The sequence below is a fragment of the Cupressus sempervirens genome, chromosome 9 (genome assembly GCF_028749045.1).
Source record: "Cupressus sempervirens isolate cs-2001-9-10 chromosome 9, ASM2874904v1, whole genome shotgun sequence".
Lineage (NCBI taxonomy): Eukaryota > Viridiplantae > Streptophyta > Pinopsida > Cupressales > Cupressaceae > Cupressus > Cupressus sempervirens.
The window spans coordinates 134,252,458-134,396,636 of record NC_143126.1 but is presented as its reverse complement, the minus strand read 5'-3'; the positions used below and the strand labels follow the sequence as shown (position 1 = coordinate 134,396,636).

Here is a 144,179-nt window from a genome sequence, read left to right as displayed (position 1 = left end):
TTTTCCTACTAAAGGAAATGTAACGTAAAGTAAGAAGAAGCTGGTCACCCAACAAATCAATGAGTTTATCAATCAATTGGGAGATGATTTTGAGACTATAATGGATGGATACTTTTGATGAATTCAAGTAGAAAATGAAAGAAAGGTCTAGGGTCCCTAATTCTTTGGTTGACTAGTACTATGAAAGTGTATATTTTCTAGTAGATACAAATTAGACCTACATACAAGAAGTCATACCTATAATTTCATGGTTGAAGCCACTAGGTTATGAGATCAACATTGATGAGCCAATTGCAGCAATCATAGCATTTATGGATGAACCTATTGATAAGGAAGCCAAACCATTCAGCACATATGAAACTTCCAATATAAATATCATGATAGAAACAAAGTTTCCTAAAATGGAGAGGAAGAGAAAAGGGATGATCAAAAATCTGGAAAGAATTTTGGGTGAAGGTGTTAAGTAGGAGGCACCCCTGCAGATCAATGAAGGTAAAGGAAAAGATATAACTAGTGATGCAGAAGAAGAAAAAGGAGATGAATTATAAATACGTAAAGAATAAGAAGAGGCTAGGGGTAAAGGAAAAGAGATAGTTTTGGTTGAGCCACGACTGAGAAAAGGTAAGAAAAAGGATTATAAGCCTACCCCTGAAATATAGAGAGTGACAAGACAAAGAACTAAGGTAGCTTCTACTACAACTACCAAGCAATAGAGGAAGGGAGTAGTAAAAGTTATAAGACCTACTCAAGGAAGCAGTACAGCAAAGATGAAGGCTAATCTTGAAGGGGTCGAGCCAAGAAAAATATTCAAGAAGAAAAAGAGAAGGCTTGTAGTTGACAACGAAGACGATGTTAAGGATAGAATAGAATCTGAAGGATACAAGCCAATTTAAAGTGGTTTTACACAAGAAGCTCAAAATAATTGATGAGGTATGTGAAAATATCAGAGGAAGTGTAAGATTGTCTGCATTTAACTTTATTAAGTTTGATAAATTGAGCAATGAAGACAAGAACAAAGTGTAACAAGAAATGTTAGACATGATGGCTAACTTTAAGTATACATCATTTGAGTTAGGGAATATGACATCCAATGAGCTCTATAGTAGAGTAGATAGAAAATAGAAATGTACATTGACAATTGAGAGGAAAATCAGAGAGGTACACTTTCCCAAGTCATGCATGACTTGAATAAGAAGCAAATCGACAAATCCATGAAAGAGTTCAATAATAGATTTATACCTAAGAGGAAGCTTTTCCTAATTTTGAAGAATAAAATTGAACCTTTTGTTGAAGAGATAAAGTTAATTTGGAAGAAAGTAAATATGGCTTAATTCTTGACGATGAACAAAAGAATGAGGAAAAAAAAGATTAATTTGAACATGTGGAGTTAGATAACACTAAAGATATTTATGATGACTAATATAATCTTGTTGATACATTTCATAATTTGGTGAAACTAAGTGAGGGGAAGATAGCAATAGTGGTCATTGATGATGAGCCAGAGAAAAGCATTGATAAAAATGTGTTAAGTGAAGTGACAGTCACATCTGATCAGAGCAAGAAAAGTGAAGACCATATACAAACCAAGTCGATAAAGATAGCAACTCATGAAAAGTTGTTGGACCCCAATCCTATGATTGTGAAAGTGAAGGACTATCCAAAAATTGATGCACAAGAGTCCACATAATAGGTAGGAATGTAACACCTATTATCCCTACCATTCTAGTTGTAACAATCATTCAAGAAAAAGGACAAGGAGACATAAGTGTTAGTCATGCTCGACAATAGGTTGTGTCAGTCAATGAAGAGTAAAATTTCCAAATGCAAGAATAGAATAATATTGTCAATGAGGGAAACACAAATGAGAAAACTACAGAGGAAATGTATGAAAAGAGCCAAAATAATCAAGTGGATCTTTCCAATACATGTGAGAGAACAATTTTCTCAAGACCTCAGATTAAGGGAGCAAAGGAGGTTGTGCAACTGAGTTCCACAGGTGAACTTACTTCAAATGTTAAGAAAGAAAAGGATAATGCACCTAAACATCAAGTTGCAATTATTGAGAGTCAAGCAACAATTTTGGAGTAGATACAAACTAAGGAGACACCTAGACCAAGTGTAAGTATACAAATTGAATGTCTACAATTGACCATGTCAAGCTCCAGCATCCTAGACTAAAAGGGGAAGAGGATAATGAAAAATAAAATAAAATCTCTAGTGGGAATTCAAGGTAAGCATGTTACATTAGAGGAAGTGATTTAGATTCCCAATTGGAATACAAATAATATAACTCTTGATCGCTTGAAAATAGTAGTCGAGCTATTTGCAAGGAAAACCAAACAAGAGGAGATGAGGAGAGATTACCATCAAAAGAAGGTATTGCATGAGATCAAGGATATATTTATTGATACTATTGATGTTGAGAACCTATATGAGCAAGTCCTAATCATTGAATAGTTGGTTCAAATTGTGAAGAAATTGAATGACCTTGACAATGATAAAAGAGAAAACCTTATACAAAGGTCAGAGAGAAAGTTTGAGAATAGAGTGATGGAGAAATTGCAAGAGATATTGTAGTGAACAGGTTGAGCTTTCCACCCTTGTAAATGATTTTGATAAAACTATTCAAAATGTAAATACATTATTTATGAAGCTATGTTAAATTCCATCATTTACAAAAAGAAATAAGATATGAGATGGACAAGATTGATATTGATTTGGAGCAAAGTGGAGATACACTAACCTAGGATGAAAGTTCAAGCTCAAATCATTTTTCAAATTTAATATTTTTGGAAGGAAAGGAATATGAGTTGCTACAGGAGGAGAGCAAGATAAGGGTTGAGATCATATCAATTCAAGCTTTGTTGACACCTCATTTGGAGGTCATGCAAAGACATTTGCAGAAGGCCAATGATCTACTTTAGAGTAATCAAAATTTATCCATTGTAGATAATATGGTAGATTTAGAAGCAAGAATGGAAATTGAATTCCATATTCTTGAAACACTAAAGAAGAATGGGGATACCATAATGGATCTCATCTTACAATGGCATAAACCTTTTTTGACTAAGTATGGTTTACATCTCGATTCCCATCTTACTATAAGAAGGAAATTGTGACAAAAAATGGGGAAAATGTACAACTATTAGAAGGGAAAATTTTGCATACCAAGGAACAAAGTCATGTATATAGTTATTGAGCCAAGGTATGGAGTATATCCAAAGGGGGGGTTTCAATTTTGAATTTTTGAAGTTTTTTTATGAGCATTTTTCATAATGATAAGTACTCCTTCTAGTAATGCCAAAGGGGGGGATTGGTGACCCTAAAGGCAATCATAGCATTTTCAATTAGTGAAAAACACTTAGTCATTAACTAGGTAATGTTGGTCAATCATCACTACAACCAAGCCACTATACAGGTCAAGCAATTAAATAGGTTAATGAAGAAGTTCATTTGGTGTCGAGGAATATATAGTTGTCAAGAGCACATAAGCATTGCCAATAATTTTAGTAGCTTTCAAGTGATTCAGGAGGCAACATGCACTAAACAATCCAAAAGGTAAACTCAGTTTTAGCCGAGTGAAATTCATGCTCAAGGACAACATGTTAGAACAAGAAGAGCCAAGTTCCAAAAGCTATATGAACTGTGTAACATAGTTTGATGTATTTAAGTTTGGAATTCCACAAACTCATATGTGAACCATTTTTTCAAGTTGGAAGTGTATTTATATGATCAAGGAGTTAACCATGGAAGTAGTTACACCTATAATTATAGATCACTAATCCCTATGCTGTGTGATTAGCCAATCAAAAAAATGGAAAGTTCAAGTGGAAAAGAAATGAATTGTGATCTTTGATCAAGATCTAGAAGCTTCATCAAGTGGCTATTTAAGGAGGCTTTAAGACCTGATTTTATGTTGTTAAAGTTGTTAGAGAGGATTATGTAGTCGAAGGTAATTTAGAGGTTGAACAATTAAGGCAACCGAGCAATGCAGAGAAGAGATAAAGTATATTTGTCACATTGATTTGATTGAATATTGGAAAGAGAAGATTTGTTATCATCAATCAAAGTGAAAACCAAAGGGTCATGATACTAATTTCATTATAACCAATGGATCAGGTGAATCTCTTAACAGAGTAGTCCTAATAGGCCTATTGTAAATCTCCCAACAAAGTACTCACTTTACTGTGATGCAAAATCCTTTAATCAAGGTAGACTTAACAGTCTTGTAAGATCTTAATAGGGTAGACCCCTCATAGGGTAAATCTTTAGAAGTGGTCAAACTTTTTAGCCCTAATAGTACACTTTATTGTTTCCGTAGTGAAGATTTTGTGGGTGTCATTCCCATCGCATTTTTACCTTCACCTCGGAGGCTTTCTTCATGATCTGATATAACATGTTTATATGTGATGTTGTGTGTTAAGGTTTAATGTTATGGATGAGATGTGTGGTGACTCAAGTATGAATGTGATCCATGTTTGAAGTGGTGAAATTTTTATAGGTTATGATTCACCACACTCCCCCCCTCCTTGCCCCTCTCAACATCTTACTTTCCCTATTAGATTTCCAACACCATTTTCTCATCAAAACATTACATTCAAAAGCTACATGTCCTTCTTCACCATATTTAAAGCAAGTTCCCTTAAACCAAGATCTATCTTCTCTTTCCAATACTATTATTCCTAGAGTAACCAGTATAAGTACCTCTAGTGCAGTTACCTCTTCCTATGATTCTAGTGTCTTCTTTCCATTTTGATTTTGCTTTGTCATTAGATGTGTTTTTAGATCTACAAATTTCTCCATAAGATCTTCCTCTACTATTCTAAAATCTTCCACCTCTTTCCCTCTGTCTACTTTCTTATTTCTTTGCCAAAATTTATTCATCTTTCAAGACATGCAAATATGCTTCTTCAACACTTTCCTTCTCTACAAAGATAGTCTTATCACATATCGAAGTCCTTAAGCCATTCAAGTATCTAGAAACTTTCTCAACTTCATCATCAACATGCTCAAATATAATATCTAAGATGTAGAATTCTTCAGTGTAATCCTTCACAGTCATATCTTTCTATCTCAAGTCCCACATTCTCCTCAACCAACTAACTTCATAATCATAATGAAGGAAAAAAAATTTCAACTTACCAACCATCGTTACCCAAGTCTTGATCTTTTCTTTTCCTCATCTTTGTCTATCAGTTTGTAAGTGTTCCCACCAAAGAGATGCATGTCCCTTCGACTTTGTAGTTGCTATCATCATTTTTCCATCCTCAGGGATATTTTCATAACCAAAATACTTCTCAATCTCAAAGATCTAATCCAACAAAGCATCAGTATCAAGTCTTTTATTATAAGTAAAAAGTTCAAAAATAAGTCTAGCATTCACTCTATTCAAAGCTCTCAAGAGTCTTTCTTCATCTTGTTCAACCTCAAGTTCGGGATTCAGTGTTTTTGTTGCTTCTTCTTCATCGCTAATATCCTTAAGATGCACTCCTCTTCTCTAGTATGTTTCAACAGCTTCAAGTCTAGCTGCAATCTATCTCAACATATCCATGATAGAATATTCTAGATTTCCTCTACCTCAAACAATTTTCACAATAGCTCCTAGAAGAAATCTAACCTCTGCAAGTTATCGGTCAAAATCTAGTTATGCTACCCTATAATCAATCTTTAACCTAGTTCTACAAGTTCCCAAACTTTGTCAAAAAGAAACTTTCTTTGGTATTACTTGATGCAAATCTTGGAAGGATTACTTAGAGATACACATGGAAGCCACCAAATAGAGAAAACACACAATTTATAGAGGAATCAATGCAGCAAGGATTTGAAAATCTTCATTCAACATGTCAAAGATAAGGCCTACTCGATTGCAATCGTATAATTCATAATTGCAACTAGCAAGTTTAAGAGCTCAGGCTTATAGAGCCAAATCTCAGTGTTTTCCTTCTATCTAACTTTGTTCCATATTTCCCTAATCCTAGATCTCTATAGCTAGCAAGACCACAAGTTAGCCTATCAAGATATTTATTACAAATTATAGGTCTTGTCCCAAAGGAGAAATCAAAAACCCGTCAAGAAAGAAGATTAACTCCTATGAGGACAAGGTTAGGTCTACACATGTCTCAGCAAGTGAATCATAAGCACATGGAATTCCAATATGTCATAGGAAACTGCACTGAAGCTAAACCCACACATTACTCGGGCTGCCAGGAAATCAGCATGCCATGAACAAAATAAGGAATAACTTAAGCAAATGATGGATTTATGTTTTGTTCTCTTAGACCAAGGATCCATGATAGTTTCACTTTAAGTAGATGATTACACGAAAGGAGAAACCATGAACAGCAACAAACATTCTCCAAACAACAAATAGGAACAAAACAAATGAAATCCTTTTGGTGATGCAAAATTGTGAAGTACCCAAGATGCTCCTGTATCAATTTGTACAAGTCATATTAACAAAAAATCTTCTTGCCAATGTACTTGAAGCAAGATTTTGTTCATTGGGAAAACTACAACATCAATATTATAGTTTGCATACTGACATCCTCTACTATGGATATTAAAAAAGGGAAACAATTTGAATTGCTTTCTACACAAAAACCTTATGTAATATTACTTCCTAGACTCACAACTATCCCTTTTGTGAAGTACACAAAATAAATCTTAGTGGCATTCTTATTTATTACATGGATTTTTGAGACACATTTAAACTTGTAATGGAAAATTGTATTACAATTCTTGTTAAAGATGTCAACGTATGTGTTTAAAAACATCAATCTTTAGTTTTTCCCACACTTGTTCTAGTATAATATGTTGTGACATTTGCATATCTAATAATAGTTTAAGTGACATAAATCTCCCATCTAATTATCAATCGACCATTTTTAAATAATGCATCGCATACAAATTTATTTTTATTTATTATTTATTGTTCTTATCATAGATTAAAATATCAAAAATGTCTTTGTAATAATTTCACTTATAATGAGAAGAGATGCAACGCAAGAAGTTTTGGAACTTTCTGATAGGAAAATGTCACAAGAAATTTTCAAAATATTGCAAAGAAATTGGCAAAATATTAGCGATAACTTGATGTTTTATTGTGATAAGTTAGAAACTTATCACCCACAAATATATACATGCACTAACAACCCAAAAACATCAAAACATAATTTTTTTACTACATAAACAAGTTTGGAGAGGATAGAAAGGGGAGACCACATATATACATACATGCATACACATATATGTGTGTATATATGTATGCATGTGTATATATGTATGTATATGTATATGTATAGGAGAGTGCATATATCTATATGTATATGTATATGTATACATGTGTGTATGTATATGTATATGTATGTATATGTATATACACATGTACATATATATACATATAAATATATATATATGCATATAAACATGTATATATACATATATATGTATACACATATGCATGTACATATGTGTGTATATATGTATATATACATACATATATATATATATATGTGTGTATATATGTATATATACATACATATATATATATATGTGTGTATATATGTATATATACATATATCTACATGTAGATATATATATATACACATGTAGATATATACATATACACACATGTATTGTTGGCATTATGTTATATTTGTCATTAGTGACAATACTGACTCGATTATGAATGCTTACCAAGCATTCAATGGTTACCTTGTAAGCTTAGCAGTTAAGCACTTTACACCGAGCATTCCTGAAGATGCTGAGTAAATATAGGCAATGTGAAGACCAACAGTGTCTACCGAGTTTCTCAGTTTCTACCATGTTTCACAATGTCTACCGAGCAGTAAGTTTGTGTCATGAAGTTCAGTGTAAACTAAGCGTTGGAAGTAGTGTTTACCGCGTGAAGCAAGCTAAACTCAGTATGTAGTATCTACCAAGTGACACTACATCTACCGAGTCACCAGTGGTTATCGAATTTAGAACTGCATCGAGTGATTAGTATGGACTGAGCCTTCACTTCTACCGAGTGCATGACGATGTCGAGTAATGCAGTGAACATCGTGTATCAGAAGGTCACTAAGTCAGTTCAGTGACCCGAGTTATTTACTATTGGGCCGACTTTGTAATGTATTTTTCCACTTGTATTTTGGCCGACCTTGCAGTTTTGTAAATTTGAAAGGTATATATGTAAGGTGTATTGCAAGATATCGTATGTATGAAGAAATAGCGAAGTAATGAGAAGGATATGCGAAGGATTTTCAGCAGCAGTTCAAGGAATACAGTAAGGTCAATACAGAGGCAAAAAAGTTATATCCATTACATAAGGTGATCAATGCATAAAGGATCTTATCAGCAATCAATTGTAAGTAGATCCACTGCTTCATCTTAACAAGTGAATCAATTTTCTAAATCCTCTAACAAGGTAGACTTAACAGTCTTTGTATAAATCTCCTAACCAAGTGCATACTTCATTGTATGTTTGTAAATCCTTTAACAAGGTGGACCTAGTAGTCCTTTGTGCTCCTAACAAGGAAAGATCACCAAAACTAGTCAATGTAAGCCTTAATAGGCCAACTTTATGCTGCAGTATTGAAGTTTTGTGGATATCATCCCCACCCCAGTTTTACTTTCTATTTGGAAGGTTTCTGGGTCACCAAAATATTGCGTTCTTTTGTGTGATGAATGATTTACCTTTCAATACTAATGTATACAGTAGTATAGATGGATGTGTGGTAAATTTAAAAAGGATGTTTTAAAGTTACTAATTCACCCCTCCCCTCTCAGTAACTTGTCATATCCTAAATATTGCCAACAATTGGTATCAGAGCTTTGTGGTTCTCAAGATAAAAACTTTGCATCTTGAGCAAAGATCTAAGGACAAATGGAGATATTCAGACTTGACAAGGAAATTAAAAATGAAAAGCTAGATCTGAAGATGGCCATAGCTCAACTCAAAGAAGCAAAAGAGCACCTTTCCCAATCCCTGAAAAAAAAAAGGAAGGAACTTGCGAGACAAATGGATGACCATCAATATGTTGAAGAGAAGATTGAAGACTTTTTCCCATCAAGCAGCTCAGATGAAGCTAATGAGGCAATCAAAGAACTCCTAGCAAAGAATGGCTCTTTGCAAGAAGTAAAGAAACTTAAAAGAGAACAAGAAATCCAATCAATCAGGCTATGTGAAATTTTGGAACAAAGGAATAAGGCAAATGAAGACTTGGAGGCAAGAAACAATGTAGAATAGAATCAATCCAATCAGCATGAAGACCTCATTGATCAAATCACTAAAGCAAATGAAGAAATCAAAGTTCTCAAAGCATAGAATTAAAGAATAAGAAGTGATCTAAATTATGAAAGGGAAATCGATGAAAGAACAATGAGAGAATTGAGACATGAAAAACAAATCATTGAAAAATTAAAGGATGACCTAAATTCTGAAAAACAAATCAATGAGAGAATGTTGAAATCACAAGAAGACATGAATCAATTGAATCAGCAAAATGAGCAAATCTTCATAAGCAAAAAGGTAAAGCAGGACTTGGATACAATGAAGAACAAGGTGAATCTTCCAAGAAAGGTGCAAAAAGGAATCTAAAACCCTCATGCAATCATTGTGGGAAAATTGGTCATACATCAAACAAATGTTGGAGTAATGGAAAAGAAAAATTCAATGGAAAGTGTTATAACTCTAATCAACATGGTCACAAAGCCAATGAATGCAAGGAGAAACCAAAATTTGAAGGTAAATGTCACAAATGCAAAAAGCATGGTCACAAGGCATCTCAATGCAGATCTAAATCATTCAATCCAGCTGAACAATTAGTAAAGGCAATATTTGGATGGGACTACAAGACCTGGTGCAAATGTCATTATTGTGAAAAATATGGACACACTGGTATAAATTGTGCAAGGTATCACCTAAGGAAGAAGGAGACTAGTATAAGGTGTTACACATGCACTAAACTCGGTCATATAGCTAAAAACTGCATGAATATAGGCAAAATTGAAGATAAAAAGAAAGCAAGGGTTGACAACATAAGGAAACAAATGAAGCAGCAATGGATTCCTAAATCCACTGAAGATACAAGCATAAATCATGGAAGTGAAGTCACTCAAGAAGTGGGTGACTCCATCCCCTCAAACTAAATTCCTAAGAATGTGTTGGAGTTGTACTCAGCAAGTAAATCATAAGCAATTCCAAGAAATATGAGGAATGCAAATGATCTAATCAGTATTCCAAATACACCACAATCACAGAAAGGTTATCTTTTACCAAGTTGCATCAGACTCCACCGAGGACAGTTGGTTAAAGACCTTACTGAGCGAGGTTGGGAGCAAAAAGAATTTGGTTCGTCTGTCGAGTTGATACTCTTACTGAGTTAGGTTAGTGGATGATAGTCTGTCACGACTACGTCAGTATGGTACCTAGCATTAATGGTGAATGTTCATCAAAAGGGCAGAATTTAGCTTCATTTTTCACCGTCTCTTCAAGAGCAAAGAGATTTCCAGGTACATTCAAGCAATTTCGAACAAATTTACAGTTAGGGAATTTGTTTTCATCAACTACTAAGCAGAAATGGCATCTGGAAGTACCAACAGCAACAAAGTGAAAAGAGGATCAGAGATGTTGGTCAAGGTTGTAGAGTGGAAAGCACCAAATTTCAAGTTAGTTCCAATAGTGGCGAAGACACTCGACCCTAATGGCGCGCAGTCACGAATTCCACCAAAGGTACTTCTAATAAACAATATCCACACTCATTTTAAGTGTTCAATTCAAGAGATAGGAACCCTAGAAATGGATAGTGCTTTAGAAGAAATGCATGTTGATAGCTCATTGAAACCTGAGCACAAGCATTTGAAAACAAATGGGTTGACACACATATCCACACCTGCCAAGAAGCTTTCAGATAAAATGGATTAGGTATATTCTTAGCCATGTTCACAATGGTCAGTTGTGGTTGGAGCAGCTCATATTGATCACCAAAAAGATTATTCACAAGATTATTGGCCTTCCCATTTTGAGCAAAGCTAAATCCACCAAAACCCTAGGTCAGGATGAACTCCAAAAGAAAATCCTAGTCGAGTGGGATGGTAGAGGCTTGAAAATTAGCACCGTTATCAACGTAGAGCTGAGGTTCAAAATTCATGTAAATGCTCACAAGATTTACAATTCCAGTCATTTGAACAGCGTGTGATGTGAGGCATAGACTTAGCATTCAAAGTTGTGAAGAAAAACTTGGAATTTGACCTGTCATAGCTACTACTAAAGCAACTAAAAAAAATATGGATAGCATCAGGTCATCAAAGAACAATCCCTACAAATTTGGTTCTTTATTAACATGTCTCTTCTTTTATGTGCAAAAATTCTTTCCATTCAAAGGTTCTGTTGTATGGAGAAAGGATGTTCCCATTTTGTATTAGATAAATGAGTTTATAATAGAAATGGGTGTAAACTTTGACAGTATAATGGATAATTATTTTTAAGACTTCAAAGAAAGAATGATTAATAGGTTCAGGATTCCTCCTAAACTTGTTGAGGACTATAAAGATGATGTATGTTTCATGGTAGACAACGATAGAGTATACAATCAGGCAATCAGGCCCCGAGTTGCATGGGTGAAACCTCTCCCTTATGAGGTCAATATTGATGAAACTAGGGACATCATTGAAGCACAGGTAAATGAGCTTGTAGATCCCAAGCAACTAGTCTTTGGTACTTATGATGAGGCAAAAACCAAAATTGAATTAGAAATTAAGCTACCTCAAGCAATCAGCAAGGGTAAGAGAAAGATTGCTAAGATGAAAACTGTCACTGGTCCCTTAATGCTTACCGAGGGAAAAGGAGAGGACGAATAAGAGGATCAAGAACGAGAAGATGAAGACCAAGAATTAGAAAAGGAGGTAGAGCCAGCAAAGAAGAAAGGGAGGGTTATCATTACTAAACCTCCTAAGGACTCCACAACTGTTTTCACCAGGAGAGGTAAAGGAAAAGATCAAGGTGAAGTAGTATTTAACAAGCCCCAACTCACCTTCCAAGAAAGGCTGAAATAGATGGAAGAAGGAGTTGGCATCACAAACTTCAAGGCTTTAAAGTTTGAAACCAGAATTGATGCCAAGAAGATCCAAATTGAGGAGCTGGTACTCTCCAAAATGGGAAAGTGGAAGTATTCCCCAGACCAAATTGCTCCTTAGATCTCAAGAGAATTATTAGTAAGACTGCAACCAAGGTGGGAGTCAGCCACACATACAACCAAGGACATCTATGGACAATCCTTGAAGAAACTATTGCCAAATCTCACTGAGGCAGAAATAAAGGCAACAATGAAGAATAATAAAGGCAAAATGATGATCAGATTTCACACATGTTTGATTCTAATTAAGGACATTGAGCATGTTGTAATAGATTTGACAAACATGTGGAAGAATATCTATCATCTGCATAAGCCTAGTGATGATCTAGTTGAGATCAAGGATGATGATGGTGATAGTGATATGAAGATGATGAGAACACTCCATGTACTACTTTTGATGTTGAAGATTATCAGGCACTAAGGGCTAATGATGAAGAGACAAGGGAAGAAGCTAAAGAGGAAGACAAGGAGGAAGTGGATGAAGTTGATCCAATGAAGATTGCAGCAGATGTCATTTCTTCCCTTCCTCACTTTCCACCTAAGATGGCATCATCATCAGGGTTGAAGTCAGCTTTAGCAGGATTGATTGCATCCACATCAGAAATATCATCTGCTCCTACCATCCCACAACTCCAGGTATCTTCTATGGAAGTATCAGTTACTTCATCTACTAGCCACAACCCTCTTCATCAACACTCGAGCAATCCATCATAGCAACATGCACAGTTGTCAATTCCACAACTTCATGTATAGTAAGTCTGCCAACCCATTCTACAAGTTTTCCTACCATAGGTCTGACTACACCAATTTCTATCAATTCATCAATTGTAAATATTCCAACCTGTACATTACCTACTAGTACATCATTTTTGGGAAGCACATCAATTTTGGATACAGTTGGTACTTCTCTCAATTTTCCTCCAATTGGACCAATTCAAGTTTTTTCTGCTAGTCCATCTATATCAACTATTTTTTCTATTTCAAAATCCATGGAAGCAAGCACTGAAGTAAAACCAAAGACTCCTCTAAAACTTCTACTTACTGGTAAGAAAATTGATGAAGATATAGACTTGGATAAAGAAATTATTATTCCCAAGATAGATTTGGACACTGCCTCAGCCAACAAAATGAGAATGGTCAGTCAGCTTTTAGAGAAAAAGGCAAGGCAGAAGCAGCTAAGAGAAGAGAGGGATAGAGAATACACAATAATCGAGAATGCCAAAAATATAATTACTGAAGCTATTGGTTTTGATGTTGATCCATCTCAACACATTTTGTTACAATTAGAAGAGGCTATGAATAAGTTCAATGAGGACACTTATGGGCAAGAGAAGCTCATTGAAAAGGCAGAGAAGAAATTTGACAATAAGGTGCTTGAGCACATTGCAATAAAGCAGGTAGAATTATCCACAATTTTGAGAGAAACCTTGAGCAATCTTTTACAAATGTAACATTACTTTTTGACAAGCTTTGTGATGTTACCGAGTACACCGAGGATGTTAAAGAAAAATTAAATAAAATTGATGTGGATATGAAGGCTAGTGCTCAAAATTTACAGCTTGACCATAGTTCAAGCTCTTCACATCACATGAAGGTGAAATTTTTGTCATAAATGTAGGCCGAGTTACTTAGAGAAGAAGCCAGGATCAGGTCTACATTGATTGACATCCAAAATATGATCCTTCCAGTCATGGACCAAATGCAGAAACATATTGCCTATTCAAAAACATTGATCCAAGACAACAATTTTTCTATAGCAAATCATATGATTGAACTTTCTGCAAAAGTTCAAGTGGCTCTCTCCACCTGCAAAATTTTTCAAGATAATTGGGATAAGACATTGTCTCTTATTCTCAAGGTACACTCCGAATTTCTCTCACATTTTAGTGTCTCTATTTGAATTTATTATATATACTCTTTGGCATTATTGTCAAAAAGGGGGAGTATGAGATGAACAAGAGAAGGGAGCAAGGGGAGTAAAAGAGACTTGTAGAGAAATAAGAAAGAAAATAAATTGACATATGTATAGATAAAAGCTATGTATATGTATTATGCCATATGTATGAGGGAGATATGTAAGATATGTATATACAACAGCTTTACAAAGATCAATTTTGAAAAATCAGAATCAAAATGTCAGTTAACATAAGTTTTGGTTCATAAGTGTTTTTGTCACTAATGCCAAAGGGGGAGATTTTTGGCATTATGTTATATTTTTCATTAGTGACAATACTTACTGGATTTTGAATGCTTATCGAGTATTCAGTGGTTACCTTGTAAGCTTAGCAGTTAAGCACTTTACACCGAGCGTTCCTAAAGCTACCGAGTAAATACAGGCAATGTGAAGACCAGTAGTGTCTACCGAGTTTCTTAGTATCTACCGTGCTTCACAGTGTCTACTGAGTAGTAAGTTTGTGTCATGAAGTTCAGTGTAAACTGAGCGTTGGAAGAAGTAGTGTTTACCGAGTGAAGCAAGGTAAACTCAATATGTAGTATCTACCGAGTGACACTGCATCTACCGAGTCACCAATGCTTACCAAGTTCAGAATTGCATCGAGTGATTAGTATGGACCGAGCCTTCACTTCTACCGAGTGCATGACGATATCAAGTAATGCAATGGACATCGTGTACCAGAAGGTCACCGAGTCAGTTCAGTGAACCCGAGTTATTTACTATTGGGCCGACTTTGTAATGTATTTGTTCACTTGTATTTTGGCCGACCTTGTAGTTTTGTAAATTTTAAAGGTATATATGTAAGGTGTATTGCAAGATATCGTATGTATGAAGAAATAGCGAAGTAATGAGAAGGATATGAGAAGGATTTTTAGTAGCAGTTCAAGGAATACAACAAGGTCAATACAGAGGAAAAAAAGTTATATCCATCACACAAGGTGATCAGTGCATTAAGGATCTTATTAGCAATCAGTTGTAAATAGATCCACTGCTTCATCTTAATAGGTGAATCAGTTTTCTAAATCCTCTAATAAGGTAGACTTAACAGTCTTTGTATAAATCTCCAAGTGCATACTTCATTGTATGTTTCTAAATCCTTTAACAAGGTGGACCTAGCAGTCCTTTGTGCTCCTAACAGGGCAAGATCACTAGAAGTGGTCAATGTAAGCCTTAACAGGCCAACTTTATGCTACAGAATTTGGAAGGTTTTTGGGTCACCAAAATATTGTGTTCTTTTGTGTGATGAATGATTTACCTTTCAATACTAATGCATATAGTAGTATAGATGGATGTGTGGTAAATTTAAAAAGAAAGTTTTAAAGTTACTAATTCACCCCTCCCCTCTCAGTAACTTGTCATATCCTAAATATTTCCAACAATGTGTGTGTGTGTGTGTGTGTGTGTGTGTGTGTGTGTGTGTGTGTGTGTGTGTGTGTGTGTGTGTGTGTGTGTGTGGATATACACATACACACACATATTAGCTTGGTTGGTTTGTTTACTCATTCATTCATTAGATGCATCTCCTTATTGAATTTTGGAAGAAAAAACTATTTCTAATCAAATTTACAACTTTTAAGTTCTTGATAAGTTTTGGAGTTATCTTTGATATTTCCCAATATATTTTTTTGGCCTTAACAATAATTTGTCGATAACAATATTTATAACTATGGTTCTTATAATTGTGTTTTTCAACCAAACAAGATTTCATTCCAAAGATCTAAATCAACAATCATTAAAAAATGAATAATATTTTTTAAATTGTGCAATATTGACAACCTTAATCTTCAACTATCGTTTATAAAAAAGATGTTGGAAAAATAGTTAGCATTCCCCTTGGGATTCATAGCAATGCACTAATAGTCTCCTGTAGATTCTATAAGTGTACTGGTTGTTTTGAGCATTGACAGGTCAATATTTTGATGTAATGACAAAAAAACTTGTAACAAGTGGTGTCAGAGCTTTCTCAGTTTTGAATCCCCTAGACCAATGTTGAGGAGAGATTGTTGGAGAATTTGTTAGCACTCCCCTCAAAATTTTTAAAAGGGGATTAACCACCTCAAGTGGATTCTCTGAGCCTAGTGATTGTATTGAGCATTAGCAACTCAATATTTTGGTGCAATGACAACCACACTTGTAAAAATATATTCACTTGATTTTTTTGTGCAACAATTTTTTTTATGAAAAAAGTTCTAATCAGCAATTGGATGCAAGATTTCCATTGTGTGCTTCCAAATTGAAGCATAATATTTCTCAAAATTGAAATATTTTGTAATAAACGATCAAACATAGTATTAGTTAGTTAGTAGTTTCTATATAAATGGTTTTTTTTAAAGACAATTCGCAAAGTATAGTTTTAAATAACTAGACAAAAAGGAAAAAACTATGTAAAGGACTTCTTACACCAATCTAAGAGAAGATGGCGTAAATTTTAAGTTCTTTAACAATTATAGTGAGAAGATAACATAAAATGCAAAGATATTATACAATAACACCTATGTACATAAGGAAATCATTTTGGGAGAAAAAACTCATACTTTCAAGTACAACCCAATGTAGATTAATCTATTAAAAATTACGGTTGCAATACACTTGTAAGGTACGCTCTTTTGAGAGTTCTACTTAACAAATCTAGAATAATCTCAGTCACATAACTATACCTACCAATCAACTTATCAAGGACAATCTGCAAGCACCTTATAGAGATTATACAGACTTTTAAGTAGCTTCTAGAAGATGGAACAAGGCATGGATGTCATAATGCACATGGTGCACTTTCCCATACATGTTAATGAAAAATGACACTTGTATAATGTCCCCTTCCATGTCTTACACTCATCATAACATTTGAATTTTTACACTCAAGTTTGTACACCTAGAATTGATTAAAAATAGGCTATGATAGATGCCCTCACACATCTTACAGGTGGTATAAAATATTTCATAACTTATAACACTTACAACTACAAGATAATTCATCTTATCTAACCAAAAATAGTTGATTCTCTTAGACGGTCTCATGAATCAACTTGGGCATCTAAAACCCCCACGTAAAGATGTTTTTGACATATAAAATGTGTTATAACATTCTTCCCTATTTTTTTCTTTTATATGTCATAAAATCTAGCATTCAATATAACTTGCCATAACCTATTACACACTACACAAGATTTCCATACATGGCTAGAATAATGTCACCTCAAATGTGATGCCTACTTCCTCATTTGAGGAAGCAAACATTCTTGTTACATTCTAAATATGATGTCAAGTTGTCATGCCAACTCCCACAACATAATGAATTAGTACAAGAATACAAAATAGTAAATTGAAAGATTAAGAGTACACCTTAATTACTAACATGGACCTACTAATCCACATTTTGTATTGAGCACTATAATATTTTTTATTAAGGTAAAAACGTGTTTTGAGGGTTGGTGGGGGGGGGGGGGGGGGGGGGGGGGCGGGAAGAATTCTTTACAAAGAGAAAGAGGATAAGAAAAATCCAAATTGCCTCACAGAAAACCAAATGCTGCCACAATAAGAGCTAACAATGTCTAGAAGCCCAAATCAAACCCATAAAAAGCTAAGAACAACAATTTCCACAAATGGACACTAAAACCAAACTACTCAATATGGTTTTCAAACTAGGATCAGGCAACCTAGAAAACATAGGGAAAAATATAGGATTTCCCTTTGCCTCCTTTTGGGAGCGGATTCATATCAAAAGGAGGACAAAACTTCTTAGAATGTTTCCCTATGACTTGAATCCAACCTTCTTCGGCCAATACAACCTCTTCATTCCAATCCAAAGGATCAAATAGAATTGGACAGGTTAGCACAATGGTGAGAAACATGGACAAAAACAACACAAGAAATAGTAACAACTCCAACAAAAGAAGTTGGGACATCATTAGACTTCTGGACATAAGAAGTTGGGATAGCATCAGACTTGTAGACAAGGCCAATAGATCCTTCCACAATATGAATCATAACCTTTGCACCTAGTTGTCGACATTCAAAACCAGTAGAAAGAGAATGAGGGTTTAAACCAACATCAAGCCATGAAATCTTTTGATTAGTGATCGATCCAACAAGAGGTCATTACCCCTACTAAAACTTCTTGATTTAGGTCTTAAACAAGAACTTATGAATTTGAACAAGAAATCATCTCTAGTTCCCCCACTATTGCTTCATTTGTAGAATTATCATCCTCTAGAATGAAGTTCTTAAATATTGTATATTGTTGCAATGGCACTCCCTTCCACCAAGTAAAAACCTTCGTAGGCTTTACTCTTTCTAGATCACATTTAGTTCTCACATGACCTATTTTAAAATATTTCTTATATCTAAAGGGAAGAGCTTCATAATTTGAAGTCTAAATCCAAGAGCCCTTTGGAGTACAAAGTTTAATCTCCTTAGGGAGTCCCTTAGATGTATCTATGTCAACAAGAATTCAAACACAATTAGAGGGAAGAATATTGGAGGACTTTAAGTCCACCATTAGGAAATCTCCTACCACCTAACCCAAAGCCTCTAGTTGTAGATAAAGTGGAAGATTAGAAAGTCAAACCCATATTGGCATCTTAGAAAAAGATTCAAAAGAGGGATTAAAGTCTTGAAGCCAAGATTTAGCCATCAACGGGAAATGATTTTCCCATGTAAAAAAAATTCACAGATAAAGACCCTCCTATGCTCCATATTGTCAAATCTGGCTATGAAGAAGGCCTTCACTATAGGAAATATCTAAATTGTATCTGAAAATGTAGGTTCCCAATGCTTAAAAATCCAAGTCTGAAACCCCTAAAGAATATGCCAAAAACCCCCAAGATAGAAAATAATAGCATCAACCAAAGGGTCAAAATGCTTTTCAATATCTAATGCAATTTCTTCATCTAACTTCATTGCAATAGAACAACAAACTAGAAAGGGTTTAGTTTCCACCTAATTTGTGGTAGACTTCAAGCCCCCACCAAAAGCTAAACTTTGGGTGTAAGAAAGACCACCCTTAGCCTCCAACTTCTAAGTTCCAACAAACCAAAGAGAAATGCTCAATAAATACAAATCCTTCTTTCTAAGAAACAATGTCTTAGGGGCCAAATCTTAAAAGCTAAATGGCAACACCTTTCTCCACAATCAACCCACGTATAGGAGCCCCCAATATTTCACAAAAAGGATGCCCTCCATCGACTTAGGCATTGCAACAACCTATGAAACAAGCAAAATGGATCCTTAGTCACCACCAGTATCATGATTAAGAGCTATCATTCAAGCAGCACAAACATCCTCATGAAAACCCAAAACTATAGAGTCAACAATATCTCTACTAGTGATAGTTGCTTTGCTAGCAAGAGACTTTTCCTTAAGAACCCTAGATCCTCCATTGCTTCCAGAGAGAGGAGCAAAAAGGCCCATAACTATAGTGAGAATTGTCTCATTTGGAAGTGTAGATCTATGGAACTTAAAGTGTGAGAAGTACAAAAACATCTCATTATCCAAAATATACTACTTTCATTCTTCAACTTGGAAAATACAAATACTCTATACTCATATTTCCTACAATTTACCCATACATCATATCTTGTTTTTTCATCCATTACTTATTCCTTGCCTTGAAGAAAATTGCTTTGTTATATACTAGTCTAAAATATTGTTATATTTTACCACTATCTAGTTTTTTTTAATTGAAGCAAAAAAAAGGTTTTGAGGGAACTCAAAACCTCTAACAAATAGATTTTCAAGGGGATCTAGAGCCCCAAAAAGGAAAAATTATGCCAAAGAAAAACCAATCTAGGAACCTAAAAATCACAAACAATCTGTTGTCTTGGAATAATAAGAATACAAAACTCAACTTCCCTTGAGGATTTTAATAATAGGTTCCCTCAGCCTAGGAAAAAGGATGCATTAAGATTTCCATTTGGTCCCCTTTCTATGGGAATGAAGGGTCATATCAAGGGAAGAGGAAGGCTTCCTTGAGTGCTCACCTTTAATCAAGATCAAGTCTTTCTCCACCTTACCATCCTTATCCTTTCAAGCCATTAAGTAAATTGCAGAGATCTCGGCACTCGTGGAGAAGCCGACACACTATCAATAACCATCAAAACCAGGGTCAAACACTACCCCAAAGCCACATTCATTCATAAGGAAAACACCATCAAATTGACTAGTTGGAACCCATCACACACCAATATAGGTGTAGTAAGAGTTGATCTAGCATCATCATCAAAAAACTTATCAAAAACAACATCTGATTGCTCATAGGAACCATATCAGAAACACCAGCATAACCATCAACAAAAGGGACCTCACCAACTATGACATCCTAAGGAGATGTATCAAAAGCCATCACATGACCATAACCAACATAACTCACATCAGAACCAATGATAGTAAACTCTTGCTCAACACCCTAGGAATAGCTCATATATACCATGTAATGTCGAGAAGATGCACCATTCCACCATGAGGACTTCTTTGAATTTTCTTTCTCAAGGTCACACTTAGCCATCATATGCTTAGTCTTAAAAAACCTTCTACATATGAAGGGAATCCCTTCATAGTCCAAAGGTTGGATATAGTAACCCTTAGGAGTCATAAGTTTAGTTTTTGCATGCAACCCCTTAGAAGCATCTACCAAAATGAGAGCATAGGTAGAATGAATAGCATTTGAAGATTCTATATCACCATAAAAAAATATCCTAACACCTTGTCCACTTCCTCAAGGAGTGAGTCCACGCAAAGATGAAGTGAGAGATAGGGTAGTCTAAACCAAATTTGCATTTTACATAAGGATTAAAATCTTGATGTCAAGGTTTAATCATTAGTGAGAAGAAACCCTCCCAGGTAAAAAAATGCTCGAATGATCTTTTTATCCACTACAATATCAAATTTGGCAATAAAAAATCTCTTGGTCGTAGGGAAGATCTAAAATGAGAACAAAGTAATAGGTTCCCAAATCTTAGAAATCCAAGCATGGAACCCCATGAGACTGGGCCAAAACTCCCTAAACCGGCAGATAATCTTGCTGGAAGAAAGGTCAAAGGTACACTAATCAATCTTGGTAACTATCTAATCCTCATCTAGATTAAGTGTAAAAAATTGACATTCAGGAAACAGCCTAGACTCAACATGTTTTCTCATAGGATCAATGGTGGAACCCTTACCCTTGTCATTAGTCATATGTTCAGCATAAGAACCTCCAAAAACCACATAAGGCATTCTATTCAACATTCACACAAGATCAAGGCCTCCATGAACAGGCTCAACACGCTTTGACTAAACAAGTAAATCATTCAACAGAGAAAGACCCCTAGCCACAAAGCAACAAGCCCTCTCAACAAAAGGAGACTCCACAAAAGGGCTTGTACAAAGGGGTGATGCAACAACTCTAAGGGACAGAGGAAGTTGTTGGGAACTTAACCTAGCTAGCAACTAGCCCACCTGGATGTGAACATCTCAACTGCACAAAACAATCAACATCTCAGGAAATCCTAAAGCTATCAGTAGCCATTCATACCTCCCACTATCTAGGTTTTTATTAATGTCTCTTTGACTATTTTATGCAACTCATTGTGTTAAAAAAATTTTGATTTAATTTCTTACATTATTTTTTAACAATTTGATCCCCTTCTTTTAACCATAGGTTTTCTCCACTTCACTCTCATGCTTAGCTATTGATATATTTGCAATGCTTCTATCACTTTGGCCCATGTTATCATGATTGCTCTCATGATGGTTGGTTTGGTGTGTTGTATTCAAACATGAGCAGCAAAAAAATTACGTACTACACTATCATATTAGTATTTTTTGGTCTAAAGTGTCTCACACAAAACTGAAACACTAGGCTATGCCATCCTCTTTTCTACCAAGAAAATATGGAGGTTTCATGTGTCAAAATGGGTAGTCATTACAACCAAAGGTGATCCTCATCTATTAAAAAGCTCTACAATTTGTTGGACTAACCACCAATGTTCCCCTTTGGGTTTTGTGGCATGGCTTATCCACCTATTGTGTTCTATAAGTCTAGTGGTTATATCAGGCATTAATAGGTCGATCTTTCAGTGTAACAGCAACTCTAGCTTGTAACAAGTGGTATCGAAGCTTCATCACAAGTTTGAATCTTCTTGGATAACGTTGAGAGGGGATTATTAGACTAACCACCAATGTTCCCCTTCAAGATTCATGGCATGGCTTAAGTGCCTCCTATGTTCTATAAGTCTAGTGGGTGTATCGAGCATTGATAGGTTGATATTTTGGTGCAATGGCAACTCTAGCTTGTAACACAATCACCCTCCTCATCTTCTATCTTGTTTTCCAAATATTCTCTATTTCTATATCGTTCACCTCTTTAATCAATATTACTCCATGGTTGCTTGATGAAGTCCATATAATTGAGTATTTTGGGTGCTAGCAAAAAATTATTGCTCATTGAATCATTATAGAAATATGTTGCCTTTTTGTTTGTCTTTCTCTCACTGATGTGACTTTTTCCATAAATTCTACTTTACTAAAATGTTTGAGTAAATTTGGACCCTTCCTCTACTTTTCACAAGCATATTTGTTTGGGTTTCTCCATTGTAAACAAATTTGTTGGTGATTTCCAATGTGGAGTTGGATGAATACTTTGTTTGACCATTGTAGCCATGGAATTCACAACTATTCCTAAAACACTTGCATTCTTGGCGAGATACATAAGCTTTGACAACTAAGAACCTAGCTCAATGCCATAGGCAGATAGATGATACACTCTATTGCATTAATGTAAAGTTTCTACTTGTCCCAAAGATTTTTTATTTGCTTGCTCCTACACATGCCAATCATTATGATTGCCCTATCTTTAGTCAAAAACCCTACTTAGACCATGAGGGCATCTCCACAACTTTAGAAGCAAAGAGAAACTATATAAATAAATAAATAATTGATAAGCTTGCATTCATAAAACACTTGCATTCTTGGCAAGATACATAAGCTTTGACGACTAAGAACCTAGCTCACTGCCAATAGGCAAATAGATGATACACCCTATTGCATTAGTGTAAAGTTTCTACTTGTCCCAAAGATTTTTTATTTGCTTGCTCCTACACATGCCTTGCAATCATTATGATTGCCCTTTCTTTAGTCAAAAACCTACTTAGACCATGAAGGCATCTCCACAACTTTAGAAGCAAAGAGAATATGTAAACAAAAGAAAATTGATAAGCTTTGTTGCAGCATAACATATACATGTATGGGCTCATAGACATAGAAGATTAGACTATATTCCTTGTTTTGTACCTAAAGGGGTGAGAAATTTCACTGAAGATGTTGTAGTGCATGTTAAATCCCTTTTTAGTAGAGATGACCTAGTAAGACTACTTTATTTTGTGTGATGTATTAGATGCTTAAGATTTCTTATAGCCTTCCCATGCTAGGTCATAGAGAGCTTAGGGGATCCATGCTAACATGTCATGCAAGCATGATGGACTAGCATATTCTCTTGGAGCAACCTTGGAGAGTTCTTTGAGAGAAGACAGAGGAGATCTCACTGAAAGCTATTCTTGCTTATGTGAAACCAACTATTTGCTAGTTTTATAAATATCACTATGGTGATAGGTACATCTTGTATTAAGGATTTCAGGTGTCTTTGAATCTCATTGGTTCAAAATAGTAAATTGTCTATATAATGTATATATCTCCAATAATTATATATGTAAAATGAAGTATTACATCAAACACAATTCCTAGTAGAAAGAGAAACAGGGGACTATAATTTCTAACCATGTAGAGGTACTCATGATGGCCAATTGTTCAAAATTCAATATCCTCCATCTAGGCACAGCAAAAAGAGAACTTATACAACCCAAATTTAAAGTTGATTTATACCTACTCTAAACTAAAGTCACCAGACTAACATATTTATTAACTAAGATGAACTATATATTTGCGATTTTGGAGAAACAACCACAATAGAACACATTATCACTCTTATCAAAAACAAGATGTGGCTAGTTTAGATGGGCCTAGTTTTTGCTTTGCAACAAAATTCAGTACCCTCCATCTAGCTAGAACTTATATAACCCAAGTTTTAAAGTTGATTTATACCTACTCTAAACTAAAAGTCACCGGACTAACATATTTATTAACTGAGATAAACTATATATTTGTGATTTTGGAGAAACAACCACAATAGAAAACATTATCACTCTTATCAAAAACAAGATCTGTAACAAAATCATTCCCTCCACTTTGATCCTAAAAATGCTTAGCACAAGGTTCTCCCTACTTCATCAGATCCTGATTTGTGTACATAGTAAAAGTTCACCTGTTTTGTTCAAATTGCGATGTCTTTCAAGAAAAAACAAATTCCCAATGAGCAAGCTAATGTCAAATGCACATTATGTCCTCACAATTTGAGGTTCCATTGCTCCCTAGTCAACAATTTTGTAGTGTCTTCTCTAAAGTGGGTTTTTGTTAAATGGTAGGGGTTATCTAAGTGCCCATTGTTACAACGCAATTCATATTCTTGTTTCAAAAGTACCTAAAAATCCCACTATTGTATTGATTAGTGTAGCATCATTCAATCTGTGATTTGAGGAAAATGTTGTTTCCTGTCATAGGAGTGAAACCAAGGAATCTAAGGAATGGAAGGAATCTAAATGCACACTCTTAAAAGCATTGCATGTATCAGACAATTGCATCATGGAAAAACAACTACTAGTTAACCATAAACTAGTTCCACATCTAGTTTGGCAAATGTAGTGGCTCCATACTCTAGTTTGTCACAATTTACCTTTTCAGAATATCTAGTTTTTTATACATTTAGTTTATGCTTAAAGGGAATTTCATTTGCCATCAATATTTCTCTCTTGTAGATTTCATACTCGTAATCATACAAATTGATTTTCATGTTTAATTTTTATATTAGAACCTTGAAACCAAGGATAACTTCAGTGGCTAATATTCGCCAAATGGCTAATCTCACTCATCGGGAACACTAGATTTGACTTTTTTTTTGCACCTTTTGGGTGTCCATGTTGCCTGCACTTTATCAAAATTAGGCCCATGCTTAGGCTAATCACCAATAATAATAAAGAATTATTTATATTTTAGTGATGACTTCGCCAATGGAATCTAATTTGTCTACGTAGCAGTTTAAATATATTCGCACTTGTCTTAATTGATAGTCATATTCACCAATATTTGGTAAACATTTAAGTTACACTAGAGATTATGTAGATTTGACATGTGTCTCTATTCTGAAGACTTTTCGTGAAACTTTTTATCCTTCCTCACTTTTTCGCAAAATATATTTGATTGGGGACACATGTCTTTACTTTGGGAACTTTCTTTAAAACTTGGTATCTTTTTAAAAGTTGACTTGAAATAGGATTTAGGCCAATGTTCTAAGATCATCCAATGGTTGAAAATAATAGAAGTGCTTCCCCCAAACCACCATTCAATAATTTGGAGGGAAATTGTAATGATAAAAGTGGGCTAAATTTAACATTAAAGTTTGATAATTAAAGGCTCCATATAATAATAATAATAATAAAATCATTGTTTGTGTACTTTTTCCCACAATTTTCATCAATAATGAAAGACTTGCCAAGATTTTATAAAAAAATTATATGCTTGAAAAATAATTGCCAATAAAATTTTAAAAATTCCTACTTAAAAATTAAATTTCGCCAATAGAAATTAATTTTTTCCCCCTTAAGTAATGTTTGATTCGCCAAAATTTCATACTATTTTCTAAAGGGGGTTTCTTAAAGTTATCCCTGCTTGAAACTTACTACCAAATATTATCAATGTTCACTGTTATTGATGTCCATTTTGGAAACTCCAATGTATGCTGTTTGTAGAATCTTTTCAATATTTGTTACAAAGACTTTAAAAGGCCCAAAAAATATCTGTTATACTTTGGAGAGATCAGTTGCTCCTCAAGCTGGCTTGTAGAGTGGTATATGCTAATATTCAAAATCGTTGTCTTGTTTGTAGCAACTTTTTAAAGATTGTAAAATAATACAGGATATACGATCAAATGGTTCCTGCATATGGGTGCTGCATAAAAGTTTATGAGCTGAAAGTGCTGTCTTCAATCTTTGCACTTCTACGTTATCCCAAGTTTCTAGGACTGGGAAAGAGGGAGAAGGGGGTGCCTATTTCAAGATGAAGATGGGTGGGAAGCATTTTTTAGGGATGGCTACTAAAAAATAGAGAGAAAAGTTTAAATGTCAAAAAATTCAAATATTGATTGCATTGATAAGTAAATCGTTCATTAGATAAGAGTTCAACTGAGATTTTTATTTCATAAATAGTGACCAAGAAGTCAAGTTTTAACAAAGTTTAATTGCAATCGTTCACCTAAAGAACCTGATCAGACTATGTTGCCATTAGGTGGACGCTTCTTTATTGTTAGCTGTCCTAGTCTCCATTTTTCTGTTTGGGGCACTCAAGTCCATTGATAGCCAGTCAAGGACTTAATTCTTATACAATTAGGTAGCTTCAATTCTACCCCTTCCATCAATCTAGCTCACAATCTGCCGTAGGCTTTTCTTTGTTTTCTAAATTGACAAGTTATAACCTTGTGTTTAGAGAGCCTTTTTTATGTAGAGCGGGTTAAAAATCGAAGTGTTTTTTTCCCTTAGAAACCTTATGATCTCCCATTTGAAGATTATTAACATTTGATCTAAAGCCTTCGTTAAAGCACAAATCAAATTTGAGAATTAGTACTATGCAGGTAATACTTTCTCATTCTTCTTACTTCTGGGCTTGCTTGAGGATTTTCCGATTCCCTATATTTGATATTTAGTCAGATTAGGTTCTTAATTGGATCAAATTTAAATTGAAAAGAATCCTTATTTTCTGATATTTGATGGGGTTGATTTTAGTTTTCTTATATTATATTGCAACTTTGCCAGAATACCTAAGAGAAAAATATACAGTACACATCTAAATACATAAATCCTGCCTTTTGCAGACTAGCCTTGCAGCACTTTTCGTAAGATGTGATCTCTTTTCTACATACTAAAACTAGCTGATATCTCTTAACCAATTTCGAATTTCTATATGATGCAGACAAAACATAAGAATTTCCAAGTGAAGTTGACAAGAAGCAATCTGACTGTCTTCATACATGTTTAAGTTCTTGAATCAAATAGGATAATTTGATTGAAAAGGTCTTCCACAGGGTTTTCATCTCTTAAAAGAAAAGAATTATACACAATTTTGTAAAAGAAGCCATGCATCTCCTTTTGTGCCTCTTTTCAAATTTGATTAAGGCTATGATAGAAGATTTGTCGAGTAGCATATATTAAAGGTAATTAAAGAAAACATTTATATTCAGTATTAAGCATTTAGAAATGAATTACTCAAGAAGGCGCTTATGCTTGCACCAAGTTATGACTAATACATAGATAAACATTGCAACAGATGCAGAGCCACCAACCACCCACAGAAACTCCGGAAGGCCACCAGTTTTAAAGAGTGAAATGCCTATATTCATACCAAAAATTGCTGTAACAACAACAAAAATGCTCATAACAAGAGTTCCAGTTGTCATCATCACACCCATTTGTAGAAGATGGTTCTGTTTATCATCCAGCATAATGTTGATATAATCCTCGGTATCATCTACGTATTCTCGCAGCTGTAACCCACCACACAGTAGATAAACATTAAATGAAATTTGATGACACAAGATAAATGTACAAAAGATATCAAGTTAGAAAATAAAGATGATCCTAGTTAAAATGCAAGGAATCAATATCAATGAAAGATGAGACAATAAATAGTTTCAAAGGAAAGGTTGAGCGACATAAACCAAGAAAGACAACATCATCAAGCTTAGCAGTGATTTAACCATGGGTGGCAGATAACCGATGATGATCTATTTTACTAATCAATTGAACTTTATCACTGAACTGAAGTTCATTGAGCAACGAACTCTCTAACTTGATATAAGGTAAGTGCCAATTTTATCAATATATATAAAGTTAAAGAGTGAATAGATTTTTACAATCCATGAGACTATTGCTGCTGTTTCTGGATTCAATTGTGTAAGTATTTTTTGCATCAACATTTGGGATCACACTTTATGACCCATCATTGGGATGAATAATAGATATTTTTTGACTCTCTATCGTTCCTTCCCATGACATAGTGTAATCTGAAATGTTGATGCAAATAATGCCTACACAATTGAATCCAGAAACAGCTGCAACAAGATAAAGTTAGTTCACATTGGAAACACTAAAAGTGTAATGTCCTGAAGGTGAGACGTCAATCCGAAACTACCCGTACGAGCTCTTGCTACACACTTGGTCCGTATGGAAGCTCTCTCTTATACCCATAAAGTAGTTAGCAAGCCATACGGTGTGTGAGCCACACCTTTCACCCATACAGTGATTACTGTCTCATGGTGAACGTAATGCACATATGGTGAGGTCATGTCACTAGCACAGCGACACCTACCCATGATGGCCTCCATGTATGGTAAAGACCGTACAATCACATTTCGGTATAGTGCTCAAAAAGCCCAAGTTTGATGTCACCCATACGCCTTCACCTCCGTATGCTCAACTCTACCCTTATGTTTGTATGCTACACTCCTATGGCCAATCTATTCCCACTGCTATTGCGTATCGTTACAAAGAATATTATTATTGATAAATTAATAAATGCAAACAGAGAGACCAATTGAACAAATTGTTCATATTTTCAAATAAATGTCAAATTGCATCAATTTAAGACCAACTAATTCAGACTAGGGTGGGGAGTTACTCCTGCCGAAACTACAAATACAAAATAGGGAGGATCTTGCACCTTCAAAACTGCAAGAAGCTGAACTCTAACTGGAATACGCAAATACAAAGAAAAAACAAATTCACCTTGCCTGCAACTATGCCAAACTCGGCCTTACAAATGGGCTCCACAAAGTTTCGTGAAGGATTACAAATGGGCCGACACCAAATAATTTATAACTTTCTAATTAATAAAAGGGCCCAAAAGATATTATTAATTATGGGGCCATACAAACAATTAATTTTAAAATAACTATATAATTATATCAGGGACAATATAGTCCTCCTGACTCAAGAATTTTACCCTCAATCAATTGCAGACTCAAATGTTCCAAGATCTTTTTGTTTTCCCATGTGGCATCTTCTATTGGCAGCTCCTTCCAATGAACAAGGTACTCCTTGATGGTGCATGATAGCTTTTTCTCTATGGCTGCACGATCTCTGCGAGCTCTTAAATAAATTTTCCTTCTTCCTCAATGGGTGGGAGTTCCACAAAAACCATGACACGCTGACCAACTGCCTTTTCAAAGCATGAAACATGAAAAACATTGTGAATCCGACTTCCCTCAAGAAGTTCCAACCCATTGGCAACTTCACACACCCTCTGAACCACCCTGTAGGGTCTACAAAAGAGTGCCTTTAACTTCTTAGTACCACTTTTCTTCAAGGAAGATTGTTTGTAACCGATGATAAACCAAATCTCCTACTCAAAACTCCTTTCTACCATGTGAGGTTGGCATACATCATCTGTTGATTTTGATCCTTTTGCAAAGTGTCCTCGAGAGACTTCAAGATATCCAAACTTTCTTGCAGCCAGTCTTTGGCCCTTGGTGCAAAACTGTCACCAAATGCTAGATCGACAAGTGATAAAGGCTTGTAACCATAAAGTGCCTTGAAGGGTGACATACCTACTGACATGTGAAAGGTAGTGTTGTAATAATGCTCTCCTATATGTATCCAATAGACCCACACCTTATGTTGTTGTAAAGTTTATTACCAGATTTCATTGATTGCAGAATTTTGTTGCAGGTACAATCAATATCACCAATGTTTTAATTGCTTCTAGAATCTGCAAGTGTTAGTGCACTAATAACAGAAATGAATTATATGAAACTTCAGAATTATCTTCGATTCTTTTGGAGTGCTTGCATTAATAGATTACAATACCAAGATTACATCAGGCAGATTGGATAAATACCCACGGAAGAGGTGTGGGGATGAATGGCCATGTCTCCCATGAGAGACATGGACATTCATTCACACACCCATTCGTGGTTAACTAATCACATAATTATTTATTGTCTCAACACATTGATTTAAATGTATAAACCAATCATTACATTTGCGGCCTAATATAAAGGATAGATCGACAAAGATCTAAACATCAAAGGAACCAAAGATAATCTTGATCATGCCTTAATGATCTTGGAACATATAGGTCTTATCGGTTGCAGACTATGTAAAGTGCAATAGCACATACATATGCATATATGCATAACAGTGTGTGCATCATGTTGTTGTGCATATAAACATAAGTATGTGCTTCACAGTAATGTCAGACCGAAGCTACATGCATTAACACTCCCTCTTAGCTAGGGAAGACAAAGTGCATATATATAAGTTCTTTATATGAAAAGTAGTATCCTCAAGATATATATAACAAAATCAAGTCTCTTGACATTCTTTCGAATTATAGTGTGTATACAGATATCAAGTCACATGATATCCACCATAAAAGATCATGTTATATCCATCGATATTAAGTCACATAATATGTACCATGAATTTGAACATATTGATCTTCAACAAATATCAAGTCACATGATATCCATCAACATGCACTTTTAACTATCATGATTTTTCCTTGAATATCAAGTCACATGATATTCATCATGATAGTAATCTAATAATAATAAAGTCTTCACCTTATCTTATCAGAATCAATATTTCATTATAAAAGATTATCTCCTTAAATAATGAACATAAGGTAGGCCCATGAGTCATAGAGTCACACATATGACAAAAGAGTTTACACATTAAACATTTTTATTTAAATAATAAATATTCACAAAGTTGGGACTCAATCTCATAAACTTACATTTCAATCAAGCCAAGTTTCTTTCTGAAATGATCAACTCTCACTTTAGAGAGAGCCTTGGTGAGAATGTCAGCTATTTGATCACCTGTATTAATATATTCTAATGGAATAGCTCTTCTTTCCACCATGTCTCTTACGTAGTGTTAAGGAATTTCTATATGCTTGGATCTATCATGAAATATCATATTCACAAATAACTTGATACAACTTTGGTTATCACAATCAATAGTGGTAGATTTCATAGGTTCACCAAACAAGTTAGAAAGCAATTTCCAAAGCCACACTACTTCTCCAGCTCCGATAGCTGCTGCAATATACTCTGCCTCAGTTGCACTTTGAGCAACAGAAGCTTGTTTTCTGCAGATCCAAGAAGTCATGGCCGATCCTAAACTGAAATAGTATCCTGATATGCTTTTCTAGTCTTTTACATTTCCAGCCTAATCAAAATCAGTATATCCATATAACTCTAAGCTGGTATTCTCATATTTAAGTTGATACCCAATAGTACCTTGAAGATACCTCAATATATGTTTCAAAGCAACAAGATGAATCTCACGTGGTTCACACATGAACTGGCTTAATGCATTCATTGCATAGCAAATATCAGGTCGAGTATTTACAAGATACATCAAGGACCCAATTGTTTGTCTGTATAAGGTGGGATCAACTACTCTGGATTCAGCACTTGCTTCCTTTAGCTTGTGAAGGTTGGTTTCCATAGGTGTAGACATAAGTCGACAATCCCACATTCCAAATATTTTCAAAATATCAACAGTATACTTCTTTTAATGTAGAAAGATATTACCAGAATTCTGACTTACTTCCAAACCAAGAAAGTAATGAAGAATTCTTAAATCCTTCATTTTGAATTCAGAAGCCAAATCTTTCTTACACTGATTAATGAGATGTTCTTCCTCTGTAATCAGAAGATCATCAACATAAAGAATTAAAATTAACATATCACCTTTGGTTACCTTGAAGTAGAGATTTGGATCAGCCACGTTCTTGCTGAATCCAAGACTTAAAAGGTATTTGTCAATCCTTTCATACCAGGCCCAGGGAGCCTATTTAAGTCCATATAGAGCCTTCTTCAATTTACAAACATAAGAAGCAACATCATGAGTTACAAATCCTTCTGGCTGTTCCAGGTATACTTCTTCCTCTATTTTTTCATAAAGAAAAGCAGTTTTTACATCCATTTGATGGATTTTCCAACCTTTGGCTACTACGATGGCTATTACAGCTCTAACAGAAGTGTACCTAGCAACTGGTGCAAAGGTCTCTTCAAAGGCAATTCCTTCCTTTTGACAAAAACCTCTAGTACAAAACAAACTTGATGTTTTTCAATGCCACCATCTACATCATACTTAGCTTTGAAGATCCATTTTGAAGATGCAATAAATTTTTCCTTAGGTCTCAGAACTATGTACCAAACATCATTTTTTAGTATAGACCGATATTCTTCCACCATGGCATCTTTCCAAGCCTGATGTTTAAGTGCTTGAAAAGTACTAGAACGTTCATGATTCAAGCTCTCACATACAAAAGCATTATATATCAATTTCTAAGTCTCTTGCTTTCTCGAAAGGTTCCTGAAGGGGCTACAAATCCATCTCCTTCCTGTATTATTTTTCTTGCCCAAAGTGGCCTTTTAGACTAATCAAGACTCTCTTCTTGAGTATCTAGAAGGATTTCAGTTTTAGTTGAAGTCTCTTCAGGAAACTCCCTCTAAATCTCAGAAGCAGGAGTCTCTTTTGGAGATACATCAAATGTATCTAGTTCATCGAAAGTTTTGGCTCTTCTAAAAGCAATGTCTTCCTCAAGATGACATCTCTGCTTAGTTATATTTGTTTCTATCCAAGAATATAGACTTTGTATCCTTTTATTGTTCCACTAAAACTGATGAGAATACCCTTTCTTCCAGAAGGTTCTAAATTAGACCTCTTTTCCATAGGTACATGAACATATACAGGACATCCATATATCATTAGGTGACTGATGTCAATTTTCTTTCCAAAAAATGCTTCTTCAAGAGTCTTATTGTCCAAATGTGAGTGAGGACATCTATTCTGAATATAGACTGTTGTGTTGGATGCTTCAACCTTGAAAGACATACTCAAATTTTGATCAAAAATCAAAGCCAGAGCAGTTTCTACAATAGTTTTGTTCTTCCTTTCAGCGACCCCATTTTTTTGAGGATTGTAAGGGACTGTAAACTCCCTCTTAATCCCGGTGAGTTTGCAGAACTCTTTAAATATTTCGGAAGTATACTCCTTCCCATTATTTGTTCTGAAATTTTTAATATTCTTACTGGAGTTCTTAGTGATATTTTTGAATTCTTTAAACTTAGAGAGAATCTCTTCAAATTCTTTCCTTTAAGGAAATATATCCATGTCTTCCTTGAAAAATCATCAACAAATATCAAATAGTGCAACAATCCTCCTATAGAAGGTATAGACATGGGCCCGCATAGATCAAAATGTACTAGTTCCAACACTTCTTTAGTTTTGCTCAAACTATGAGGAAATGGCTTTTTAGTGTTTTTTCCCTAAGGCACAACCTTTACATGATTCATTCTGAATATGTTTTAACTTGGGCATTCCAATTACTACCTTTTCCATTGAAGTTAGGGCACGAAAGTTGATATGATCTAGTCTTTTATGCCATATTTCATTTAAATCATAGGTCTCATGTACAAGTGCAAGGTTTGTCTTAGCACATAGCTCATATTAAAGTCTTTGTCATACTCCTATTGTTAGAGCCTTCTTATGGTTGAATTTTTAGGCCATGCTAGTATTTCCCTTCCACGAATGTAATTTTATAACCATCATCTTCAAGTGCGGATATAGATATTAAATTCCTCTTAATACCTGGTACATAGAGAACTCCAGAAAGTTGAATAAAATTTTCAAAATTCAATTTTATGATCTAGGTCCCAATTCCTTTTACAGAGTGTGCAGAGTCATCACCAATTGTAACTTCTTCATCTGTTTCTATTTGCATGCCTTCTAGGTTATCCTGATATCCAATGATGTGTCTAGAAGACCCGATGTCAACTATCCATGTATTCCTTTTTGTTGATATATGGCTGGATAATGCTGAATAGAAGGCATATTTCTCATATTCATTGCCTTCATTTGACTTCTCAAATTTTGCAAAAGATCCTTGAGGTTTAGATCTATCGAGACAATTTATTGCATAATGTCCATACAAATCACATCTAAAGCATTGGATTTTGGACAAGTCTTTCTTCTGTTTGGATTGTCCTTTTCCATGAAAATTTCTTTTCCTTTTGTTGTTTTTCTTCTTTCCCTTCTTATGAGCATTTGTATTAAGAACTTGAACATCTTCATCTAGGGTTTTGAGTTTTCCCTTAATCATTAATCGTGATTCTTCTTGAAGACAATATGATCTTAAACGATCTAGTTTAGGGACTTTAGACCTAGCACTTATACCTTGTACAAAGGGTTCCCAGGAGTTCTCCTAATGCTATTAAGGATAATTCTTGATTTTCAATCTCAAAACCAAGTGCAGATAATTGATCTCTGAAATCTGTGATTCTCATAAAGAAAACATTTATAGTTTCCCCTTTATTTATGCTTACCCTATTCATCTTCCTTTTAAGAGCAAGTTTTTTGCTTGTATTATTGATTATAAATGCATTCTCAAGAGCTCGAAACATACGATATGTTGTGGTATGTTTTGCCACAATAGGCACTATGTGGTCTCGAACAGCATATACAATTATCTTCATAGCCTTTTGATTTTTCTCGATCCATTATAATTTTTTAGGGTCATCTTTAGGTTCCTCTTTTTCCTCTCTTACAAATGATTCTAATTTGTTTTCTTTTAATATCATCATTACTCGAAGTTTCCAAGATTCGAAGTTATAAGCACCTCCAAGGTGATGTTCAAATCTCATTGTGTTTGTCATCTTTGTAGAGAGAGGGAGGACTATTATTTGAAGTAAAATCTGATTCTAATAAACTTAGTGTGATCTTTCCTTAGCCAAGCTCTAATACCATGTAAAGTTTATTACCAGATTTGACTAATTATAGAATTTTGTTACAGGTACAATCAATATCACCAATGTTTTAATTGCTTCCAAAATCTACAAGTGTCAGTGCAATAATAATAGAAATGAATTATATGAAACTTCAGAATTATCTTTGATCCTTTTGGAGCGCTTGCATTAATGGATTACGATATCAAGATTACATCGGGCAGATTGGATAAATACCCACTAGAGAGGTGTGGGGATAAATGGCCATGTCTCCCATGGGAGACATGGACATTCATTCATACACCTATTCGTGGTTAACTAACCACATAATTAGTTATTGTCTCAACACAGTGATTTAAATGTACAAACCAATCATTACATCTACGGCCTAATATAAAAGATAGATCGACCAAGATCTAAACATCAAAGGAACAAAAGATAATCTTGATCATGCCTTAATGATCTCGAAACATATATATGTCTTATCAGTTGCAGACTATGTAAAGTGCAATAGCACATACGTATGCATATATGCATAACAGCGTGTGCATCATGCCATTATGCGTATATACATAAGTAGTTTACGAGGTCGCTCTCCAACCATTTGATAACAATCTTCATCTAACCATCCATCTGCAAGTGATATCTCATGCTCGGTAACAATTTCATTCATGCCAAGTGAAATAGTACCATCCAAAAATTGCTATGCTCCACGGGGACGCGTCCCCTGCCTCTGTACCCTAGTACCCGTACCGGGTACGAAACGGGGACGCGGGTACGGATTTTGGCCGTACCCTGCGACGTCCCTTTTTTGAAAAATTCAGAAACGTCCCCGAAACGGCCAATTTTTTTGGGCAGGAAACTTGGGGACGGCCAGCAGTATCGGGGACAGTTTTGCCGTCCCCTATCCGTCCCCGAAACTGCTGGCCGTCCCCTTTTTTCCAGTCAATCTGGAAAAGGCAAACCATCCCCAAAAAAACATTTTTTCCTAATTTTTGTTGTTCGTGTGGCCCCTAGTCATCTTAAAGACATAATAACAATATGCAACCTATATTTGGTCCATTAAAACACTAACTCTTCTACTCATTTTTCGATTTAACATACTTGCTAAGAGGAAGGAAAAAAACATAAGAGCAGTAGCAGCAATGAGCAAAGATTGTGTTTAGTGAGGCAAGACTGCTTTCGGTATTTACTATTTACTAACAATTTTAGTTGGACTTCTCTTTATTTCATTCTGATTTCAGCATGATACTTGAAGCCTTTAGGCATTTTAATTTTTGCTATATATGTATGTGATATTGTTATAATGGAAGCACTTAGTATTTGCCATTTGATAATATTCCATGTATTTATCTTCTAAAATGTCTATGGTGAATGGTTTATCAATGTTATGATATACATATTTGAATTTTGTCTCTATATTAAAAAAAATCCCCTATGTTTTTAATCGCCGTCCCCTAATGTCCCGTCCCCTAAATTTTGGCTTCGACCCGTACCCGTACCGGAAACACGTCCCCGTCCCCTAAAACGTTCCCGTCCCGGAAACTCCGTGGAACATAGAAAAATTGTTGAGGAAACGGCTATCCCTGTCACTGACTATGTTCTGCAAAAAGCCATGCAAGTGAAACACCTCTCAGAAAAACAGCTCAACTACCTGAGCTGCCTGAAATCCTATGGGAATAGAAAATAAATGGGCACAATGCTCTCTCATTTCTCATAAGTATTTACAGGGGCTGCAGTGACCTAGTAGACAAGGAATGCTTGGATTTATTTTGTTGGCAAGTGGAGCATTCATGCATGTATTGTAGTGCACCATCCTTGAGGCCCTTCCAAGTGAACCTTTCCCAAGTTTTCCTATATATCATGAGGTATTCAGGGTGTCCTGCAAGAGGCAAGCCATGCACTTCCTTCAAAATCCTCTCCATCTTTAATTCAAGTACCAAATATATAAGGATTTTATAGTAGATGACATCGTTAACCATCTTGTAACTATCATCCTATATTTGGCCATTCACCAATTTGCACAAAAATGAATACTTGGAGTGATCTATGACAATGGACATATGGAAGGTCATCTTGACAAGGCATTGGCCACCACATTATTCTTTCCCTTCTTGTACTCAATGTCTGTAAGCATATTTTTAGCACTCGAGTTTTAAACTTTGAGAATCAACCCTATGGGAAGAATCCCTAAATTGTCTTGGTGTTTTAGTTGGTCAAATGAATACATCTAGGGAAGTATTGGTACAATACCACGTACCACATGTCCATTGGAATGACACCATTCAAAGCTCTGTACGGGTACAAACCCCTCTCCTTCATCAACATAGCTCTGGGTGACAACCACGCACCAAGGGCAAAGGACTAGCTTCAAGAGGGACAAGACATGCTAAGATGCTTGAAGGAAAACCTACAGCAGGCACAAAATCAACAAAAGATGTACGCTGACAAACATAGAATGGAGAGGATTTTCGAAGTAGGGGATTTGGTCTATCTCCGGCTCTAGCCATACCAACAATCTTCATTCAAGGAAAAAGGAAAAGAAAAATTGAAGCCACGATTTTATGGCCCCTATCGTGTAGTTCATCGCGTTGGTCAAGTCGTGTACGAATTGGAACTTCCGAAGGGAAGCCATATTCATAACGTTTTCCATGTTTCATGCCTAAAGAAGGTCGTAGGGCAGAACGTCATGGTAGCCACAGACCTTCCACCACTCAATGAAGAAGGAAAGCTCATATTGGAACTAGCCAAGATCATCGAAGTACGTGAGAAGACTCTACAGAACCGCGCGGTGAAGCAATATCTGGTGAGTTGGAAACACTTGTCATTGGACGATGCGACGTGGGAAGGAGAGCACATTCTCCACCACCCGGCATTACATTTTCTTGAGGACAAGCAAAATTTGGGATGGGAGGACTATGATGTTCCCGTTATAAAATAAATCATTTATCAAACTATTGTAAGGGGCTGACTGATTTTTTGTATCTCGAACCCATTCTTATTTTTCCTCGACGAGTATTTAAGCATGGCTTAGAGGTAGTCTTTAGGTATGCAATTTGGATTATTTCTTGTACTGCGAATTCCTATTGGGACTCTGTTGTTCGCCATTTCGGAAGTGAAAGACCTTCCCTACTTGGCTTTTTCCGATCTCGGTGGGATTCAACCCTCACCCTATTCTGTCGTCTGTAATACTTCGCTCGGATCTGGCAAATCGGAGCCCCATCTTTTTGGCAAATATTATTGAAAGGTTATGTGTTCTAATCTCCATTGTTGATTCTATCTTATGAAATTGGGTCCCTGTGTTATTAATTGTCTGAGCACTTCCTCTCTAGCCGTACACCATCCACTTCTTCCAACACGAAGTTCATCTTCCATGTGACTAGATTGCCCACTGTACGGCCCACGCCCAGCTCCTTCATTTCACCACTGTACAGCCATTTGGCCTTCATCTTCTGCCACCATACAGCCAAGCATAGATCACCATACGGCTACTTGATATCACACCATACGGCCAACTTGTTCATCGTACGGCCAGCTTGTTCACTGTACAGCTAAAGTATTTCACCTCACATCCTGCTCCCACCCTCACTATATGGCAAATCAGTATCCTTACCCTGCCACCATACGGCTGTACGGTGTGGCCTCCAATTCTTCCTGTATCGTGGTCAAATCACCTCACCGTACTATCCTCCAAAACTTTGTATTGGCTCCATCTAACTGACATTGCAAAGGGAGAGGGATTGCTTGAAAAAAGTTGTAGTTTTGAAACATTACAAAATCTAGTTCTTTGAATCCTCTCCAAATCATTTTGAAAGATTCATCACGAATCAAAAGTTATAAGTGTCGGAGTGAAGCATTGTCTAAACAGTCAATGACAGTCATAAGATGACAGCACTTTGTCACCAGCCTTTGCCCCCTGCCCAAGAATACATATGGGCTGCATTTTAATTTGGTAACATATTTGTTATTTTCCATGTGACTTTAAAATGGGTGAAATATGAAAGTCTTAGAAAATGATAAGATGGAAATAATTGACAGAAATAATGAAAAGGATTTCCAAGAAACAGTTACAAGAACCAAAATGTGGCAGCAAAACATTATTTATTGTAAAACTCTCAATGCACTGGGGGTTCTTTTTCTACTTTCTAAGAGCCTATGTGCTGATCGTAGCATAGAGAATGGGGCAATAGTTTCTTTTTCTGCATTTTGATTGTAATAACAAGGATGATTTGATTGCATGGTCATATCATTTTGTATCTGAAACAAAGAGTTAAATCATATTTTGGGTATGTTGGTCCCAATATTGATATCTCTGATTTTGACAAATCACATGGTGATCTTTTTCAGGTTTTGGTTACTAACCTTATTTCTCAATAAATGAATGTTTAAGTATGTAGGTTTACTCATCCTTTATGTTGCAAAAATTGTTTCTTTTCATTTTCTCTATGATGTAAAAGATTCAACATGTGGGCGTGTGGCCGGTTGTTGGTCTTTTCCTTATTTCCATTTATAAACTTGATTATCACATTCATTTCATGTTGATAAATGAATGTTAACCACCTTTGTGTCTTTGGGTTAAAGGCATACCAATTCATATGATTCATTGTATATCTATTTAGAGGAAGTTGTACCTCTTAATTCAGAGGATGATTATCAATACAATGATAATTTGTCCAACTGTTATATTCTTTGTTCTTCATGCTGGGCATCTTGAGTCATTCCTTTTATCTCTCTTTGTAGGACAAATCTATTAACTGACAAATGTCAAAATCATATGCTTCAATTTTCTCACCCACTTTTGTTGTCGCTCAATTCCTATAGTAGGAAATGGCTCAAACTATTGTGGTTTGTCTGCAAAACAAATTTTGCTCCCACAAGGTATTGTCAAAACATGGTCAGCCTGCATGACGGTGAGCATCTCATTGTCATAGATGGAAAATTGTTGTCGATCTCTCGAGAGCTTTCAACTCTAAAATGTGATGGGATGACGATCTTGCATTAGCACCGCTCTAATGCCTTCACCCAACACATCACACTCCAAGACAAAGGGACAAGTGAAGTCAAGTAATGCGAGTACCGGACACATACTCATAACTTCTTTCAACTTGTTGAAGGTGTGTTGCACCTACTCATCCCAATGGATGTAATATCCCCGTCATAAAACAAATGTAATTAATTAAACCTTGTTATTGGGCCGATTGATTTAATACATCTTGGACCCATTTTTAATTGTTTTCGTAGGTGGTTTGGCCATTGGCTATCTTTGTACACCCTCGGAAGGTTTTCCCAATGAGTATTTAAGCACGGCTTGTAGGTAGTCGTAGGGGGCATATTTGAAAAAAAAATTGTATTGCGAATTCCAGTTGGGATTCTCTGTTGTTCGCCATTTCGGAAGTGAAAGATCTTCCCTACTTGGTTATTCTGGTTTCGATGGGATTCGACCCTCGCCCTATTTCGTTGTTGCATGTAATACTTCACTTAAATTTGGCGAATTGGAGCATCATCTCTCAAAAAATAGAAATTGAAGGTTATTTATGTTCAATTCTCCATTCTTGTTTAGAATTTGGAATTAATAGATTAAGTTACAGATATTTGTGTTCTTTTCCTTCCGTACCTCATCCGCTCACGCCATACTACCTACCATATGGCCTTCCTCTCCTTCACTAACTCTACGGCCCACCCCCTTCACTCTCCCTCTATACGGACTTCACATCATCACCCACAGACTTTCCCAACACTATACGACCAGATACAGGCCTCCACTGTACGACATTGTTGTGTACCTCTTTCATCCCCCCATTCGTATGGCCTCCCTATATCATCCGTACGGCATTCCTTGCTAATTGTAAGGCCATTTCTAGACTTTGTACAGCTATTCCTAAGCATTGTACGGCCAACCCATACTTCCGTATGGACATCCGTCCTCTTGCTCCACCGTACTATATATCGTATGGTCACTATTCCATTGGTTTCCATACAGCATTTTCTCTGGTCCATACCACTATCCAGCCCATCTATACAGCCCTTGCAATAACACCATCATGTATTTTTACTGTAACAGACATCAGAAGATCAAATCAAAGTAGTCGTGGGACACGAAACATTACAGTGGTATCAGAGCTTTTGATTCTATCAGCTTGTGGAAGTGAATGCAAGTTTATACTCGAAGGAGAAGGCGAAATAACCCTATTGATAGAATGGCAGATCGTCAGGATCCTACAACAGAACTCATGAATCTTTTAAGAGAGCTCAACAAAAACCAAATATAAATCAACGAAACCCAAAGGTTGATGCAAGAAACACTACAGAAATTATCCAAGGGAAAGACAACAGGAGAACAAAATGGGCATAGCAAGGACTCAGTTTCTAGAAGGGCAAACTTTCAACCCTTTCGCTCTTGACCCTCAATACCCATCTTCCTTCCAACGACGGAAGCACCACACAAAGAAAGAGAACCCACTTTTCAGGAAATGCAAGAAAAACTTCGGAAAGATTGGCAGAACGCAAATATGGAAGGTGATATATCTTTCAGAGACTATGTTGATCTAAGAATGAGATATTCTGGCAGGGGAAATCATGGTTATTTTAATGATGATATCAAGAGAAAGATCGGAAAGGTAAACTTATCGCAATTTCATGGATCTGGAGCCATTACCGCACAATCATGAGTCCTAAAGGAAAATACTTATTTCCAACTCAATCCGATGCCCGAAGAGGAAGCAATCAAGTTCACAGCACTTCATTTGGAAGGAGTGGCGCATGAATGGTGGTATCATGGACTAGTCACTCTCGGACACGACCACGTAACCTCTTATGTCAAGTTCACTAAGAGACTCATTGACCATTTCGATGGGAAGGATCCTAAGCTAAACTTCAAAGATCTAGCTCAGCTAAAGCAAACGGGCACAGTAGACAACTACGTCACTGTGTTCCAAAGGCTGTTAGTATTAGTTACAAACATCTCAGAAAGATGTCAAACTGTGTTATTCATGGATGGGCTGAGAGAACCTTTGAGACGCTAGATCAAAGGGTTAAACCCTTGGACACTCAACGAAGCTATTAAGAAGGTGGGTGAAATGGCCACATCTTCCTCCAAAACTCATGCAGCTACACCAACACCATCCCCACAAGAAGACAAAGACAAGGAGTCAATTCTGCAAAAACCTCAGTTTGATGAAGATTCTCGACAAGAGCTCCAGAGGAAAAAGCTTTCTTTCACATGCAAAGAACCATGGGGTCCTGGTCATCGCTGCCTTGGTAAGGGAAAGATTCATTACATTGAGGTGATGCCTAATGACGACAAAGAACAAATACCTAGAACGACTAACAAAGAAATTATCCAGTAGGAGAGAATAAATGCCCTGATAGAAAAAGGGGGTTCCATTGTTACCCTCACTATAGCAACTGGAAGTGGTATCTTCAAGGTTCGTGGCACACTTCATGGAAAACGAGTCTCAATCATGATTGATAGTGGTGTCACACTGAATTTCATCAATTAATCTTTGGTCACTAGTAAAGGCTTGCACGCAATTGAGCATGGAGGATTTGAGGTTAAGGTTGCAGGAGGAACCTTGTTACCTTGCACTCATGTGATCTCACGGCTACAAATTTCCATGGGAAACTATACCATGACAGATGAATTCTTTGTCATTGATTTGGTTGATACTGACATCATTTTGGGCATCCAGTAGTTGGAAACTCTTGACCAGTACACCCAAAGTTTCAAAAGGATGGACTTTTCATTTGAGACAGATGGCAAAAAGGTGTTGCTAAGAGATATGTCAAATAAAGGATCGAGGGAAGTCACAATCAAGAAGATGGAGGCTAATCATGATTGGACCCCAGACGCTGCAAGCAAAAACACCACACTCAACACCTTACCCCATTCCTTGGATAATTCACGGGCCCATCTATTGGTTGAGTACTCCAAGAACACTTTTGCATGTCAATTGATGGATGGCTATGTACGTGATGAAAGATACAAAATTATTGATGACATCATTTACTTCGGCGGGAAGATCTACTTAGTACCTGACTCAGGGCTGAAGAAGTTGATTACGGAAGGTTTCCTGTTGCCAGATTTACATTTTCTTGAGGACAAGCAAATTCTGGGATGGAAGGACTGTAATATCCCTGTCATAAATAAATGTAATTAATTAAACCTTGCTATTGGGCCGATTGATTTCATATATCTCAAACCCATTTTTAATTGTTTCTGTAGGTAGTTTGGCCATCGGCTATCTTTGTACCTCAGAAGGTTTTCCCAACAAGTATTTAAGCACATCTTTTAGGTAGTCGTAGTGGGCATATTTGGATTATTTCTTTGTACTACGAATACCAATTGGGATTCTTTGTTAGTCATCATTTTGAAAGTGAAAGATCTTCCCTACTTGGCTATTCCGGTTTCGGTGGGATTCGACCCTCACCCTATTCCGTTGTTACATGTAATACTTCGCTCAGATCTGGCAAATTGGAGCATCATCTCTCGGCAAATAGAAATTGAAGGTTATTTATGTTCAATTCTCCATTCTTATTTAGCGTTTGGAATTAATAGACTAAGTTACAAATCTTTGTGTTCTTTTCCTTCCGTACCCCATCCGCTCACGCCATACTACCTACCATACGACCTTGACATTCACACCGTACCTCCACTCCTCTCCTTCACTAACTCTACAACCCACCCCCTTCACTCTCCCTCTATATGAACTTCACATCATCACCCACAGATTTTCCCAACATCCTACGACCAAATACAAGCCTCCACCGTACGACATTGTTGTGTACCTCTTCATCCCCCCATCCATACAACCTCCCTATATCATCCGTACGGCATTCCTTACTAACTATGCAACCATTTCTAGACTCCATACGGTCATTCCTAAGCATTGTATGGCCAACCCATACTTTTGTACGAACATTCGTCCTCTTGCTCCACTGTACTATATACCGTACGATCACTATTCCATTGATTTTTGTATAGCATTTTCTCTGGTCCATACCACTATCCAGCCCATCCATATGGCCCTTGCAATAACACCATCATGTGAGTTTTCCGATAGTAGACATAAGAAGATCAAATCATAGTCGTGGGACACGGGACATTACAATGGAAGGCTCCCTTCTATGTCAAGTTTGCGAGTGGTGCTCCAAATTGTAAAAATCCTTTCACAAATCTTCTATAATAACTGCATAGTCCGAAGAATCCACGCAACTCCAAATGTCTCCTAGGTTGGGGTTAGTCAAGAATTGCCTAAGCCTTTTCCTAATGCACTTGAACCCCTTGGTCACTAATGACGCAACCTAGGTACAAGATCTCAATCATCTCAAAATCATATTTGGATCTCTTTGCAAAAAATGAATGGAACTCCATGATTCCTCATACTTTGTCCAAATGTCTCAGATGTTCCTCCCATGTATTGTTAAAAATGAGCATGATGTCGAAAAACACCACGAAATACTAGTGCAATTGTTTGTTGAAAATGTGATCCATGCAAGACTAAAGGTGGTCAAAAGCAGTGGTCAATGCAAACAGCATGACCAAGAACTCGTAGTAGTAACGGAAAGTTGTCTTCTTAACATCTTTCTACCTCAAGCAGATCTAGTTGTAGCCAAAGAAAAGATCAATTTTGAGTAGACTACTCCATGTAGTTTGTCCAAAACTGACCGATCCCAGGAATGGGGTATTTCATGGTAACCTTCATGTTCAATGCATAGCAGTCAACACACATCCTGAGGGACCCATCCTTTACCAACACTATTGAGGATGCAAAGGAATTAGAGTTGGGCTTAATCCATCCTTTGTCAAGGAGTTCCTAGATCATCTTCTCTATCTCTTCTTTGTACTTCTTAGGATAGCAATAAGGCCTGGTGATAATAGGCTTGGCTCCTTCCTCCAACCCGATGGTGTGCTCAAAGCTTTGTTATGGTCTAATACCACTTTGGAGCTCCTCATCTTGGTAGTAAGCTTGCTGCCCACTCAAAGGTTTCATCAAACCAAGCAGCATGCTGCGAAAACTACATCATCAAAGTTTGAAAATTGCTTCCATCTATTTGATTGAAAACTCCCTCAGGTCACCATTTGACATTCCTCCCAATACCACATTCTTGTTATCCACCTCAAATGAGAAATCCATCGTCTTGAAACTTTGTGTGTACTAGTCGAGGACTCCATCCAATGAATGCCCAATATACATCTGTATCATCCAGATCTACCACAACAAAATCATTTGTCATTGTGTGATTTCCCATTGTGATGCTCAATAGCAAAACTAGATCAGTATACGAAAAGAGATTTCCTCTCACCGCCTTGACATCAAACCCTTCATGTTCCTATGTACGCAAACCACTAGGGATGATAAGGGATGAGTTGATGAAGTTGAGTGTGGTCCCACTGTCGAGCATGCCTATAACTCATTACCCCAAAGTGTACCACGTACTGAAACACACTGCACCTTAGAATGCCCACCAATGCTACAATGGTGTCTCCCCTCCGTACGAGTGTGACAATTTTCTTCGCATGATTTATTTCTTCTATAGACTCCGCTTTTTGTCACTCAAAATCATCATTCTCCTCCTCACATTAGACACTGCCTCAAAGTAGTGCTTCTTTTCCTTTCCTGGGCATCAATGCCCTAGTTCCTATAGCTCCTTACATGTGTAGTAGAGTTTTCTCCTCCTAAGCTCCCACCCTATGGCCTCATCGAACAATGGCTTCTTTGGATTGAACTTATTGTCTTTCTCCTTCGAAGTGGGGTGGTTTCATAGGCGGCTAATTTTTAGAAATTGTGGCCATGTCAGACACCTTAATCACTTTGGTGAGCATGTTAAGGTTGAGCCTTTTCACCCAACCCTTTAGGGGTTCCATCAACCCATCCATGAACAACAAAACTAGTCTCCTCTCCAAGATGTCCATTAAGAATATGGCCAGTCTCTGGATTTATGTAATGTAACTCTCCATTAGTCCTAATTGCTTCAGTTGAACTTTGGATCCTTTTTGTCAAAGCGATCTATAAGTGTCTCTGTAAATTCAGCATATGAAGTTATTTGATCGTGGCCAAGGGTGACCATCCCATAATGCCACCATTCATGAGTGATTTCATCCAAGTGAAGCACACTGCAAAATTGATTTCCTTATCTTCATGTGTTGAGTTAAGTTGGAAGTAGGTATCTACTTTCATGCTCGTGGTGATATTATTTCAATCCCATCAAAGGATGATAAGTTTATCTTGCTTAACTTTTGTTTGATGTCATCGTTGTAGTAGCCACGACTCCAATCGTCTAAGTGTTTCATTTGAAATTCTACATAATTCTTCAAGGATATATCTCCCTCAAGATATGCCTCCCTCTAGTCTTTTCTCTGCTACAATTGCACTTCCTAGAAAGTGGGCTCTCTCTCTCTGCAAGGTGCTTCTATTCTCTACGGAAATGTGGGCATCAAGGGTCAAGAATGTAAGTGTTGAGTGTTTGATCTTCCTGTGATAGAATTATCGCCATGCCCATTGTGTTCTCCATTTTCTCTACCATCTGGTGATTTCTACAAGGTCTCCTCTAGGAATTGTTTTAATTGTTCCCCTTTGACCATGGCTACATTGAGTTGAACTTGGCTTCTAGTTATTCCCATTTAAAAGTGTCATGATTTCAACAACAAGATCCTACGGTTCCCCATCCGCAGAAGGGTACTCCTAATGTATACCTACATCCACTACCTGATAGGCTGGCAGAATCACTAGCTCTAATATCATTGTAATGTTCCAAAGGTGAGACTTTCATCCAAAACTACTCGTAGGACCTCCTACTACACATTCGGTCTATTTGGTAGCACTCTATTACACTCATTCAATATTGTGCAAGTTATGTAATAACCCCAACAAGTTATAACTCCTTCAAACACCAAAAATCTTTATAATTCAGTTGTTTGACATTTCATCAAACACTTTGCAAGCAAGCTCTAATACCACTGTAATGACCCTGCTCAATTCCAACCTTAAAATGCTGATTGAAGGCTCGAAGAATTTTGTCAAACACTTTGCATACAAGGGGTCATATGACTGATATAACTTTTCAGATTACTGCAATGACTCTTGTTTCGATTTGCATCAAAGAGAATGCTTACAAAAAGACTCCAGATTGTCTAAACAATGACCTAACATGAATGTGCAACTAATTTTGACAATATTCAATACAAATATGTGACTTAACTACTTGCAATATGCAGTTACAGCAACTAGTAATTATGACAAATACTTTAGATGCAACCTAAGATGGCATTAATGCACTTACAACCAAGTGTCATTAATATAAACACTTAGTATGCAAAATTATAACATTATTTATGCGAAAAAGAGAACTTACAGCCAATTGACATTTTGTCAAACAATTGGCATGCAAACTAATAAGCTGATCATCAAACTCTAGGTTTGCAATATAGATAGTCTAAAAATTACAACGCTTTCAATTGCAAAATCCTAGCCTTCCTTTGATACCAATAATGCCAAATGGCAAACAAAGACAAGTACAATGTGAAATAGTGAAGTGCTGAAGCTATATTTTGTACTCAGCTGAAAACCTACATTTCTCAGAAAATATGCCAAATGAGAAGTGAAGAACCTGATTGTATATGGCTGTAATAATTTTCTACAATGCTGCCCCTTCTGCTTTGTTTTTTTCCGATCTTTTTCCACTTGCTTTTTCCGGATTTGCTTTTTTCATTTTTGCTTTTTCGAACTGCTTTTTCGGATTGCTTTTTTCGGAGTTGTTTTTCCGGACTGCTTTTTCCGCATACTTTTTTTTTCGGGTATGCTTTTTCGGCCTGCTTTTTTCGGACTACTAAAAATGCCTCCTGAAATGCTGAAATGCTGAAAAATGACCTTAGGCCCAATGATGCCCTAGCTGAAGTGACTGAAGTATCACCTCCAAATGTGCAACCCTTCAGAAGATATTTCACTTCCTCAATTATGCAAATCCAAGGGAGTTTTCGTTCCCAAAGATCAACTGACTATCTGAAACCACTTGGCTCCACAATAGACTATGTGACTGAATAACAATTTAATGTCAAGAGAGAAATAAACAACTGGATGATTAGAATGAAGCCCGGGGTGCCTATTTATTCTTTTTCTCCACTTTCTCCAAAAACTTTTAGAACATTATTTTATTTTATCTATTAGGTGACTTTATAAAAAAAATTATAATTCAAGTCACTTTATTAAATTAAATAAATATAAAGTTACCTGTTAATATTTATTTATTTGATAACTTTATAAATAATTAACTTAATACCACTTATTTATTTAATTAAAATAATTAATTAGTCATCCTCATAAAATATTCATTATTTTGGACAACCTAATTAATTAAATTAATTAAATCAAATTGCCTCCAAAATGGGGACATGACAATGGTATTTAAAAGGTAACTTTATATTTAATTAACTTAATACCACTTATTTATTTAATTAAAATAATTAATTAGTCATCCTCATAAAATATTCATTATTTTGGACAACCTAATTAATTAAATTAATTAAATCAAATTGCCTCCAAAATGGGGACATGACAAGTTGTATAAGGTATGAACCACACCTTTCACACATATGGTGATTACTATACCGCACAGTGAAGATAATGCCCATATGGTGATGTTATGTCACCAATACAGAAACACCTACCTTTAATGGCCTCTAGGTACAGTAATATGACTGTACGATCACACTTTCATATGGTGCCCACATAGCCCAAGTTTGATATCGTTACAAATAGGTCGACGCCAAATAATTAATAACTAGTTAATAGAAAGGGCCTAAAAGATATTATTAATTTCAGGGTCATACAACCAATTAGTTTTAATTAAACTATTTCCTTACATCGGTCACATTACAAAAAGTATGACCAAGAGTTACTTCAAACTATTATACAGCTGAAGTTTGTCATGCTGATACTGATATTTGATAAGATTTACAGTAAAAACCATATTTAAACTTGGTGTAGGAATGTATGATGATTTTGTCTTTCATAATTCTACTGCAAATACATCAGTCACAAGACAACTAGCATTTACAAATGGAAATAATGGAGGGAGATAGAAGGATAAGATAAATCTTGTTAGTCTAAGGGTAAGGACACTTGTTAGCAATATTTTTATCTAACTATATCTGTAGTTTTAATTACTTGCTTTAGCCTTACAAAAAAAAAAAAAAAAATTTAAATCCAAAAAATCAATATTCACTAGATTACCTGACAAATCCATATCAATGGAGTCAAAGAAAGCCCCATAAATAGATAGGGTTTTCTTCCCACCTAATGGCTAAATTTGTGTGCTCGTTATGAGACAAAAATCACAAGTTGTGTAATGAGCTCTGTGGAAAACAGTAAACCATTGCTCTTGTCTTGAGGAAGCTAGTAAATTTAAAATATTGGTACATTTGCTAGTCCATTGCTTGAAAGACTTAAGGAGAGATAAAATCAAAGCATAAAGTTTCCTAAATAATTGGATGCTAAGCAAGAAATGCTGATCACTTTATCAATAGAATGCGAAGAGCTCTAAAGGGTGAATGTTCAATGAAAGATGCTGAAATAAAAATTAGATGAAATAATGTTAAAACCCCATTTCTCTTGTGAATCTAACTCATCCATCAAAATTTAGTGATTCAATCAACAAACAAAAGTAATTATTTTCAATCTGTTGACAAAAATGGGACTGATAAATGGTATCGGAAAAGATAGTCAAAGAGTCGGAAAACCTCATGAAGCAAAGGTAAGGCCTAAGAATTAATTAATTTGCTTTATGAGTGAAATATTACTTCTTCAATTTCACCACTTTATTAAAAAAGTAATTGGAAAATATTTGTGTGTTATTAATACTGATCAAGAGATCAATTTATACAAGAAACTGAACAATGTTTCCTTAAGAAACAATCATAACAGAAAAACTAAATATTAGAAACATTCTAATATTTGTGATATTACTATCAGGATTTAACTGTGTAGATTTTGAGTCAAAGTCATCGACCCATGATTCATGATTAGTGATTCAACACGAATCTGTCTCTCATGAGAATAAATGGAACACTTAGCACTCATTGGATCGGCAATGCTCACAGAGGTGAAGCACCGGGACTTTCCAGGAGGTCACCCATCCCAATACTACTCCAGCTTGAGAACTTTGGATGGGTGACCTCTTGGAAAGTCCCGGTGCTTCACCTCTGTGAGCATCGCCGATCCAATGAGTGCTAAGTGTTCCATTTATTCTCATGAGAGACAGATTCGTGTTGAATCACTAATCATGAATCATGGGTCAATGACTTTGACTCAAAAACTGGGTCAATGAGTTTGATTCAAAAACTACACAATTAAATCTTGATACTTCTCCTACTTATCAATTCTAATATTTACTAAAAAATTACAATAGATAACCATTAGATACTAAACAGAGATAATAGACACTATTTATTATCGTAATACCCTGGTTAATCTATCTAGAGCACGAAGCTGTCAAAAAACGTAAAAGGAAGATTTTGTCTACTCAAGGCACTTCGCATTGTTCGTTGTGAACTGCAAACCAGATTTCTTAGATAAGGCAGCTAAACGCTTCCGACATTCAACCTTCATGTGACCAAACTTGTGGCAATAGTTGCATTGAATGTTCTTTTGAATCTAGAGCAGAGGATGTCTATTGAGAAGACTGTTGATGGTACTTTGGATAACGCTCCAAAACTTTTTGTAGATGAGCATAATGCTCCAAAAGAAATCGCAAAAAGCCACAATTTTTAGGAGAAATTTTAAAAAACCAAACACGATTTTTGAGGTGAAAAATCAATCAAAACCCAACATATTTTTGAGGTGAAAAAACAATCAAAACCTGACAATACAAAGCTTCAATTTTTTTAGGAAACACGGTAAAACCTAATGGATAATTTTTGAGAAAAAAATTACAAACCCAACAGAGGAATCCCACACAACTTTGCGAATTACAGAATCAAAAATTTTTAAAGGAAAATTATAGAAACTCATACAAAAATAAAAACCCATCAAGAATTTTTTTTGAGAAAACAAGATTATGAAAACCCACGAGAATTATTTAGGGAGGCAAAACACTAGACATTGCATGGCAAAGCAACACATGCAAACAACATGCAAGTACATGCAACTCTAAAAAAGTAGAGACCCAGAAAATTTGAAGGGTGACCCGAAAGAGAGCTCGAAAAATTCAGAAAGAAAATATTGTCGGTTTTTGGATCGGCTAGCTCAAAAATTGAGGCACAAAAATCAAGGCACCCAGAGAAACAGACGACAACCCAGTTGAGATCTCAAAAAATCCACCAAGAATTTCTATAAAAAAATTGATCCAATACAAAAAATTAAGGTTTTGAACAAAAATGGCCTTGCTGCAAAAAAAAAACCACAAAAAATGGTGAAAATGTGCAAAAAAATAGACGGATTTGGACAACAATAGTTTGTAGAACCGAACCAAAAGTTGGCGGATTCCTATCACTCAGAACAGAAACACCAATCGGATTATAAAGAGAGTTGGAAGCAAATATGCATGTAAATAATTTCAAAAATATAAGGCAGATAATTTCAACCAAGAAATTATAATTATTTTCGAAAAAATTTAGAGTATTGGCTTTAATATCATACTACAAAGTAATTGAAAAATATTTTCTTGTTATTAATAGTGATCAATAGATCAATTTATACAAAAGAGTGAACGATGTTTCCTTAAGAAACAATAGTAAAGAATAGAAACATTCTATTCTAGAAACAGAAAACTAAATATTAAAAACATTCTAATATTTTCAAAATATTACAATAGATAACCATTAGATACTAAACAGAGATAATAGAAACTATCTATTATCGTAATACGCTTCTGGCTATTTATGTTTTGCAAGTGATCTTGGAGGAGAGTTTACAACTTCACAATCAACTCCTACAATAACTTATAACATTACATAAAAATATTAAGAATATAATATTTTAATAAATATAAGTATTATATTTTTAAATATAACAGTATCATCATCAATTTATTTTGAAGTCAAAATAGGCAGCATTGATTCAACCTTGCTATACTATGCCTATGGTTGAGTGAGCCTAGATGATAGCTTCATCCCTTTCAATAATTGAGCATTCAAATAGTTAATTTAGGGAGGAGGCAATGGAGAGTTTCAAGCAGAGGGGTTCCGAAACCTATAAATGCGAAAAACCTCACAGACCTCAACTGCCACAGACCTGGTCCTGGTCCCTTAAACTAGAAAGCAATCTCACCCCTCAATGCATTTGACAAAAATGTTCACTTATTTTCTTATCCTTTTCCATTGATGTAATGTGAATATGTAGTTTATTATATTGAATCTAGGGGTAGTCTTCTGTTAATAGCTTCTGTCATTTGCATTTTATTCCATGGACTCTTTGTTTTGTGCACTTAGTGAATTTTATTAGTTCATTCCTACTGTACTTTTCAGTCTCACTAACCTGCTGATATAATTTCATCCATTCATTCTTTCCCTTGCTGAAATACAGTGAATGAGAAAATTGGAATGTAAAAACCTACACCACTTAAGTGAAAGGTATTCTTTCTAAAATGTACTTTCGAGTCTAATGCCTCTTTAACAACCACCATTCTATAATGTTATTCAGTAACCATGGGCACCTCCTTAAGAATCCACTGAAATTAATTTCTACTCATGTTGTCTGCCTTCCCAAATTCCTAAATATAATAAACACTCTGACAAATATTGAACTTTGCAAGACATAGCATGCAATGTTTTGACTTTCTATTATTCCACCAAATTAGTCAAGTAACATATAGTGTTGAAAATACAGACATTTTATTTTAAGAGTTCCATGACTAATAAATGCATGTACTTGCATTAGATACTAAGCATCGGCAGATTGTTCCAATTAAAAATTTAAATATGACCCTGATTTTCATTCAGTTCCTTTACTGTCAAAGGTTGAGTAACAATATTAATATTTAAAAACTGTTTTTTAATAATTACGAAAAATTAGTTTGAAAGAACAATTGAATAGGAGAACATGTGGAAGTCCCCATAGCCCTTGATTATTGAATATTCATAGCAAACTATACCAATAAGAACTAAAATTGGATGGAGTTTTATAAACAGTTTGATTTGGAGCCTAGTCAACCATTAGATATTGAATGTGTGCTAAGTAGTTATTTAGAGAAGAACAGAGACAACAAGGGTTTAGTGCAGATTTGATACTATAAACAATCAAAATTGAGCATAAGAATAGAAAAATATGTCAATACAGCAATGCAATTAATATGTTCTCCACAGAGCCTCTAACTTCAATCAGATCATCCGTGAGGAATTTGGAGTATCCAAGCTCTATATGAATTAATGGAGATGAATTATAAATGTCAGTAAACTGAAAAAACCAATCGTCAAAAAATACCATCAATTTCTACAACCTTGTCAGACCCAAGATGGCAACACTCTTTGTAGAGGAGGATAAATAAGGGTATACACGTGAGTTAATATCTAATTGGCCAAAATACCTGCATCTAGGAAAGATCTTTCTTAAAATGGACCTAAAGACATTCTCGATAAGAATAGGTTGGGAAGTAAAGTTGGCTAGGAGAATGCACTGAGGCATCTGTTCAAAGTAATATGCTGAAGCATGATAATTTACACCCTACCAATATACACCTAGTCAAGAAGCCCTAACTAGTGCCATAATCTTCTAAACAATAAATAAGGATGAAGGATCAGTTAAATGACTGTTGAAGAGATGCATTTTTTGAGGGATATCCTAGAAATGTATTTTGAAGCACTTAACACTTGAAATGAATGGTAGGCTTTATCACTTGGAAATTCCTGATAGAGAAGGCGGCTCCAGATTGAGATACGTATGGATTGAACTCCCTAGTAGGAAATTGGCTGTCACATTTTAAATTTACACATGATCTTCTTTGTAGAAAACCTAGAACCTAGAAAGAGCATCTCTAGGTTATCGAATATTATGGTTTTGTTTAATAAAGGTTCATAAGTAACTAATAAACTTCACAGATGAGAACAAAACAATAGCATCTAACTGTCTCTGTAAGGTATTAGGGAAATGAGAGAGGAAAATATAGTTAGAATGAGTTTGTTTTTAGTTCTACATAATTCCAATTGAGAAGCGAATATAATCACAGAACAAGTGGAAAACCTTGTCATTGTTGGTCTATACTTACTGCTGAAAGCTTGTTGAGTATACCATCAGTTTGAACAAAATATGCCTCCAAAAGCATTTCAAGCTCTTCAACATCCTGTTGTCTACCATTACTACTGGTTGTGGTAGCACTGCTACACCGAGAAACCTTCCTATCCAAATTGGAAATGCTGACATTACTTTCTTGGGAATTTGGACAAATACTGCAAGAATTTTCCAGAAAATAATTAAACCAAAAGATGAATAAATTAAATCTGATACAATATAGGGACATGGAACATAACAAAAATCAATTCACCTTCCTCCTTCACTATCTGAATTGACCTTTTCAAAACTGACAAAATTTGCTTCATGCACGCCATTTGAACAAGCCGGAGAATCAAGCCCTTCAAGCTGCTTCCTTGTTAATTTGTCAGATAGATACATCTCATTCATATCCCCATCGTCGTCAAGCAATTGTTCTAACTCATCTCTCACCTATAATTATAATACATGAAATAAGCAAAGAGTTCTCATAATTATTAACGGCTAAGCACAGAACAAAACACACTGTCACAAAACAAAGAAGTAAAATATAATACCAGTTTTTTTTGTGATAAAATATCCCTAAATTTTAGAGTGATATGATTCATTGATTATGTTAGCACATGATGACAGATACGGCAAGTATCAACTCAATACTTGTTAATAAAGAAGCTATAATCGTGTAATGGTACATTGAAGGAAAAATCACACAATCTTTCTTCAATACGACCAAGATATTCAATTTCATCCTAAAATTGTGACAGCAATCAATTATTTGATCATCATCATAACATTACAAATCCCCACCAATATGCACACATGGAAAGCAATGATTAATTTTTTAAGCTATATCAATTAAATAGATTCATTGTTTGGAGTTTTAACATATAATTTTAGAATCATCTCTATCCTACAAGGTATTTGTTTCTCTTTTCAAGAATATGTTTGTTGTTTTTTTATGATTGTTAACTTTTACTTATAACTGCTTGTTCAGCTTGTTCAACTACGAGAATTTCATATATATCTTGATGATCCAAATATAAAATTAAATAGGAAATATTTTGAATCAACTTCTCCCAACTATTATAAACTTCTAAAGTTCTATGTAATAACCCCTATCGGTTATGGCTCAAAAAATCATCAATTTCCACACCAATCAGTGGTTTGACATTTCGTCAAACATTTGGCAAACAATTCAGCTATCACTATGCATATGATTTTTAACTTTCTAGTACAATACTAGGATATGTAATGAGCTACTCATAATGGCTAGATAAATCAAACATTGAAGGCTCTTTTATAAATGAATACCAAACAACTGATTTGCAACTTCTTCCTTATTTGTTTGCATACATAATTCTAAAAGTATTCTATGACCACTAATATTGAATGGAGAATTCAATAACTAGAACAAAGAGACCAAATAATAATCATATCATTATTAAGTTCTATTGCATTGAGAAAAAGCACAATAACTTTTGGAACCTGTATGCAAGAGCAGATTTATTAACCCCAATGGCCAAATCGCTGCCAAAGTGTGAACAGCTATCCTCAAAACACCAGATTGCAACCTATAGGATGATATGTATTTGCAAACGTGTAAAAGACAGCCTCTTGGAGAAATCATAGGTGAGAGAAAAAGGCAGAATTGCTTCAGATTTCCCACGTGGTGCCTGGAAATGAAATCTGCACTTCCCCAAAATACTAAACGCTCCCCAAAATACCAAACACTACAAATACTAGTAACCGCTGCCTCTGAATAACTCGTGTGGTCCTCAAATGTAAACCATTGCTATTAAAGAATCCTCCAATTACTTCACAAATTCATTCAAAAGTAATTTCTTCCTAGCCATAGTAAAGAACAGTAGGAGAAGAGAGCAATTGTATACCTCAGCACAATTGCAAATACAATCCTCAAAAATAAATCTCAAAATTTTGAAACCCCAGAAATGTAATTTCCTCCACAATAATAATCCTCCCAGCCACAGACAATAATAGTAACGGTGATTAAATGGAATCACTTTACCTCAGCAATGATTCGAAAATACTTCCCAGCTTCCCTTATACCTTAGCAAGGGCAACAAAATTTAGAATCTTAGAAAAAGCCACAAAGGCAACAAAAGAAAATAGATTATTCAAGCATGCTTTTCTCAACAAATGGACTTGTATTTATAACCTCCAAATTCCCAATTGTTGCCAAAATGTAACTTCACTCAAGAAGCTTCACCACACAATATTAATAAGAAGCTTCTTCTAGATTCTCTCACTTGACAAATTAGATGACATATTCTAAATTAGATGACATATTTAAATAGTTATGACAAATTCATTCAAAAGTAATTTCTCCCTAGCCACAGTAAAGAACAGTACGAGAAGAGTGCAATTATATACCTCAGCACAATTGCAAGTGCAATCCTCAGAAATAAATCTAAAAATTTTGAAACCCCAGAAATGTAATTTCCTCCACAATAATAATCCTCCCAGCCACAGACAATAACAATAGGAGAGATTAAATGGAATCACTTTACCTCAGCAATGATCCGAAAATACTTCTTAGCTTCCCTTATATCTCAGCAAGGGCAACAAAATTCAAAACCTCGGAAAAAGTCACAAAAGCAACAAAAGAAAATAGATTATTCAAGCATGCTTTTCTCAACAAATGGACTTATATTTATAACCTCCAAACTCCCTTTTATTCCCAAAATGTAATTTCACTCAAGAAGCTCCACCACACAACATTAATAAGAAACTTCCTCTAGATTCTCTCACTTGACTTGGCTTAACTAATTAATAAATGGCACTTTCCAATGATAACGCAACTCTCAACTTAAGCGAAATTACAAAGTTAAATTATAACTTTATAATAAGCCATTTAATAATTATTAATAATTTGGCCACTAAAAATATAATAACTCCCAAAATACTCATCATTTAAATATGTCATCTAAAATAGGAGTCATAACTATTATTTCTCCATGTGACCAAATGCACTTTTCAAAAATAGAAAGGGTCCATCTCGATCAACACCAACTTACCACAATTAGTAAGTACACAAAACTAAGCCCAAATGAAGTCCGACCTGAGCCAAACCAAGACCAGCATGTAGCTTACTTAGATGTGGAGAAGATAAGACCTTCCCTAGCCAAGCCACTGCCACAGAAGACCCTCTATTCACAATAATTAGCCTACGAGGATCACAATAATAGGCTAATCCCTGAAACTCTGATGCTGACAAAATTGGGAATATTACATTCTATGCAATAGAATAGACAGGCATATTCTTTGTAATGTCCCTATTTTTAGCAGGGTCCTACAACTGGCTTGCTTAGTTCATCATCGCAACCCTTGTGAGCTGGCAGTAGGATTTGAGGGTCTCAGTTATGGACTTGCTATTTTTAGTAAGTCTATTTTCTGCAGTTGCCATATTTGGTAATGCAATTGGTGGCTTTGGCAGTTGGTCATCACCTGCATTGGATGGAGCTATTTTTTGTGGGGTTCATATTTATTAATTAATTATTGAAGCTCCATTTTTATTAAGGCACTTTAAGTTATTTAATGTTATAAAACAGAATTGTGAAGATGAAGCTTCTTAAGTGAAAAGTGTGAATAAGCTAAGTGCCAAAGCGTATTATAAATATGAGCCTGCATGGAGAGAAAAGCATCCAATTGTCTATTTGATTTTATTTGTCCTTGTGGGGATTTTTTGAGTTTGATGTTTTCAATTCCCTTGCTAAGGTATAAGAGTTTGAATTTGATATGTGCATTTTAATCCACCACTGAGGTATTGTGGGTTAAGTTCGAAGAATTGTTCAAGTTGGATTATAGAGTTTCCCTACTGTTTTCCACTGTATCTGGGAAACATATTGTGGCTGGAGAGTTTGTGATTGTATGGCTGTTTGGATGCCATTAATGTCTACTGTTTTGGGCGTGGGTCTGATTCTACAACTTGGGGCCATTTACCTCGAAGCAATGGTGATTGAAATTTCTGTTTGCAATTCCCATTGAGACCTGCACTAGGGCATTAGTTTTCCATGCATCCGAGTCGAGAAATTACTGTTTGGAGGTCAGCATAAATGGCTCTAAATCGAGCATCTGGACGTGGTGCTTAATTTCTGCTTATGGGCGATTTCTACTGCTGCATTTGGGACACCTAATCTCTGTCCTGTGGGCATTTATTAGTTAATAATTTTTCCAACACCAATCTCTTTTGTGGCATCATTATTATGCTATCAGGCGCCTGCATTATAACTGGTAACTGGGTGCTGCAAATTATTGTTGTAGGCGCCTAAGTATCTCAGTATTGGGTGTATGATTATTCTGCTCCACAGAGCCAGCACTGAGTTGATTCAATTTGCTGCTATTTATATTTCTTTGCCTGCAATCTGATTCAGAGAGAAACTACTGCTGTGAACCATCATTTTTCAGGTTCATGTTTTCATTCATAATTGCCTACACAGGTTGTAGAATATATCTGAACAGTCAACACCATGTGATTAGTTTTCAATATTTCACTAATTTGGAGTGAATTATAAATTTAGTATTCATGTTGAGTGGTAAATTCACTGTGCAGAATAAAGATTTGCTCTGCAAAATCCAATCGTTGTGACTCTTGGTACTGATGTATTTGGAATTAAGTATCTTCATATTTTCCATATATTTGCATTCGTACTTCCAAGACCAAGGAGTCCCATATTATAGGTTACCAGGAAAACATGCCATATTACATTGTTGTTGCATGAATCAGTTGAGTTTCTTACAGTGATATTAGAGCTCACTTGGAAAGTGTTTGATGAAATGTAAAACATCTGAATTGTGACAAAGATTGGTGTTGGTCAAGGATATAACCGGTTGGGGTTTTTACTGTGGTATATAAGCAGTTTCTTGCTATTCTATGGAGTAGGAAATTATTTATTATTTCAGATCTGTTGTTGTATTGGGAGTGACCAGCACTCTCGCATTTTCTAGCTAGGGACAGACACGGGAAGACTAGCAGGTCTAGGAGCCAGCGGAGCAATGTCGAAAGTAGTGAGAAAATAAATACCTTGAAATAGAGTATGGAAAGACTTGAGATGCATCAAAAAAGGGTGGAGGCCAGATTGTCAGATCCAGTGACAATGGATAGGGCAGCTCAATACATGATTTCTGTTTTTAGTAGACCAGCACCGAGGATGCAGGATTGAAGGTTTGAGTTTTCCCTAGCGAGCATTCAGGATGCAAATGAACTTGTAGTCAATATGGCAACCACTAGTCTTGTCCATAGTGGTGATGATAATCTAACAGCCCAGTGACATGTGGACATGCCAATGTCATCAATGGACAAAAGCACTAAGCTTTAGTAGCTTGAGGCTTCTACAGTTGATGTTGTGGATAGTACAGAGACAAATAATACAATTATTACCACTGAGCATTTAGACTCTCTTGAGGAGGCAGTTGTTATTGGAGACTATGCCAAGAGTGTGAGGGTTGATGAATATGACAGTTGTCATAGTGATGACTTAGTGTAGGAAGCAATGGCTTCCTCGAGTAGGACTGATGCATGTATGGAGAAACCAATTGTGATGTTAGTAATCTAGGTGTTCCAAAGGAGCCAGCTAGGTTCGTTACAAATAAGGCATTATTGATTCATAGCATGAAGTTCAATCATGTATGTAGGGTCAGGCGACAGCAATGGATGTTCAATTAGGAGTTGTGGATACATATAGTATGAATCCTCTTGATGATTCATTTGAGGATGCTATGAGCTATTTGTAATGTCCCTTTTTCTCTGGGGCATTATAATTCTATGTTGCCGGCTCACTTCGCCTAGGTTTCGGGGGTGAAAAAGTTCTTTACAGGGTTTAGTTCGAGATTTGACCTAGACATTTCTAGTTTCAGACCCAGCAGAGCAATTTTGGCAAGTAGTCTGGATGCGTACTATTTTTAAGAAGTAAATTGAGCTCAAAATTCTTGGTATCTCAGTGTTGGTTTGGAAGCGTCTTGCCGAGAGCTTTCCAACAAGCTATTGCACGTGCTTATCCAAGTTCATTTGGTCAGTTAATTTGATGCATGATGATTATATGGCATACTAACTAAGTGACTTTAAAAGTTCATTTAACTTGTCACTTTATTTTAAAAAGGTATTATGTTCACTTAAGTGACTAAAGGACAAAAAAAGGTGTTTTATCCCACATTGCCTAAAAGGGCATGTATCACATTGGGAAAAGTGATAAAGGTACAACAGGCTCCGCATGGGATTTATGAAGAGGAAAATATTTATGAACAAATATTAATCTAGGAGCTAGATATAATGACTGGTTATCTCTTCAAGAACACAAACCCTTGAAGAAGCTTTTGGAAGTGGGACGCAAACCTAGCCTTCTTACAGGTTTAATCTGCATTTGCCAATTTAACTGTTATTTCTGTTTATAAGATTGGATTATTTGGATTGTTGCATGTTATTGTATTGTTGTTATATAATACAGTAACATATTTGGCGGTTATTTGTGTTAACTCCGAGTTTATATATGTACTTCTGAATATTGGAGGAATAAAACAAACTTTTTTGAATTTTCTTATATGCAAATCTGCAAACTTTTTTGAATTTTCTTGTATGCAAATCTGCTAGTTACAAATCGATTAAAATTCTGGAATTTATATCAAATATTGGCTTTATGTTCAGTTTTAAATCTGCATGTTTATATAAAAGGTTTTTACTAAAAATATCCGGACAGGGATATTACAGTAGTATCAAAGCTAGTCTTCTTGCCAGCCTGTGAAGTTTTATCCAGACACAGACACAATTTTTGCAGGAGTTAGGGTATTAAGAGTTGTGCCAATACGAGAAGACCACTTCCTACGGTCGTGACCAGACAACAAGGCTGTGTGGTGATTGATATTGCAGAGTACATGGGAAATTAAAAAATAAGAGGAGTCTAGACGCCAACCTAGCCTCTTCCTAATTGTTCTTCAAAAATTGCAATTTCCAAAACTAGTCCATTATAGTGGTATCGTTTGCAATGGTTCTCCAAGGCAATACATACTGGTCAGTTAAAGCTTGACTTTGGGGATGATAAGTAAGCAGTTTATAAGTCAGCAAGAGCAGGTTGTAAGTTGGTCATTCTAAGTTCCTCTATTCTTCCAAATGTGTCTTCATTATAGTCGGGTTGAGTTGGACATTACCGCAGACCTTTGGCAAACTAAACGAGATGCAACATATACTATAGCGGTTGCAACTCATTTCCGTAAAGGCCCAAATCTGTACACGTGAACTCTGGATGTCAATGGAAGGACGGTGAAGAAGAACATCTGTCGTGGGTGAACAGTCAAGTCCGCTAACTTGCACCTAGTTTAGTAAGGGACGTGAGAGTGGATTACGAGCTCGGCCATGCTAAAGGAACATTAACCACATACCTGTACTGCGGAATGATGGAGACATAGAAGGTTAATATGGCTACCGGCACTTGAAGTCTAGATTTGCAAAGGGGGAAGATAATCCCAGGCCAACCCACGCAAGGTATAACAACTAGACAACTGCGGTTTCACAGTACTACAAGAGCTAAGTTTGAGTCGAAGTTTAATATGGTACTGTTGAAACTTTTACCTTGCTCTGTTGAAGAACGAGAACTTCACTTCAAAAGCTGAATAACAGTTCTTGTTAAGAGGGAGTGGGAAATTTTTAAGGTGAAACTTCAAGGCTGAGACTGACAGAGGATTACGGGTTTGGAATGTTGTTGAGTAACAACTTCATAGTTGGACTGAATAACGCAAATTGTGACTGGAGTTGCATGTGGAAGATGATGCACAAGTTCCTCACAACATATGCGGATTGGTTTCGTATTGATATTCTCCTCCTCCACGGGTTAGCCGACTCCCTCCCTCAGTCAAGGCGGTAGTCATGAGTAGAGAAGATTGTAACCAGAGGAGTTCCTGGCTGTTTACCGTACAGGTAAAGAAATCAAAATAATATTCGCAATAGTAGATGATTGATGATTTACAATGATCCCAGACGGGATATAAATACTAACGCCGAACCTTCCCAAAGGGTTCCGTCGGCCACAACATTACATCCGCTACAAACTATTTACCCGTCGGCTACAAAATACAAACACTGCCGACAGTCAATCCTTCGGCTACAGAAACACCGCCGGAACCATCCAGTCCACTGACACCAATCACTATAATAAACTCCACAAACTTTGACCAAAGATTTACAATCTAGGCTTAAGGTATTTCGTCAAACATTTACCATGAAATCTGAGTCCCTTCAATAGGTACGCAAACCGTGATGTTGTGGGTAAGCTAGGGTGAGTTTTACCATTGATAAAACCTTCAACCCATCATTAGACTTTGACCACCTACTGCCTTGCTACATCCTATTGTTATTCTGGCCGAATGAGGAAGCCTTCTCAACCTGTGAAGTGAAATAAGATCATTGCCCTGTTTACTGTGTATGCAGTGGAGACCATGAACCTTCCTTTGCAAGTGATACAGTGAGAGAGAAATGAAGATTCATTGTTTGTTGCAGACTAAAAGCCGTCTACTCACGTGACCAAGGTTTCTGTATGTAACCACTGAAATATTCTCTACTTGAAATGATTAGAAAATATGTGTATTGACAGGTAGGAATTTCGACAAACAGTTGCCAAATGATCTCTATTTCTCAGAAGATACATGTTTTGAACACTTATACCACTGTTTATTGATTCATATACTAGGAGTTGATGAGATTAGCCAACAATATTTCAAAAAAATACATTAAGAAGGACCAATCTGAACTTAGTATTCAATATTCATAACAAACTTGATAACAGTAAATCAATAGACTTCCAACTCTATTCTGAACATAATAACAATGTTTAACCCTGGCAGTTTTAACAATGCACAGGAAGACAAGGAAAATAACAGAGCCGTAATATTGGTGTGTCGATTTGGGGAGACGTTTGACTACATTATTGTACTGATTATCACCAATGCCAGTGTCACCCGACTGGATGGTTCCAGCGGTGTTTCTGTAGCCGACAAATTGATTGTCGGCAATGTTTGTATTTTGTAGCCGACGGGTAAATAGTTTGTAGCGAATGTAATGTTGTGGCCGACGGAACCCTTCGCGAAGGTTCGGCGGTAGTATTTATATCCCGTCTGGGATCATTGTAAATCATCAATCATCTACTATTGCGAATATTATTCTGCTATTCTATTCCATTGTTTGTATGCGTTGATTTCTTTACCTGTACGGTAAACAATTGGCATTGATTGAGAATCAGATTCAAGAAGTTGAACGATGTCATCTATATTTCACAAGGTCATAACTCAGTGCAAGTTATCCATGGGTGACAGTCTAGTAGCTATTTCATACAAGCAGCAGTACAAAGCAAATCTTGATTAGTCTTTCAATACAAGTATAGAAAGACAGGAAGTAGTTGAAGACACAAAACATGGCTACAACAGACTTTCAAAAAAATAAAAATTCAAGGTACTCTCATGATGGGCAAGTCAAAGATCCTTATGAATGTAAAACTGAAGTAAGGAGACTGTACGATGATTATAACAAATTTCTGTCAAAGATTCAAAAAGAATTTCCTTTCATTGATTATATGGACTTTCAGCTAGAGCTACAAAACAAGATGGATATGATAAGAAACAAATGCTATGATTGGGCTCAAGATCTCCTTGTGAAGGACTGTTATAAAAATTTGCATAAGAAAGACATTAATCAACTTGATAGTAGTACTAAAAAGGAAGAGCAACCTTCGCATGATAATATGCAAAATACTAATAATGACACAAGTACACTAATAGGTAATTGGGAGACAGAAGTAACTTATGGAGCTGCTTACACTAGTCCTTCTAATGAGCATATTGATGGCCCGGGTAGAAGAGTTGACCAAACTGCCAATGTTGGCAACTCCCCATCTTATTTAGACATGGAAAACACTAGCATCTTATTTGGTGACATGGAAATTAACTTGGATGAATTTTATGGTGATACTAGGCTGAAAATTATGTCACATATTGAGGAGCAAATGGACCGCAATGTTGGTAGGATAGATGATGTAGCACACATTGAGTTAGAGGACATATCTGAAAATGTTGTCTCCCTAGGTGATGAAAGATCAGAAAATTCTATGGAGAACAGCCCACTTGTGCTCGAAGGAGATGGTCAAAAACCATTATCACTCCTTGACTTATTGGATATGCTTTTGGTCAAAGAGGACAAGCTTGTCCAAGTGTTGACGAGGATGAATGATTCTTCCAAGTTGATTGAGGATCTCATGCAAAAGATTGTGATAGAAGAGAAACATAGGAAGGTATCTGGTGTAACAAGTCCTCTTTACATACTATTTTCGAAACTTTGAAAATGATAAAATATAATTACTTGCAACTATTAATGGATAGAGAGCTAGCAATAAAATTTGGAAAGGACAAGGAGAGTGAGGTAGATGAGTTATGCCTTCAGTTGAGCTTAACACATTACTCCATCCACAAAGCTGAAAATCAAACGAGTGGGGCAGCCACGCATGAAGAAGATAATCGTGGTCCAAGGGCACAAGAAATCACGCAAATCATTGAAGGAATTCATAAAGTGGGTAGATGTGAAGGCAAACAATGTAATCCAATCACATGTTCCCCATCTGAGACCTTCTATAATGAGAAAAATTCTATAGATCAGCAAGTTAATAAGTCTAGATATTCAGATTTTTATGACAGCAGCTGTACATTTTCACATGAGTACATGGTTAGTGATACAACAAATGAGGATAATTCAAAGATTTAAATTAATGGTGAACCTTCCTTTTATGAAGACTTTGACATAAGTGAGGGTACTTATAGTGGAGTAGGAAGTTCAGACTTATCCTTAGCATGCTCTGAGGGATTTTTCAGCTTACCCAGAGATTTATCACCCAGCTCTTATGAGATGGCCACGGCCTACTTGTTGATTTGTGATTTTTCTTGTTGGTATATTCCAACCATCAGTGATTTGCCTGTGTATGTTAGTAGTATATTCGTTGATTCTATTTGGCCTTTAGGGGTCAATGAGTTATTTGCTGATGAGTGAGGAGAACATACATTACCCTACATTCCATACGAGATATCTACATTTTTTATTCAGCAATATATTGAAGACAGTGTTAGCATTCATGATGTTGGTGATTCACCAACCACTCTTTCCTTTACCTAGGATCATGTTGATTGGGTGATCGGGGATCTAGGTGTTAATAGTATCTTATAGCTAGTGGATCATGCTCTGTTGTTACACAATCACAGGATTATGATCTGCATGTTTCAGTTTCCTGACACATCAGAGTTACAAAGATTAGGATTACTCCATTTCCATCAGGGTGATATGGTGGTGGAGTCAGATTGGCCCCGGACCTGTCATTGTCATCGGTACAGATATTACAGGAGTTGGTCTCAGATAGTGCACGAGTTCTCACTTGGGATCCAGGTGGAGCATCCCTATGTATTGCCTTTTATCGGAGAGCTAGGTGGAGAGTTTGGTTTCTATCATCTTGGGGTGGATATTGGTATATTGATGAGTTCCCATCTTCACTTGACAGTAGAGATTCACAGGGTCACTCATGGAGTGATGCATTCATTCTGGCTGAGGGTATTGGCACACAAGGCAGCAACACATGGCAATTGGTGTCCCTTTATGGTGAGACTTGGGATTCTGGCATTCAATTATTTGGCACATTGATTCCTATTGTACTGTTTCACCATTCCGAGTTTGGGATGATACATGCCGGGGTACATTGGTTGAGAAGTAGAACCTCATTCTCGAAGCGAGTATGGCATTTGGTTTCTGCAAGTATGAGTGGATTGCTTGAGGGCAAGCAATCTTTGAGAAGGGAGGCCTTGTAATGTCCCTTTTTTCTGGGACATTATAATTCTGTGTTGTCGGCTCACTTCGCCTAGGTTTCAGGGGCGAAAAGGTTCTTTATGGGGTTCAATTCAAGATTTGGCCTAGACATTTCTAGTTTCAGACCTAACAGAGCAGTTTTGGCAGGTTGTCTAGATGCTTACTATTTTTAGTAAACTAAGCTCAGAATTCTTGGTATCTCAGTGTTGATTTGCAAGCGTCTCGCCGAAAGCTTTCCAACGAGCTATTGCACGTCCTTATCCAAGTTCATTTGGTCAGTTATTTTGATGCCTGATGATTATATGGCTTACTAACTTAGTGATTTTAAAAGTTCATTTCACTTGTCACTTTATTTTAAAAAGGTATTATGTTCACTTAAGTGACTAAAGGACAAAAAAGGTGTTTTATCACATATTGCCTAAAAGGGCATGCATCACATTGGGAAAAGTGATAAAGGTACAACAAGCTCCGCATGGGATTTATGAAAAGGATAATATTTATCAACGAATATAAATCTAGGAGCTGAAAACAATGACTGGTTATCTCTTCGAGGACGCAAACCCTTGAAGAAGCTTTTGGAGATTGGACGCAAACCTAGCCTTCTTACAGGTTTAATCTGCATTTACCAATCTGACTATTATTTATGTTTATAAGATTGGATTATTTGGATTGTTGCATGTTATTGTATTGCTATTATATAATACAGTAACGTATTTGGCAGTTATTTGTGTTAACTCCTGGTTTATATAGGTACTTTTGAATATTGGAGCAATAAAACAAATTTTCCTGAATTTTCTTGTATGCAAATCTGCTAGTTACAAATCGATTAAAGTTCTAGAATTTATATCAAATATTGGCTTTCTGTTCGGTTTTAAATCTACACGTTTATATCAAGGGTTTTTAGTAAAAATATCCAGATAGGGATATTATGCTATTGTGGGTCTAATAAATCTTTGCGAGATGCTAGGCAATGGCTCCAAGGAGTTTTTGGACGGGTTCCAGAATCAATGTCTTCAAGGACATACTATTGAGGGGGGAGGTTGAGACATGCGAGGAGTCTGCTACTGTGAGGGCTTCCACTTCTTTGGATGAGGAGTTGTAGAGGTGCTGAGTAGTTGTACCCCGGTTATTGATGCATACGAGGACAAGAACACATATGATGTTAGCGATCATGGGCTGAGCAATTTAGATTCAATCTCCTATCACAGTGCAATTAGTGAGGCAAAGAGCTTGCATAGGAGTCAAGGGTTATAAAGGCATCATGTGACTAGTCACCTGAAGGTGAGTGATAGTGATCTCTTCATCTCTTGAGCATTATGATGTTATTCGTCAAATGCTAAGCCGCATCTAGTTGGGGTGCTCCTATGTCACATGAGCACAGTTGTAGTAGTCTTTCTCTAGAAGAGGTTCATGCACTCTAAGAGGATGTCATAATCTTGAAGCATAATTATTCATAGTTAGTTGCTGACAAGGATTACCTTCGTGGGGTAGCACCTGTTATGAGACACTGATAGGGAAAGGGGAGGAGGTGATTAAGCTCATCCATGAGCTTGAGGTGACTGTGGACTCTATTCAGTATACTAGCTTGGCTCTCCAAGAGTCACAGTCACAATTAGATGAGGTTTCCATGGAGTTGGAGCACATTCGGTCCACATCAGCCATACATCCAATTCAACTTTAGATAGTGGTGGTTGGTGATGAGTTTACTTCTATGGTTAGCAAGGATGGATGTCATGATGAGGTAGTTACATCCGTCTGGCATATGAGTGCAGTAGTTACAAAGGAGATGAGTCCATCAATGGAGGATTGTGAACTAATTCCTATTGTGCTAGGTTCTCCAGTAGTTAGCATGGCAGTAGTGGATTCTCCAGAGGATTGTGTGGCAGTTCCTGACACTACTCTGTCTTCCTCATAGGACTTGGGCAGGATATCACTTGATGTGGGGATGTTCTCTTATGGAGATTTGTTTCCTTCTATCGAGAGCAAATCTATTGTTTCATCTCATACAACTAATAACATCGAACACTTGGCAATGCTACGATACCAGAGGGATCTACTGTGGATTGTGAGGGAGCAATTTGAGCTTCCACATATAATTTCTACTGCGCAGAGTCTTTCATGGAATGTCTATTAGAGAGTATCGATTTGTGAGAGGGACCATACAGGGTGTCTGGGGGTACTCTCATCTAGGGCTCTCACAGTATATCGACATTGGTGAGAAAGATTGTAAAGACCTTGGCTACAATGCTTCCCCACAAGGATTTCGCAGTTGGGTTTGCTGAGAGGGTTGCTCAAGACCTTGCCGACCAATAGTTCAGAGTCAAAGATTGGAGTCGTCTTCTAATTCCTAGTCTGATGTTGATGAGTCATTGATAGAGATTGTGACTTTTTCCAGCATTACTCAATGAGGAGTGCTCATGATTTTTCTTTTGACCCACAAGCAAAGGATTTGGTTTCACTTTGGTGTGGGTTGGCTCCAGTTTTATACCATCCATTATGGGATGGGTTAGCACCATCTTTTGCAAATGAGATTAGTAGTTGCAAGTTAGATCACTTGCAGTATCAACACACCTAGGACAACTTAACAGAGGGTCGAGTTGGTGGTAGTGTTTCAACCTTCAAGTACCTATGGTTGTTACCATCTCCACGGTGCAGTTGGCTATGAGAGTCAATTAGATGTGGACTTGGGTGTTGACAGAGTTGTTGTTTCAATTGGATTGAGTTCCGATGGGTTGTCTTCTCCATTAGTCCCCACAGTTAGTTTTCAAATGATTATGTCACTGATATCAGTTATTTGGGTGTTGGTGTTATAGGAGTCGGTTATTCATGACAGAGACACTACATAGCTTTACCCTTGGGATCCAAGTGGACTATGGTGTTCATTTTGCTCCCGGATTGCTTGGGGACAAGCAATCTTAGGGCAGGTTCTGCAGCTAGCTTGGTTAGTTGATCATCGCGACACTCATTAGCTGACAGTAGGATTTGAGGGTCTCAATTGTGGACTTACTATTTTTAGTAAGCCTATTTTGGGTAATTGTCATATTTGGCAGTACAGCTGGTGGTACTGGCAATTGGTCATCACCTACATTGGATGGAGTTATTTATTGTTGGGTTCAGATTCATTAATTAATTATTGAAGCTTCATTATTATTATTAAGGCACTTTAAGTTATTTAATGTTATAAAACGGAATTGTGAAGATGAAGCTTCTTAAGTGGAAAGTGTGAAGAAGAAGCTAAGTGCCAAAGTGTATTATAAATATGAGCCCATTCAGAGAGAAAAGCATCCAATTGTCTGTTTGTCCTTGTGAGGGTTTTTTGAGTTTGGTGTTTTCAATTCCATTGCTGAGGTATAAGGGTTTGAAGCTGAAAAGTGCATTTTAATCCTCAACTGAGGTATTGTGGGTTAAGTTTCGAGAATTTTTAAAGCTGGATTATAGAGTTTCCCTACTGTTTTCCACTGTATCTGGGAAACATATTGTGGCTGGAGAATTTGTGATTGCATGGCTGTTTGGACGCCATTATTGTCTACTGTTTTGGGTGTGGGTTTGATTCTGCAACTTGGCACCATTTACATGGAAACAAAGGTGATTGAAATTTCTGTGTCCAATTCCCATTGATACCTGCACTGGGGCATTAATTTTCCATGCATCCAAGAGCCAAGGAATTACTGTTTGGATGTCAGCATAACTGGCTGCAAATTGAGCATCTGGAAGTGGCACTTAATCTCTGCTCCTGGGAAATTTCTACTGCTGCATTTAGGACGCCTATTCTCTGTCCCATGGGGGTTTATTAGTTAGTGATATTTCCAACACCAATCTCTGATGTGGCGTCATTGTTATACTATCAGGTGCCTAAATTATAAGTGGTCATTGGGTGCTCCAAATTCTTGTCTTTGGGTGCCTAAGTATCTCAGTATGGGGCATATGATTATTCTGCTTCACAGAGCCAAAATTGAGTCAATTTCAACTTGCTGCTATTTCAATTTCTTGGGCTGCAATCTGATTCAGAAGGAAACTGCTACTGTGCAACGTCATTTTCAGGTTCAGGTTTTCATTCATAATTGTCTACACTGATTGTAATAAATCTGAACAGTCAACACTATGTAATTACTTATCAATATTTAGCTAATTTGGAGTGAAGTATAAATTTAGTATTCATGTTCAGTGGCAAATTCACTGTGCAAAATAACGATTTGCTTTGCAAAATCCAATTGTTGTGACTGTTGGTATTGATGAATTTGGAATTGTCTTAGTATTTTCCATATTTGCATTCGTACTTTGGAGACCAAGGAATTGCATATTATAAGATACCTGGAAAACATGCCATATAACATTATAGTTGCATGAGTCAGTTGGGATTCTTACATTGATATTAGAGATCGCTTGCCCCATGTTTGACGAAATGTTAAACATCTTAATTGTGAAGCAAATTGGTGTTGGTCAAGGATATAACCAGTTGGGGTTTTTACACTTTTCTTACACTAAATAACAGGTACAAATAGGCATTCAATGCATTGAAGCAGCTGAACCATTCTGACAGAGTGCAAGAACTTTAGTTGTGAGAAACCAAGAACTCAACAATTAGAAAGCTCATTTATTTAATTATGTTAGTGTCCTAGAAGGCTTATTTTACACAGAGAACCATCCCATGGCCCATACCCCCATATCAAACACAACTTGTTACAAGTGTGGTTGTCATTGCACCAAAAGATTGACCTTTCAATGCCTGGTAGAAATGCTAGACTTATAGAATCCACAAGAGGCGATTAGTCCCTTGCCACGAATTCCGAGGGGAGGGCTGACCATTTTGCCAACAATCTCCCCTCAGCATTACCCGAGGGGATTAGAATTTGTGACCAAGCTCTACTACCACTTGTTACAAGTGTAAATACCATAGCACCAAAAGATTGTTCTAACTCATCTCACACATATAATTATAATACATGAAACAGCAAAGGGTTCTCATTATTATTATCGGTTAAGCACAGAACAAAACATAATGCCACAAAACAAAGAATTAGAATATAATAACTGGTTTTTTCCTGATAAAATATCCCTATATTTTAGTGGAGTGATATGATTTATTGATTATGTTAGCATATGACAAAAGATACAGCAAATATACTTGTTAGTAAAGAAGCTTTGATCATGTAATGATACACTGAAGGAAAAATCACACAATCTTTCTTCAATACAACCAAGATATTCAATTTCATCCTAAAATTGTGACAGCAATCAATTATTTGATCATCATCATAACATTACAAATCCCTAACAATATGCACACATAGAAAGCAAGGATAAAAATTGGAAGCTATATCAATTAAATAGATTCATTGTTTGGAGTTTTAAAGTATAATTTTTAATCATCTCTAGCCTATAACGTATTTGTTCCTCTTTTCAAAAATATGTTTTTCAATTTTTATGATTGTTAACTTTTACTTATGACTACTTGTTCAGTTTGTTCAACTACAAGAATTTCATATACATCTTGATGATCTGAATATAAAATGAAATATGAAATATTCTGAATCGACATCTTCTAACTGTTATAAACTTCTATGCAATAGAATAGACGAGCATACTTTTCTTAGACTAGACAACAGGTACAGATAGGCATGCAATGCCTTTAAGCAGCTGAACCATTGTGAAAAAGAGTGCAAGAACTTTAGTTATGAGAAAGCAATAACTCAACAATTAGAAAGCTATTTTATTTAATTATTTTAATGTTCTGTCAGGATTATTTTACTCGTAGAACCATCCCATGGCCCATAACCCCATGTCCCACACAACTTGTAAGAAGTGTAGTTGTCGTTGCACCAAAAGATTGACCTTTCAATGCCCAATACAAACACTAAACTTTATAGAATCCACAGGAAGCACTCACAAATCCCAAGGGAAGCACTAACCATTTTGCCAACAATCTCCCCCTCAACATTACAAGGGGGGATTAGAAACTATCAGCAAGCTCCAATACCACTTGTTACAAGTGTGTTTGCCATTGCACCAAAAGGTTGACCTTTCAATGCCTGATACAGCCACCAGACTTATAGAATCCACAAGAGGTAATTAGGTAATTAGTCCCTTGTCACAAATACCAAGGGGAGCGCTAACCATTTTGCCAACACAGCTCTTGGTATCCAATTCCTATTACACATGTAGCCAACATGCTTTACATAACTGAAAGGCTGTTGAAATCTATTTCTTAAGATGAGTAATGTTTAATTAAAATAATAATGATGGAACTATCTGTTGATGTGTATTTTGTTCCACTACAACATGCAAAATCAAATACTTAATGTTTCGAGGAGAAACACCAAACGCTCAGTCCTTTCTTATATAAGAACGCCATCTCTCATGCTAAACTTGCAAAGTAAGATCAAATGACTCCAAGGTTCCTTCTTAATCATGAACTTCACTCAGTTTTACAATGTGATGTGTTGGTTATCACAAAGGGACTTATGCTATTCACTCAATGGATATCAACTCTTTCTCTTATAAGAAAACATGAAGGAAAATTTGAGGATTTCCATGAATTTACATTGCATTAACATCAAATAAGGAGGCAGACTGGATTTTCTCATGTTTAGATCTTTCTCTTTGCAAAATTAGATATTTAAATCTGGGGAAAAAAATGAATTCAACAATATTATATACCCAGACTTGGTTCTCCCATCCTTCTTATCTCTGATTGAAATAATGGCAAAATCTGGAAAATAAATTGGGTTTTTCATCCTTAACATGCCTCGGAACTATTGCCCTTCAAGAAGTTTTATTTTCCTTATATTGATCGGTTGTTGCTATGGAGAAAATCGCCTCTAATCCAAGGAGAACTCACTACCAAAATGGAGAAGTTCACTGCTTCTAATGCAGAGCTATGATTGCTTTGGAGGGATGCTGAAATGATTTGCAAACACCCCCATTATATAGGTAGCCAAGGGGCCGAAGGGGGCGACCTAGGATAATAATTTTTTAATTTCCAATCTTTGGATTGTGAAAATGACCAATGTCTTGGGTACTTCTAGAGGCTTGGAAGAAAAAGTTCTTGGGTGGAAATTCCAAGGCGGGAAGATTTCTACAATGGAAATCTTGTGTAGAGAGGATTTCCATGGTAGGTATTCTCTAGGAGAGAGGATTTCCACCAAATATGAAAAAGAAATCATCCAAATTCAATCACTTTAAGTTAAAATTTCTTTCTCTCACAACTCTCCAATCTACCCATTTGTTCGTCTTTCATGTTGCATCAGGAAAATAAGGCTAAGGGGAAAGGGGGAAATTCCAAGTTGGAAGGATTATTCTAGTAGGGATACTTTGGAAAGAAGATTTTCACCAAACATGATTTATTATTTTCATTCAATTATTTCAACCCTTTCTTTTGTTATCATTAAATCTATTCTCAAGTGGCACCCTTCATCTCTAACTCTTGTTTAGAATTTTGTTTAAAATGGAGGGTGTGGAACTCTTGAGATGGGAGGACTCTATAGGTGGAAATCATAAGCTCGAAGGATTTCCATCAAGTAAAATAAGCACTTTGTTGCCTTACATCATTCCAAAACTTCATCATTGTCAATCAATTTCACGTCAACTCCACATCCCTCACCTCTAACACTTGCTTCAAATTATTTTGGTGGAAAGTAAAAAGGGGGAAATTTGGGTTTGAGAGGATTAATGTAGTGGGAATCCTAAGGAGAGTGGATTTCCATGGTGAGAATCCTTTGGTCAGAGGATTTCAACCAAAGATGATTTTGCCACTTAGACTCCCCAAACTTGCCATCTCAAAGCCCTCATGCTATTCATTTTCAAGTTCTCATGCCTTAGCATGATTCAAATCAAATTTGAGTCATTGAGAAGGGTGAAAATCCTAAGGAGAGAGAATTCCCACATCAAATTCATAATTGCAACAATTATCCTTGAGAAAATTACCGTTCTTCCTTCTCTTCATCATTTTAACATTGCACCAGTCGATATGCTACCTTAGTAAGGATCCCTCATAATGAAGTTTGCACATCTCTTTGTTCTAAGGCGAAAACTTGAGATTATGGGGAGAAATGATAGCTGGTGGAAATCATGGAGTTCGAGTATTTCCGCTACTTTCCATGTTTGCTCTCAATCCTTCTCTCATCTCCCAAGTATGTAAACCTTTCTCACTTAAACTAGAACTCTACCCCTCCACCAAGACTTAGGCTATGAAAATCAAAGTAACGAGACTTGGACCCAGCCCGGACTCGGCAAGGGTAACTCAACTCGCGACTTGGCTCGGACTCGCTTGTGACTTGGCAAAGTGATAAAACCCTTGAAATTCAGAGAATTTTTAGGATTTAAATCAATTCCATGCACCCATTATCAAATAAGCTTAAAGAGACAATAACATCATGAAATAGAAGGTAATTTGATCACATACATAACACACATCAATTACATAACTACAAAGGTAATTTTTAGATATATATTAAGAAAATTTTGAAAACCAAAATTAAATATCAAATGAGTCAGCCAAGTCAGTTAGCCGAGTCAGCGGAGTCGAGCGAGTCAACCCCGTTGACTTGCCGAGTCAAGGTCACAGGTCATTTTGACCCGGCTAAGGTAACTCGACTCACCCAACTTGCGATGAGTCTCATTACTCTGATTTGAAAATACATCATAAGGACATCAAGATCCTTGCACAAACCCTAGACAAATATTACTTCCTAGTGGACCAAAATTGCACAAACTCGACCTCGGAAATGGAGACTTGAAAATGTTGCCAACTAAAACCACCTAAGACAATGAATCCCACTTGTTAAAGAAAAAGGAGGTGGACCCCATTTGTAATGGGGAAATGGTGTGAAAACCCCACAACACTATCCTTTTGCATTGACACTCCATAAATCCCCATATGTTTTCAATGAAACACTTTCTAGAAGATTCTAATTAGATTTTGAATATGAATTGACTGTAATAAATACCATTAAATCACTGAGTTATTCAAATCATTGCACTCAGTTTCTAGAAATTTTGTTAAATATTCTTTTTCTTATCCTTTTTACATTTTGAAAAGTTAAATAAAAACTTATACACATCTAATTAACATTACTTCTACAGCCACATTCTAGGAAGCTACTCAAATGATGTTTGTGCAATATATGAAGAAATCCCAGAGCATCAAAATCCCGTGTTACCAAGTTCTTCCACCTAACCCCCAAGTCCCGATTAGGTTCAAATGGGGTCCACATTCAAAGTTGGTATGCTTTGGGTTTGATCAACTTAGTCAAATAGTTCTTCATACATATAGTTTCTTGTGCACTAGCCATAGTACTTGTTTTTTATATTCTTGCCTATGCCACCACTACCATGTTCTTCAGGTCTACTACATTCAATTTGGTCAAACCTCAGGGAAATGGGGATAGAAAAAGGTGGTTATAGTTCATTGACAGAGTAAAAATTAACCATTATTTTTGCACTTGATGAACATGCCCTGTGTCACACAATGTTACATCCCAAATTTTTGCCTAATTTTAAAATGTTCATATAGCTGTTGAGTTTTCATGTGAAATCAATTGACAGGTAAAATTAATTATGATCATGTGAAATGATAAGATGGTTAATTGTTATAATTTCATGTGAAGATGACATGTTAGTTAATCATTATGATATTATTATATTGTTATCTTGAAATCTTCGAAAGTTGGTTGTTCATTATAAATTCATGGGAAGTGAAATGGTGGTTAGGCGTTATGATGTTTTATGAACAATTTTTTTTTTTATTAATGTAAAAATAGGTTTTAAGGGGACCCAAAACCCCATACAGCAATTAACCAAGATAAAGCATTAAGTTCAAAGTATCAGCAAAATAAACAAGTTTTACGAGGACCTAAAACCTTAGATATAAAGCATTACAGTACAAAACAAAATCCCCAAAGGGTTCCCAAAGGGGAACAATTTACTACTATAAAAGAGACAAAGATTAGTAATACCGATCAGACACTACGACCAAAACCAAAAACCAATACCAGAGAACAAACCAAAAAGAACCACAGAACCAAAAGGAAACCAGAACCCCCTCAGATGAGCTCCTTCACTACTTTAGCCAAGTTCTTACCAATGTTAGCCACTTCCTAAATAGATTCTTTAGCAGTCGAACCCAGACCAGCTTCAATAGCATTATTAGTGCACCCCCCCTAAGAGAAACAACCACTAAAGAAACAATCTCTTCCACATTTCTCCTTCCCAAGCTAGTAGGGGCTGCACATAAGCTAGATGTAAATGTTTTATGAACAATAACTTGTTATAGTAATTGTGATTATTTTGAGGAATATGATATTATTGTGGAGAATATTTTTTCTTATAGGAGCACGTCAAGGGGGGGGAAGCATTGCCAGAGAGGAATTGGGCAAGGGGCACCACTTCACCTATGAGTTGACAAGTATGAATTCTAACCACCAAGGCTAAGGTGTAAACGGTTAGGCAAGCAAGAGTATACTAAGAACTACCTTATGAATTGGATGATATCAAAGCTTCATGTGATTTTTTCATGCCTTAACACAATAATACCATGGTATTTGCATGTGTGTGTGCGTGAATTATAATAAGACGTATGTATATGCCCACTTGATATAAGACGTATACACTAGATACGTTGTTATAATATTATGCATATATGTGTGTGTGTGTGTGTACATACATACACAAGTATAGGTAGGTATGATATCATACTATTATATTAAGATATTGGCATGAGTTAATTTTATTCTTTGGCAATAGTTTTATTATTCAACTTGAGTGGCCATATTTCTATACTTCATTTCATCAAACCTTATAATATTTCGGTGGTCACTTTAATATTATTGACACATTGAGTCGATGGTCTTTTATCTTGTAACTCCTTACCACCTTCACAATCTTACTCGTAACTGAGCATGCAGCCGAGAAGGCAAAAATTTATGGAATGATAGCTCATTTAGAATACAACATTCTTACCTTCAGTGGAGTAAAATACCACCACCTACGATCAAAATTTCTTTGCATTCTTCTCTACCAGTTCCATGCATTTGTCCAGCAAACATATACCATCACCAATCTCCATTCTACATTTTCAATAGTGCTTCCACCATATTCAAGTGTTGCTTTGATCATATTCAGTTATTCGATGCCAAGCTTCGTGCACCAGAATGACAGTAGCCAATTGATACCACTCTTGCTTTTCATAGTAGCCAGTGATTGTGAATTCTAGCATTGCTCAAGAACCATTCAAGCCTTTGCAAAGGACAAGCTCCAGTCAGGTCATGAAATCACCACTGCTAAACTTTATGGTTTTTTATAAAATGATATAATGAGGTGTAGTTCAAGCATGTCCTAGAAGTTATAATAATGTTGTTAGAATTGGTCAAGACATGATCCAATGTCTTCTTTCTTTTATGTATAATATTGTAAGAATGCTCCAAAACTATGGCATTTCCCATATAAGAAATTGTCTTTTCAAAATCATGAGTAATTGGAGTTAGAGCTTATACAAGGATATCTGAAACATATTTCCTAAGATAAGGGACTGCACCATTGTGAATCAAGAATAGATTTTCCAAAATTAATTATCATTTATAATGCCAAGGCCCAAGTCAAGCAGATGCATTGGTTGTGATTATAAATGCTTGTACATCCAAATTATCTTTTATAGTGCTAAGGCCCAAGTCTAGCAAATGCATTGGCTATAATTATAAATGCTCATACATTCAAAATTATGTTTTATAATGCCAAGGCCCAAGTCGAGCAGATGCATTGGCTATGATTACAAATGCTTATACATCCACCTAGTGATTCATCCAGGAAGACTAGCATGGTCAAGGTGTGAAATGGCAATCATTAAACTATGGTTTATTCTTACATGATAAAAGAAAAAAACAATCAGTAACTTAAGCAAGTAATAAGAGATGTTTAAAGTCTGAGTCAGCTCATGAAAGTCCGTGGTATAGTCTTGTTGTCAAGTTGAGTGATGGATAGGTTAGTGGCATGCTTGTTGTTGTGATCACTAGTGGTTAGGGTTGCTAACAGTTAGTAGATAGGAGTATGGAAGGTATCCTAAACCCAGCTGGTTTGTTTAGCTAACACTCTAACACCAAGATGCTCAGTGGCTGAACAGTGGTGCCCAAGCCCAATCCCAGGGTAGGAAGGGCCTTTCTCAGTAGAAATTGTGTGGGGATACTTAAGGGTTCGTGGTTGGGAGGTTATGCCCTTGACAATGCTTCTCCTCTCCTCCGGTAGCCAAGGCTTGCACAACTCAAGGTTAAAGTCTATATGCAAGAAATCTGAAATTCGAGTACTTTATTTATATTTGCATTCAGCACTTTCAGTTGGATAATATGGTTTAAATTAGTTTCTCTTTTATTGGATTAACAAGCAGTTAAATCAGTTATTCCCTTACTTGAATACGTATAAATTGAAATAAAACGATAATCATGCATAGATGATACTAAGGTCATTATAACTGTCTTTCATGTTACCTTGAAAAGAAATGTTATTTTGGTCATTTTCAATTCATTAAATTAGTTTGAAATTTAGCATGTTACACACAAAAGCCTAGATACCTAGGCACAAATGTTCCAATTTTTCATTCGCAATGGTTGTAACAATACTATTTTTCCAATATTGTCATTCTATAACATTCGTTCAATTTGTTTGACTCAGATAGTTAAAGAATTAGGAAGTGGACAAATAAGCTAACTTTTAACTTGGAAAATGCAGCGGGTGTCTCTTGTTATTTCATCATTTATAACATTTAAATAATGTTTATCTTGCAAGATCGGGCACCTAAGTTGGACAGAAAGTATTAGAGCCAAAGTTCATGTCCTTTTGATTTCCATGGTGATGATCCAAGGGGTTGTGATCATTTGGAATGAAGAGCTTTCTTTGGACAACTTATTGGTGTTTTGGAAGCTTGCCATTTTCTATATTCAGCTCTTTGGATGTATAACAAATTGAAGAACAATTGAACGTAGAATTAATTTGTAAAGACGAGGGAAGCATACAGAGGTTGTTCACATAGGTGTTGCTATGTTGAAGTCAAAGAGAATAAAAACGACTGTATTGTAATCACATTTATTGTTGATGATACATAGTTGACCTCTCTTCTTGATGGAATTTTTTTCCTCACAAGGGTTTCTCCACGTAAATCATGAACTATATGTTGTTCTTACATTCCTGATTTGTGTCTCATTGCTGCTATCTTATGGCGATGTTATTCTGATTCCTTTTATAAGTTCACATAAAGATAAGGTCACAAAGAATGATAGGTAGACTGATTTTTGGCATCATTAAGAGGGATCAAAGCATGGTTTTCCACATTAACACAACATAGTTTTCAGACTGCAAACAAGTTTCAGATTTCCATGTTATTGTTTTCCAAGTCTTGTATCTCATCCTTCAATTGGTTCATTGGATAGAGATTGATCTTCAAATCTTTGGTGTTGAGCCTACATATTTACCAACAAATCTCATCTCTGTATTAATTCCTTTGAAGCTCCAACTTGGCACACCCAAGGATCAGAACACAGTCTATCCATGTACTCAAATAAACCATCCATGATCTCTGCATCAGAATCTTGGTAAGCTCCAAAAAAGCAAGGATCATATCTTTTCTTAAGAGTTGGTTCATCTCCACCAAATGATTCTTTGATGACCCCCTTTATTGTGTACATTGCATCCATAATCTATTCTGTACAAGAACCTTCGCCATCAACCACAAGAAGCACTTTCCCAAAATGATCGAATAATTAGTTGGAAAAAAAAAAAAAATTTCTAAAATTAATACCCTTGTATAACAAATGCAATGACACTTCATTTTTGGATATATAAAAAATTACAACTTTCCCAATATCAACTAACTAGACTTCTTACTGTCTCCTCAACTTTCACCTAAGTTGCTGATTCGGGTTCGGGGACAGGTTCGGGTTCGGGGTTCGATTCGTGGATTCTAGCAATTTTTTATTTCCCCATTTGTGTTCGTGGGTGGGTTCGTGAGTATGTGTATATATATATATATATATATATATATATATATATATATATATATATATATATATATATATATATATATATATATATATATATATATATATAAACACACACACACAAGAGAAACATGCATAGTTGCAAAACAAAGTCATTTCACAATATGAACAATTGTTGCTTGATCATTGATCAATGCCAAATGCCAAAGGGTTTCGGGTCCCTTCAAAACCTGTTTTTACCTGAATCTAAAAGCATTAAATACTCGCTCATTAATCTATCTTCATGATTGTAAAGAAAATTATACATTGAATTACTAAATTGCAAAACATACATTAGTTCATCAAATAATACATTGAATTACTAAATTGCAAAAGAAAGACTAGTTCATCAAGTAATAAAGATTGAAACATGATGATAGATGACAAGTTTTTAGTAGTTTATCAATAATCATAGTATCAAATGCCCTTCAAGGGTCAAATGGATCATCACAAAATGAGGGATCAATGGCTTCATCCCCAACTGCAACTATATCTAGATCTTCATCATTGGAACCCAAACTGGTTCCACTAGTCCCATATGCTGCTATATCATCGTCCTCCTCCTTGACATAAGGGATTAGATGAGTGAAATGTTTTTTATTAAGTTCCTTTGAGAGTTGCATAAGAAAACAATTAAAAAAACACACTCTTTAATGTTGTTTTAGCATTGGGTTCGTTGTGGGTTCATCTGGGTTCACTTTAGCAAGGACCCGGACGAATCCACAGTCAAAACTAAGGACCCTGCCCGGACCCGAACCGAACCTAGGGACGAATCTGGACCCGTACGGACCCGAACCCGAATCCGGGCAGCAGGGGACGAATCCGGCAACTAAGACTCACTCTAAGAAGTGAGAAATCAAACTGAGAACCATGTTACCTATGGCATGGATAAATTTATCTTACACAATAGTTTCCAAAGTGTAAATAAACGCTTTGAGATAAACATGACAAGCAATTAACTTTTTACAGTACAATATTAACATAAGGCAGCTTCATAGAGTCCAAATTTCAGTTAAAATTTTCCATGCTCTAACATACCCTTAGCATTGTTCGTTAAAATAGTTTCTACTCCAACATGTAGATAGCTTCTTCAAGATTGTTGTAGATATATTACTAGGTTTTGGTTTCATTTCAATCATCAACAACCTTTACAAACACAACTAAACAAGGACAAGAATCAAGAGTTTTATTTATCAAGGTAATAAGGAAGACCGCTAATAAGGGCAACAAGCAAAAGACTTAAGTTACTGGTTTGTTAGAAAACCTAAAGCCCACACTTGATTTGGAACAATTCCCCGACCAGGCCATTGAGGGATGTTTTACAATCTTAGATTTGGCCAAAGCAAACCCAAGAAAATCCGAACAAAACCTGAATGAACCCATAATGCAAAAAAATATTTTTAAACACTGAATTCTAAAACTGCAGGGCACCATTGTGTGATGAACCCTGCTGGCCCAACCTCTATCCAACTGGCAACTGGCTGATTTGACATTTGAAGAAATTTTTCTTTCTGGGTTTTGAAATTTTATACCTTTTTTGTGTTTTTGATAATAAGAACCGTGCATAAAATTAAATCTGACTCTTGCAAAAACACTGGCAGAGATTCGCTTATTTTGTTATTATTTGATAACAATGCATACAAGGCAATTATTGCTATAAGAAATGAAATTGCAGCTAATAATTAAACCTGGAACATGGACACAGCCTTTATGGAATTGCCAGAATGACTTCAAAACACCATACAACTCTGGTGATTCTTCTAGAAACCTAATACAGAGGTGATTGGAAACCCAAATTGCTATGCGATCAGTCCTGGAGAGTAGATGCCATGTCTATAAGGCCCATGTGGCTATGAACACGAATCAGCTGCCTTGAAGATGAAGTCCGACCTTGCTCCATTCTTATTCTATTGACTGCCTTCCACAATCTCTGCAATCAATACCTCTAAAACTAATTCAAACTCCTATCAAAACTATGAATTTAAGCATGCTTATGAATGCAGGATGAAGCCATCATTGTCTGCAATATTTTAAAGGATATTTCACCATCTCAAATTGCTGAAAACCAAGACGAATTTCATTCTCCCAGCCAATTTGTCAAAACCCTTGCACTATCCAAATACTTCTCATTTCAAAGGTGAAATTCATCAATGCATTATAGGTTTATTTCTCTCTTTGGCCTTTCATTATTTCTTCCAAACAAATCAACCATGGAGCTTCACTTGCAAGTTTGATTAATGATTTAAAGACATTTTATTTTATTTCATAGTTGACTCATAATATTAATTTATATCATCCTTGACCTTGGGCACCAACTTCCAAAATATATTTAGTACTCGTTAATCATGAAATGGCCCCATTACTTATTAACTTTATAATAAGCCTTCATAATATATTATTAATGAAGTATAAATTTATTAATAGTAAAATAATCAAGAACACAAGCTATAAAGATCTCCAATGAATCAACCATAAATCTAGATATATACTGTGAATGTCAAACATCCAAGTTACCTACCAAAGGTACTACTAACTAGGCAAAACTAACGTACTTAAAAAAGTAAGTCCCTCAAAATAAGCCAACCAATAAATGCAAAGAGACCATACCCCAATTAGGCACTGAAGAGAAGTAATGTCCCCACTGCTCAGGTAACAGTTATCAAAGGACTCTCAACCCAAGAACATTAGCCCACAAAGGTCAAAATGATGGGCTAACCCCTTAACCGTAAGTATTGGCTAGAAAGAGATCATTACGATCCACCCTCTCTAAGATTGCTTGTCCTCGAGAAATTGCAAAGATGGATGTAGTATAATATCCTCTAACTCCCAAGTAGATCCTCCATTGGCAAGTCCCACAATTTCACAAGATATTCTTTGATGACACGTCTCTGAAGATGTCTCTCTCTAGTATTAAGAATGGCCTCAGGTACTAACTCCAACCTCCCCTCATCTAGGGGTGGTAAAGAAGAAGAGGAAACAAAATGTCATCCTAACCCCTTCTTGAGGCGTGAAAATGAAAGACGTTGTGCACTCTACTCTCTGTCAGTAGGTCAAGCTCATAAGCCACCTCACCGACTCATCTGACAATACCAAATGGTCCATAATAGAGTGGCTTAAGCTTCTATACACCAATCTTTTGAAGAGTAGACTTCCTATGGGGTTACAGCATGACATAAACCATATCCCCGGACCCCTATCTCATATGATCACCCAACCCTCCTTTGATCAGTGTACTACTTCTGCTGATTTTGTGCCCTTTGTATATTATCTCATAAAGCCCTCATGATATCTGATTTTCCCCAAAAGATTATTAGCACTGGGCACCTTTCTATCACTAACCAAGAAATCAAGGAAGCTAGGCACATCATAACCATATAATGCTATGAATGGTATTATTTGAATGGCCATATGGTAAGTGGAAATATAACAGCACTTATATAAATGAACCCACTTCACCCAAGTTCAATGTTGCCCTGTGACATAATTTCGTAAGAAACCTTTCACCCATTTATCAACTATATCCATTTATCTATTTGTTTAAGAGTGATAGCTCATACTTGTCGTCAACTCGGTCCCACACAATATGAAGATCTCTTGTCAAAAATGGCTCATGAGCTAGTTGCATTTGTCAATAACAATGCTCTAAGAAAACCCATATAACCTTAATACCTCACAGAATAACAAATCTGCCATCTATGTAGTTGAGCATGTCATTGTAATCAGGAAGAAGTGTGCATATTTCCTCAACTGGTCAACCACTACATGTATACAATCCCTGCTTTGGATTCTTGGCAAGCCCACAATAAAGTCCATACATAAACACTCTCACTTCCTCTAAGGAATAGGAAGCCCCTGAAGCAATCCAACAAGATATGTATGCGCTTGTTTGTTCTATTTGATAAATAAAGCACTCTTTAACATGTTGAAGAACATCTGTCTTATGACCCTTCCATGTAAATCTCTCCCAAACCTGCCCATAAGTCTTAATGTATCTGGATGACCAGCCAAAGATGAATCATGAAAGGTACTCAATACCATGTTCTTCACATCCAATCTTGAGACCAAAAATATCCTCCCTTTGTAAATGATGAGCTCGTTCACAAGAGAGTATCTTTTGTCATGAATAGTCCCATCAATAATGCCAAAATCCCACTAGTTTTTGGCATACTCAACAATAATCAAACATCAAATTTGTGGCATTCTTCCAAGTTAAAAATCGCTACCAAATTCATGTTGGCCATTAACTTTGAGGGTGATCATTGTCATTTAGAAGAAATTTGCCGGCTATATGTGCAGAGAGGAAATGTTTCAATTTGGAGTTTAAATCAATTGACCCGCTCTTATTATAAAGCTGAGGCCTCAAGATGAAGGGGCATGACTTTGTATAGGCCGATTTGGCCTTTTAACAACCAATGAAATTTCCACAAAGCTAAACATTTTAAATAGAAAATTGTAGCCATGCAGGCCAACATTGCCAACGGGAATAAATTGCATTAAATACTATGATTATTTCATGCCAAAACTGTTGGCTTGAAAAGAGTCTGGCCAACCTTGAGAGAAAGCGCCTAAATTTCAAATTGGAGTCACCCCTATATGGGAGAATCATGGACAGAAATTCCTCAATTAGAGGAGTTTCCGTGAGGACTTAATTATGCTCTTTTGGTTGAACCTATCCCAAAATCAAGACATCCTTTCCTTATCACACTAAACCCTCTCAAGACCAACTCAATTTGGCTAAATATTGCAATAGTCGGAAATCACATTCTCAGAGGAATTTTAAGGGCAGATTGGCTCTCTCCTTTGACACTTACAATGCAAAAAAATACTCACCCTGTATCGATTGTTATTTTCTTCCAATTTGTCTTGCAACCCTTCAATCATTGATTTCAATCTAGATCTAACCATCACACTAAGGACAGAAATTGTAGTTCCTGAAATCTCAAGAATTCTGCCACCTCTTAATTGCTTATCCTCAGAGAATTGTTTCCCAAAAACTCTACCACTTAGAACATCATGCAATTGAGTTTGGATTGCAATTATCCTCTTGTAGAAGCAGGATTTCTATGTTTTTAAGGATAGTAATGATTGGTGCAAATCCTATGGTTAGAAATTTCTGCCCAGAACTCATGCACATGGGTAGATCACAAAGTTGTTCCCAACTCTTCCAATAAATTGTCTAGATTCCAAATTTCACCTCTTTTACACTCGTGTTCTAACTTTCACCCAATTCTAGTGTTTTGTAGTGACGGGATTTTCAAAATTAGAGGATTTTTGGGGCAAAAATCCTCTAATCAGAGGATTTCCGCCACACTTTGGCATGCCTGCTCTTTGTTGAAAATTCCCCACATTTCATCAACCTTTTCAACATTATTCTCCACCCACTTTTCCTCTTGAAAACCATGGGATCAAGTTGCATCAAGATCTCTTCTCTTGATGACAAAATTTAAGAGTTTGAGGAATCACTAAGGATGTTGGAATTCCTCTAATCAGAGGATTTCCACCACCTAATTTGAAATGCATAAAACCTTCAAGCCCCCTAACCTAAACTTTGGCTTCGAATTCTACTTCATTGACTCTATCTCACCACCTGCTAAGGCCTTGAGACTTGAAAAGGGTTGCTATCTAAGACCCTAAAGCCCAACTAAGACCTACAGCTAAAGTGAAAGAGAGGTCCCCATTAGTAATGGGTTGATGGTGTAAAAACTGCACAACAGGTTTCAACGTAAAATATTGTGTTCTCATTTGCATGATTATTAAATATAGTGATTGATGGCTGTTAATGTGATGGATAAATTTTAAATTGATAAATGTAGTTGTTATACTAATTCACCACCTACCCCCTTCTCAATATAATCATGTGCTCTACACAAGGACGTGAAGATTTAGAAGTTCATAATCAATAGAGGGAAACCCATCAACTCAAGAAAATCAAGATATCAAGAACAAGTTCAATGAGATAATTTCCTAAAGGAAGAGGATGAAGAAAAAGGAATTGAAACAAGGATCAAAGATGAGCAAGTTGAGGTGGCATCCAATCATCATTCAACCAATCAGCAAGCTCCAAGTTGACATTTACAAGATCATCCAATCAGAATCATTCACAAATGGACATGTGGAACATATTATTTTCGCATTGGTTGATCCTAAAGGGGATATGAAATGTAAATTTTTCATTGGCCCATAGGGTGGTGACTCATTTTCATTGGATTTGTATTTAACGATTGTAGCAACCCCAGTTAGGGTTTTCTATTAGCTAATTTCGAGCCACTAAATTCAAATCAATCATGGTCATTCATTGTAACTAGGGCTCCTATATGAACCCCGCTCTATCATTCATAAGGGGAGATTTTTGGAGACTTGTTGAAAATATACTATCAAATTAGTTCTATAATCATTGTTGTGTTTTGTATGGTAAATAACTGTGATATTTTTGGAGTATTGCATGACGATTTACATTCCTCACTTGAATAGATTTAATTTCAAGCATCTAGTTAGAATATGCTATGAGTGATTTAGTGGGATTAGAGTAACTGTGAATGCACCCTTTCTTGACTTGGTCTTACACCAAACCACTAGCTGCTTACTGATTTGAAGTCTTGACTTGTGTGGCCATATGGCATTATTATGAATGTAACTTCAATTGCTAATTGCTCATTGATTTAAATCCACAAATGGATTAGTGAAATAGAAGTAATTTAAGCATCTTTCGAACACACCTCAGAAGATTGCACTAGGTGAACAGAATTGATGACAAGATTGCATCTAGTAGAGCCCAAGGATATTTACTCTTCCTTGCATCCTTAACTAGAAGTAGCTTAGATTCATAAGTTTATGTTTATTGCAATTGGTAAGATGAATATTGGAATATGTCTTCATTGCACCTTGAGACGCCATATCATTCAAAGTCCGATTGGCATAGTCCTAATAAACTAGTTCAAGTCCCCTCATGGTACCAGCATATCATATTATTACTACTAAATATCCACCACTAAGAAGGAATCTTGGGTTGTCTCATTTGATAACACAATGCATGTAAATTGTTTAGCATATAAGCATCCTTATTCAAGAGAGAGTTGGAGATTTGATGTTTCATTTGGAATGCTAAGTATTTGATTTTGTATGTTGTAGAGGCATAATACTCACATCGACAAGGGTTTAAATCCTCAATAATATGAACTTGTGTTCTTGCTCAAAGTAAATGAAATTGAAAAATAACTATGTAGCTTTGCATTTTAAACCCAACCAGGGATAACTTTAGTCGTGAATATTTGCCAAATGGCAAATTTCACTCATTGGGGACCCTGAATTTGGCGAAAATATTTGCACTTCCGAGGTGTCCATGTTGCCTGCACTTTATGAAAATTGGGTCCCATGCTCAAATCAATTGCCGATAATGATACATAATTACTTTTATTTTGTTGATGACTTTGTCAATGCAATCTAATCTTTCCACATGGTAAATTAAATATTTTTACCCACAATTTCTGAGGTTTGTCTTATTTGATGGTCACATTTGCCAATATGTGGTAAAACTTTAAGTTGGGTTATATGTTAAGTACATATACTTGACACATGTCTCTATTCTAGAGACTTTCCAAGTAAATTTTTATCATTTTAATCTTTGGCCCAAAATAGATTTGAGTGTGGATAAATGTCATTATTCCGAAGACTTTCTCTAAAACTTGTTGTCCTTTTAACATTTTGGCCTAAAATAGGAATTATACTGTTGATTTACGGTCATCTAATGGTTATTAAAATGGGTTACTGTGTTGTAGATGATATAAAAATATGGTTTCTAGGTATTTGTAGTTTTGGTCTCGAGTTCCTTCAATAATTGAAGATTCGCCAGGGTTTTACAAAATTTTCATATGACGGAAAAAAATCGTCAATGAAATTAATTTTTTTCCTAGTTTGAAAAAAAAATCGCCAATAGATATTAACATTTTCCCCTAAAATAATGTTGGATTCGCCAAGATTTTATATTTTTTTCCAAAGGGGGGTTTCTTAAAGTTATCCCTAAACCCAACCTCCATTTATAACAATATAGAATTATTTTAGGAAAAAAATTTAAAAAATTTCCCTTTTTTAAAAAAGTATTTTTCTCTTTTTCATTGCTTTCTAAAGAAAAAATAACGTTATACATATTCTTTTTTTAAATTTCCTTTTTATTTTTCTTTTTTCCAAAAAAATAAATACTTCTTTTGCTTTTTTTTTTTCTTTTTTGGACAACTATATTTTTTTTCTTTTTTGAAAATGCATTCTCTTAACAAAGTAATATGAAGTGTCCTTGTGACCACTTTTCATCGCTTCATCTGCACACTTAATGTGATGTCTCCTTTCTAGTAGGCTTTGAGAGCTTGGTCATGTTAGCTCATCATTGCGACCCTCGTGAGCTAACAACTGGCTTTGAGGGTCTTCGGGGATTGACCTACTATTTATAGTAAGTCAAAAGAATTGGTTTCTGTTTTTTGCAGTGCACTGTTTCTGTTTTGAAATTGTTGTTTTGTGCATTTCTGTTTTTAAGTGGGTAGATGCCTTAATGGTGTATTGTTTGGAAGTTTTTTTACAAATCTGGTGTATGGTGTATGGGCCCTTACTTGAGGCTATGAACCTCTTGTATTTTTCCTTTTATTTAACAAAACATATCTATTACCGATCAAAAAAAAAAGACTACAGTGCAATTTAATTAATTTAATTAAATAACTTAATGGGTTATATGTTTTTAATGAAAAGTGCGAACATGAAGCTTCTTTAATGAAAAGTGTGAACAAGAAGCCTCTAGCTGTCAGGCGTAAAGGACAAGCTATTTTGAATTGAAACGTTATAAAAGCTCATTCCTAGAGATGGATCGATCATTCTTGAGCATTTTAATTATTTGGTATTGAGTAGTGAGGGTTTGTGCTGGAGAATTGTGAATCTCGTCAGACTTGCCTTGCACTTTGAATTGGTTCCCGATTGCCAATGAATTGTGTTATTTTCTGCTGCTGTTTGGGATCGAATTTCTGAATCAATCCATGTCTGCAAGGTGATGAGACTGCTGTGCAATGGACGGCCGTGAGTTTGGGGAATTACAGAGTCATCAGCGTGGAGTCTAGCATCAATACTATGCATAGGCATCAAGGAAAAGAGGTTGTGTTTATAATTAGAGAAGCAGCAACCAAGTTTCTAAGGCTGCAACCACATTTATAGAGGCATTGTGGGTGCAAGGAAGTCCAGCAATCTCTACTGCATGACCTGCATTTCATCTGCTGAGGGGATTCTATCATTTCTGGGCAGATTTATGATCAATATTCTTCAACATTGGAACCCAGCATTGCGTACCAGCATTACCAGGTTCTTGCAATTTGAAAATTCAGTGTGTGCATTGTATATAGTTGTCACTTAATTTGCATAACAAAAGATAGAAGGAAGGTTTTGCACTTTCAATTCCCATGCATTGTTGTATATTTCATTTCTGAAAAAGCAAAAAAAATCATATATTTAATAAACACAAAAAAAAACATAAAACTTTCAAAACACCAAAAAACAGTCATTCTTCAGCGTAGTTGAGTGTGAGCCAGCAGGGCTCATTACACTTAAAAACCTTTTTATATTATTTATATGAAAGTTGTCAAATAAAGTATTGAAAAGTAACTTTTTGACAACTCAATTATTCAAGTTCTTTTCCCTTTTCATATGTCAATAAATTTATTGGAAACCCTAAGAAAATATACTAATGGCTAGCCACTAAACGATTGGTTGTGTATGAGAAAGAAACATTACAATCAAGCAGCAATAAATGAGGCATGTGAGATAGTTTAAGTCCAAGGGAAGTTTGTTGACACTACAATGCCACAAAGGACACCTACAACCCTATGCTCAGTCAAGAGTGCTCAAAATACCCAAAACTATAGTATGCCATGAACATACCAAACATACAGTCGCTTCATTAGACAACTTGAGGAAGATGGAACTATTCTGCTGCAATACCATCTAACAAAGGAGCAAATCACAAAAAAAATTACCAAGGCTTTGGGTCTTGACAAATTTTTAAATTTTCAAGATAAGCTTGTTATAGTTAGTAGATTGATAATTAAGAGAGTGTGTTGAAGCAATTTATATATACTAATGGTCAATTAGCTTTTATAAGTAGACTTTAACAAATTCATTCTGAATTTAAAATATACTTTTAACTTTTCCACTTCAGTATTTTCTATCTATTTACTCAACATTCATAGATTGTCAACTGTACTTGTAGTCCTATATAAGAAAACTTTGCTTCCTATTTTATTAATCAATATCTTGGTAATCTTTATGTGTATGCTTTCTTCACTGAAGGCAATTAACTTTTCCACTTCAATATTTTCTATCTATTTACTCAACATTCATAGATTTTCTATTGTACTTGTAATCCTATATAAGAAAACCTCGCTTCGTATTTTATTAATCAATATCTTGAAAATCTTTACATACTTGATTTCCATTATAATAAACAAGTATGCTTTCTTCACTGAAGGCAATCATGTGCTACACCACCTCTAGTTTTCAAGTTAGCACTTATATTCACTAAAGTAAAAAGCCACCTCTTTACCAGCTGCTTAACAAAATGCATCGGGGATGAGGCCCTCCTGACTCCAGTTTTCTGGTTACAAAGCCTATATTTCCCTGATTCATATTGTTTAACAGTTAATCTGATAACATTTAGATTGCAAATATGTATATATTTATGATTTTGATTTTTATATTGCTTTAATGTGCATGCCTAGAACGTACCTAACCCTCAAAAAATTGTCATGCCAGTGGACTATACCCAGATACTTGGACACATACCTGATTCTGCAACTTACGATTAATTTGATTGTCAAGCACCTGGATAAAAGTTCTAGGCTTTTCATAAGAAAAATCTTAAGTCACTTTATATTATCCATCAGCCACTTTTACCAATCCCTGTTCATTTATATATTCTCAGAAGAAATTTTCTTATTATTTTTTAATGTTTTCATTTTGAAATGCCATATCAAAAGTAAGCATAATTTTTATTGAGAAAGACTGTTTACCGCCTGCACTCGGGCAGAAATTGCAACCAGACGACTTTTTAGCTGCCGCACTCTTTCAAGATTGAGAGTACTGATCTTGACTGTCAATTCATCCAATGCTGGATATGCCTCACACTCCAATGCTTCAGTCTACATCATGTTTCACAGAATTAACATCCCATAGAAGGCTCTATCCTCAATTAAGGAACGAAAGACAGGAGAAAACAAAACAAAAGGAAAGTTATTTGGTGCAGCAAAATGTATCTCATATCCTATTCAAACGCACTGGAATAAAAGTCAAATCCACAAATTTTAGAGACATTGAATAATGATAAACAAAATGCATCCTTTAATCTGGTTTTAATTTTTATGATGAAGAGTCAACGCGAGAAGGAAGACATCACATAACAGAGCGATATTGTAAAAGAAATCAGGCATAAAATACAAAAGCATCAGTTATGATTATGTCCACCTTAGCCTCGAGGCTGCTACAGGCTGCTTCAAGACATGCTTCGAGTGCAAGAAATTCAAATGGTAAAGCACTTGGACCAAGCTTATTTGATAAATTTAAGCTTTTTTGAGGCCTTGAACCAATTGCTCGAGAGGACAGATCCAAAGATGCCTCCATAAAGGAAGGTCCATGCAGAGTGTTTTTTATATAGTGATCTTTCTCTTCCTTATTTTCTCTCAATTTTACTGCTTCATCAGAAAATACTTCCTTACTAGCACACTCCATATCAGAGTCGCTATGCGCACCTTCACCACTTCCTTCTACCTACATAAAACCACATAAAACAATTTATCTGCAAATGTACACCAACATCGTTTACAGTGTTCTTCAATCTCTGAAGAATATAAACCAAGCTTTCTTTCAATACAAACAATATCATTGTCTTAAAGTTTTAAGCAAAAGTCATCATATTCTAATTTCTGTTGATAGCAGAGATTTAATGTTAATTGTGTTGTTCTTGTTTATATTATATTAATTCTAGTAACATCCTTGTATTTAATATGCCTTCAATTGCTCAGATAGATTGTATTTTTTCCACTGCTACAAACTCAATATATTGCAAAATCACAGTTTGGAAATTTCAGTATTATATGACTGCTTGATTGATGAGTGTATTGCTTGCACTAGCACTATGAGCCATTTATATGAGGGAACGAACCTTACTCACTGCCACTATGAGAGTCCATCAATCCACACTTTAGCCATTTATATTGAGATGATCTCAATCCCTACATTGGCACTTGGCCATTTATATAGAGTTGAGTATAATCCCTTCACTGGCACTATGGGAGTTTAATTATTATTTCTTATATTTAGTTAATAAAAAAGATATAAAAATTGCCATGATATTTGTACATATTTATATAACCATTGTGTAGTTAATGACTCAATATATTATTATATAAAGAAAGCTTAAAACATATATAATATTGAATACGTGAAAGAAGTCTTGTTATACATCAATTAATCCTTTACATTTAATATTGTCACAATATCAAATATCATTATTGAACTAAATATCATTTCCATTGCAATTATACATATACAAATACAAACATACATACATACATACGAACATATATCACATTCTTATTGTCATATAATAATGAGAAAGAACCTTGGCAGGTCTCTGACATTTCTATATCAAACTAGGTGCTCAACTACATGGTCGTGATCCATTTCGGAGTACCCCATGTTTAAGCTTCAAGAATCCCTCCACCCATTCAAAATCCCAAAGAGTCTTATTAGAATCCCAAAAAAATTAGAAATCAAAATCAGATCCAAAATTAGTCCTAAATCTGACATCCTAAGCAATCTGAAAATCAAAAAAAAATATCCCCCAAAATCCAAAAATTAGAAGGGTTTAATTTGAAAAGAAAATCCCCCCATTATCCCCCAAAATCCCGATTCCTTAATCCTCATAGATAAGGTACAAATAATTCTCCCCCTTCCTAGTCAATTTCATATTGTGAGAGTGCATATGTTCAGTGTATATTGCATTCTGCATAGTTCATCCTAATTCCATCAGATTGCATTAATTTTAAAATTGCACTAGATTTGCATATCCATTTTAATTTGCATTCCATTGTATTCATGACTAATAGCATTTGGTTTGCATTCATTTCCCTTATTATAATATACCTCATTCACTTACCATTAATGGGGTTGGTGGGATCAGTGTATTTACCACCACACTTGCCTTGGGTTTTACACCTACCAAGTGTAGGTTTGTAACTTGTTTGAATACGCGCTTGATTCTTCCTTTGTCCTACTATATGATAATCTCACATTATCTATTGTCTTGTCATTGGGTGGTGATGTGTACTATATATAGTCTTGTGTAATATAACCTATGTTCCTCGGGGACGCGTACCCGGCCTAAAACCCCCCGTTTCGGGGACGGGGACGGGGACGGGGGGACGGGTATGGGACGTCCCCCAGCCGTCCCCAAATTCTCTTTTTTTGCAAGGGACGTCCCCAAAACTTGGGGACGTGGGGGGGATGGTACGGAAAGGGGAAGTCTAGCCGTCCCCCGACCGTACCGGGTACGGCCAGCCGTCCCCCTTTTTTGCAAGCTCAAAACATTAAAAAAAAAAACATTTGTTGTGTTTTTGTTTGGTCGGCTAGTGGGCCCCACTCCTCCAAAAACCCTAAAATGTATATAACTCAACACATTTAAATTGTTTTAACCATTCTTTGGTTTTCATTTTATGTTGCAGCCGGCTGAAGTTTTCATTTTGCAAGTAGAGGAGGTAATAGTTTTGCTTCCAAGAGCTTGACCAAGGGTTTGATCTTCTATTTTGTCCACCAAGTAAGTATAAAACTCTTTGTGCTTTCATCTATCATTTTTTAAATAAATTTGTAGCTTGCAAAGTCTGATTTTATTTTATTTTTTCATTGTTTCAGCTCATATATCTATTCAATTGCATATTTAAACACAATGAGCAGCAGTGGGAGTACAAGTAGTAGTAGTGAAGAAAAAAATGTAGAGGTTGATGTTGTTAGTAGTGACACTAGACAAAAAACCCAATCCTAAAGCTAATTTGTTTAAATGCCCTTCCGACATTATGAAGAATTTTGCAAAAGGTCCTTTCAATAGGAAAAAACCTCTTCTCCAATATGTCACACCTAGGCCAAAAGATAAAAAGAATTCGGGAGGGAGGGTGTGGGATTGTCATGTTTGTCTTGATGATTTTAGGGGCAACTATACAAGAGTGAAGTCACATTTTTTAGGTGTTACATGCCAAGGAGTCAAAGCTTGTCCTAACCTAACCGATGAACAAAAATTAGAATGTCAAAGATTGCACTTAGAGGCTGAAATGGAGGGGCAAAATTTGACAGTGACATCACCATCCATTCCCTCACAATCATCTAGGCATATTTCATCCGCCATTGGTACTAGTGGCAGCCCTAGTGGGTCTAGAGGGAAGAGAAAGATAAGTAGTAGTGAGAAGGGCTCGGTGGAAAGTATGTTTAATGCACAGGCAAAGGAGAAGTGTGAGGCATCCATTGGTAGATTCTTTGTTGCTAATGGTATCCCATATAATGCAACCCGTTCCACTTATTATAAACAAATGGTGAAAGATATTATGAGCATGAATTCCTCATTTGTGCCCCCCGGTGAGCATAAGCTACGAACCACTATCCTAGATGAAGAGTACTCAAAGGTTGCTTTATTATTTGAGGATATGAGACACACTTGGGTTAGGACAGGCTGCTCTATTGTGATGGATGGGTGGACCGATGTTAGACATCGGCCACTCATCAATATCATTGTCACATCCCCTGCTGGCTCTTATTTTTTGAGAGCCATAGATTGCTCAGGAAAGAAGGATGCAGATTTTCAATTCACCATTTTGCGAGATGCCATAGAGGAGATTGGGCGCTCTAATGTTGTATAGGTTATCACAGATTCTGCACCTGTGTGCAAATCAGCAGGTTTGATGATAAAGGGTGCTTATAGGCACATATTTTGGACCCCTTGTTGTGTTCATTCCTTGAACAATGCATTGAAGGACATAGGGAAGATTGAATGGGTGAAGCAAGCCATGCTAGAAGCTAGAGAAGTGCAAATGTTTATTTGCAACCACCACACTTCACTTGCTCTATTCAGGTACTTCTCTAAGAAGGAGTTCCTCAAACCAGCCGAGACAAGGTATGTCAATTATAATTATAGTTTACTTTTAGTTTGTTTTAACTTTAAGTTATTTAAAAAAATTATTTATAAGTTTACTTACATGTGATGCTTTTTGTTTTAAATTTTAATCAGTAATGTTTAAGTTTAAATTTTTAATTTTTAATTGTTGCTATAGGTATTGCACATATTTCATCTTGATGGAGAGGATGATTGAGGTGTATGAGGCCCTTCAATTGATGGTGGTGAATCCAGAGTGGGGACGATGGTCTCATTCTAAGTCCACTGAAGGAAAAGCGGTGAGGCAAAGGATACTTGATGAGAGTTGGTGGTCCACAATGAAGTAAGTTGTTGGTTTTTAAATTTACTATAAGTCTTTTGCTTGCTGATTTTCCTACTAATAATCTTAAAATTCTTAAAATTCTAATTCTGATTTTTTTTTTTTGTTGGCATTTTGATCTTGCAAATACATTTGCTCTATCATAGCACCCATTGTTGATGTCATTAGATATGTTGATACTGATGCTCCTAGTTTAGGAGAGATCTATGAGACTATTGACAGCATGTTGGGTAAGATGAAGAGAATTGTTGCGGCAAAGGATCCTACATTGGGCTTTTATGAGGAGCATATTAGGCCTATTGTGACGCGGAGGTGGAACATAATGAATACCCCGCTTCATATGGCAACATTTGCTCTAAATCCCAAATGGTATGCACAGTTGGGTGGAAGGGGCCTCCCATGTGATGATCCTGAGGTTTTGGATGGCTTCACAAAAGCAATTGATAAGATGTATTCAGCTCAAGATGCCTCTACTCTTTGTGCACAGTTCCTTGAGTTCACCAACCTTCGTGGCCCAAACTTGAGTAAGCCACAAGCAAAGTTGGATAGAGTTGTTTTGGCACAGAGGGATCCTATTGGATGGTGGACTGGGCATGGGAGAGATACACCTGAGTTAAAGATACTTGCCGGTCGCCTCCTTTCACAGGTTGCTAGTTCTTCAGTTGCAGAGAGGAACTGGTCCACATATTCATATATCCACTCTATCAAGAGGAATAGACTTACCTCTAAAAGAGCGGAGAAGCTAGTGACAGTGCATCATGCTCTTCGACTTGCCGATCGCCAGACTCCAGAGTATAGGCAAACACCAGCTTTGTGATGGGGTGTTGAGCCTGAGGATGTGGCCCAGATAGATGAGGATGACATAGCACCAAGACTAGTTGGGGTTCCATTCTATGAGACTACGCTTCCTGTGGAGGATGAAAGTGAGGAGGATTCTGATTTTGATGCCATGGATTAGTAGAGGCAGAATAGGAGCAGCAGTCTGCTTCATTTTCTATGTTTTGCTTTTTATGTTGAACATGAATATGATTATGATACATTGATTATATGATACTTATTACTTTATGGCAGCCTATAGCTTTGGGCATATTTTGATTTTGATTTTCAAATTTATGATTTATCATGCTTATCATTATGAGTCTTATGATATTGACAATGGTTAATAACTTAATGTTCATTGTTCAGTGTTCTCTGATATTGTATTGATATGCATTTTGAGAATTGGATACTAAAATACTAAATAGTAAAATACTAAAATCGGATATTATTTCATAGATGGCATTCAAATGTTGTATGTTATGGTTCTATAATGTTTAAATGACATGCTTTTTGCTTAATTTCATATGAATGACATGTATATTTACAAATTTCAATGTATATACTATATTTTAAAATTTTACTATATATATAGCCGTCCCTGTCCCCCACCGTCCCCAAAATCGCCAAAAAAATTTGCCGTCCCGAAAACCCGTCCCGCCGTCCCCCGCCGTCCCCGTACCGGAAACTTGGGGGAACATATAATATAACCTTTGTTTGGGAATGAATGACTCCACCTCTTAGTGAGCTGACATACCATCCACGTGGTTGTGCCTGAGATCTTTACCCTCTCCGTGTCCAATCTAGGAATTTGTTATGTATTAATTAGTATTTTGAGTGTCTTTTTTGCATCTCCCCCATAAACTTGTTCAATGCCTCATTTTATATATGGTTTGTGGCCCATTAATAAGGAGTGCAACCTTTCTATTGACTGAACCCTTAATACTAAGTTAGGTAAAGTGATTGAATTTTTAATTAATTTTATTTAATATGTAAATATTATTGATATTTAAATTTGTTTACATTTATATTGATTTATTAATTAAAGATATTATTGTTTGGAAAATATAATCAATATTAATATTCGTCAGTATTATTTATTTGAAATATTGGCAAATGAATTAAATAGATATTTATATTTAGAATAATATAGATATTTTGAAGATTTAAGTCATATGTCAATATGGGGTTATGGCAGGCTGTCCCTCTCAAATTTGCTTGTCCTTGAGCAATATTGATTCTTCTAATGTCAAATCAAATGACTCTTTTGCCTTAAAGTGTTCTCTTGATTCGAAAGGGATTATCCCCATTCTCTTGAGTAATGACCACTAACATCACATGTTCTTGTTCATTGAATCTTGCCTTTTTGTTGGGGTTTTCTCCGTCATATGTTATCTTATTCATTTGTCCTCTTTTACATCGATGACCATGCTTCCAAGATTCCTTACATCTAAAACATAAGCTTTTTGAACCAACTCCTCCATTTTTTGACATCTATGATCTGTGTCCCATGGTTCCTTGCACTAGTAGCACAACTTATCTTGATGATTCTTTTTCATCCCTTTATTTTGATATGATGTTATGGGTGTGGAGTTCTTTGGCCTCTCCTTGTGTGTATTAGACTCAACTTTCTTTGCCTTCCTTATTGCTTCCTCCAAGTTTTGGGTTCAAGGGGTTTTACTAGGGCTTTAATGTAATCTTTAAGTCCTATGAACATATAGGTGAGTTTCCGTTAGGATAGATTTGGGACCATTACCGGTAGGTCTTAAAATTGATTGGCAAATTCCTCTATTGTTCTTGTTTCTTTAAGGTGAGTTAGCTCATGGAAGTACCACTCAGGATCTTTTAGGTCAGACCTACTCATTAGTCTTTGAGTGAACTCATTATAAGTGGTGATTTTTTTGTGGCCTACGGAAGTGAGACCATGGTGCCACCATTTGTGGGCTGACCCTCTTAAGTGAAGTAAGGCATACTTAATGGTACCTTCTTTGGTCATTGGGCTAAGGGATATATATGTATCTAATTTTTGGACCCATGATTGAGCAGTTTTCTCCCCTGACCCATCAAAACATGGAAGTGATATTTTTAATTTTATTTACGTTCTTGTTAAGATCTCTGTCAACATGAATTTTCTTTCTGTTTTCCATGGTTTTGGTTTCATAATAATCTTTGAAGGAAATAAGTTGTCAAATGTTTGGACCCAAATTTTTAATTTGCATACATTGTGCAATTTCTTTCACACTATTTGTGGTCGTTTCTTCTTCTATAACAGGTTCCTCACTTGGAATGAACGAAGGAAAGGTACCTCTGAGCACTGAACATTGTGATAGGGCTCATTTTCCTCATAATTACAATGCAAATCCCTCTGCAGATTTGGGTTGGCTCTTTCATTATGATTGTTGTTGCTTAAATTTTGTATAGCTTCGAGGAATATTTTGTTGGAGCTGTCAATTCTTGTGTTGGTTCTTTCAAACCTCTCATTAGTTTGTCCTATGAAGCTTATCAACTCTTGGGCTAGTTGCTTTGCCATAGTTCTCTGGACGTGTTGACGTGTGGACTAATAAAATTCCACAGGATGGCAGGATCATGCTTTGATACCACTGTAATGTGCCCACTATTAGGTTAGCTTGGGACAAGCAATACCTGCAAAATAAATGTTAGAATTAAACAATAAAAGGTCTAACTATACTATTCTACACTCTATCCTACCCCAACCTTAAAGACATATCCAAATTGGGACTCCCAACCATTAGTTACTCCACCATCTTCTCTAAAGTGCACCCCATGAAGTTTTTTTGGATATGACATCCTCTATCCAAGGCCATTCACATATGCATTTGTTAACTCATCAGAATATTCTGGCTATTATGTTATTCTCATCTGACCATTTATAAAAGGGTTGTATTGACCTCTCACACTAGTACTATAAGTTATTTATACAAGGGTTGTACCAACCTCTTGCACTTGCACTATGAGTTATTGCTCTCATCTAGCCATTTATACAGGGATTGTATTCACCTCTTGCACTAGCATTATAAGTCATTTATATGAGGGAACAAACCTCACTCACTGGCACTATGAGAGTCCATCAATCTACACTTTAGCCATTATCTCAATCCCTACATTAGCACTTAGCCATTTATATAGAATTGAATATAATCCCTACACTAGCAAAATGGGAGTTTAATTTATTATTTCTTATATTTAACTAATAAAAAAGATATAAAAACTAAATAATCATTAACATCAACTTCCATGATATTTGTATATATTTATATAACCACTGTGTAGTTAGTGACTATTTATATTGTTATATAAAGAAATATTAAAACATATATAATATTGATAATGTGAAAGAAATCTGGTTACAAATCAGTTAATCCTTTACATTTAATGCTGTCAAATTATCAAATATCATTATTGAATTCCATATGATTTCCATTCCAGTTATACATATACGAGTGCATATATATATATATATATATATTCTTATTGTCAGATAATAATGTGAAAGAAAAGAGGACATATATAATATACCTCATTCGCTTACCTTTGATGGGGTTGGTGGGATCAGTGTATTTACCACCTTAGGCCTGCCTTGGGTCTCACACCCGCCAAGTGTAGGTTTGTAACTTGTGTGCATGATTCTTCCTAGTACTGCCTACATGATAATCTCACCCTGTTTGTTGTCTTGTCATCAAATGGTGATGTCTAAAATAGTCTAAGTTCCCTCATGTCAATGATGGCATTAAGTTTTGTTGATAGTTATAACCTTTGTTTTGGGAATGAAATGCTCTGCCTCTTAGTGGGCTAACATACCATCCATGTGGTGGTGCCCGAGATCTTTACGCTCTTTGTGTCTGCTTTAGAAATCTGTAATGCATTAATTGATATTTTGAGTGTCCTTTTCCCTCTCCCCCATAAACTTGTTCGATGCCTCTTTTTATATATGCTTTGTGGCCCACTAATAAGAAGTGTGACCTTTCTATTTACCAACCCCTTAATACTAAGTTAGGTACTGTTGAGTGATTGAGTTTTTAACTAATGTTATTTAATTTGTAAATATTATTGATATTTTAATTTGTTTACATTGATATTTATTTATTAATTAAAGATCTTATTATTTGAATAATATTTTCAATAGAATTATTGGTTAATATCATTTATTTGAGATATTGATAAATGAATTGAATACATATGTTTATATTTAGAATAATATATATATTTGAAGATATTAGTCATATGTCAATATGGGGTCATGACAAAAAAAACCTTCGAGGTTAGAAGGATGGATGCAAACCCAGTACTTCTGAGGTCAATCTATTCAAGGTTCATCATTGGACAGAATGGTATAAGTTTTTGCATGTTTGAAAATTTCCAGCTAGGGTTTGAAGTCATTTTCTGAGAACATTTTCAGGCTGCATGCTCTAGCAATTTTGGATAACTTTACTGCTACGGTGACAGGTTTCTAGGGCCATTGTAGAGCCCTTTTGAGGCAATTTCAGAATTTCTGAGAGGACTTTGATTTTATATGAATTTTCCAAGCTTGGGAAAGGTAGAGTTTGGGCGCATTTCCAGGTTGTGTTGTTCAGACCTCAAGAATTGCATATCACATTTCATATTCAGGTTTTTAGCATGAGTTGACATCCACTTTTTACTACATTTCAGCATTGAAGCTTCATATCCAACCTTCTGACCTAGACGGATACATTGTGGAATGCATTTTGGGTGTTATTAAGCATGACCAGGCAGGCACCTTTCTCATCAGTTGATGTCAGACTTCATAAGGATCTAGGAACTGGCTCTACCAGCTTTCATTGTCACCTATCAGTTTGCAATAACATGTGTATGGTGAAGATATTGTTTATACGATATAATGCCCTTGCCATTAATTTGTATGAGTCTGATTTATAACTGTTATCAGGACTGTAATAAATTGTTTCAGACCTAAATACCTGCAATACAATGGTCTTTTCTTAAGTTAGTTGGCTATTCATATTTATGCTGCATTGTACTTCCAGTTTTTTTGAGTTATATTGGCATTTGTTCTTCAAAACAAGCATCCAAAACATCAAACAAAACTCTGAAGCAAAAATCAGACCTTGCACACCAAATGCTTATCAAAATTTCCTTGCGACCAAACTGACAAATTCAGGGCAGATCCGGAAGGGGGCATTTGTTCTTTAAAACAAGCATCCAAAACATCAAACAAAACTCTGAAGCAAAAATCAGACCTTTCACAGCATGTGTTTATCAAAATTCCTTGAGACCAAACTGAAAAGTTCAGGGAAGATTTGGAAGGGTTTCTTATACAAATGAATTGACAAAACTTAATATTATTCTGCTAAAATGAGCTAAAGAAGTCCTTTTGCTGGTTGAAGACAAAACCCTCATCTAGTTAGTTTCAGTGGTGAGAGACCCACCCAAACTCATTGGTGGTCATGATTGTAGATTTACTATAATTTTGGCTTTATGGGTGATTATGGAATTGAGGAAGATGAATATTACACAATTTTCTGATATGAGCTTCATATTTTAAGGTGACTTGGTGAATTTTCTATGTGCTGGTGTGCTCTCAGAGATATTGAAATTCACTTTTTGTCACATGTCTCAATGGGAGTTTGTGAAATTTTTGTAAGCATTGTTTCCTTGCAATCGTCACAGCTGGGCATTATTTTTTGAGTGCTTATTTGCATTTTTCAGGGAAGCATTCGATTTGCAAGACAATTCATCCTACCTAAGGAGGCCAAACCTCTTCTGTTGCCATATGGTTTTCATAGGATTTGAGATCTGCAGTTTATGAAGGTCTGAATTCTTTCATTGGAGGTGCCATCGGTTGCCAATTGACTTTCCAAGGAGCTGGGGCAATTTTCGGGACTGTTGGAGGCTTTGTGAAAACTCCACAAGCTCTCCTTCTCTTTTGGATGCCTAGTTGGTCTTGTTCTGTGTTATGTTAACCTTTATGTTTGGAAGAAATTTGCAGGTCTGATATTTTATAATAAAAATCTGATTTCAGTTTGTTAATCAATCCCTTGATATTGTAATTGAGTTATCATATGCTTTGATGTGATGAAAAGTTATTTACTTGCAATGCTATGATAAATTCCATGCTATTGTATTGTTGAGTGGTGAAGATTTCAAGCCCCCTTCTGCATCTAGTTTAGTTGCAATTTACTTTCGCTATTTTGTGTCATTGTATTGTTGCCCCCAAACCCCCGCTACAAACAATGTTATGAAGTGTATCATGCAGATGTTAAATTATTAGCATGAATGCAATCTAAAGTAAAAGGAACAGAAAATTACTTCATTGGGAAACAAACTTGCAACAAACACTTACAAAACAATCATGTGGTGGTTATTACAAAACATTAAAATTGTTAATTATCATAAATATATGCATTTGTTTTACCATATGTACATTTGAGTTACAAGGATAAAAAGGTTTAAATATTTTAAATTGTCCAAATTTAAAAATCAATAATGTATTAATAATAGATTTTTTTATGCAATTGGTTAAGAAGGGAAAAAAATATTCAATTTATTTTATATTATTTTGAGTTGTATGACCTTGTTGTGACCTTTTCACACATCACGACCCCATTGCAAATGGGGACCCCCTACATTTTTGCCCCCTTGGTTGTTTGCTTTAGTGTTCCTAGTGTTTTAAATTGAGCATTGATGATTTACGCTAAGTCTGGAATGAAATGTCATCTGCCTTTGCCTCCCAAAAGAAAAGGAAATTGATCTTTCAAAGAGTGCCAATAAAATTTTGAGTGTTTTGATGAACTCGCCATTTTTGGAAATTTATATTTTCAGTGAGTCTATTTTAACAAGTTTCACCATGTCCACAATTCGCCAAATTTTGTATTTGGGAGAACTTACTAATTTTAGCACTGTCTATTTTTAGCAAGTCTGTTTTTGGCAGATCTATTTTTGATAACTGACAAGCACCGAAAGAGGAATAAGCAGAGGGTATCCAATTCTGAATCCAGAAGTATAAACAATTAAGGCAAGGACATAGAAATCATCAGCTTAGCTTCAAACCCTAATAAGCTGACTCAGCATAGACAATTAAGTGCTTATTCAATATGCTTCTCAGCTTCAAACCCATATACTTCAGCAAGGGCATAGAAATCATCAAACCCATAAAACTCTTCACAAGCAACCAAGAGAAATAGACAATCAAATGTTTTTTCCTTCATAATGAGCTCATATTTATAATCCCCCAAAGGCATTTGTTTCCCAAATGAAACTCCACTTAAGAAGCTTCACCAACACAACATCACTTTATAACATATTATAATAATAAAGCACCATTATAATATTATAAACTTTAATAATTAATTAATACGTATGAGCTCGTGCAATAAATAGCCTCATCCTTCTCCAAGAGTTTGTTATATGGTAATTTTATTTGTTTTCACTTGTTTTGGAGAGCTTTCTCTTGGATCACCTTCTAGGATGAAAACCCTTTGAGATATTGCATGACTTGGACAAAAAACCAAGATCACTTAGGTAGGGATTCATCACGGAATTCCAGTCGAGCTACATTGCATTTCAGGACAGGTTTGGTGCTACGTTGCACTGCAGTTTTCCAGATCAGTTTGGGGGCATTCATTGATAGCATTATGATTTGAAGACTTAAAGTTTCAAACCCTAACCTTGGCATTATTCATAGAGGAAGGGAGCAACTTGATCAAAGGAAGGTTTTATGCAAATGCAAACTGCTAGTGCTTGGTTAGCATTCTGGCTTTTAGAGCAGACCTTTGGAACAGTTCCATATTTGGATCAGCATTTTCATCCCTTTTGGGACAGCCTTGAATATCTCACTTCAGCAAATCCTAGCACTACCATTAGGAGGTATTTATGGAGCTGATTTATATGTCATTTGATTCTAATATGTCTTTCTTGTTTGGAGGGATGGGTTCGCCCAGAGCTATTCTGAGTTTGATGCAGCAAATAAGTTCAAATGCTCTAATTATTGATTTGTAATATGCACATATTATATCTGCAATCGCTGTTATTTCATTATGTTTATGTTCTCTCTTCAAATATTGTTAGGTCATTATGTTTATGTTCTCTATTAAAATATTATGAGGACAACAATGTTTCCATGGAATATGAAGGTTGTTGAGTGGACAGCATAATATTTATTTCCTATGCATTTCTAACTGAATTGGCTATAGTCATAAACCCAAAAAACATAAACTATAATCAGATATCAGATAACAGCTGGTTGTGTGCCTAGTGTTTGACAAAATGTCAAACATCAAATCCTGAGGAAAACATATCAGAATTAGCAGGGATTTTTACAATTGAATAAAATGATGATTTGGCTAAGTGTTAGGAAAAAAATCCACCCTCATATCAAATTTGCGCCCAATATTGAATGGCAAGGAAATAAATTTAAAACACGCAAACTGGTAACAATGGAGGAGTGACACATGCCATTCAACAAATGGGTGATTTTTAGCAACAAGTAAGATTCTCCCCTTAGAATAGAAACTGAAAATATATTTTGGAAAAGGAAAACATTAATGAAGTTGCCAAAATCAGCCCAGTGCCAACTTAGCAGCTAGTGGGCAAATTCCCAATATAATGGAGGGTTTGAAGAATTTAAGGAAAAAGCATGAGTTTTGAAGAAAAGAAACAATTTGTAGCGAATTTTAGAAATTCAAAAGGTTTTCTTATTCGAGGTTCACAATCATTTTCAGTCTGGAATGAGAAACATTTAAGTGTTTTATGATTAATTTTAAATTCTAGATGTCATTCTTATGTTAATTAATTTTGTATTGCAACAGTAGATGATGAAATCCATCAGGCTTGTCCAGGTAGACCCTCATCAATAATGAACTCAAAGGATTTCTTCCAGAATCAAGGATTGTATCAAAGTGGAAGGAAATTGGCATCACCAACTTGGGAGGTCTCAACTTGGATAAATTCCACTAAAGGATGTAGGTCCATGTAGGGCATTGTCCATCATAATTAGCCAAGAAGGTGACCAAAAGTGGAGTTGTAGCAATAGTTGGCTTCTTTCCTGCCATCCAGTACCCAGAATTGATTGTGGTATATGTGAATTTTTATAATATAGAGCAGAGGATAATTTTGACTCCAGATGGCAAGTTGTTGGCAAATTTTACTACAAAAGCAGTTGTTGAGGCTTTTAAAATTCCAACTTATTTTTCCATGGTGTACAAAACAAGGATAGGTTGTTCAGGTTTAATCATTTTAAAGATGATAGTGGTGCAAAAATCATTAACCCCAAGTGGTTGCAGAAGTCCAAGCCCCATCATTGAAAAATGAGCAAGTAGCATTTGTTGGAATAGACTTCAAACAGGACAATAGCAACTGTGTAATGTCACTAAGAAGAATCATGGGATGTCCTCAATCATGCCTCTTTCAGCCATGGTTGTTCTATTTCATTGAAGAGGTGAAAGATGGAGAAAAATTGTGGACTAGTTCAGACTGATCAGTTAAACCTAGATGAGCAGTTGAGGAATTTGGAGCAAACTAGGTCTTTCTATATGAGTTTCTATATTGTATACATGTTAGCACAGATAACCAAATATGAAGGCCAGAGATACAAGGAACTCGTAGGGTGTGGTTCAAACTAGTTACAATTATGCATGAATGTTATCCTCAGTTGCACCTGTATAATAAGGCTAATCACCTGAGAGTCAATGACTCCTTTATTATGCATATTATTAGATCTCTTTAGGGAAGCCCTCACATGAGGTTGTCCCGAGAAGCAATGAAGTTGGTGGAAAAATACAGTTTGTACTTCATCCATTTCCTAACATTCTCTTATATTTGACTTCAAGGTTTCTCTTCTCATCCTTACAAGCTTCCAAATATCCAACTGACAAGATGGTGTTGCTGGAGGTGACAAGGCAATTGACAGCATATGATAAAATCTAAGAGAAGAGGACACGTGGAATTAAATTTCCAATCATAATGGGAACCTTTGATAAACTGTGCCCATCACATTTAGCAGCAGAAAAGTCAGTGGAGGAATTTTAATCCTACCTATTAGCAATATCAATCCACACAACACAATGGAGAGGAGGGGGTGAATCAGTTGTGAGCTATATTTATAAACTTTATACTTTTTGACCAAATCACCGATAAAAGATATAGCAATGCAAAACAAGATATAAACCAACAGCATAAGACACAAGATTTTTGTTCTCAAGGAAAAACCTATTAAGGGAAAAACCTCAGTGGGGATGATATGCACAAGTCCATGCACTAGTATAGTGTTATTGTTGTGGAGCCTGATTAGTCTCCAAGTGGGAGATTGTTGTGATGTGGAGCCTAATTAGACTCAGAGGCTTATTTGGCGCGGTTTCCCTCTAGATTATTCCTATGGGGGTCAAGATGGGGTCAAGGGGCAACACCCCAAGTGTGCTCCCTATCACAGTACAAGGTTGGGTCAAGAGGCAACGCCCCCGTGAGGGTTTTTGGGAGCAGCGCTATAATAACCCCAATTGGTTGTAACTTCTTCAAACACCAAAAATCTTTATACCTCAATTGTTTGACATTTCGTCAAACACTTTGCAAGCAAGCTCTAATACCACTATAATGGTCCTGCTCAAATCTTACCTTAAAATGCTGATTGAAGGCTCAAAGAATTTTGTCAAACACTTTGCATACAAGGGGTCATATGACTGATATAACTTTTCAGATTGCTGCAATGACTCTTGTTTCGATTTGCATCAAAGAGAATGCTTACAAAAAGACTCCAGATTGTCTAAACAATGACCTAATATGAATGTGCAACTAATTTTGGCAATATTCAATACATATATGTGACTTAAACTACTTGCAAAATGCAGCTACAACAACTAGTAATTATGACAAATACTTTGGATGAAACCTAGGATGGCATTAATGCACTTACAACCAAGTGTCATTAATATAAACACTTAGTATGCAAAATTATAACATTATTTATGCCAAAAAGAGAACTTACAGCCAATTGATAATTTGTCAAACAATTGGAATGCAAACTAATAAGCTGATCATCAACTCTAGGGTTGCAATATAGATAGTCTAAAAATTACAACGCTCTTTCAATTGCAAAATCCTAGCCTTCCTTTGATACCAATAATGCCAAATGGCAAACAAAGACAATTACAATGTGAAATAATGAAGTGCTGAAGCTATATTTTGTACTCAGCTGAAAACCTACATTTCTCAGAAAATATGCCAAATGAGAAGTGAACAACCTGATTGTGGATGGCTGTAATAATTTTCTTCAATGCTGCCCCTTCTGCTTTGCTTTTTTCCGATCTGCTTTTTCCACTTGCTTTTTCCGGATTTGCTTTTTTCGTTTTGTTATTTCGAACTGCTTTTTTTAGATCTGCCTTTTTTTCGAACTGCTTTTTCGGATCCGCTTTTTCGAACTACTTTTTCGGATTGCTTTTTTTCGGAGCTGCTTTTTCGCCCTGCTTTTTTTCGGTTCTGCTTTTTCGGCCTGCTTTTTTCGGACTGCTTTAAAATGGCTTCCTATAATTTCGGCCCTACTAAAAATGCCTCCTAAAATGCTGAAATGCTGAAAATGGCCTTAGGCCCAATGATGCCCTAGCTGAAGTAACTGAATTATCACCTCCAAATGTGCAACCCTTCAGAAGATATTTCACTTCCTCAGTTATGCAAATCCAAGGGAGTTTTCGTTCCCAAAAGTCAACTGACTATCTGAAACCACTTGGCTCCACAATAGACTATGTGATTGAATCACAATTTGATGTCAAGAGAGAAATAAACAACTGGATGATCAGAATGAAGCCCAAGGTGCCTATTTATTCTTTTTTCTCCACTTTCTCCAGAAACTTCTAGAACATTATTCTATTACGTGACTTTATAAAATATTTTATAATTCAAGTCACTTTATTAAATTAATTAAATATAAAGTTACCTTTTAATATTTTTTTATTTGATAACTTTATAAATAATTAACTTAATACCACTTATTTATTTAATTAAAATAATTAATTAGTCATCCCCATAAAATATTCATTACTTTGGACAACCTAATTAATTAAATTAATTAAATCAAATTGCCTCCAAAATGGGGACATGACAAGCGCCCCTGAAGCCGAAAATGCCCTTATACTGTAAAAAGTGTCGGCTGCTATTTTTCCTATTGGACGGCTAATTCTACCCCCAATTTTGTAAGCGGAAAAAGCTTGTATCAAAAGGGGTTTAGGGTTGGGGATTTTTTATATAAGGTGTGATGCGAAATTGGTTCTTGTGGCAATATTGAGCTGTAAGGGATTACGAATTGTAATCAAGTTGTAATCACTAGATTATAATAATATTGGACTTGTTTTGTGGACGTAGCCCAGGGATTGGGTGAACCACGTTAAATCTTGGTGTCTTGTGATCTTTTCTGTGTGATCTATTATTTTCTGATATTGGTTATATTTGCATGTAACTGTTATTTCTGTCAGAGGTTAATCCTAACATATAGTAATGTCCTTGTTAAGAGACGTGACCCTGTTAGGAGTCGATATAATACATCTAGTACATCGATCCCTATTGAAGGACCAATCTATGTTAGAGGACATAGCCCATGTTAAAAGGTCCTTCAGCCCTGTTAGGAGTTGATGAGAACAAAAGGCTCACTGCCTGAGCACATTGCTTGAAGGGTGAAGGTTAAAGCCACCTTCAATGACTCATTGTTTGAAAGGAGAAGATTAAATCCACCTTACATGAACATACTGATCATAACTCAATTACCTTTACAATTCCATTGAAGCGCATAAGGAATAATCATAGATTCCACTCATACCTCTATCAAAGCATCTGACCAATCCTTCAGCACTTCTCTAATATCCAGCATCAAGGCTCGCATCTATATTATCCACATAGAAAACATTACGACAAAGAAATTACTTTCCTTTTTACAAGCTACAACAAGCAATTAGGCCAGCCTGTTAGGACTTCCCCAATGCACACAAATACATCACCAATGCTAAGGTACACATGGCACCTAATTCAAGTGTATAATAATTACAATCATTAAAACACATGCTATGATCCTTAATCAACACTGACCAATCCATATCACATGCTACACCACCTAGTTGGTTCTCATAAAGCAATTATGCAATTGTCACACACTAGCATTAGCCAAGATATGACCCAATCAAGTCGTAAATCCCATAGTATACTCTAATCCAAATTTTCGACCATGTATGATACTTGCATACCAAAACTCCATCTCGCAGCCACCTTACACTGAAAACACAGTAACCATCTCTGCATAATTGTCTATTACTGGCCTACAACCAGGCGTCACCAAAACAATTGTAACTCTCACAAATCAACACATTAGACAATGCTACCTTAGACATAAGGTCTACACTCCCTCACCATAAACTAACCAAGCTTGCATACCTAGGAGCATTGTAGGTTGATCGTACAACTCTGTCCAACTACCTGCAACATCCAGAACCATAGTCTGTCTGAAGCAAACAACACAAAACTAAAACACATGTTGACATCAATGAAAAAATTTGAATGTCAACATCCCAAATAGCAAGAAATCCAACTAATATCCAACAATCTTCCTCTTTGGCACTGACAACAACATATGTATGAAAAAACGTCAATCCAAAAGTAGCATCTGAATACAACTTTATGATATCCTCAACAATGCTCCCCCTTAGACATAGCTCTCCCCCATGAGAAATATCTCCTTCAGATGGAGGTTTTTCACATAATATGGAGGTTTTTCAAACTCTAAAAACAATTATATTCCTCTAATCCAAGAAGCATACCTACTATTAGGTGCTTCCACTGACCTTACCATAAGCAAATCAAGTGTCTCAATATTGTCTTCAACATACCAAGTGCTCTGCTCACCACATCTTCGATGAAACTAACCCGTGGAGCTCTTCAACTTAGCTCTGGTCGCTACAACTACTCCCCCTGAGGAGTAGCACCCAAGCATCACATCCAAATGTATGATAATGCTTTGATAACTACTAGACCGATGTATTCTTGCATCATTTAGTTATCGCAAGGTGGGGTCATCATCACCCCAAGCATACCTCCAAGATACTCAAAGGTTTCTTTAGGCAAAGGCTTTGTGAAAATAACTGCCATCTACTCTTTTGTACTTAGCATATTATAAGTTTACTTCCTTTTCAGTAACTTTCTCTTTCAAAAAATGATACTTAAATGATTGACGCTTTGTCTTTGACAACAAAACTAGATTCTTTGACATGTTTATTACTCATGTGTTATCACAGTGAAAAACAATAGGATCTTCATTAATATTGCAAATATCTTCAACATTTGTCTCATCCAAACAATCTGAGTACAAATAATTGCAGCAGCAACATATTCTGATTCAGCAATAGAGCAAGATATGCAATCTTGTTTCTTACTTAACCAAAAACCAAGTCTTCTTCCAAAAAATAAGTCCTCTACTTCTACATTTTTTTGTCATCCACACTACCTGCCCAATCAGCATCAGTAAAAGCATGCAAAGTAAAATCATCAAACCTATTGTACCATAAACCATAATCTAATGTTCCCCTCAAATTCTCTTCACAATTGTCAAATGAGTCTCTTTAGGTTCCGCTTGAAATCTTTGCAACAACTCCAATTGTGTTAGATATATCTAGTCTTGGATGAGTTAGATATTGCAATCCACCAATCATTGACCAATACCTTGTTTAAAAAGTATCTGATGAATCATTAGTAGAAGATAGCTTACAACCTATATAACCATAAGTGTTCCTACTAGCTTATGATTCTCCATTCCAAACTTATTCAAAAAACAATTAAGATACTTAGTCTAAGATATAAAAAATCCAACCTAACTCTAGGTGATTTGCAAACCTAGGAAAAAATTCATTTCCCCTATCATTGACATCTCAAATTCATCCTCCATCTCATAAGCAAACGTGTTACTCATTGCATCATTTTCACCAAATATAATATCATTAACAAATACTTCAATGATTAAGATGCAATCTAAATTAGTCCTTAGAGATAATGTCTACACCTTCTTTCTTGAAACCAAGATATAACACATACCTATCCAACCTAGCATACCATGCCCTCGGTGGGTTTTTTATTCCATATAATGTTTTGCATATCATATCTGCCTGATTAATAAATGAAAATCCATCAGTTACTCCTCTTACATTTCTACAAAATACTTGTTAAGGTACACAAATTTATCCTTATCACCTTGTAATGTCCCCATCCTTTTAGCCTCTTAATGGAGTTCTTAGCCTTTACATTCTCCGAAAGCTAAGTGAAGGAATAAGGAGAAATTGATTATATTAATTTCATATAAAGTCATTAAATAAATTAAAATTAAAAGGTGACTTTATATTTAATTAATTTAATTAAAAGTGACTAAAGTTAATTAAATAAATTAAAAGAATCTTCTAGAATGAGGAATTAAATATTATTTTATTTCTTCTAGAAGGAGGTTCATCTATTGGAGGAAAAGAATAAATAGGGAGGGCAGCCTCATTGTTGATCATCGAATGTGTTGCCATCTACTCTTTCGGATAGTTTGCGAAGCCAAGGGTTTATGCAGTTGCTACATTGATTGTTGGGAACGAACACTACCACTTATTTCTATAACTGAGGTGGTGAAATATCTTCCGAAGGGTTGTGGCTGTTGGAGAAGACAAATCAGTCTTTTCATTGTGTTAAATTTGTGGCCTAGGGCCAGATTGTGGAGTAAAGAATAAGTTGGATATTGCTACAGTGACTTGCTATAGTAAAATTCAAATTTTTTTAGCAATTTCAGTTTTTATCTACTACATTTTGCATTGTTTGAACGTGGTTATTTAGGGCATTAGTAGGGCTTTTTAAATTTGTTGTAATCTGATTTATATCAGAATTTGTTGCCCTAATGTCTTATTGATGTAGATGCATATTTTCCTATTTGTAATCAGTGTTATACAAAAACATTTGTATCTTCATTGTTAGATGTTTTGGAGTTCTTTGCAAGCATATTTATTAAAGTTTGGCATTTAGAAAACAATCAAAATTTAGATATTCCATATATCTCTTGCTTGCAAAGTGTTTGACGAAATGTCAAACAAATGAATTAGAGAAGAATTTGTGTTTGATGAAGTTATAACCGGTTGGGGTTATTACATTAGTATCAGAGCTAAATCCTTCCATTCTGAGGGTTTAGCAATCACATGCAACTACCTGAAGTTGGCTCTCACAGATTTTACACTCGCAGACAAGCTTTGTTTAACAGGGAACAAGAATTTGATAGGCAATCAGACACCATGGGTGACAGGCAAGAGGGTAGCCCACCAAGAGACAATAGGAATGAGGATCAAGAAACAAAGGAATTTTTCAAAGTAATGGTTACAGGACAAGAGAGGATGGCTCAAGCTTTACAGGCACTCACCACCATGGTTGAGCGCATGAACCCATAGGACAGATGGAATCAAAAACAAGGGGATAACAAGAGTGCAGTGGGATCACCTAGAGCTCATCGAACTCTTTCCAGAACAGCAAAGAGGCCCACGCGTTCTACCTTTCTTAGAAAGGAACCAGTACAAGAGCCAACAAAGGAAGCTAAGGATGCGACATTTGCAGATATCCTTATGGCTGCTAATGATGAATGGGAATTATTGGCACCGCAGGTACGGGAGAGAATGAATTTTGAAAGGTTTGTGAACCAAACAAAAGAACACTACTATGCAGTCAGACAGAACAGGAGACCTTGTAGCGAGGATAATGAATTAAAGCATGCTATAGGGAAGCTTTCCTTGACTACATTTGATGGGAGTAGTAGAATGACAGTGCAAGCATGGATTCACAAGCTTGATACCTTCTTAGCACTAAGACCTATGACAGAAGTGGAGGCAATAAAATATGCCATGATACATTTAGAGGGAGCTATACATGATTGGTGGTACCATGGATTGGTTACCCTTCAGCATAACCAAGTGACTTCATATTAGGACTTCATGGACAAGTTGCTACAGAGGTTTGATGAGAAGGATCCAGAAGTCTACTCCAAGGAGTTCGTACAGTTGAGACAGACAGGCGGATTGGAGTATTTCATTAGTGACTTTCAGAGGCTATTGGTTATGGTGCCAAATTTATCAGATAGGAGATTGGTTGTTTGTTCATTGAGGGATTTTCCGAACCACTAAAGGGTTGGGTAAAAGCCTTTGATCTATTCAATTTGCAAGTAGTGATTAAGAAGGCTAGAAGTATAGAACAAGCAACCCTAGTAAATAAATTTCAGTCAAAGGATGCATCATCTAGCAAAGACAAACCATTCTTCAAGAAACCTGAGAGGAATGAAACAAAAGCTAAAAATAAAGATAAATCATTTGCTCCTTGGATAGAGAGGCATTGAATGATTTAAGGAAGAAAAAACTCTGATTTTATTGCAAAGGACCGTATGACATGAACCATGACTACCCTTTGAGGCCAAAAGGGAAAGCAAACATGGTTATGTGGGCTTATTATGAGGATTTTGATTCTGAAAATTCAGACCAACAATCCAAAAATGAGGAATCAATTGAAGAAAAGAAAAGCACAGATGATATAGGTGATGACAAGACTGAGAGTAGACTTAAGGAGGCATGTCTCACTAGTGTACAACAAGAGGGATCATTCAGGATGAGAGGGGTATTGGCTGGTCAGCGAGTTATTACTTTGCTTGATAGAGGTGCTACTCACAATTTTATTGATTCCAAATTGATTGAGAGGCATGGGATACAAATAGAGCAGTTTGAGGGTATGAGAGTGAGGGTAGCTGATGACTACATCCTCAAATGTGACAGGAAGATTACAAGTCTGCCCCTAAAGATCAACAACTTTGATTTCAAAGGAGATTTTTATGTTGTTAACATGGGTGATACAGATTTAATTCTTGGCATGACTTGGTTACATGATATAGGGGAGTTCAATCTCAATTTCAGAGATATGGAAATGAAGTTTCAGTCAGAAGGGAAGACCCATATACTTAAAGTCATTCGTGACAGTGGGTTTAGGATGATATCTTACAGACACATGGAGAGTTTGTTGAGACATGACCAGGTTGAGTGGGCAGCACATTGCACTTTAATGCCATCACAGAGGCAGCAAAAATCAGAATATCACCCACAAGTACAGGAATTGACAATCAGGCACTACAAGGTTTTCAGTGAAATACCACCAAGTAGACCTCCAAATAGAGGTATTGAGCATATTATTGAGTTAGAGGAGGGTCTTAAAACTTAAACCCATCATGATCACACCCTACAAGCATCCAAAGAGATTAAGGACGAGATTGAGAAAACCATCAAGGAACTACTTTCTATGGGGCACATTAGACCAAGTAAGTCTCTTTTCGCTTCTTCTGTGGTTTTGGTGAAGAAGGAGGATGGTACTCTTAGGATGTGCATAGATTATAGGGTCCTGAACAAGAAGACTATCAAAACAAGTATCCTATCCCATGGATTGATGAGTTATTAGATGAGCTACATGGAGCATGTTTCTTCTCCAAAATTGATTTGAGATCAGGCTATCATCAGATCCGAGTCTGAGAGCAGGATATAGAGAAGACAGCATTCAGGTGTCATTGTGGCCATTTTGAGTTTGTAGTTATGCCATTTGGGCTAACTAATGCTCCAGCTACTTTTCAGTTCACAATGAATAGGGTCTTTTAATATTAGTTGAGGTAATTTGTATTAGTCTTCTTTGATGACATCCTAAGGTATAGTAGGACATGGGATGAGCATGTGCGACACTTGGACACTGTGTTGAGCATTCTGAGCAGGGAGTCCTTGTATGTAAAAGAATCAAAGTATGATTTGGGATTATCAAAGTTATCGTAATGTCTCCGTCTGGAGGCTTTAAAAATAAAGAAAATAACTTTGACATCTCTTATACACTTTGTAACATTATATATGCATTGAAACATAGAGATTTGCCCATGTCTTTACTAAGTTTTCACTTAGTTTAAGGTTGCCCTTAAAGCAATATATTTTCCATGAGTATGTGTACGCATCCTATACCATATTCATGCATATGATTTAGTGCTATTATATCTCAAAATCCTTAACACAATGTAGATGCTTTCCTTCACCTACTTCATTCTTACTTCATTCATTACTTCTCTATTCGTAAAATCATCTTATATTACAATATTTTTCCCTATCTTGCTCTTTAGATTGAATGGGCATAGCTCTAAATAGGAATGATTTCATCATATATTTTGTCTCTATTATCGTTCACTGTGCCTAGACTGCACAAACTACTATTTATTTGCAGATTGTTTCCCTCTTTCTGATTCGGTATCTGTTATAGGATGTGAACTTTTCCTTAATGCTACAACCTATTTCACCTTTGTTTCTATTCCTTCCGGTGTAGGATTGAGATTATCCTGTTCACTGACTATCAATATTCCTTCCTGAATTGCAATTAGCTTTGTTCTTAAAAGGTCTTTAGAAAGATCAAAATTATATCCCCTGCAATATCTTCTTTGTCTAGTACTTTTGTCCTTTTCCTTAAATGTCTAATGCCTATCCACCTGTTCACGTTCTGATCATTAACCTCTTTCCACTAATTGACTCTGATTGTTGATGTTGCCTTATGAATTCTTAACAACGTTCTCTTCTTCTTCATGTGTTAGTAATATCTCTTGTGCGATGACTAGTACTCTTCCTACACAAATTGTAAGTGCTACATTGGCAGACTGGTTACAATGAGTTTATACTTCTATCTCTTCATGCATTATATGTGGCTTTGGGGCCTCGTTTCTTCTTCCTATTCCGTTTGAGACTTCTTTCCTCTATGACTTTAGCAACTATGTTTTTGGTCTGCTAAAGTTTTACTTTTGTCTGCCTTCTCTTATACTTGTTCATCTACCTTCTATTACTTGTCCACATTGGCAAACAAGTGATTTTGTCTTCTTTTGTTTTCCTCCTTTGAATATAATCACCACCGGTTATCATTGGATTCATGTTCCACAACATAGATAACGTTGATTTGCCATACCCATCTAATCCCATTCATTGTTCCTCAGATTCCAATAGTCCTCTCGTGTCCTCCTCCCCCCTACTTTGTTTGGCTATCTATCCTATATATACTTCTATGATAGAATGGACGTGACCTTTTAGACATATGATTGTATTTTGATATTTGAATATAATTACGTTTAGTATATATTTTAATCCCTTATATACAACATATTCTTATAATTAATATTTTGTATTAAATGTTCATATTTAATATTTGTTGTACATTGGAAGATACACTTTTGATGGTATATATTATAATATATATCATAATTATATTATCATTATCCTTAATTAAAATATAATTCAGGTTATAATAAATAAATGGTAATATTGGTTTAACTTATTAAAATTTATATCTTTCATTATAAATAATTTTAATTTGGTTAATAATACTCTATAAGGTATTATTATTATTTCTTTAACTTCATCAATATAATTATTATAATTATAATTATTATTTATTTATTTAATTTTATATTGACTCTATAAAAATCAATCTCAGAAATGGGGACATTACAGTTATCATATCTGGGTCACATTATCAATGCTCAGGGAGTACACATAGATCCTAAAAAGATTTGTGCTATTATTGAGTGGCCTACTCCAATGAACCTGACACAGTTGAGAGAATTTTTAGGGTTGTGTTGGTTCTACAAGAGGTTTATTAGTGGATATTCTAGGCATGCAGCACCCTTGACAGATTTGATGAGAAAGGGGGTTTTCTTATGGACTCTTGCGGCACAGAAGTGTTTTGATAAATTCAAGGAGTTGATGACTTGTTGTCCAATGCTAGCATTACCAAATTTTAGCAAACCTTTTGAGTTGCATTGTGATACATCAGGCGAAGGTGTTCGAGTGGTGCTTATGCGAGACAAGCACCCGATTGCTTATGAGAGTAGGAAGCTCAGGGGGGCCAAGAGGAGATTCAGCATTTATAATAAGGAAATGTTGGCCATAAAGCATGCTTTGGCCAAATTTAGGCAGTATTTAGTAGGTAGCAAATTTAGCATAAAAACTGACCACAATAGCCTGAAACATTTCTTGAGGCAGCGAGATCTTTATGACAGGCAACAAAAATGGGTAAGTAAATTATAGGCATATGACTTTGATATTACCTATTTCAAGGGGGCACAAAATGTAGTAGCAAATGCCTTGTCAGAAAGACCCCACTTGAGCTTGATGACAGATATATCAAAGAATTGGAGACATTTGACCCTTGTAGAGTATGCAAAGAATACATGGGCATCGAGATTCATAGATGGATCGATCCAGAATAGTGATTTCACCCTTGTGAATGAACTCATCATTTACAAAGTGCGCATTTATTTGGTGCCAAGGTTAGAGGTGAGGAGGATGGTGTTGAGAGTTTATCATGACTCACCTATAGCAAGACATCTAGGTTTTTACAAAACCTATCGATAGATTTGTGAATGTTTTTCTTGGAAAGGGCTTGAAGCTGAGGTGTTGCAATATGTTAGAGAGTGTCCTAATTGCGAGTAGAATAAACAAGAGCACTCTTACCCAACCTGTAACATACAGAATTCTCAGGTCATAACTAACAACTTGTGATTTCTTGGCTCCTGCCCGATTAAAGAACTATTGTCGAGACTAATAAGAGGAAGTCAAGTTCTTTAAAAAAAAATGAATACTCTCAACTCCCATCCTCGATTCCTTATAATATAATAAGGTGGCAAGGATAGTAAGAATCATGGCCGAGTGTCGAATGAATGAATCCGACTCCTTTTTCGGTTCACATAGAAGGAACGAGCCGTGACTTCTTGGCTCCCATCGGTTAAAAGAAAGATTACATGCCATTTGAATTTCCAAGTAATAAATCGATTTATCATGCCAAGTGTTAATCAGTTAAAAGCAAAGAATATTAAAATGGAAAAATAAAGTTGGAAGATTATAGTTCGAATATTATTATAATTCAAATGTCATTATATCTTGAATATTATTATTATAATATATACTTGCATATGTTCATGTAAATATATCAATGGGGTGACATCATTATATTAAGCTATTATAATATAATGGTGTCATTTCATTTTTATATTTATATGCACATATATAAATATTTATTATAATAATATGATGAAAGATCAATTAAAATCCTTTGAGGTACGTTTTATATTTTAACTCAATTATTTATGTTTCTCAAATTTATTTATTTAAATAGCTCATGTCCCACAAATGTATCTTGTTACAACTCACTAGGTTCTCAACCCATCTACCCAGTGATGGTGATGCTGTTGTGCCTAATTCTTTTCTAACAATGCTTCCACCCCTTCAACGTGTTTCTTGCAAGGAAATTCTCCACAATTAAATCATATTATCATAACAAGATATAAATAATCATAACAGCTAGCTACCTTTTCAATTCCATGAATTCATGATAAATAATCAACTAGCATGTTATCTTCACTTGAAATTATAATGATTAACCATCTTATCATTTCACAAGATTATAACCAATTTAACTGTCAACTAACTTCATGTGAACCTCAACGGCTATATTTTAAACTAGGTCAAAAATTGGGATGTCACATACCATTCCCCTTGTGTTTCATCGTCCTTGATGAAATTGAAATTGTAACGAACATTATAAAGGAGTATTTAAAATTGGAATGTAACACAACCAACTTACTTCAGCCACTTCCAATTCCTAGGAGGAAGTGGGAGTGTTTATCCATGAAGTTCATCACAAGACTGTCGAGAGCCCAGGGTAGAGACTGTATATATGTTGTTGTTGATCAGCTTAAAAAGTTTGCCCACTTCCTCCCGATCAACACTACATACATTGCTACACAGGTGGTAGATTTATTCTTCAGAGAGGTATTTAGGTTGCATGGTTTACCTCGAAGCATCATCAGCGACAAGGATAGCAGGTTTAGAGTCACTTGGAAAGAGTTGTTCAAATTGTGCGAAACGGAGCTCACTCCAAGTACTAGCTAACACCCCCAAACAGATGGTCAGACAAAAAGAGTGAGCAAATGGGTGGAGATATACCTCAAAAATTACATAATAGGGCAGCAAAAGGCTTGGGTTAAGTAGATATATCTATGTGAGTATTGTTACAATTCCACTTATCACATGTCTATCCAGATGTCACCATTCATGGCATTATATGGATATGAGGCCACCCAGTTTCATGGATTTTTTGCTATCAAATAGTAGAGTGCCCAGTGCTGGAGACTTGTTACAGGAGAGCCAAGACATTGTAAAGGCTCTTGAGGATAATATCACTAAGGCACATAATCAACAGAAGCAATATGCTAATTAGAAGAATACTGAGCGGACTTTTGAGGTAGGAGATATGGTATATTTGATCCTACAGCCTTACTGCCAATCCACTCTCAAAAAGAGTGGTGCCGAAAAACTTAAGCCACATATTATGGGCCTTTTAAGGTGATTAGGAGAGTTGGAGATGTGGCTTACGAGTTTGATTTGCCGGCAAAGAGAAAAGTCCATAATGTTTTTCATGTGTCACATCTCAAAAAGGCATTAGGACACCAGATTGTTCCTTCTACAGTGTTTCCAACCTTGGAGGATGAGGGGAAATTGATTTTGGTACCAGAGGCTATCATTGAGTTCAGGGAGAGGAATTTGAGGAGACGCACTATTAGGGAGTACTTGGTGAAGTGGAAGGACCTACTTGTAGAGGATGCCACTTGGGAGAGTGAAGAAATTTTGCAACATCCAGAGTTGAAATTGCTTGGGGACAAGCAACTTCCAAAGGGGCGGACTGTAATGTCCCCATATTTTTAGCCTCTTAATGGAGTTCTTAGCCTTTACATTCTCTGAAGACTAAGTGAAGGAATAAGGAGAAATTGATTAAATTAATTTCATATAAAGTCATTAAATAAATTAAAATTAAAAGGTGACTTTATATTTAATCAATTCAATTAAAAGTGACTAAAGTTAATTAAATAAATTAAAAGAATCTTCTAGAAGGATGAATTAAATATTATTTTATTTCTTCTAGAAGGAGGTCAATCTATTGGAGGAAAAGAATAAGTAGGGAGGGCAGCCTCATTGTTGATCATCGAATGTGTTGCCATCTACTATTTCGGATAGCTTGTGGAGCCAAGGATTTCTGCAGTTGCTACATTGATCGTTGGGAACAAACACTCTCATTGATTTCCATAACTGAGGTGGTGAAATATCTTTCGAAGGGTTGCGCTTGTTGGAGAAGACAAATCAGCCTTTTAATTGTGCCAAATTTGTGGCCTAGGACCAGATTTGTGGAGTAAAGAATAAGTTGGATATTGCCATAGTGATTTGCTACAGTAAAATTCAGATTTTTGGAGCAATTCCAGGTTTTTATCTACTACATTTTGCATTGTTTGAGAGTAGATATTTAGGGCATTGGTGGGATTTTTTTAATCTGCTGTAATCTGATTTATATCAGAAATTTTATATCAGAATTTGTTGCCCTAATGTCTTATTGATGTAGATGCATATTTTCCTTTTTGTAATTAGTGTTATACAAAAACATTTGCATCTTCATTGTTAGAATGTTTTGGAGTTCTTTGTAAGCATATTTATTAAAGTTTGGCATTTAGAAAGCAATCAGAATTTAGATATGCAATATATCTCTTGCTTGCAAAGTGTTTGACAAAATGTCAAACAAGTGAATTAGAGAAGAATTTGTGTTTGACAAAGTTATAACCGGTTGTGGTTATTACACACCTATCATATGATGTGAACATCCACTGTCTATAATTCACTCTGATTTCTTTTCCGAATGTAATACCAAAGCTCTTTCTTTATTAATAGAATTCTCATCTTTGATAGAAACCAAACTAGTCTCATCCTCACTCTTCTCAAACTCATTATCAAAACCATCATCACTAACATAAAAACATTCTTTAGAATACTTGGACTTATATGGCTTAGACTTATACTTTGGAAATCTGGTAGGACATCTAAAAGCAAAATGACCTATCTTATTGCATGAAAAAATATCAAAGTTAAACAAACCTTCATATTTTCTTTTACCTCTAGATTCTCTTTTGCAACCAGTGCTTCAAGTTCCTCCAATTTCCTTTCTTCTTCCTCTATATCTGCCTATTCTTTAGTATATTCTCCTAGATGTCTATGTTTACTACTTCTACTAGTAGTTGCATTATTCATTAGCATCTTCTTAGCCTTAAATGCAAATTCAACTTTAGGTAAAGCATCTTGTATTCAAAAGTTTCAAATGAGTATAACTTACCAATCAAAGTCTCCCTTATGAATCCCTTTGTAAGCGGTAGAATCTCCTCTATTGCCAACACATTGTTATCATATGTTGGTGTCAAGGCTCTCAAGATCTTTGCAGGGATTTCATCTTCTGTGATAACTCCTAAATTCTTGATGCCAGTAACAACCTTTATTATTCTACGAACATATGGTCTAATAGTTTCATCTTCTTGCATCTTCATGCTTTCCAACTTTGCTTTCAGACTTTGTAACTTGGCTTGCTTGGTATATTTGTCTCCATATAGTGCTTCCAACTTTTCCCAGGTCTCATATGCAAAATCAAGCTCCTTAACCTTTGTAAACTTTGCCTCTAAAAGTGCACTAATTGAAGCTTCTCTAGCAATGATATTGCAAGAAAATTTCTTTTTTTCAACTCCTCACTGGATTCCAATTCATCTCATGTCTTGATATCCTTTGTATTTCTTGTGATCAACCAGTATCCAATCCCTAAGCAGATCAAATGATTTCTCATCTTGTTCTTCCAATCATCATAGTTCACACTATCAAACTTAAGATTGTCTTTCCTGTAACTTCTCATTCTAGATCTCCTCAGACAGTTAAACTATCTTCTCCAAGAGGACCACAAGCTCCAATACCAATTGTTAGGAATAACAATACACAACACAACTAAGAGGGAGGTGAATCAGTTTTGAGTTATATTTATAAACTTTATACTTTCAACCAAATCGACAATAAAAGATATTGCAGTGAAAAACAAGATGAACAAGATATAAACCAACACCATAAGACACGATTTTTGTTTTTGAGGAAAACCTTGCTAAGGGAAAAACCCCGATGGGTATGATACCCACAAGACCATGCACTAGTATAATAATGCCCTTGTTAGAAGACTTGACCCTATTAGAAGTCAATACAATACATCCAGTACATCAGTCCATGTTAAAGGACAAGTCCCTATTAAAGGATAGGACCCTTGTTAAAAGGTCCTTCAACCCTATTAGGAGTTGATGAGAACAAAAAACTCACTGCCTAAGCACACTACTCAAAGGGCGAAGGTTAAAGTCACCTTCCAGGACTCAATATCTGAAAGGAGAAGGTTAAATCCACCTTACATGAACTAGTTAATGAGGAAATAAGAAATCCCCTCAAAATGCAGGTTACCCATACATTTCCTGGCAGAGCACAATTGCTCTCTAGAAAATGTATGGGCAAATATTTTGTCTTCAAAAAGTGTAACCACAGAATACTCCCTAAGATATTCCCTCCTAACAAAATATAATATATTAGAAAAGTGAATAAAATAAACTTGGGTTAACAAAAGTTATTAGGCACTCATTGACTGGCATACCTTTATATTGTTTAAAAAGATGAGTTGGCAAGGAAGTACAGATGGGACAGCATGTGGTCCCCTCTCCCCTCCACACTCCAAGCACATCTCCAAAAGTTGGCGCAGGTCTGCTCATAAAGCAAGTCAACATAAAAATAAATTAAAAAAATTAAATGGCAATGCATACCTTCCAAATATCACCCATCTCCTTTGCCATTAATACTTGACATCAAACAGCCCTCCCTTGTCTTGTGCACTCCCTCCCAAGCATACCAACCAAGCAAGGACATGGACAGTCCCCTTGAGCAATGCCCACATTTGGTAAAGCGCGCCAAGAGTATGGGGAAGTGGGAAAGGGGGGTAGGTAGGATAGAAAGGTGTGGAAGGGGTTAGAAAGAGTGTTAGACTTTAGTGGTAATTGCTTAGGGTTAGGATAGGATTAGGACATGTTTGTTAGTTTTAGATTTAATTTTTTATTATTATTCTAGTTTATTTTTAAAATTGTCAATAGGTATTTATGTCATGTTTTATTTAAAGGATATTTATTAGGTGTGCTTTCATAAAGGAGAAGGGATAGATTATATGGGAATGGATTAGAAGTTAAATGTTTAAAGTTAGTTTTATTTTATTTTTTGATTAAATATTTTTAATATTTTCGAAATTGAATTTTCATTCTTAATTATAATAGATTTAATTAGATTGATTAAGGGATTACGAACATAAGTCCTTAGGGTTAATGTTAGAACTAAATCGAGATAGTGCTATAATTCGAAAGAAATGCTAGGTGTTTAGGTTTAAAGTTTGATTTGATATTAAATGTAGTATTAACATATGAAATGATATTATATTATTTGAAAACTAATTAAATATTTTATTTTAATGTTTTTATACTTTTAATCAAAAGTTCATTCAAATCAAATTGCTAGGGCTACTGTAAGAATCATAGGATGATTTCCTGACAAAGATGAGGAACATGATTTAGAGGTGAAATGAACATTGTGAATAATTCAATAATAAATATTTAATGATTTCAATAAGTATAATAGTTCATTTTAATAATGGGAGTTAAAGTGTTAAGGTAATTGATGAACTTATTGAAGATCTGAAAACCAATTCACCAAGTAGATTGAACCGACAAACCAAATGAATATGAAATAACTTGATAACCTAATAGAGCTTATAAAACTTTATGAATTGAATAATGTGCCTTACAAAATAGTCAAAGTAAGATTGACTTAGTCAATAATTAGGGTTTGAACCCGAATGTACCCTGTAAGGGTAAACTTTCAAGATGTCAGAACATGAATTACACAGACTTAACCTAACCAAATTTACTCCAAATTCAACGGAAAAACTAAGGAAATTTAAACACCCTCAAAAACATGATGTCAACACTCAATTTGGTTTAGTCAACCCACCTGGTTGACCCGAACAAGATGTTCCCATAGAATCTTAAGTGTTTCGAACCCGTGCAGTATGGTTGAAATGACAACTCTACATCTCAATGAAATGTAACCAAAACCCACTTTTAATCCTTTGTCAACTTTCCATAACCTATTAAATGTAGGATGTATTAACATAGTGAATTATTTAACTTTAAAAAAATTGTTGTTGTTTTTTTGCCCTAATATTTTGGGCATGACAATGACAACTCAATTGTCTTAACAATTCAATTGAAGTGCATAAGGAATAATCATAGATTCTAAAAATTGTTGTTGTGTTTTTACCCTAATATTTTGGGCATGACAATGACAACTCAATTGTCTTAACAGTTCAATTGAAGTGCATAAGGAATAATCATATATTCTACTCATACCTCTATCAAAGCATCTAATCAACCCTTCGTCTTTGCTCTAATATCAAGCATCAAGGCTCGTATCTATATTATCCATATATTGTACATTACAACAAAGGAGTTGCTTTCTATTATACAAGCTACAACAAGCAATTAGGTTGACTTATTAGGACTTCCCCAATGCACAAATATTTACATCAACCAATGCAAAGGTACACGCGGTACCTAATACAAATGTATAACAGTTACAATCATTAAAACACACACCATGATCCTTAATCAATGCTCACTAAATCATATCACGTGCTACACCACCTAGTCGACTCCCAAAAAGCAATTATGCAATTGTAATAGGCTAGCATTAGCCATTGTAGGACCCAATCAAGTCATAGATCCCATAGTATAGTCTAAGCCAAGTCTTCTACCATGCATAATGCTTGCATACCAAGAGTCCAGCTCATAACCAACTTATATTGAAAACACAGTAACCACCACTAGCATACTTCCATGTCACTAGCCTACAAGCAAATGTCACCAAAACCATTGTAACTCTCACAAATCAACACATTGGATGGTGAGACCTTAGACATAAGGTCTACACTCCCTCAACATGATTTAACCTAGCTCGCATACTTAGCTATGTCCTATGTTGACTGTACAACTCTGCCCAACTACCTGTAACATCCTAAATCATAGTTTTTCTGAAGCAACCAATACATAATTGAAACATATGTTGACGTCAACGAAAAATCTTGAATGTCAACATCCCAAACAACAACAATTTCAACACTACCATCTATCATTTCATATAGCTAAGTCAGGCTTTGATCCCTATTATAAAATAAGAAAGGCAACTAGCAGAATGCACAACCATAAGATGAAGCTTAAAGATTGTTAGGCCAGTGCCAAAGAGGATCACAAAGTCAAGATGATTATGTATTCTAGGTTACCACTCAAAATGATCAAATCTTGCAAGGTCAACCAATACTAGATCAAGTAGAAGAAGATTTGAATGTGATCTAACCTACGTTTGAGAAAGAAAAAATAAGTCCATCCAACCACCCAATTAGACAATCCCAGAAGAAATAGGCCTTTAATATGTTATCCAAGCCAATCACAAAATTCAAAAGGTGGTGGATCGATTGCCAAGTTAGCAGATTATAAAGAAAGAATGTCCTCCTGACTTATGAACTAATGGGAGATCAAGAGCTGCATGATGTCTAAGTTGGAAAATGATCAAAAGTTTGACTCGGAGAAGAAGAAAATCCACCAAAAAAGGACGAACCTAGAAAAGGGAATAATGTTCAGGATGTGCAACCAAGGAAAAGGCCACATGCCCCAAGCAAGAAGCCTCCATGGTGATACAGGAGCATCCAGCAGTGTAACGGCAAACCTGTATCACCCAAAAATATGTAAAGTAATAGTTTTTGATTTATGTGTTTGCACTTTTTAGATTCCCAATTGGGCAAATTAAAGATTCCAACTCCCATATTTTCATTACTTTTTTTGTAGGCAAAAGTGGTATATATAATGAAAATGGGGCGTTGCGAGAATCCATATTTTCATTGTTACTTTTTTGGGTCAGCAATTCGGCACATGTGAAGATTTTCCAGCAAACATGAAATGCAAGAAAATGAGCTATTTTGTTATAGGGTCATAATTATAAAGAATTAGAGGGTGAGTCCAAGGGAAGGTTGTAATTAAAATTTTAAGCATTTTGGAAAAAGAATCAAGTCAAAATGTTTCACTGTTTGAAAGTTGTTGCAGTTTTAATTTGCCCAAAGACCTCCTAGAAACCCTTCAAAGTCAAAGTTGAGGTACTAAACAGCCTCAAAAACTAGGGGACGGTCATAGGTCATCCATAGGGCTATAAAGCATTCAAAGTACTTTTCGACAATGTAAACAATTCATCACTCAGAGTCTCAGATCAAAAGCTTGATTTGTTTAAGAAGATGCATGGGTTAAAGCAAGCAGGAAAATCAGTCCAGGAATATACGGAGGAGTTTTACCGACTTTTGATTAGAGCAGGGCATGCAGAAGCAAATAAGGAGAAGGTTGCTCGTTATATCAATGGATTACGACCTAGCATCCAGAGGTATAAGGGCAATCCTGTGTCACCCAAAAAAATGTACCTAGACATAGTTTCTGTTTCATGTGTTTTCATTTCTGGATACCCATTTGGGCCAAATAAAGGTTCCAACTCTCACAGTTCCACTATTAGTGTTCTGGGTTAGAGTATTTAAGCACCTTGTGATACGTGTAAATGTCGAAAAAATAGGACTATGTAATTGAGCCATAATTATGGTGAATCAAAAGGTGTTATTCTTCCCAAAAGTTGGACCACTTTTTCAGAACCTTCTATTTTCTCACCTACTTCTAATTTGAATTCTAGATCTTACATTTTGTTGCCCAAGTGCCAAATGTCATAATGTAAATTTCTCTCGAACCTTCTATTTTGTAACTACTTCTAATTTGAACTCTAGATCTTATATTTTGGTGCCTGGCCGACAAATGTCATAATGTAAATTTCATTCTTGCCCCTAACCCGAAAATAGCTATTTAAAACCCATCCTTGTAATGAAAAGGGACATTTTGAGGGAGTTTGGGAGAAGGTACTGTGAGAAGAGTTTTTTTCTCCAAGATCTAATATATTGTAGTCCACAAGGCATGTAGTTGTCTGTAATGCATGTAATAACTTCTTAGTTTAGATAATAGCAATTTCCTTTTCTGTTGTGTTCATTTTTGTCTTGAGTTGTGCCTTGGTCACGTAGAAAAAACCGAGACTAGAGGTAACTCAATCATCTCATATTAGTTCCTCAAGCATGCATGATGTTGACCTCTTCACAAATGAAAGGATTGAATCCAACTCAAGAAGAAGGTCAAGCAGATGATCAAATAACTCTAAGAGTATAAACTATCAATGCCTCTAAGAATTTGTCCAATAGAGGAATGAAGAGAGAGAGCCTTCTTAAAAAATGAAACTTTGAATCCAAGAGTGCCTCAATATAATGTTAGGTGAAGATTTATTAAATCTTGAAATTCTCATTCCAAGTTAAGAAGTCCACAAGACATAATGCAGAAACAAGAACGATTACAAGTTTATGAGCAATAATCAACCACTCCAAAATAGTTGAAGGAAAGAATGCACAAGGATCCGGTGAAAGATATTGACTCTGCATTGGAGTTACAAGAATTATTAAACCAAATAAACATGTAAACAGAGAATGCTAAGGCAAAGAAATTCTCCAAAATCACAAGGGAGGAATTAGGTTCCGAAGTGTGTTGCATGTAGTAGTGCCTAGGACAAACAAGCCTAAATTATAAATTACTCTAAAGAAATATAATGTGACAACAGTTGATCTAGGAAAAGCAACCAAGGCACATGTGATAAAAGAAAACAATGATTCTGTAAGAATTTGCCTTAGGGTAAATTGATACCTAGATCAAGAAGCTCAAGCACTAGCACAAGAGAGACTAATGATGATCAAATGAGAATCTCAATAATGATCAAGATGTTAATGGATATACGATGAATATACACTAGAAGTGTCTATATATAAAGGCAACTAGAATGACTAGGAGTCAACAAAGAGATAAGGATTACAACTCAACACATGTCCACCAAAGTTGGATTATCCTCCATTGAGCACAGAGTTTGTGCGATTATGAGAAGATAAGTTTACATAGGTGTATCTCATAAAGAGATGTTGTAGACACCATGTGCTCTAATAAGTTGCTAACTCTAGTGTTGTCAACAAGACAACTCATATGATTATGCATATTCCTAAGTGTCTACATGACAACTAATATAAAAATGCATCATCCTAAGTAAACTTAAGTAAAGTGTAATGATATTTAATTATTTACACTAACACTCCCCCTTAAGTGCAACTTAGGGAATACACTTAAGCTCACAAAGATAAATGCAAGATGCAATGTGGGTCCCCACTACTAGGCCATGTTAGGTACCCATGTACAAATGCAATGCTCTACATACAATGCGATGCAATGCAATCTCTCTGAAAACGGATAAAGAGGGAAAACCTCATGGGAAAAACCTCCTCCAAAAAGAGAGATAAGTACAATAAAGAAGAGAAGAGTCAGGTGACCCCCCTTGGTGAAAAATCCCACACCCCCAAGAGATCTCGCAAAAGCACTTCAAGATACATGTTTTATCTTGGTTTCGGCCCCATTTGTTGGCAAAGTAAAAAGCAAAACACTATTGCTCTTTCGTCTACTAAGGCTGAGTATCGAGGAGCTGTCATTGCAGCTACAAAAGCTATTTGGTCATAGCATATTCTGAAGGAGTTTGGTTTTGACATACCTAGACCCACACTCATACATTGTGATAATCAGAGTGCCATTGAAGTCTTAAAACATCCAGTGCAACATCGACGCACAAAACACATTAAGGTTCATATGCACTACATCAGAGAGCTAATTCATGAGCAGGTCATTGCATTGCAGTATTGTCCTACAAAACAGCAGATTGCAGATATCTTCACCAAGCCCTTCACTGAGGTCAAGTATATCCATTTGCGAGATCTCTTGGGGGTGCTCTAATACCATGTCAGAATTTGCCTTAGGGCAAAATGACACCAAGATCAAGAAACTCGGGCAATAGCACAAGAGAGACAAATGATGATCAAATGAGAATCTCAATAATGATCAAGATGATAATGGATATACGATGAATAGACACTAGAAGTGCCTGTATATAAAGGCAACTAGAATGACTAGGAGTCAGCAAAGAGATAAGGATTACAACTCAACATATGTCTACCAAAGGTGGATTATCCTCCATTGAGCACAGGAGTTTGTGCAATGATGAGAGGACAAGTTTACATAGGTGTATCTCATAAAGAGATGTTGTAGACACCATGTGCTCTAATAAGTTGCTAACTCCTGTGTTGTCAACAAGATAACTCATATGACTATGCATATTCCTAAGTGTCTACATGACAACTAATATAAAAATGCATTATCCTAAGTAAACTTAAGTAAAGTGTAATAATAATTAATTATTTACACTAACAAATTCTGCCTAGACACTAAAAAAAGATGATGGAAGAGAAATATCAAAAGTTGAAAAGTGAGAACAAGGCTTTGTGTGAATACCTATAGGACCTAACCAATCTAGTTAGGCAAGAAGATCAGTTGTTCGTTTCCCCTACTACTCTTTCAAAAGAATTAATAAATGGCACTCAAAGAATGAGGAAAGACACCCAAGATACTAAAAAGTGAGTGGAGAATGTTCACAATGTTGCATGTAAGTTTGTTGAAGATTTCGCTCAAATTTATAAAACTTTAACTATCCTTTTCCAAACTATAGTGCATAGATCAAGCGTGTGAGGGCACATGTATCAACCAGAACAAGATTGTTCCACACTTGAAGACATTGATAGAGATACTTAGGCAAGCATTGATGGATGATGGAGTGATAAGAGTAAATGAGGCATATGATTTTTCGCAACAGTAGAGTGCAGTAGTCGTAAGGAAAGAATTGTTAAATCAAGAGTTAGCTAAACCGAGGAAGATGATTAGAACATCTAGGAAGGAATTCTTAACACGGTTGAGCCAATGTTTGCAAAGAGGTTAACTAATGATGAAATGACAGTATTAGAGAAGAAATTGGAAGAATTCTTTTGCATGAACTCTTTCACAAGAGAGGACTTGGAGAATATTTCCATATTCTCAAACATAATGCACAAGATTCAAGAATCAGTGCCAAAATGAGAGAACTTCAGCATATGTGAAAAAGACATAGCCATTATGGATTCAAATACAAGATTGTGCCAACTGTCATTGTGAACAAGCTAGAAATAGTAATGTCCAAATTCTCAACATTTAAAGAAAGGAATCAAGAATAGACTATTCTGGATGATGGGCCATTAAGGGCCCGTTTGGCTACAAGAATTGCCGAATGCGGCATTCATCTATGCTGGAATAAGCTCTCTTCTGATATTCATGCATTCTTAAAATAAGTTCTGAAATATCATTTGGACCTATTTGGTTGACCTAGAAGAGGAGTCGAAAGATGCATATTCTATGTTTGGTTGCAACAATTGAAATAGGAATTGGAATAAGTTTTGTTTTAAATTTTAATAACTAAACACCGATCAAAAAAAAATTTAATAATTAAATTAGTATTTTTAGTCTGCTAATATTTTAAATAAACAAGATTTTTTATTTATGAAAACTAACTTTTTTATTAAACTTTTAAAAGCCAAATTATTTTAATTAGCCTTTATTTTAATTTTTAAATTGACTTTATAAGTGAAATATATACAACAACATTTGAAATTCATTGAAATTCAAAGGACATATTCTCTTGTATATTATAAATTTAATTCTAAATTAAATCAAATTATGTTAACGAGTATAAGATCAAAAATAAAACCATTTTATATTTTAAATATATTAAAGAAAATAAAAAATACAAATAAGTCGAGATCATTAATATGATATTTACATGATCTTTCAACATAGTTTTAATTATAAGACATAAGATTTATTTGTAAAGATAATTTTATGAAAGTTTCAAAAAGATATCAAATTTGATATTAGTCTTTTTTGTCATTTAAAAAAAACACATATTAAATGTTAAATAATGTTGACCTAGTTTATATCTAATGATGAACGAAGAAAATAATCCAAAAATGTATTTAAGTGGCAAAATACAATCAAACGGCAAAGTCATGGACCCAACAACCCATCAAATTGGGTTTATTAAAAATTGGAATAAGAATAAGCTATTCTTATTCCACCTTTTTAAAGGAATTCTACTATGCTCATTTTGGGGTCAAATTAGGATAGGCGAATTCTAATTCCAATTTTTTATTTTGCAAACAAACGTCAAATTGGCGAATGTGGGTATTTAGATTTTCCTATTCCGGCCCAATTCCTGCAACCAAACGGAGCCTAAATGCTTAGTGGGAGTCTTGTCTAATTAGTGGTCAGCATGACCGGCTAGTGGAAGACCCATATTCTGATGACATGGAATATCTCAATGGTCGATAACCAGTTAGGGCTGATGCGGCGAAATCTTGGCCATTGGTTTTGTTTTTCTTATGGCTGCCTATAGTAATTTGAAGGCCATAAAAACAGATCGTCACTCTGCATTTGTAACAAGAGTGAACTTTGGCAAATTGTTGCTATAAACCACAAGAATGAAAGAGTGACTCATTGATGTTTCGTAATTATTTGCATTGTTTTGGGAGTTGCATGGCTTCTTATTCCTCAATAGATTAGAATTGCTTTCAGGTTGTTAGATGAACAAGATTGATAATATTGTTATGGTGAAATTGTTTGCTCGTATCTTTTGCATTTTGATAATTTATGTGTTAAGTGTAAGGTTGGTTTGAGCCTTCTATGTGGGTGCTTAACTTCGATCATTGAATGTGCATTGTTCTTTTGATGGCGTTCATTGATGGAATAAAAATTATTAGCACAAACTTCAAAGAGTGGACCTCCTTTGTGTAGTAGATTTGGCAAAGCAAAGTGTGGTAGATTTCACCTAAGCAACTGTTGTCTTTCAAGTTCTTAAGATTAGAATAGAATCTCTCAACCCTCATCCATTTCACTTTCAGCATTTTTCATTGGAAATTTTTTTAATACTTTCATTGCCAAATCTTTTGAATGATTTTTTAAGTTAAAATTGTCTAAGTATTCTTAGAAAATCACAAAAGTACCCCTTGGTTTACCAACATACATCAAGCGAAACGAACTGATATCCATCATAAAGTCACATGTCCACGGTAGGAACCTGGGAGTCACTTCTATGAACTTCAAAATCTTACCTTACAAGGGGTCTTTGTTCAAGAGAGGATAGAGGGTCCATTGACACTTTATTCTGTCTTGGTGTGGTCATAAAACACCCATCAACAAACCTTGACCTCCCACAATTCAAGATATGCTCAGTCCTATTTATTTTACACTGAAAATATTTTTTTTTAAATAAATCTAATAATTCCACTCTGAGACTGAATCTAAGCCATTTTTTTAATAGTTGTATTACCACTAAACACGTCATCTGCTATGGAATCAGTACTATCGGAAATATGAAAGGTGTTGAAGAACTGTATCCCATAGTTCCAATCTATAATTCAATATCAGCCAATGATTCATTATATTTTCTAACATTTTTGTTTGTTAATTCTGGAGCCAGCTAATATTAGGAACAGAGTCATAACTCCTGACGGTCCTTTTCATTTGTTTGTCAAGATTCACCGAAACATTCTTTTATTGGATTTTATATTTGTATAATACCAAACCATTATCTATGTAACATCCAAAGGGTTCTTATTTTAAATGACATTTTGAAGTGAAGGTTAATTGCGCCACAAAGTCCCAGGTTCGACCTCCGCAATTTAAAAATTTAAAATGAAATCATTTATTTTCGTCCGTTCTGCCTTAAAATTAAATAGCAAGAGACAATTTACGAAATGAAATGTAAATTAAAATTGTTTTTATGCAATCCAATTGTTTCTATTTAAAGAATATTTTGAAACAAGGTGATTGTGCCACAAGGTCTCAGGTTCGACCCCCAGAATTAAACTAAAAACGAAAAACAGAGATACTTCCACTCGATCTTTCTATAGAAGACAATTTATCAAACGAACTGAAAATTACAATTCTCAGAACACAAAAACAAGAAAAAACGAAAAAAAGGAAAAGACCTGGGGATGGAAGGGGCTGCAAGCGTTAAGAAGGCGCCTCTGAAGATTGGTAACAAACGGAGCAACGGCAGGATCTGTCGAATTTAAGAGCAGAACTTCTTGCGCAGTAATAATGGCCTTTATGTGCTCTAAATTGATGACAATAGCACTCTCTCGGCCAAGAATGGTGGAGGGGTAAGAAAGCAGAGGGTCCAGAATGCGGAGGTCCCGTGCAGGCAGGGCAGTTCGTTTCATGATGGCGTGTTTCCCTGCTTCCACCACCTGTGTTCCGCCATGCCCATCCACAAGCAGCCATGCTCGCACGCCAAATCCCTGCTTTCTCGCCACTCCGCCGCCTCTCTCACTTACCAGCGGTGCCCCTGTCGATGGCGAGAATGATGATGAATCTGCGCTGCGCATTTTTCCCCCTCTCCCTCACTAAAACAAATTGCGCTTCGCACTGATGATTTTATCAATAACTTACCGTTCCGCCATCATCATCATTTGGCCGGGGGGCTCCACCTACGCACGTACTGTTCTGGATTATCTTGTGTCTCTGCCATTTCACATCACTTCATCCACAGGATCCGCAAGAAGCCCGCCATTTCCAAATTCTTCAAACAAAATTAAAAGCTTTTTTTGATCGTAACATTGCTTAGTGTGGGTGTTAGGTTTATTTGATGCGTGTCAGTCAGAATTTGGTGGAAAGTTACGACATAACGTTATGGAAAAAAATTATAAAATATAAGTTATTATATTTGCCCGCTGTTCTTAAGTAGTGATTAATATTTTATATTTCAACCAATTAATTTATCATTTTTTTTATTGCTTCATATATAAATAATATTAATCATATTTGATAGTTTTCAATTTGCCCGCTGTTCTTAAATAGTGATTAGTATTTTATATTTCAACCAATTAATTTATCATTTTTTTTATTGCTTCATATATAAATAATATTAATCATATTTGATAGTTTTCAATTCAAACAAAAGTTTAATATAGAAATTATGTTGAATTATAAATATTTTTTAAATTAAATTTAAAAATATTAATCTTCAAATATATATATATATATATATATATATATATATATATATATATATATTTTCAAATATTAATAATTTTTTAATTTTTTTTAAATGTGAAGTCTCCATCTTAAAATATTAATATTAGAATATCAATGAAATATTAATTAAATGATGTTAAATATATTTATTATAATTGTATGTTCAGTATTCTAATATTTTACTGCATTTGATTTCTAATTACATTTATCAATCATATCCAAGTTTTAAAACAAGTGCCACGTAGTGGCATGTACTTGCTATTAGAATTATTGTAATAGAAACAATATTCGATATTATAATAATGAATATGTATAGGAAATTGAAGTTTAAAAAGATAGATATATAATACAATTATTAATTTTTAATTATGTACTATATAATATTTTAGTATTGTAATATGTATTATAAAATAATATAATAGAAATTAACTTTGTATGTTGAACATTATTTTTACCATGCATTATGTATAGTAAAATATTAAAGAAAATGTAATATATAACTTGCTAATTATTATTTTTCATCAACAATTAATTTTTTTTAAAAATTAATGGTAATATTTTAAATTTTAAATAGTAATTTAAATTTTAAATTAGGGGTGCTTGTATTTCAATTTTACTATTATATTTTTTAAATATGAATACAAAATTAAAAATTAAAAAAAACTATGAAATAAACATTAAAAAAATTTACATTGTGTTTTAAAGAAAATTTATATACATTAGAACAATAACTTACTTCACGATCTTGATGTTTATAGGGGAATAATAGAAGATATATTTTCATCTATTAGTTTCTTAATAATAGTTTGTGACTGTAATAATTGTGTATATATCTATATTGATTTGAGAAATTTATGCCGTTAAAAAAGCAATATGGTGGGAGCTCCGAGAAAAGGGGTCTTATAAGACAAAATGAATTCAACCAATTAGAATGGAGATAAATATTTTTTCATAATATATTATATTGATTAAAAATATGAAAACTTTATAAAAATTGAAACGAGGTAAAAATGTTTTTATATAATTGGTTGATACATTCAAAACTAATTCACTAATCAGACATAGTGTATGCAATAGTACTAGCCTACAGCAAGTACAACAAGGGGCGCAAGCGCCAAAGTTCCTGCCTTCATGATTTTATGGTTGATTGAAGTAGGTTTTGGTTAAAATATAATGTATTTAGTTTAATAAAATAACAAATAAATAGTAATGACAAATAGAATATTATATTGGTAAGCTAAATTAAATTACAGAGTATAGTCAGTATGTTATTAAATTATATAACTACAATGATATATATTAATTAAAATAGTAAAAGAATATATAAATAAATATTATAGTATCATGGTAAATTAAAATTAGATGACATCGTAAAGAACATTTATGAGACCAAAGATATTTATGAACTAATTATATATAAGATATAGATAAAATTATATAATTTTTTTTAAAAAGAGTTAAATTGATTAATTTTAATGATGAAATTGTTTGATATATCTTGTTTAAGCGATAAATTCATCTAATTGAAGAAGGTGGACAATATTCTTAAGCTTAAATCTAATGCATAAAAATAAATAAACATAAATTAATTTAAAAATAACATTTATGCTTTAAAAAAACCAAACACACTTATCATAAATAAAGTTGATAATATACAAAGCTAAACAATTTGAACTTTATGAAAATTGATACAAAATTAGTATTATGTATTTTAAAGTATACATTAAAAATATTAATATAATAAAAATTATATATAAAAATAAAAAATAAACAATAAATCTATTAAAAGCATTGGTTTAGATATGTCAAAATAAAAGAAACTAAATTCTAATTCAAACTTATATATAAATTAAAATTAAAATAAATATGAAATTAAGCTATATAAAAAATAATTTTTGGAAATTGACAATTTAAAAGAGTTAAAATGTCTATATTTGATTAAAATACCTATACTTGATTAAAATATCTATATTTAATAGCATTTTACAAATTACAAAAATAAACATCAATTAAAAGTGATTGTCTTTTTTTTTTAAAGTTTGTCCACTGGTCACAAATGTGAAAAAGGTAAAATTGAAATTAATGCATTCATGAGGTGTTAGGAAAATGATTGTTTTTTAATAAAATTTATCCACTTGTCACAAGAAAAGAAAAGATAAAGTTGCAATTAATGCTTGCATTAATAGAGGTGTTGGAAAAAATAGTTGTATTTTTGTTGAAGAAAATTAAATTTTTTCATTGCCTTTTTCCTCATGAGCCAATAAGGTTTTCAAAAAATTGTATTTTTCAATTTCAAAAAATCATACAAATTACAAAACTTTTTGCAAACATTACTATATGAATGAAATATAAAATTGATTGATGCAGCTATTAATACAATCGACTAAGCGAAAGCATAAGTTACCTGCCATAGGCAAGAACTAATAACTCGTGAAGTCTATATATAGCTATATACAGAGAATTCATTAGACTCCCACCTATTAATTTTTTTAATCTATCATTCTAAACTTTAAAATTAGTTTATTTTTTGATTCAATGCAACAATTTGTGCTAATTTTATTGGAGTTTAATAGATTTTTGTTTACACTAAAAACAAGGAAAAAATGAATAGAACAAAGTCAATATGAATTTATTGTTCCCTCTCAAATTGCCTTTCAAATGCGTTTACGGGACGGTGTACATTCACTCCAAGATCTACGGTGTGAGTTTTTCTAGAAAAATGACCCTCGAAGATTTTTAGAAATTGAAAAGTTCGCATCCACAATTTTATAAAGAAAAAAATTTTATTTCAGCAATCAATAGATATTTTATAAATGTTTTGAAACAATATCATTCATATATTTATATTAGTATTGATTTAAATTTATCTTTATAATTATTAATAATTATTATATAGTACTCATGATACATGAGTCAATAAATTTGATTGTACAGTTAAATTCTTATAGAAATATCACAATTTGACTTGCTGTGGAAAATATTTCGAGCTTTAGGGGAATGATTCGTAAGGCACAACACTTGGTGAAGGTTTTAAAAATGGGGTTGCAAGAAGAGTGGGTTTAACCATGGAGGAAACTCGGATGGGTGAAGGTTTTAAAAACAGGATTGCAAGAAGAGTGGGTTTAACCATGGAGGAAACTCGGATGGTGACCTCCCAGTGCTTCACCTCTGTGAGCATCACCTAGATCCAATGAGTGATAAGTGTTCCATTTATTCTCATGAGAGATGGATTCATGTGTGAATCACTACTCATGATACATGGGTCAATGAGTTTGAGTTCAAAACTACACAGCTAAATCCTAATAGAAATATTACAATTTGACTTGTTGTAGAAAATATATCCTATTTATCAATTATTATATATATTAAATTTAGTAGTTATCTATGAAGTGTTTAAACTGATGTCAAATATATTATTGGTATATTGTTAAAAAAGCTTAAACTAATATAAGTATTCATATAATTTAATATACTAAATAAATATAATTTTAGTTACAAAATAAAATATATATTTCTATTTGTTTTTTTAATTTTTCATACAAATAATATGAGATTTTATAATAAAAAATAAACTACATTTAATTTTAGAGTAAATTTAAACTCAAATTTTAGATATTAAAAGTAAAATCTAGATATGATGTAATCTTCACTTTTTAATCTATAAATTTAATCTTTCTATTAAGTTTTCTATATAAATCATTATAAATAAATCTTAAAATTATCAATTAGTATTAAACTTTTACAAATGAACTAAATGCACAAATTACAAATTGTGGCTTGCAATCTACCTGAATGCATTTCTCTAATTAGAATGTGAATAATCCTCCTAATAATACATTCTCAATTTCTCATACAAATATTATATAGCTCCCCATTGCATTGGCTTACAATTAACACTAATTGCAAAATACATTTGAAAAAAATAAAGTATTTTTTCCTTCTAAGCTATCCTATGTGAACCTATGTTCGCCCCCAATAGCCGCTCACGAAAAAAATTGGTACTTTTTTGCACAAATGAACCAGTCAATAATCAAGAAAGATAATAAAATGAATGTTCGTCTATAGTACATGTATTATCTTTTTGTGGGGCTTTTATAAACAGTAATTAGAAAGGATCAATCATGATAAACATAGTAATACACAGTGGCCTAATGGGAAAACATAAAAGCTCTATTTTTAGAAATAAATTTTTTATGTCATATCGATTTTTATTTCAAAGTTTTCATGCTATAATACATAAGCAATATTTTCAAATATTTTCATATTTGTAAAAAATAAAATTGAAGTACGCCAAATTTTCTTTCCTATTATTAATATCTATTAATTAGTTAAAAGTTTTTTATTTTGATTGTGGGTGGTTATTATCTATTAATTAGTTAAAAGATTTTTTTAATTTTTTTCTATTTTGATTGTGGGTGGTTATTAAGTAAGAAAATTAATTCTATTTTTATTATTTTTTAATATCATTAATAATATTATTCTTGATTTAATAGTCTATTAATATCTATATATAAATATATTATTGTTTTCTATCAAATACTTTACATTAAATTCTAACTTATGTAATAGTACATTTAATTAATGTAAATGTAACTTGAATTTTATAAAGTTTAGATTTATATTTTTATGTTTAATATGTTTTAAAAATTATTTATCTACATTATCATTTTTTTTAAAATAGTGAACATATCCCTCTATGTTATTTTTCTCTCATTCTTTATTTCTATTTTCATGTGTGTGTAATGTCCTTCCTTTTTAGTTATTGGCATTGATGTGTTGTGTCTCTTTTTTGTCTAATAATAATCAAATAACAAGTGCACCTCAATAAGGTGCAATGATTACACAGATAGGAAGATATATCCAAGTAATATATAAACTCAAAATCTCTAAGTTCTTGCATAATGAAATAGCCTCTCATTTTGGTATGTGAAGACAAAGACATCAAAATGTTAAAAACCTTGACTTGTTCCAGTGGCAAAATTTATTAAAAAATATGTAAATGAGCTATTTAGCAATACCACACTTATTCTAGGTCTTCCAATGGATCAATAAATGATTTTTTAGGTCATTGTATGTGCCTTCTTTAGTGGCTACCAAATCATAAATTATTTAACCAGTACAATTTATTGAATTATTTTATTATTTAACCACTACAATTTATTGAATTATTTTTTATCCAATTGACCACATGATTCTAGTAGGTTGGAATTATTATTTTATGAAGAGCAAAAATGTTGGTTTAATGAGGAGCAAAAAACAATCATTAGACCCAACTCATAAGAAATGGATGTCATTTGTTTTACATAAATAATATATATTAGATATAGTGAACCATCTTTTCTTTTGAAATGTTCAAGTTAATTGAGAGATTAATAACTAATGCAAATAAAGTACTTAAAGGTGTGCAAATAATATAGACTAAATAGAAACTCATATAAATCATCAATTCATTAAGATATCATTTTTGAGTTAAATCAAAATAAAACAAGCCTATCAAATTAATTAACATGATTGCATTATTTTATTTGCACAAAATTTTTTTGGTGGATATTGTGATGCTATGAGGCATCAAGCTGAATTGAATTTAGTAGTGAGTTCATGTAGTCAATAATGGGTTAAGATCATGTAAATTAAGTATTTTGTTAATATTATGTACGTCTTTACAATATAAGAAAGTGTCAAAAGATATTTTAAAAATTAATTGAAGCACAATATTAAAAAAGCTCTACTCTGCATGCGAAAATGCCAAATGTGAATATGAAACCTGCGGGAATTTCAGGCCCGAAATGGAGGCAGTGGAATCGAAGGAAGCATCCCAGAGATTTGTGCGTAATTGAGATCGATAGGAGAGGATGCTCTATAGCAAACTGTAGCGAATTTCATTACAAAAATTTTGGAAAAGTGGATGCTAGATTTGGTGTTCCCACGGCCAATAGTTTTGTGGCTCTAGAAGGACCTGTAGGAGAAAATCTAAACCAATTTCGGTAGGTGGGTATCAAGGAACGAAGGACAATTCAAAAGCCCCCTTTGATTTCATAGGTGGATCTGAAACCCTTGCCCATCTTCCTTTCTTTACCGTTGAATAGTTAGATAACCAAATTCGAGTTGTTAATCTTACTAGATATGTGCAGCCCAAGCTTTTCAAGCCATTGTCCCATCCGAAGAGTAATTCTTAGTTAGCCACAATCCCATTTGATGAGCCATATTATAAGCCTAATTCCCCTTCTTCCTACATTCCCCCCCATCGCAGGCAAACCAATACCACCCAGCCATCTAACCCTAAAACAACTTCAGGGTCACCCCTAATGAAATCCCATGATAAGCCTGTTAGTATTTCCATTGAAGTCGTAGATGATACCTAGTATGATTGCCTTAAGAAAGGGGTTTTTGCTATCTATAATGGTCCTTTAAAAGATATCCCTCTTATAACGGATTGGCTGAAGGATAACTGTAAGGGACAGGTAAGTATCTTCCACCATTCGGATAACATATTGTTTTTAAAATGTGAGGAAGAAGTTGTTAAAAAGGAACTCATTTCTATTTCTGAATGCTTTTTTAAAGGTCATTGTGTCAAATTCGTAGAATGGTTTCATAATTTTCATTTAGAAATGATTGATTGCATGATCCCCTCATGGTTTACCATGGTTTCTCTCCTCCCGGAGCTGTGTGATGTAGACATTATTTATTCATTAGGTTTTGCAATTGGTGAAGTTATAGCTATTGATGCATCTTTTTTCTACTGTAATAGTATTAAAGACCTCATTAATGTCAATATTAAACACCCATCAGAAATCCAAAAGAAAGTTGAAACCGGTAAAGCTTCATATGATATTAAATTTCAAATTTATAAAGGGAAAATCATTGACATCTTGAGATTTGATAAACTACACAAAATTAGACCCAAGATCCTTCCCCTTACCTCGAATTTCAGAAGAAAATTCCCAAGGTTGAGTTATGTGTTAAACAGTAGGAACCAAGAGCAAGGTAAGAAGATTTCCCATTCAGAGAATCAGAATGGACAAAATACTCAGAATGGGTCGAGGATCTCTAAAAATAGTATCATTACAGACAAGGCAGAAGGTTCTTTACCAGCACCAAAATTAGACTCCATGGAGGAAACAAAAGGGGGGAAGGTTGGTAGCTCCTCAAAGAAATAAAAAAAACATAAGAAAAAAGGAACAATTGTAATCAGAAATGATACTAACATTAGTGGACATGACTTAACTAAATCACAGCAACAAAATATCAAGGAGAATATTGTTGAGATAAGAGAAGAGTTTGCTTTTATACATAACAAAGATACTACTAATGATAAAGAGCAAGAAAAGTACTTAGATATAGCTTTAACAGATTTGGAAAATGAGAATATTAGTACCAATAAGGAGGAACGAGGTGGCCTAGATCATCTTACCTTAGAATCAGATATCATTGTGAGACTTATTGAGTAGGGCTTACAGAAAGAAATAACAAGCAGTGATAAGGAAGACCTAGTAACAACTATATCTAAGACAGGAAACAAAGAAGAAGTTGGTTATACCAAAGAAATATCATGTAAGATAGGAGAGGTTTACATAAGCGTAGAGGCTTCTGGAACAAGACCTGTCAAAGCTACAAATAAGCATGAGAATCTAGATATATTAGAAGTGGAAAACGTTCTTCTATTTTTCAGCATCAGAGATGGGAAGGGAGAACACTTCCTATATAGCAAAAAAATAGGTCTAGGGGCTGTTACACCCACAGAGAATGGTTGAAGCAGAGCTTTTGACTCCCAACATTAAAGGATTCAAAGGAATATCCAAATTTTGGCAGACCTCGGTTGATCATTCTCCATCTCCCTTCACTCCAGAGAGGGACCAGTCAAGTATGTGCGATAAAGAGAGGACTATTGAAGAATCAATTGTTACAAATGTGCAACATTTTTAAAATCAAGATTCGAAACCCCTTTTTGAGGAGGAGGAACAAGGTGTAGATGATAAGGAATTAGAACAGCTCTTGGAGGAACTAATTCAAGTTGTTAACTATGATAATAGTGAGAACAATTCAGAAGCAGAGGACAAGTCTTGGAGACAGTTTGGAAAATAGAGGAAGATGTCAAGAGAAGACCTAGAATTGAACAGTATAGACTTGGATCAGAATTACAGCAAGAATCAGAGGGAAGAGGCTCTGGAAGAATTAGTGGAAAAAGTCTTTAGGGAACTAGAAAAGGAAGAGTTTGATGACAAAAGGAATTCCATATCGATCTCACCACAGTGTCAGATTAATGTTCAACATGAACTTGGAATACAAACAAATCAGGAAGGAATAAGTTCACCTAGATATGGCAAAGTTAAAGGAAAAAGAGGCAGGAAAACCTTGAAGGAATTAAGAGAAGCCGAGGGTCTAAGTAGAGAACAGATAAAAATTGACAACCTATTCAACACAAGGAAGGAGAAGGGCCTTCCCAAGGTGCCATGAGGATTACTTCTTGGAACACTAGGGGACTAAATGCTCCTAGCAAAAAAAGGTTAATAAAACAATATTTAAATAAATTTAATTCAAATATAATCCTAATTCAAGAAACAAAATTAAGTTCGGATGAGGGTTCAAAATTAGCTAGATCGTTAGGGATTTGGTAGTTAGTCTTCATAGAAGCTAGAGGAGCATCAGGGGGATTAGGAATTTTATGGAATCCAAAAAAAGTAGTTGTATCTTGTTTAGAGCATAGTTGCAATTGGATGTGCGTTTATGTGCAAAGTTTGATATCATATTTGAATTTTATTTTAGTAAATATCTATGGTCCAGTTAGTCAAATTGGAGAAAAGGTTGTTTGGGACGAAGTTAGTTCTACTTTTTTGAAGTGTAAAGATAGTAGGATTGTCATTGGTGGGGACTTTAACACCATCATTAGCTTGGATGAGAAGAGAGGAGGAATACAACACCTTTCTCGCTCCTCCTTAGAATTTAAAGATTGGATTGATAAATAGGGTCTGGTTGATATTCCTCTAAAGAATGGGACCTTTACATGGAATAACAGAAGACAGAGGATTGATTTTATAGCCAAAAAATTGGATAGGTTCTTCATTTTAGGAGACCGATTAGTAGGAAATTTGAACTTCCAATCCACAATTCTTCCATATGCAGGATCAGATCATTTCCCAGTTTGTTTGGAGTTTTCAGAACCTCTTAAACCAGTCAAAAATCCTTTCAAATGTGAAAAAAATGCGGTTTCAGGATCCTAAGTTTTTAGAAAATATTAGGACTTAGTGGTCACAAGCTAACTTTGTAGGATCTAAGATGTTTATATTCATCTCCAAACTAAATTTTTTTAAAGAAAAAATGCTTAGTTGGATTAGGCAGCACTTCAATAATATTTTCAAAGAAAAGATAGAGATTGAAGATAAATTGAAAACCCTTAATCAAGACATTATAATACGGGGTATGAATTTCAAGAGTTACTCTCTAGAAAAAGAACTTCTTGCGGAATTGGAAGACATCCATTCCAAAGAAGAAATTTTCTAGAGGCAGAAATCCCAAGAAAAATGGTTGGATGAAGGGGATAGGAATACAAAATTCTTTCATAAAACATCCATATATAACAGAGCTCAGAATAAAATTACCAGTATTGTCAATCAACGGGGTGAACACACAAACAATCCTATGGAAATCACAAATACTTTAGTTGCGCATTTTCAAAATTTACTAAATAATTATGAAGGTTCTAATAAGGAGGCTCAAACGAATATGCTTAGATACATACCTAAACTGGTCATAGTAGAAGATAATAATAATCTTAATAAACC

The 144,179-nt window shown here is 35.3% G+C and overlaps 1 protein-coding gene across 3 annotated transcripts; it reads right to left on the bottom strand.

Annotated features, from left to right (window-relative positions):
• Positions 1 to 27,226: 27,226 nt before the first annotated feature.
• LOC149537890 (magnesium transporter MRS2-3-like) lies at positions 27,227 to 133,776 on the bottom strand. Of its 3 annotated transcripts, none has more exons than XM_089799302.1 (6): positions 133,353 to 133,776; positions 91,504 to 91,806; positions 91,053 to 91,181; positions 54,434 to 54,612; positions 54,158 to 54,338; positions 27,227 to 27,709 (listed from the first exon to the last, which is right to left on the bottom strand). In XM_089799302.1, the coding sequence occupies exons 1-6, from the start codon at positions 133,749 to 133,751 to the stop codon at positions 27,428 to 27,430; spliced, it is 1,473 nt and encodes a 490-aa protein (XP_089655428.1). In that variant the 5' UTR covers positions 133,752 to 133,776; the 3' UTR covers positions 27,227 to 27,427. The 3 variants fall into 3 exon arrangements, with proteins under 3 accessions (XP_089655428.1, XP_089655429.1, XP_089655430.1); XM_089799303.1 differs by having other exon boundaries at positions 54,158 to 54,287; XM_089799304.1 differs by lacking the exon at positions 91,504 to 91,806.
• Positions 133,777 to 144,179: the final 10,403 nt, after the last annotated feature.

Bases quoted from the DNA above. Each gene is read 5' to 3' on its own strand.
- LOC149537890 (XM_089799302.1), bottom strand. From the start codon at position 133,751: ATGCGCAGCGCAGATTCATCATCATTCTCGCCATCGACAGGGGCACCG. The intron at 54,613-91,052 runs GTAAACAGTCTT...TTATAATTATAG, and splicing joins TTTCTGCCCGAGTGCAGGCG to GTGAGAGATGAGTTAGAACA. The intron at 27,710-54,157 runs GTAAGTATAGAC...GGTGGGTTACAG, and splicing joins TACTCAACAAGCTTTCAGCA to CTGCGAGAATACGTAGATGA.